The following is a 122,560-nucleotide window of genomic DNA, read 5'->3' as shown; positions in this document are numbered from 1 at the left end:
CCTTCCCCCAATTCCCCAGCGCTGTTCCCCTCCCTCAATTCCCCAATAAAAATCTTAAAAAAAAAAAAAAAAGTTGTGGGATTTGGGCCAGTTGAGTGGCTCAGTTAAGAGCATGAGCTCTGAGCAACAGGGTCTCTGGTTCGATTCCCACATAAGCCAGTGAGCTGTGTCCGAACTGAGCTGCCACTCCCTCCCCCGCAACTAAGATTGAATCTTGAGCTGAGTGGACGCGAGCTGCCGATGGGCAGCTGGATGGTGACTGGACTTGCAGCTGAGCTAGCTGCGCCCTTCACAACTAAGACTGAAGAAAAACAACTTGGCTGTTCCCCTTCTCCAATAAAATTTTTTTAAAAAATGTGGGATTAAATGATACTCAGTACTTAGAATGCTCAGGCTCAACAAATGTTAATTACCTTACTGCTTACATAATTCTCATCACTCTGTATTGTCTACAGAATCAAATTCCTAAGCAAAGTAACACAAGAGCTTTCAAAGACTCCAAATTAGTTACCTTAGCTCACACTATATACTCATTCTACTACCAGGCACTGTTCAGGAAACTTAAGCAGAGGTTAAGTAACTTAACCTAGACCACATAGCTACCTAGGCAGTTTGGCTGAGCTGGTACCTCTTAACCACAGCATTCTATGCTTACTCAAAACTTCCCATGCTGATGTGAAATCCTAGCACCCATCTGGGGATTCCTGAAGACCTGTCAAACATTTCTCCAATCCTGACTTGTCAGCTCTGGTCCTACTACTGCCTCACAGTACCTACTCATGTTTCACCGTACAAAATCAGTTAGCACCATTGTTACAAAATTCAGATCCACACATTTACTCATGAAACATTTAAGCCTACTAACATGCAGGAATTATACTAGGCACTGAGGTTACGATAGTAAACAAAACCGTTAGGGGCGACAATAACCCAAATTAAAAACCCTAGTTATTACTATTGGTCTAATAAGAGCTTGGCACAGGGTGTTACTTTGAGAGGTAATGTTTGTGCCAGAGCCAATGCTGAAGCGAAGGGAAAAATCTGCAAAGGCCTCATACAGCACTTAGTAAGGCCAGTAATGGGCCAAAGAGAAAGTTATAGAAAAACTGGCAATTAAGTGATGGACTAAATAAAGGTGATAAAGATTAATCATCTCAACTATTCACAACTCTTAAAAACCTTGAAGGAACTTCTTTTATTAGTGTGACCATCTACAGCAACTTGAATAATTCAATCCTGCAAATCCTTGTGTACAAACTGAAAAATAAAGAGTGCAGATATGTGCAAAATTTGTTCTGAAATTCTATGTCACACTGATTTCTGAAGACGCTGATGCAATAGTCAGACAAAACACAAGTTAAGAGACAGTATGTCATCCTACCTTTAAAAACATTAAAAAAATATTAACTGTGATTTAAAATCAAGTTTGCACAATTTCAACTAATGTAGCTCAAAGTTAAGTTGAACTGCCCCCCCCAAAACAAAACACTTATAAAAAAGCTAAGACACATACCTAACTTGTAAGGTTTATATTCTTATGTCATATATCACTTGGCTACTGAAAAATTAAAGGATTTTAATTTCCAAGTCTTTTCTGAGAAAGCAATATCAATGCAATGCAAGCCAGAACATCTAATTAATAAAATTAACAAACCAAAGTAATTTTGTTACATAAATTAAACCATTTATTATAGGCTACCAATGGTTCAATTGTGGTGCTTCTACTGGTCTTTCAATTCCTTCAGTCTTCTGATGGCAGACTTGACCGTGACAGCAGAAGTGGTGCTGGAAAAAAAAAAAAAAAATTGGTTCCAACATGTGAAATGGCTAATGAGTATACTGCCTCAGTTTTTACATTACAGTCTTAATGATGGCATCCTTTAAGAGTCATGTCTTCGGGCTCTTGCAGAATTAGGCAATCTCATGCATCTAATTTCTCAAACAGAGCATAAAAAAAATAATAGAGATATGGTTGCAAAGGGCTGACCTAAACTCATTAAAAGGGAATGAACAGAATGTCAGAAGAAACTAATAAATTATAAGATGGTACAATAAATAAGAGGTATCAAGAAAATGTCTAAGGCAGTAGAGGAGACTTAAGAACATTTTGTAAAGAGCTATTAAAATGACTACAAAAAGTTTTACAAGATTCAGGAACTGTACCTGAAAAACACATGACCATCCTGCCCCACATGGTGGGTATATAAATGCTAATTCATTTTACTGTCACAACCAAGAGCACCCTAGCCCCCATTTCCCCTTCTGCTCTCATCAAAACCCCACAAGGTGCTTATATAGTCATAATTCATTTCAACGTTTTCCAATATTTTACAGCACTTCAGTTTTAAATTTACACATTCTTCAGCCACACCAGCTGAGTCATCTTATACGAAGGTGGCTAATATATTAGACAGCACAAGTCGAGACGATGAACACCTCAGGCTTGAGGGTCAGCAATGAATTCCAAGATTAGAGGCTTTAACTTCCAGAAATGGACAACCTAAGAGGCCACTCAATCAATAACCAACATAGAGAGGTTGATCTCAGTAATTATCACCTGGACCTTGTCAGGATCACAAAGCAGAAGAGAGCCAACCAATACTGTCTAGAATGGCAAAGGTGTGGTGGTCCAGGTAACCTCAAGTTTCCTTAGACAGGAATAAGCCAACTGACCTCATAATTGTTATAAAAATTTGCAATGCAAGTCAAAGTTCCATACAGATTTCAGTCCCACTAACGGACCTGTACAATATCATGACAATGATGACCCTACCCTAATGGTTATAAAATTCTAAAGTAACGTCAATCAGCCTTTATTTCAGCAGTTTCCTTTCTATTCTTTGCCTAACTGAAAACAAAACCATAACTCTCGAGTCCTGAAAAAAACAAAAGCATCCCTACTTTCTTAGTCTTGTAAACTGTTGAAAATAGCCCAGACAGCGTGAAACCTGCTATATATGACGTGGTCTGCACACTTCCAAATACCACACAGAAATGGACTTACTTGTAGGTCCAGGCACCACCAGCTACTGTTTTCATGCAAGAACCACAGTGCCAGATCCCCACAGCTCGTCTCTTCATCTTGGTCTGTAAGAGACAGTAAAATTTCCTTTATGAACCAAATAAAAGGCTTTTATCTTACAAACACGCTGGAGTCTAAGGTTACACTAAAGTTGGCGGATTTAATGGGGTCATGCGTGTTTCTAACACTCCTGAAGTCGCCTTTGCGTTCGTCGTCGTGCCGGGAGGGGGTCGTTCACATCCCCGGCATATCACCGTGACGACGGCACATTTTGCATTCGAGAACTGCTGTAACACAGTCCTTTTGCACACAGTCAACATACAAATACTAAATGAAAATCTCTCGCAACACCACTAGACGACACAGACACAATTATTTTCCACAAAGCAGGTGTGGCTCAGGCTGGGACTCTTTTTGTCAAAGATTTTACCCTTTCGTTTCCAAGGGGCTTTTTAAAATGAAAAACGTTTTACAAAACCTAAAATTGGCAACCATCCTCTATCGCCTCTTAACGGATCCAAGAGCACGCGCCGTTCTAACTGCCCAACAACTCGGAACCAGCAGAGTTTATCAAGTCCCTTTAACACAGGCCTCACTGCGGACGGAAACCTTCGCTCCCCCCCCTCCCGACCTGAGAGATTCATCTTACTTTGCCACAGAAGGAGCAAGTGTACTTGGCGTGCTGGCTGATTTCAATTTTCTTCACCATTTTCCGGAGGGAGGCGCCATAACGGGTCCCGTATTTACCGACGATTCCGACTTTCTTCGTGCGTTTAGCCTATTTAAAGAGTTAAAAGAGACACCGGCGACTTTAGGACCCAGGTACGGAGACCCTGCTCCCAACTCCCGGCGCCTCCGCAACCTCTTCTCCACGCACCCAGCCCCGGCCTGTGCCTAGCTTCCCCTGGGCCCAGGGACAGTCCGGTTCCCCGAGGGCTCCCCGTTAACGCGGCCCGGATGGGCCAGGCCCCGCCAAGCCGCCCCGCCCCTCCGCCGGTCTGCGTCCGAGAGGAGTTTTGAGGGCACAGACGCCGAGGACACAGGACAGGGCAGGAGAGCAGAAGTGGGTTAGGGCGAAGACACCAAGAGCAGCACAGATGCAAGCGGATAAACCTCTAGGCCTCAACGGTAGCAACACGCACCATGTCGCCAAAAACCAAGCCGGAACCCAGAGAGGAAGTGGGGTAGTGCGCAGGCGCGTTTTAGACGGACGAGCGGAAGTGGCGAGGAGGAGGCCAAGCTAGGATCTGAGCTCTATGACCCGGAGGTTTCCTCAAACCCGCTGCTATCTGGGAAGTGTGGCAAGTCTCTTCGCCAGGTTTACCGTGCGATTCACAAATAGTAACAAGCTATAGTGGAAGCACCTTCACACATCCACATTATTTTACGCATATCTCACAAAATCTTGCAAGGCTGGTGCCATTTCCTCCGTATAATGGACAAGGAAAAATGCAAGTTTTAAGTGACTTGCTCGCTGGCTCTCTTGGCTTAGAGAAGTGCTTAAATCTTATGATCCCAATCGCATTGCTGTCTACATTATACCTTGTGAAATCAGCAGGCCCTGTGCAGGTGGCTGGCATAGTGTTAACTAAAAATCAAGGCTCCACTCCAATGTACTATACTAATGTAAGATGTTAACAACGGGAAATTGGGTGAGAGGGTATACAGGTACTGTCCTTACTATCCCCTCGATTTTTATATAAATCTAAAATTCTTCTAAAAAACAAAGTATTTTAAATAATAAGAACAACAGCCCAAGGTCACCACAAGCCACCTCCATGAGGGCAGGGCCTATGTGTCCACCTCTGCAACCCAGGACTGAGCACAGCCTGGCATGGCTGGCTGTCGCGTGGCTACTTGTTGAATGGAGAAATGGTACCTTGCATGGTATGATGGTGAGTTGGGTTTGAACAGGGTTTTACCTGTCTGGGCTTCTCTGCTTTACAAGGTCAACCCACTTGTGTCAGAACTGAAAAAGGCTTTAGAGATGATCCAGCCTATTCTGGAAACTGAGGCCAGGGAGGTCAAATGACTTGCCCAAGGTCAGACAGCCAATACATAACTTCCATACCAGTGCTCTAGTATATCACAAGATTCAGGCTGTTTCCTCAGCTTCAAAGTGGGTATACCATACACCTTATAAGATTCTTGGGAGGATGAAATAACATTTATGAAGTGCCTAGTGGACATTTCTAAGGGATGGTTATTATTGTTATTGAGATGATAATGGTAAGACCTGATTTCAATGTCTCTTGATGCCTTTTCAATCCTGTTTCCTCTTCTGCCATACTCAGGGGACTACAACAGATCCACTTTCTACTTTCCCTTAAAAATATGCCCATCTCTTTTCTCTGTCATTTCTTTACCTTGGACACAATGAGCCTGTTACAGTCATGGCTACCGCTACTTAAATTTCCCTGAGGGATGTCCCCACCACAGGCTTTATGTACCCTTTGCCTCTTTAGGGTGAAGACTAGCAAGGGATCCAGGGCGCAAGTCCCTCCTTCCCCAGTAGAGAAACACACTGCATTGGCGGGGAGGGGAGGTGATTTCTGGAAACCTCTCTGCCAAAACTATACCCTGCCTCCAGAAAATTATAAATTAAAACAAAAATGTATTCCCATTGGTGCAAACAAATGGGACTTGTGGAAGGAGGGTTGGGAAATAAGTACTCTAATGTTCCAGCCTGTGCTTCCAGGCCAAGCAGAGTGGAGGCTCACCTGCCCTGAGTGCGTAAGCACGGCCAGCCTCGCGCTGGGGCAGCCCAAGCTGAAGCAAGCTCTTCTGAGCTGGCTCTAGAGTCTAGTTCAGGTCATCATTTCGGGCGTCTTCCACATCCCCACCCTGGCCCCTGCATGCGTAGAATGCAACAGAGTGGCTGAAAATGAGACGCTCTGTAACAGGAGACAATTTTTCATGTTCAAAGCAATTTTATCTAAACTGAACAATTCTTTTTAAATAGCAAGCTTGAGGGTGTACAAATAGCACTCTCATGAAATCAGCTCTCAGTGGCTTCAGAGAATTGTGCCTCTCATAAAATCTCCATTTGTCTTATGTGTGGGCTAGTAAATCTCCATCCCCATTAGAGGACCATCAGGTATAGAGATTATTAACTGTAATGTGTACCCATAAAAGTCTCAGTGAAAATCTCTGTTGAGTCACTTCTACTCCTCAGAAGCACTCAGAATTCACTTTCACTGTTAGAAAAATAAATAAAAGTCAGCTGCAGAGAAGAGTTCTTTTAGCTGGTGAGTCAACCAGTTCTCTTGGGGCCATATGGAATATTATATTCTTGAGGGATATCTCAGGTGCAAGCATCATTGTGAATTCATGTCATGCTGGAGACAGAAAGGACTTATTCTGGTGACCCAGGGTCCACGTTGTTCCTTCACTTCCTGGCTGAAGGGCTCTTGCTTGCCCTTCATGGATGTGCCTGGTGGCCACAGAAGAGCGAAGCCTGCATAGAGCTGTTAAGAGCCTTTGGTCCGAGCTCCATAGGGTAGGGCTGATTCAGCAAGGGGGGGGGGGCAATGTTGGCCAAGGTCAAGACCTGGACACCTAGAAAGAGTCAGGTGTCTGAAATGAGCTCAGTACGAGGGTTCTTTCCTTTCTCCCTTCTGTCCACAGCTTTAATTTAAATGCATTCTATAATAGTTGTTTTTTAAATGGCGATTTCACAGATCATTGACACAGGTAATGCACCCGTGAGGAAGGGAGTTACTCTGCAACTCTTAAAAGAGATGAGATAGCTCAATATGAAACAATGGCCAAATATTTTATGTGAAATAAGCCATTTTCAGTATGAAGACTTTGATACAATTTTTATAAAAACAATTCTATGTAAAGTCCTCACTTAACATTGATAGTTGCGACTTTAAGTGAAAAGATGTATAAAGAAACCAATTTTACCGTAGGCTGTTATAAACAAGACTTAAGTTCTTATGGCATCTCATCAACATTATAATGAAGACGTTGAATGAACACGATGTTTATTCAAGGACCTGTTGTATGTTTCTATATAATTGTATGCATGGGGAATATATTACCAATGGCTTCGTCCCAAATTGTTTATATTAGTTATTACCTCAAGAGTAGGAGGGATGAGAATGTAAGACTTTCATTTTTTATTTATACATTTCTAGATTAATTTTTACATCAAATTTATAACAGTGAAAAAGGCACTGCGGAGAAGTATGTGAAGGGAAAGTCTTCAATAAGTGGTGCTGAGATAAATGCATATTCAAATGGAAAAAAAATTAACCTTGACCTTACCTCACCCCATGTACAAAAATGACCTCCAGGTGGACTGTAGATATAAACAAACATTAGAAGCAAAACAATAAAGCTTCTACTTTTTTTTTATGATTTTATTGGGGAATTGGGGGAGGGAACAGCATTGGGGAATCGGGAAAGGGGAACAGACAAGTTGCTGTCCTTTTGTTCTTCAGTCTAGTTGTGGAGGACGTCACTTCACTGGCCCATGTTGGTATTGTGATCATTGAGCTCTTCCTAGCTGAGGCAGATTGGTCACCGGCCATTGGACGGCTGCTCACGGAGGCTCACGGCCGCTCACACTGACTGCTGCCCACTCACAGTAGCTTATGGCAGCCCACTGCAGCCCACACTGTCACCGGCAACTCATGGCAGCCCAGCTCCAGGTCAAGCTGTTGTTCACCATCTTAGCTGTAGAGGGCACAGCGTCACCAGCCCATGTGGGATCCAAACCAGGGCCCTGCTGCTCAGAGCTTGTGCTCCCAAGCCAGCTCTTAACCAATGAGCCACTCAGCTGGCCCCACAATAAAGCTTCTTGAAGATATTATATTCATAACCTTGGGGTCATGATTACACAGGTGTTTATTTTGTAATATTTTGTAAAGCTGTAAATTTGTTTTATGAACTCTTTTTATGTTTTATATTTCATCCCCAAAAAGAGGGATTAAAAACAGAGGAAGAGTATCTGGTGCTCAATCAAATCTGTTTAATGGATTGGGGTGTGTGTTTGGCTGAGAGTCTTGCAAAATCAAGTAACTGTTGGCTGTCATAATACCTAAAAGACTGAATCTCAGGCCTCTCAATGATTTCCATTATGATCAGGCATCCATTTCCTTTGCTGAGACCCCACAGGAAAATGCAAAACCAAAAAAAACATAAGTATGCGAGACTACTCCCAACAAAACCCCTTTAAGCTTCCAAGCCATTTTTTACCTTATAATTTTGAGCTTGGTAAAAAGTGAAACTGCGGGGTAGAAAATAAGGTTAGACATCTTTTTACCCTCTTTTCAATTTAAATTTCACTTCAGTAGAGCTTCAGAAAGCATCAGAGAAGGCAAAACTCAGCCGGCAGTGAGGGGACAGCACCTCCGGCTGATTCTCAGCTTTCCCTCTGACCTAGAAAAAGGCCTGTGCGAAGCCAAGAAGACACAATTAATTCAAGCACACGTGGATCAAAACTAACAGGATCATCCTTATGCCCAGCCCTAGAGGCAGAAATTAACCAGGGTCACACAGGGAACAAGACTTCACTTAATGACACTGGTGGGGGGAAGCAGACAGTGTCAGTGGACCTAGGGGGACTTTTAGTAAAAAATTGTCCCCTTTAAGGGGACAATTGATGACAGGGACAGGAGTAGAATGAGATAGGCTCCAATTTTCTTCATTCCAATTGACCTTTCCAGAAAACATGGTGGCTGTTGGGGTGTATATGTCTGGACTGAGCTGCCAAGTACAGGAGGAGAAGGAGTTAGTGTGGAAATCCTTCCTTAAACCCAAAGGTATTTACTCTCTATATAAATAAATCCAAGTGTCTTTTACTGAATCACACAGAAATGGCTGGATGGCTCTCAATAAATTTCAGAGGTACATTTTGGATAGCATAGTTGAAAATATATAGGCTACATGGTATAAATAAAATTTGCTTTGGAGGACCTCAGGGACGAGAGAGAGAGAGAGAGAGACAGAGAGAGAGAGAGAGAGACAGAGAGAGAGAGAGAGAGAGAGAGACAGAGAGAGAGAGACAGAGAGAGAGAGAGAGAGAGAGAGAGAGAGAGAGAGAGAGAGAATGTTTTTTTCCAGAGCAACTAAAATTGAGGTTCAACTNGAGAGAGAGAGAGAGAGAGAGAGAGAGAGAGAATGTTTTTTTCCAGAGCAACTAAAATTGAGGTTCAACTAGAGGCCTCAGATGCAGGCTCAACAGGTCACATTTACTAAAACCACAGAAGAATAAATAGTGGTTTCCACAATGAGCACCAAATTGCAGGAACCAAGGGTAAACCCCCCAGTGACAGGCACTGATCTGACACCTTGCAGTATCACAGGGGCCACTCTGTCTGGCAGGCTCCGAGGTAAATACAGCCGGGATTTGTTCATTTAACAATGATCAGTGAGCCTCCTAAGCAACAATGGGTATGTGTGTTTCAAAATACCTACACATTTCATTTACCTTTGAAGCATACCCATTGATCTATGTATAGGTCATAGGTCTCCTAGCCACATTCCTGGAGTAAGGGGCGCTATTAATAGAAGGAAGGAAGGAGATCCTATGATCTCATTCTCTAAGACATTTAAAGAACCTGACCAAGCTCCGGTGGAAAAGCTGCACCCAAACGGCTCTGGACACCCTGATGGGGGTTGAGTGAGCAGCAGGCGAGTGTCTACTAGTGTCACATACACACTGGATTTTGAAGTATGAAAAAAAAACGTGTAAAGTTTCTCAATAACTTTTTAGTAGCGATTATTTGAAATGACAATATTTTGGATATATTGGGTTAAATATTACTAATTTGATCCCTCTTTAGTTTTAAAAATACTTCATTAGAAAATTAAAATCACATATGTGGCTTATGTTACTGGACAGTGCTGCTGTAAACCAGGGGTTAGCCAACTGTGGTCTGCTGGCCAAACCCTGCCCACTGCCTGTTCTTGCATGGTCTGTGAGTTAAATATGGTTTTTACATTTTAAATGACTGAAAGTACATCAAAAGAATAATAATTTGTGACACATGAAAATTACACAAAATTCAAATTTCAGTGTCCATAACAGAGTGCTACTGGAAAAGAGCTCTAATCCTTTGTTTCCGGATTATTTATGGTTGTTCTGGAAAAACAGCAGCAGAGTTGAGTAGTTCCAACAGAGCTGTTTTGGCCCGTAAAGCCAACATTTTTTACTACCTGGCTATGTACAGAAAGAACAACCCCTGCTCTAAACCCCTTACTTTTTAATTTTTCCTCATAGGATGTATAACTAACTACTGCCTCTCCCATGATGATAATCTCTGCAAAAGTGCATACTTTTTCTTTTGTGTTTGGTGAATTACTGCCAGCACCTAGAACAGTGCCTGGCACATATTAGGTGCTCTATAAATACTTGCTGAATCAATATATTTTAAAAGTCCATATTTTGGGGGTTGTGTATGAAGCACCTCATTATTTAAAGAATGTGAATTACCATTACTACCACCCACTGTCTATTTCTCAGCCAGGAAAGCTAAGCTTAATGAAGACCCAAGCAAACCCACACATAATGAGGCTGGAAAGGAAACACTGACCCTTGGCCTGGTGACTTGCTATGCGTGGAGACAGAGACCAGATAAATGACAAGAAGAACATAGGCTTTATAAACAAAATGTCTTACTTTATTTTAATGAATTCCGTGATTTTCAAATGCTTTTTTTGCCCCTCTTACAGGGGTGAGGTAAAGCTGTCCCAGTTATCAAAAAATTCAAATCTCCTTTTCCTCAGCGGACTGTCCGTCAGTGTGCTTTCGTCCAGCGAGTCTCCTGTGTCCTGGGAGCCACTTCCTGATGTTCCTGAAGCACTTCCTGGGTCAAAGGACTCCGCTGCCTCCAGGAACTCCTTGTCGCTTCCAAATTCCTCAAAGGACTTCTGGAATAGGTCATAGATCTTCTGCTGCTTTGGGTCCTTCATCAGAGAAAGAAAAGGAAAGATAAAACAATCCAGGCTCCAACACTGACTCCCTGCCACTGTGGCTGTTGAGAGAACACACAGGCAAGGGACCCACACTTGTTATGTCATCAGCTGCTGCGTGGTGGCGTGAGCAAGCCAGCTCAGTAAACTGTTTATCACCAAAGCAGCCTTACTGCCTTAGCGTCTGACCTCTTCTCTCCTGCCCATCGGGTAAAGGATAAAAAACAAGAGAGGAAGTGGTTGTCCTTTCAGGTGGGACGTGATAGTCAAGACCATTAAGGTCAGCCCCACGCTGTCCACGTGTCCTCCTCCAGGATCTTCTCATCACCTTCTGAACAACTGCAAGGTCAAGGAAATGCCACCATGCAAAGCAGCCTATTCCAAGTAGAAATAACTGTTAACGTGCATTTGATGATGATGATGGTAGCGCGATGTGCTAATTCAGAGCAGGCATAATTAATAGAAGCGAGTTGAAAAATCAGATTACTATTTCGCTTCCCCTCTCAGAAGGCAGGATATCTTAGGGAGACATAACCTCTTTTGCTTTTGTCTCCTATATAGGAGGCAACATTTCCTTTTTCTTGTAGATAAAAATTTCAGCCCTATTCTAATAAAAAAAAATTAATCGACATAATTATTAGTCAAAATAAATACTAATCAACTCCATTTATATTATCTTGTACCTGTACTTCAGGCAGAAATTCAGAGTAACTGAGGGTAAGGCCAGTATGAATGAGTGAATTTCTATTTGTAACTAAATAAATAAACTCATAAACTCATTATCAGCGATTGAGAATCCTTTAAAAATAAGGCTCTTTCTTTTCACAGGTCATATAATAACCAAGGGTCTGTGAAATATTTACCATTCAACTGAATTCAATTCTCCATTTAAACAGATGATCTCCAAGTCTTAGAGTCTTAGTCATCCCAATAATTACATTTGGAAAAGAGGATTTAGCTGCTAAGTAAATGTAAATGAAAGATCAATCCTCAGACTCCTAAATCTTAGTGTCACTGACAAGATTTTGTTGACTGAATTCAGCTTCTGATACTTGGCAATCCCACGGGAAAGACACGGCACCCTGGTTTCCTAATGAGCACTCCTAGGGCTGCCTTTCCGCATCAGGCTCAGACCTCTGTCCAAGCTCTCATTAGAAACAACTCCCCCTCAGGAGTTGCTCTCCAGCAGGCAGTACCCCCAGAGTCCTCACCTTCCACGTCAACCACAAAGCCTCTGGAAGTCTTGGTGCCTCCTGCTCCACTCCAGCGAGTTTCACTGGAATGGAGCAGGAAGAGGCCGTGGCAGCAACTGGGCTGGTGCGCTAGGCCAGGGCAGGCTTGCTGGGCCCGGGCTGTCCTCTCGAGGCCAACAAGCTTCCTCTCAGCACCTCTGACAAGGCCCACCTGGCCGTGGAAAAATGTTCAGCGGCCTCTTACCCTCCTTGATAATAAGAGGGGCTGTCACAGAAGGAAGGCTGGGCCAAGTTGGGAAGTTGACTACCTCGGGCTGGCTTCACAAGGCCCGTAACTGGGGGCAAGATGCACTGTTCTGCATGTCTCAGTTCACCCTTCTACAAAAATGGGAGACACTGAGAATAAAATGCACCGACAGAGGGGAAAATGTTATAAACAAGCAATACCCAATTTTGAACATTCCTCATTCTGTGCTGGGAACATGTCCCCAGGGCCGCCCTGCTGTGTGGTGTTGCAATGTCCTTTCTGCAACAATTCAACAGTTGTCATGGGGAGTGTTTCCTGTCAGCTCCTAATGGCCTCACGGAAGACGCAGCATTTGGAAGCCCTGGTTTTATGAGAATCTCCGAGGGAAGGTCAGAAGTAGTTGTTGTCAGTGCCATCGCTCCTCCATTAGGACGCACACATGGACTGAACTGAGAATGACTGCAGGCCATCACTTTCAGCTCCTGGGCGGGGTGACGTCCCCAGGAGTGATTCATACCTTCCCACTCAAGACCCACGGGCTGGGTGTGGGCAGTTTCCTGCCTCCCTCTGCCCCAGTAGCAAAGAGCCATGTGCTGCTGTTACCTTGTAGATGTAATCAGTGGTTTCTGTCATTTCTGAAAAACTGGCCTCGGAAACCCCGGCTTCACCCAGAATTTTAATCTTCTCTTGAATCAAGGGCCTGGTGGAGAGAAATGAGCTACAGTGAATCCGACCTGCACAGAACCAGCAGACTGATCAAAACGAGACCACCCTCCCTGTTCTTGGGGGGCTGTGACATGCTGTTTCATGTCTTTGTATCTCTCAAGACACAATGCCCATCCTGAAATATCGGCCTCCTCTCGATGGTAAGCCAACCCATTCAAGGCTCAGGGCATCAGGTTCAGAATTCCTTCTGAGGAGGGCCGGCCGAGTGGCTCAGTTGGTTAAGAGCTCACTCAAGAGTTTGAGCTCTGAGCAACAGCGGTTCGAGTCCAGCCCGAGCTGAGCAGCCGCTGAGCTGCCAACAGGTAGCAGGATGGCTCAGCTAAAAAAAAAAAAAAAAGCTACTTACAGAATTCTTTCTGAGGGAAAATGTGTAGGAAATAAATGTTGCCTCATTACAACTAAACCTGGTGTCATGAGATGCCCAATGATCAAGTCCACTAAACCAAGACCAGGAAGTAGGGACGACCTGTGCACCCTGCAGAGGTAAGACCCCCCAGTCACGAGGCTGGAAACAGATGAGAAGTGGAAACTGAGACAATCAAGAAACTTAATATCAGGAAGGGGGAAATGGGGTTGGGAAGGAGCATTGTGGGATTTTTTTGCTGTTAACGAAGCAAGACATGGCCCAGGGTGAGCCACTTTCTCCTGATGGCTTGGCAGCTCTAAGATGGCCTTATCATGCCAACACACAACAGAAAGGGGCAAAGGGGCTGCCACCTGTCTCAACAAGTGCCTTCACGGCTGGGAACAGTGTTTCACAAATGCCATCTACATTTCACCAGTTCTCCCCGCTTGTCTCAGGACAGTGGAAAGGAGCCACAGCCCATATTCCTACAAGGTTTCCTCGTGCACCCACCCTGCAGGTCAGCAGTGAACGCTCTGAAGGAGCCAAGCGCAGTCATGATGAAAGAGGGAGGCATTCCTAACGGGTGTTCTCTGGGGATCCCTGAAGCCCACAGCAAATAGCAGAAGCAGTTAGGGAGCAAAGGAAATACATCATCCATGTGAAGCCTCGCTCAACCCCAGCTGCAGGGCCACCGGCCAGCCATACCAAAGGTAGTCGTCGGCCGTGCCTCTCGCCACGAGGTAGTGGATGCCCACGGAGCTCAACTGTCCAATGCGATGCACCCGGTCCTCAGCCTGCATCAGCACCTGCGAGGCGGGGGGATCAAGGTGTATGTAGGTCAAGGCCTGAAGCAGCTCAGCCCCCTACAGCAGGCAGCCCCTTGCCCCCAAGCCCCACCATAGTCCTTTTTCCTCAGAGGACTTCACTACCGTGTCATGTGGCAGAGGACCCATGAGTCTCTACCTACAAATGACCTGTCATCTGATAAAAGACAGAGCCAAACAAAACACTGGCCGGGGAATTAAATCTGCAGCTGGATAGCTGTGGCTGACCTTTCTGTGTCCGGCACGGTACTAGGTGCTGCGAAGGCGAAGCGGGCTTTGCTTCTGCCATCAGGCTGGGAAGAAGGGCAAACCAAGGAAACATGGCTCACTTCCATTCTCCCTCTCCATGAAATAAAATCAGTTATCTTCCAGCTACACAAACACATTACACCCCTGGGAGAGGCCATGTGTGATTAGGGGGTAGGGTGGTCTTTTTATATGGTGGTACGCGCTACAAGGAATAATGAAAACCAAGGCCATTGTTTCCATTATAAAATTTCCTCCACCTGGAAGTCCACCCATCATTAAAGCAGTCACCTATGCGTGGCCAGTGACAGCCACACTATGTGAGAACGTGTGAGGGGAAATAAATTCTTTCTGGAGCTCAAGAGAAAATTTAATGAGTCCAAACAAACATCTTCTACCTGCTGTCACAGCCCTCAGCTGATCAGATAAGGCCAGTGGGCACAATGATCATGTCAGGGAACACCCACAGCGGCTGCCCTGTTGCGGCCCCACTGGCTAAAGCAGCTCACAGGGATGGTTAATAAAAGGGGCACGTGGTGGGAAGCCAGGGGGCTGGGCTGTGGCCTAGGGCTGCCATGGGCCCTTCGGTGACATATATGCACCTGAGCTGTCTGTGCCCCAGCTGTCTCAGAGATGACTTGTAAGATTCCTCCTGAGACTTCACTTTTCCCATTGATAAGATGGAGTTGATAATCCTTCTACTCAGGGGTGTCGTGAAGATCTAACAGCTAGCCAAGAGATGTGCGCGTCTTCACTTAAACGAGGTTTGTGGCAAGAACAAACGTGTTTATGAGGGCTACCGGAAACAGGCAGCAGTAGATGACACTGGCCTTAGGGACCGCTCACAGGACCTTGTCTTCCCCACTGACACTAGTGCCATCCTCCCCACAGCCACGTGCGTGCCCAGGGACCGAAGGTCTTCTGCGTGCAGTACCCCTGGGTTCCAGAACAGCTCGGCGAACACCACCAGGTCGGCCGAGGAGAAGGTGAGGCCCATGTTGGCAGCGGTGATGGACAGCACAGCCACGGCGTGCCTCTCGGACAGCTGGAACCGCTGGCACAGGCTCTCTCGGTCTGCCGAGGAGGTGGAGCCATCGATGCGGATGCACTGCACCTTCTGCGGGAACACGGGAGGGAAGCGGGGTGGGCAGCGGGGTGGGCCGCCACGTTGCCCAGGGGCTGAGCTGCGGCTCCAAGGATGGGACCCCGCTGCTGCTCGGCCGCAAATCCGGCCGGAGCATCCGGCTGGTCACCTGGTCCTGTCTTGTCTTTCCTTTTCTTTCAAATTGAAAGTTGTGTTGATAATTGTAGATTCCCAAGTAGGTTAGGCAATAACACAGAGTGATTCCTTGTACATTTTCCCAGTTTCCCCCAATGGTAATATTCTGTAAAACTATAGTATAGTATCACGACCAGGATACTGACTTTGACACAAGCCACTAATCTAACTCAGATTTCCCGTTACTTAAACTCGTGTGTGTGTATTCTATACAGTTTTATCACCCGTGTGGGTTTTCATGTGGGTTTTCACAGGCAAGATACTGGCCAGTTCTAACACCACAAGGATCCTTCTGTAGTCCTTGTAACCAGGCCCACCTTCCTCCCGCTACCCCCAGGCGCTACTAATCCATCCTACATTTAGAAAATGTTTCATTTCAAAAATGTTATATAAACGGAGTCATACAGTGTATACATTTGGAGGGGACACATAGGTGTTTGTTGTTTTTTTTCTCTGTACTGTTCTGTATTTTTGATATATTATATAAATATAAAAGATGAAGGAAGACAAAAGGTAACTTATGGTCCTAAATATAATTAAAAAATGAAAAAGGGGGTAAAAATATGTGTTTAGTTTTAATGAACATCCCAGGAAATCCCTCTAGATATTCTTCACTCAATTTAATGAGGATCATAAAACTCTGTATTGAAGTTGGCGCATGGCCACGTACAATGAATAAAACCACCTTGGTGGTAATAACGAAGAACAAAGGGAAAAAGAGAAGGGTTATACAAATACTTGTCTCCACACAGGAGAACAATTTCTGCTACCTCCTCTCTTGTCAATTTTCTAATTATTTACACAGAATGATGGGAGATGTTCCCAAAGCAGGATTCCTGGGATATCCATACAAAGCATGGGGGAAGTCAAATGCTGGAAAGATATTTTGGCCACACTGTAGTTCCACAAACAAGAATTCTTCAGGAAGTCTAGCAATGTTTCTGGAAACCACCATCTCTCTTCTTTGGTGATCTGACCTCACTCAGACGGCTCAGAACAACTTAGCAGCTGACACACAGACAACAAAAGCATCCTGGGAGCTTACCTTTCTCTCAAGCTCTTTGGTAATCGCATCCAGAACCACCTTGTGGTGGGCAAACACTAGAAACTTCTCTTTTCCACTTTCCAGCAGGTCCAGGATATATTCACTGCATTTGACAATGAGAGCACAGTAAATTGAACACATGCTCATCCAGTTGAGGTTAATTACTGAAAAGTGACTATCTGTAGCAGACACCTTCTGGGTACCTGTCCTCCCCAGCCCGTTCGCTCCCTTCTCTGAGAGCTGACCTCTTCTCCTTTCCCTCCTGCCAGGTCGCTTGAATAAAAGAAGCAAAATTATGAGCTGTGGGGCAGCAAGCCATCTTTTGCCAGGTGCAGGAGGCGTACTTCCATACTTTTTAGTCATCTCCCATACACAAACAAATGGACGTATCTGTACGTTTTATGTGTCTCTGATATGTTACTGAAACATTCTTATTACCTGGGATCACAGAAGGTAATTAACAGTTAACACTTTGGCTGCCACTATCTTTATAATGAGTTTTCAACACAAATTGAAATGTCTATAGATCTGAAAATGCCTAGGCGGGGGATTAAGGGATTCTTGACAGTAACTGAATTTCTGGAAGTGTAATATTTAGACCTGAGTAACAATACACGGTCAGAGAAAGCTCTCCAGCTCCTGCCCACATCTGGGCCAGCAGTTAAGTCGGTGCTAAGTGAATTCTTTCCCGAGGCAAAGGAATATGGGGCGAAGCACCTTGTTTGCTTGCTCTTCATTCTCCCTTTAATTCACTTCTCTCTAATACCTACTGGTTTTTGTTTTTGTTTTTTTTTTGTTTTTTACTTCCTGCCCCTTACCTGTAGCAGTGGTCTTAAAGGAAGGCAGCTACCCCTGGGGACTGCAGGGGGAGAGTTACCCAGTCAGCATACCCTGGAGGCTCCGGGGTGCCCTGCAGAGGGGTCCCAGTCCCAGTGCAGGTCACGGCTCCTGCAGGGTGGCGGGAGGGTGAGCTTCCTCGGACACAACAGGCATTTGCTCCGCCTGAGGCCATCCCCACATAGTGTGTCTGGGCAGAGAACAGACACTGCCCTCCTCAGAGACGGACACGTGGCAAAGGTTTCCAGTTACAGCAGGCGGTGGAAAGATAAGTGGACTGTCCTCTAAACATCTAAGAATTATTTTCAACAATACTATGGCCAACCAGGGTAAGGATTTAAGTTCAATTTAAGAACGAAATAGAATCTATTTTAATTAGTTTGAGACATAAAATTTGCCGTGATATAAGTAAAAATGTTTATTGCTACAGCACTAAAAAGTCACAAGACCATGAAATCCACATGGCCAACTCACAGTTGCCAGAGGCCCCCATTTTGCTAATGCCTCTTTCTGCTCTACGACTCAGACTTGGTTTGACTGCTCCGCCCTTCCCCGCGTCCCTAGGCTGCCAGGCTAAAAGTATTTGCCTACTACAATAACCCTGGCTTTCATGTTGAAAAATGCCCCTTAAAAAATAAAAACAAACAACAGCAAAAAAGGGAAGAAAAACAACTAGCAGAGGAAATTGCGGTTTTAAGATTTATAATCTAATTTCCGCCTACTAGCTGTGGGACTCTGAGGTCCAGAGATTTTCATGAGATTTACTCAGTTTCTGCATTTAAAAAATTGCACCTATATGACTCAATATACTGATTTCACAAAGAGGCTGTAAACGTGAAATGGGTTAACAAATGTCAAAATTGTTGGAATGACAAAGCACTATATAATTTATAACAGAATTTTGAAAAAGTATGTGTGAGGTGTGTTACGGACTGAATGCTTGTGTCAAAACATTCATAAATGGGACGGTATAGGAAGGCGAAGCCTATAGGAGGTGATGGAGTTAGGGGTCTTCTTATAAAAGAGACCGAGAGTGCACCCTTGCCCCGTCCACCATGTGAGGATGCGGTGAGAAGAAGGCTGTCTGCAAGCCAGGAAGAGAGCTCTCCCCAGACTCTGAATCTGCTGGCACCTTGAACTTGGACTTCCTAGCTGCTAGAGCTGTGAGAAGTAAATGTTTGTTGTTTAAGCCACCCATTCTATCAGTCTGATATTTTTGTTATGGCAGCCTGAACGGACTAAGACAAGGTATTACCAAGTTCATTTATGAGGTGGCAAAATGATTAGATTTATAATTTCATACGGAAATGGTTGGTTCTGGGCCCAGCCCTCAATAAACCCTGAGTTTTGCAGGTCACATGCTGAGAGTGCGAGGGAAAGGGCTGACACCCTTGCCGTCTGTTACTTGGCAGCGTTTGAAAAACGGGTTAGCGGGGACAATTCAGATTCTTTTCTGAGAGATAAGTTTCCAGGCCATAAAAACCACATCTGGAGTTCATTAGTCTCAAAACGGTACCATAAATGAAAAGGGCAGTTCCCAAAGGGTGAAGGGGGGCTGGCCAACATTCAGCAGTCTTTGTGCAGAATCTGAGATTTGAATACTGCAGCGAACTCACTCTCTTACCATATTTAGGGGTGCGGAGGGTGAGGCTGGGAGATCTGGAGGCAGAGTGAGAGGGTGAGGTAGGCTGTGTCTCCACTTACCCACAGATCTCAGTCCCCACAGCCAATCTGGCACCGCTCAGCCCACACCAATCCATTTTCAGTGTAATTTAATCACTTGGGCCATTATCCTGTCAGAGTCTCCCATGAATGTTAAACAATAAAAAAGTCAGGCCAACTGCACGTCATCGGAATTGCCTCAAGTTTCTACCACAGTGATACTTGAACATGAATGGGTTTTTCTTTCTTTAAGAAAGGCAGGCAATTGAGATTTTTTTTCAAGTCAGTGAATAATTCTAAGAATAGAAATTACCTCAGCTTTAGTTTATAAGGCAGAAGGAGAACTAGGTGTGACAATGACCCCTTGCTCATATCTTTTGAACAAACTGAAATTTTCCTTTCTCTGTAGATAAATAATGGCTGAAACTTCATGTCTTTCGAGAAGACCAAAGAATCACCTAAGGCAGCTTCTCCGTCTTTTATGAAAGACCTTTTTTCCTACAGGCAAGTGAATACAGTTCCCCCATAAAAGGAAAACTCCCCCTTAGTGTCACCCCACCCTCCTCACATGTGACAGCAGCTCCAGCTCATCTGAGCTCAGACAGGATCTCACAGGGACCCCAAGCACATCCTGGCAGCATTCCAGTGACAAGCCTACTCATGCCTTGTGGGTGATGAGGCTGTGATGCCCTAAACCTTATATATTTAAGGCAGCTGTAATTGGAATCTGATAATTTCTTATAGAGCAGTAACACCATTCTGGCAAACTAAGATATAGGTGTTTCTTTTAAAGATGAGAGAGAGAGAGAGAGAGAGAGAGAGAGAGAGAGAGAGAGAGAGAGAGAGAGAAAGAGAGAGAAGTCGACACTTCGTGACTACTTACATGACACATGGGATTTTAGCTTCGGCTGTTTTGTTGAAGAACACAAGAAGGGCTTCTCTCTGCTGTCCTTTCTGTGGAGAGAAGTCGCGGATTTAAAGTTTCCTACTCAGAGAACTCTAAGATGACATAATTATCACCACTATGAGCTTTACAAATCCTAACACCAATCATCAGAGCCAGGGGACCCTGACTTATCCACTCACTTTAGCCAAGCCACAGGGACTGCTTGAACTCTGGATTTGTCATCAGATGCATGGCATAATAGTTCCTCTGTCACCCACTGAGAACTGTTGTGAGAATACAATGAGGCAAGGAACGTGCAAGTTCTTTGGAAAGGCATTTCAGGTAGGGCTTCAGCATACACGCCTAGCTCACGTGATCAGCTGAAATGCAGCCTTGCTAAGCACACCTATTATATTTACGACAGCCTGGGGACAACTTACACATGACATTGGCCCAACGTGTTTGTGCCTCCCCCTTTTCTTCTGCCAATTTGTGTCCACCCGACTGACCAAGCTTACCTCCATCCAAACTTACTAAATCAATTCCTACTGACCCCAACTAGTTTATTCTAACCTCATCTCAAAACCACTGCTCAAGGGTTTCTGGCCTGTGTCCCACATAAGGTGAATGACTTCTCAGGAGAAGACACCATGTTTTCTCTATCGTTTGCATCTAAATAAATCCTAATAAAGCATGCTAACAATAGTTTCATAATAACATGAGCTAACATTTACTATCACTCTGGGCTCCCAGAGATGAAAGATACTCTTGTTCCCATTGGTAGGGCACTGTCTCCTTCCACTAGCAAGCATGGGTTTACACCTTCTCGCGCAGGGCCTGTGAGGCCAGTGAGTGACAGGACAGCCTCCTCATGGAACAAAGAAGTAAGCCAACAGGAATAACATCTATGGTCCAGAACTCCTTATCCTGGGTCCTTACTAACTCAGGAAGGCAGCCACAGCCAGACGGTACCTTAAATTATTGATACCACAGATGGTGGAAAATGCTGCCTAGTCAAAAGAGCTTCTTGGCTTTAAACAGTATCTTTCCTCTAGGGCTTGAGATGAGAAGGAAAAAAAATACCCAGGAATGCCTGGGGGCACTTACAGGGTTGTGGACCCTTTTCACGTCTACATGGATCGTGGCACAGAGGCCACTGTCCCTCTTGTTTGGTGGCAGCAGTCCAACTTAATAATTTAATAACTTAAACTTCCTGGGACCTCATGTTAAAGATGCAACTCCATGGAAGTGTATGTGAACTTCTCAGCTACAGGCCCAGTTTAGACTCTGCTGAGGCTCTGGACACACACGCAACCTGAGCACACAAACCTCATGAATTCCATCCATGTACCCTCACAGGGTCCCTCGCAGCAGGTCAGGCCCTATAACCTAATGCAGTCCCTAGTAGGATATGCTAAAGGGACAAGTCAGGGTCCTTGTGACGACCTCACCTGCAGTGTGTCTGCCTCAAGCAGACTGCACCCCAAGCATCCTCAGTCTACGATTTTCCTCCTGTGTCCTTCAGACTGTCGTTATTCTTGTCAGGTCCATCCCTCCCATCCACCTACACTCCCCACTTGCTAATAAGAAAGGGAGAGGGCAAAACAAACAGGAGACATGATGGAAGGCACTTTCGGAAACCCTGCCCCAAGATTTACCACACAGAGCTGAGGCAAGTACAAGGAAACAAACACCTTTACTGCACATGGTTGGTGGGACGGCCCCCTAGGCTGACCTTTTTGGGAATCATTTGTCAATGTGTGCTAAAGCCTTCAAAATATGCCCAACCCTATGATCCAGCAACTTACTCCCTAAAATTTATCCTCATGGTACCATCGGGTGCACACAAGTTCACATGTAAGTCACTTTTCCAGTGTAGTGTGACTTAGAATAGTGCACAACTGAATTAAATGCCCAAGTGAAAATGGCTGACAAAATTATAATATAGTCACGTGAGAAAACACTATACAGTGTTTTTTTTTAAAATTTTATTGAGGAACAGTGCATTCTTCCAGGACCCGTCAGCTCCAAGTCAAGTAGCTGTCCTCAATCTAGTTGTGGAGGGCATATCTCAGTGGCCCATGCGGAAATTGAACCGGCAACCCTAGTATCATGAGCCTTCACTCTAACCACCTGAGTCAACCAGCCACCCCTACGCTATGCAGTGTTTAAATGTTATGTCTTAAAAGAACATTTAACAACATGGAAACGTGTTCATGATATAGCTTTGTAACCTGTTTTCTTCCTCGCTTGGTATATGTTTATATGATCCCAATTTTACTTTCAAAACATATATGCTATTTATTACATACATGTTATATATATGTATACACACATATATGGGTATATATAGATATATATACATGTTTATATATAAACTATATTTTAAAGCAAAAAATATATACATACATTTTATAGCAAAAATATGCTGATGATATATGCAAATGATGTGCTGAAATTATGTGATATAAAAGATGGGTGAATCTTTTTTACAGTGTAGTAATAAAAGTACTTACCTATTGTAAGTACTTTCTTTTATTTTTCAGACTTTATACAACAGACATGTTGAATTTTTAATGTGAGAGAAATCAAGTTTTATCTTAAAAAAAAAAACAAAACTCCCTAAACTGGGTAGACAGAATACTTGTCCATTAATGATCTCACATCTTTTGCCAGCCACGGACAAGGAAATTTTAAATAACCTGCATTTTTTTGTTCCTGCCTCCTAGACTTTTATCAAATTAGACCCACTGGGGTTTTGAATTTATTTTTCTATGTTGGAAATTTGAATGGCCTGTCAAATGGCAGAAGTGTGAACTGATATTGTCACCAGGAAGCCTGCATGGCCTCATTCCATTTTTCTGCTTGTAGTCTTGCTGATCAAAAAAAGGCTTTAGACAAAAGATGATTATAGCCAGCTTTTCTTAGCCTGTGAAGAGATATCTATTATTTCAGCTGAAAATGAGAAAAAGTTTTCATTGTACATTATATTTTATAAATTGGCTGCTTCACCTTGGCTTCTGTGATTTAAAGCTTTTTTTTAAATAGTCTTCCTCCAGATGGGAAGATGCGAGGGAACAAAGAAAAAAAATCAGTTTTTGACAGGTCAGCACTGCTTTGCTGGAGCCACCATAATGTGCAAAATTGCTGGGAAACTGGGCCTAAAAAGTAACTAGAAAAACGGAGGGTGGGTGAGTGACTTCCTGTAGATTCAGAGGCCTCCTTATTTGACTAAAACCATAAAACTATGATTCCCCCACAGCTGGTCAAGGTGAAGAAGCAGTGTCGACGGCCACCGAGTCCAATGGCCACCCCAGCCGACACTGGCTCCCCTTCCTGAGCTCAGTCAGGTGCTGCTCCTGATCCAACCCCCAGTTTACAGATGCACCAAACTGGTGGCTTTAAGAGTAAGAAAGGTTCTGATGGTCCAAACTGCAAAGCTCATAAATTTGTTTTCTCCTTGGATTTTCCATTACAAAAATGAATTTAAAGAACACAAAGGAGGGCCGGCCTAGTGGCTCAGTTGGTTAAGAGTTGGCTTGGGAGTACGAGCTCTGAGCAGCAGGGCCATTGGTTCGGTTCCCACATGGGCCAGTGACGCTGTGCCCTCTACAGCTAAGATGGTGAACAACAGCTCGACCTGGAGCTGGGCTGCCGTGAGTCGCCGGCGACAGCATAAGCTGCAGTGGGGTTGCAGTGGGCTGCTGTGAGCTACCATGAATGGCCAGTAGCCAGTGTGAGTGGCCAGCAGCCGGTGAGAGCTGCCATGAGCCGCAGTGAGCGGCCGTCCAATGGCCAGCGACCGACTGCCTCACCCGGGAAGAGCGCAATGATAATACCAACATGGGCCAGTGAAGCGACGTCCTCCACAACTAGACTGAAGAACAAAAGGACAGCAACTTGTCTGTTCCCCTCCCCCAACTCCCCAATAAAATCTTTAAAAAAAAAAAACACAAAGGAGAACCACATTTTCAAGGATTTATCTTGCTATCAGAAAGAATTCAATGTCTGGCTTCAGCATGGTGCTGAAGGTAATCTATACCAACTCAATTTCTCTCTTTCAGGGACAAACTCTTAATTTTCCTAAGACTCCATGGAAGGAGACAGCAACTCACAAGCATGGGACTGAGAAGAGCTCTAGGCTCTTTCTCTGCTGAATTCTTGAAGAATTACAATGCAATTTAGGCTTCATTTTCATAATCTGGAAAATAGCATTAGACTCTGGGATGCTGAAGAAGTACAGGCGATAGTCACCCTATAGGTGGGGTTCTTTTCCGAACAGTTGGTACTCTCCTTATGTACTTTTCCAGCACCAAGTCCAGGAGGCACGTCATGGCTTCCTTTTTTAGGTAAGAAAGAATCAAAATATCCCAAATAATTTAAGGGATTTGCATACTACCAGAAGTTATAAAACACCAAACATTCCTGATTTCCATGGCTCAGACTAGTCAATTTCACATCATTGACTATAAACTCAGAAACACAGCCTTCTGGGAGATTATAAATGCTACCTCTGATATCATCTTTGAAAAGAGCCACTCCCTAACTTGAAGAACTATGAAAGTTGGCAGGAAGTTTAACAAATGCTTTCAAACCTTGCTGCACTAAGTACAAAATCCCCATACTTCTATTTCTTTTTCTTTTTGGCCACATTGCACAGTTTACGGTTGCATCTTGGCTGGTTAATAGGATTTTTGTCCTCAATTCAAATGCCCACTGATTGCTTTTTCAGTTGTCTACACTGGCTGTTCTCAACCTGATTCAGGAGGTAGACCAGGAACAGGCGAGGGTGTTCTTCTCTGGGAAGTTCCATGAAATACTGCCAGACTTGCTTCCATCACACACACGGGGGACTACAACATAGCATTTGATAAATATTCAGATCTTTGCAGCTAAAAATATCACGTCTGAATTTTTTCCATTAATATTATATTTGCTATACTTATTCACTGGCTTGCTTATCTAGTGGGCAAAAGTTAGTAGGCATTAAAGGTTTAAGAAACTTATAAGAAAAAACTTAACACTAAGAAGAAATTTTCCATTCATTTAATTTTTATCTTTAGAAATCAGAAAAGGCCTCCAAGAAGGATTTAGCAACAAAACGCTCTGGTTCCATTGAAATATAATTTCAGGACTGCTGGTCTGTACGTCCACATCAGCATCAAGGATCTTTGTTTGAAAACTCCACAGCAAAAACATTATGCCTGCTCATTTCCTCCAGACCATCCAGATGGTTATATGTAATAGATATAAATTAAATACAGCCTGACAATTGACCCGTGCATCCTCTACCCTACCCTCTGTTTCTTAAAAGTTACCAGTTAGTTTGGCTCATCATACGGTAAAATAACGTTTTTTAAAAATCACGCATTCTGTCTCTGGGCATTTTATTTATTTTGTAATTTCCCAGAAGGCTGATATCTCATCTAGGTCTAAGTTTTTTTTACACAGGGTAACACCAAGCCTAGATAATGCTTTATGATAATGCTAAAAAATGTCCATGATTGTTATTTTTTTGACAATGAAAATTGCAAGGTTTGTCCCAAGAGGACAGAAAGAGAGTTGATGTGGATTACTTTATGGTACTTAGCATAGTAAGATACTAATGACAGATATCAAATCAAAATGTTTTGAAAGAAATAAAACCAGCATAGTGGAAAGAACCTTAAAATATAGGGGTAACAGGCTTGCATACAGCCTCAGTTCTGCCACAGAGAAGCCACAGGACCTTGGGTGAATCGCGGTTTCTAGGAGCCTCAGTTTCCCTGTATTAAAATGGGGACCCTACAAACTTCCTGCCGACCACATATGGCCGTAATAAGGAAGCCAAGGGTTAAGAGGGGTTGAAAACTTGACTTCATTAAATATCTGTCCATTTGTTATTTTGACTAAAGCAAATGACATGAGATGGTTAAAGGGTTAACATATTTATCAAATAAACATAGAACTAATTTCTAACAACTGTTCCTATACTGAGGCATTGTCAAAATACACTAAGCATAAATTCCAAGTTTCTTTGAGGGATTCAGAATATATATCACCATCCTGCAATTGCCCTGGGGCTTACTTTTATGTCCATCCATCAGCAGTGATCTACACAAAGCTGCAAATTAATAAGAGATTCTGCAGTAGACTAGGTAGGCTGAGAAATGAAATGGGCTCACCATCCTTGCCCAGGGAGGTGGGAAGAGGTTACGGAAAGACAAGTTCAGAGGACTCTGGGTCATCTCCGTAGAGGCCCTCCCGGGAAGAAACGCCTGTGAACACAAATTCCAAATCCCTATCTCCAGCCCCAGACTCACAGAGTGGTTCTTGGTGGTCATTTCCTTGGCTGCGGCATCCAGGGACACTTTGACCTTGGCATTGATCTGACCTGGGACGATCAACACCATCTTGCGCTGTTTGGCTGGGAGCTGGGACAGGACATCAGATTTGAGGCGTCGCAGCATGACGGCTTCCTCCAGCAGCAGCTTCAGCTCTCCCAGGTTGGAGGAGCCTGAATAATCCCATCCCCAGGCATGCTGCGGAGGAAGGACAGAGATGCAGCCCGTTACGCTTTCCAGGGCCACGTTGACAGGGCTGTCGCCTTCAGGTAGGTTTCTCTACGCACCCCCTTCTCTTCCCCTGGCTTTGTTCAGAGAACGCCAAGGGGCTTAAAAGGATGACTAAAACCCCATATGCCAAACAGGAAGGAAAAGGGAAAAAGAAGTCAGGGATGAGGCGAACACACAACATGTATCATGGCGCTCTATAATTTCGCACTAAGCTTTCTAGCAGCGAATGCAAGATGTCAGCAGTCTGGTGTCCGTGACATTAAAAATAAACAAGACACCAGCTTGTCAGACTATTTCTGCACACTAAATACATAAATGATCTTCCCTAGGGCTTAATTAAAGAGTCCATCGCGCAATGGAATAACGAATGTTGTCAGTAATACCTTTATCGGATTAGATTTCCAGGGATTTAAAAAGCTGTTGGTCCTCGGTACGGGTCACACCAACACGACCAAGAGCAACATGGTAAACACAGTCGCAGGGTTGGTGGTGGCATTGAAGGGAGGAGCCCAGAACACAGGTTTTTGCCAGTCTGGCTGAAACCAGAGGTGGGGTTCAGGGTGCCCAGGCAGTCCTTCATGAACCTGGCTCCCTCATTTAGTAGCTCATGGGGGGCAGTGAGCCAGAATGTCTACTCCCTGGCAGAGCTAGAGAAGGTGCTGTCAAAGCAAGTAAAAACCCTATCTTTCAGACTGATTTCTACAGTCTTATAAAAACAAACAGGGAGGCAGGGTGTCTACTTCCTTCTAGTTTTAATATAGTTTAAAGTCACTCATCTCCCCTCCTGCCTCACCCTCCCCTGGACTGTGAACGAGGGATGGGTGAGCCTTGCTCATTTCCGAGGGCCAGCGGACCCGGTGTAATTGTGGAGACATGGCAGGTGTCCCATAAACCTTCGTAAAATTGAGACTACGAAGAGACAGTCAAAGGTGGAGAAATAAAATGATCAAAAAGTGCTTCTTTTAAAAAACTACTCTGAGATCAACTGGAAGTTCTCAGCAAATGCCTTCATGGTATGTGGTCGAAAATGAGCTCAGCACGGGGCACTCTCTTCAGTGGCTTCTACGAATCCAAGAAGCCGGCCCTGGCCTACCAGCCAGGCACAAGTGGCTATCATAATTATTTTGGGTATCATACTCCTAAGTTCTAATATTATCCACTCGTAATCTTGCAGGTTAAAACCCAATAATACCAAAAATTTTAAATTGGACTTTGCAAAGCACTTCAATTTACACTGTAAGTGTTTTGTTTGAATTTAAGTAGACATTTTTAAAGTACTTGAAAAGTTTCATTTTCTTTTAAAAATTATTTAAAAATAAAGTGGAGCATCTTACTTATACATGAACTTAGCAAAGCCCCTGATCGGATGGCATAGGCAATGGGTAAGTGAGCTGCGGTCACTTCTCCAAAGTGTCAGGGTCTTCGATATAAATAGCAACTCAGTGTGTTTGTGATTTGATCACAAAGCAGGAATCCTTAAGGTCTGAATTAATGAGGTTTTAGAGTCCAGCCAGTCCTCTGCAGCAGAGGCACTGTTCACAAGAACAAAGCCAGAGGAACTCAGGATGTGGCTTTATTAAGGTTTACAAAGTTACAGCAGGACAACCAGGAAAAAGGGGACTCAACCTGCACTTGGGAAGGAGACCAAGTTTGGCGTATGAGTTCAGGGCCACGTAAAGCTTCATGGGAAGAGAGTTTAGGCGTGGGGAGAAGTCTGACCTTGCTGTACTAGTGAAGGATGAATTCACTGCCTTGGCCTTGGTTTTGAAAGTAGACATTAGAAGAGAAATTAATGGAACTTCCCTTCTGGCTTTCAGATCATGGATGTCTGGAGCCTGGATTAGAGTTACTGGGGGCTCAGCGAGAAGATGGGGGGCAGCCACCCGCACACCCCCAGCTATGAGACCGACTGGGACTTCTGCTTCTATCCATCACAGCAAACCAAGACCCCAGCACACCAGCCATCAGCTGAGCTGTGTCCCACTGCGGGGAGAGAGTGAGGGAGGCACCAAGCTGAGGAGGAGGAGAGGGCCCTGGACTGTGTCTCTTCCCAAAGGGAAAGCAGCCTAATCCCAGAAGAAAGCAATGCAGCTGACCAAGGAAAAATGAACACCCACACAAACAAGGAGCCGATTCGCTGGGTCATCCTTTCTCAGGTTCTTTTTGGGGAAGAACACTGGAAATGTGCACAGGCTTTTGCCAACCCGGCTATGGCTGCCTGACACTGAGAGGCCCCCAGCTCTGGCCTAGAAACATGCTGGGTCCACCAAGGACACACTGCTGACCTGGAAGGGAGACAGACAAGGACAGAGAGGACATCCTAGGGCTCTGGTCATCTGGGGGTGGCCTGGCTCCTGGAGAAACATGGCAGCCAGGCCTAGTTCAACCTGCAGAAGGCAGAGGGAAGCACGAAGGGTCTGAAAAAATTATGTAAGAGAGGCATTTGTGGATGACAAGTCTCAGAGAAAGACCTCCCAATTACTTGGGGCAGAGGCTCTTTGGCCATCCACAGTTTGAACCTACACTTTGAAAAGGCAATCGGCAACATCAGTCCTGCCAGGGCTGACAGGATGTCAGATCTGATCAGTCCATATGAGGAAACTGAAGCCGCAGGAGGAACCACGGGCAGGTTCCCCGGCAGCTGCAGCAGCCCGTTCTATCTGTGTTCCTTCGTTCACTGAAGTCAGCTCCCAAACTGCAGAGACGAGGGTCTCACCAGCCAAGGCTTATGCCACGTCTGGAGCGGCCCAGTGCAAGGACTCTGCAAAATTCAACTGTACAAAGTGTGGGGATCACACACACGACGTATGTGACGTGTGATCTGTTGGTTGATGAGGAGATCCAGTGATAAAAGAGAAAAACATGGGGTCCTCCTCTTCTACTCCTCTCAACCTTCCTGACGCCTTTCCTTCTGGCTTACGAGAGAGAATATTTGTAGCAGCTACAATTATTATGACCTATATTCAAAGGTGAGGTACTGCGGGATCTGGAGGAAAGCCAAGCAATGAATTTATCCTTCAACAGCCGTCTTTTGTCTGGCAAGGTCATCCTTTTGAAGTGGGTGGCTTTGGAAGAGACACAAAAGATCCTGAGAGGAGAACAGTGTCCCACGCTCAAAAGGCTCGATCAGGTTAATGAACATTAATGAACTCAATGGCCCAACAGGGGGAATTTGAAATTTGTGAATAATGTAATTTAAATGTTTAAAACACGTTTATTTTCTCCACGTATAAAAGTAATCCATTTTGGTGTAATTACCGTCCAGTCATATATGAGAGAGGAAGAGAGAGGAGAGAGAGAGAGAGAGAGGAAGGAAGGAAGGTTGGAAGGAATGGAGGGAGAAAAAGTTTTGCATCCTACTTTTTGCACTTTTGTATTGCCCCATGTCATTAAATAAACATTTTTTTTTTCAGTTTTAAAAAAAAGAGGTTTCAGAAATCGAGATTTTGGTTGCAATGGCACTTGTGTCTTCTGCTGCCATTTTTAGAGAACAGAAAGCACACAGATTGTAGCTCCTGAGACGCCTGCCCTGCTGGCACCGTATTCATAGAAATAACTGTAGGTCAGGGGGCTTCCGGCTTGCCGACCAAGCACACCTCACTACAGTAAGTCCACATTTACCAGCCAAGGCTCACTGATGGGAGCCCCCCCAGACCCCCTGAGATCATGCTCCCCTCTCCACCTATTCAAACGCTTCCTTTGCCTTTTTTGAGTGGAGTCTTTTCTTCACTTTTTCAGAGGATGTTGTCATACTTCTCCCAAGCCAAGTGACCTTCGCCTGCCTCATCTACTTTCCTCCCTCTGCCTAAGGCCTCAGCCTCACCTCCAGCTCACCTCAGCACCCTACATACCTACATACACATCCGCCACTGCTCCCTCTATTCGAAAACACTAACCTGGAATCACCATGAGGGTTAAAACCAGGAGGAACTGTTCTCACCTGACCCTGAGGGCATCCCCGGGTCAAAGCAGAGCTAAAATCTTGGTCTAGCTCCCTGGCCGGTGCTCTTCTGACCATACCACGGCCAAAGAGAAGGGACAGAAAGGTGAGTGTCAAAATCAGGGTGAGGGAGGGTGAGCTGGCGAGGGGTGAGAGAATCGATACCCGCTTGGCGTCACAGTAGCGAAGTCCAAAGGTGTGGAACTGAGGGAAGAAAGTTGGCTTGACTGCAATGATCTGCGTGTAGAGCTCTGCAGGCCGCGACAGGGCTGGTGTGCCTGACAGTAAGATCACCCGCTTGGCAACCTGGAAAACAAACAGCCAGAGGTGCTGAGAACACACAGGGCAATACCTGTGGAATATCCCAAACGCCCAATGACACAGGAGCCCCAGGGACCGCACAACGCCCTGAAACTAGCACGAAAACCTTTCGCTTCCTGGGCACTCTGGTTGCTGGCAGTTTGCAAGTTTAATCGTCTCAGAACCAAGGCAGATCTAGTTTCCGGAGACACTAAAGACTGGACTCACTTCAGAGCTTTGTGTGGTCCATGACCTGGGATCTCGAAGCGAAGGTGCCATGACCAGAGAAAGAGAGCAAATGTGTCCCGAAACCTCACTGTGTGACCCCCTGGGAGAAGTTGGATGTCAGCCCCTGCGTAACCTTTGTAGCATGCTCTGCCCATGTCTATGTTGGCACTTAGCACATGACACTGAATTGTCTTTTCTGTCTTCCTCACTAGGCTGCAAGCTTCTTTACATTAAGGACTAGGCCGTGTTCATGTTCATTTTCTCTAGCGCCGTCCCTGGTACAAAATAAGTAATAAAAAAATGTTCATTGCATGCTGACAAATAGGATGAAGGAGGCTAACTAGTGTCCTGGAACCATGGAGTCAACTTAAAGAATCCAGCATTGGACGAGGAAGTGGAAGTAGGGGAGGTGGCAACAGCTCTGAACCTGCAGCATGGATTTCTGACGTTCAAGTTGAACTTATGAGCAGATGATGACATCTAGGACGAGCCCTATCTCACTCCCAGGAGGAAGTGTCAGGCATTGCCTGTACCTAAACCACAATTTGATTTTCTTTAGAAGAAAAAAAGAGGCCATCACTAATTCAGCTGCCCAATGTTTTGAGCCTAGAGATTCCTGACTCAAATTCATTTTGTAGTTAATAGGGACTTTCAAAGTGGGACTTGGATCCATTTACACAAAACTCAACCTGGGTCAGCGGTCTGTTCGGCGGTGGAAATAAATAGTTGCTCAGTTCCAATGATGAAGTTCAGGTTGCTCAGGACCCTGACACTAACCTGACCACAGAGGGTCAGACCCAAATATCCCACCTCTTATTAAGATGGGAAAGAGGGTGAGAACAAAAAAGGAGACACTTCCTACTGTTTAGAACATGTAATCGCCAAAGATTACTGGAGGTAAAATTCATTTCAGCCCTGGGAAGGGAGCCTACTGCAGAGCGCAGTCATCTACAAACAGCTTGTTAACCACCGTAACCTTGACTTAACAACAGTGGAATAAGGCCGTCACATGCAGTAAATCGCCTAGGGGAGGAAATTAGGTTTTCAAATGGATACACTTGCCTCATAACAATAAATAAATAAAGGTGCAACAGGGGGAAGAAAACGATTCTTTATAAATATACAGTATATACAATTCTCGAGATGCACTCTTGCCCTCTCAGCAGCCGCCAGTACCAAATTCCATTATGACAGGAGAGCTATGAATTTCTCCAGCTATAATTTTCCACAGTTCAATTACCCAGGCCTTCTAATTTCCTGCCCGGTTTAATGCAGACTCATTAAAATAACAATGAGCTAGGGCCGGCCGAGTGGCTCAGTTGGTTAAGAGCTGGCTCAAGAGTTTGAGCTCTGAGCAACAGCGGTTCGAGTCCAGCCCGAGCTGAGCAGCCGCTGAGCTGCCAACAGGTAGCAGGATGGCTCAGCTAAAAAAATTAAAATAAATAAAATAAATAACAATGAGCTTCTTGAATGACGTCTGTAGCATCGCTTGCCTTGGCTCAAGACCATTTCAATGAAATACAGAAAATGAGAAGTCTTGTCAATAAGGGAAAACCAGCTCATCATCCCAAACCTATTCCCTAGGTCATGGCGATTGTCATCTGCGGCTGGGGCCTGGGCAGCAGCTCAGATCAGGTGACGGAAATTCACTCCAGGGTCCTCTGTCAGGTATTTAAAGGGTTAACACTGAATCAGCTCTCCCATATGCAGCCCAGACTAGGGGGAGATGAAACCGTTGGAAATGGACATTTGTGGGTGTTGAAAAGCAGAGGCAGCATTATGGAAACAAAAAAAGGCCAGCTTTAAAAAGAAAGCAGAAAGATGTCTCATCTAGTGGGTTGTCGGAAAAGTCATGATGTATTTTTTCTGTTTTTCGTTGCAAAAATGCGTCATGACTTTTCCGACAACCCAATATTATGGGCTGACTTAGCCTGCTCCGTGCTCAGCCCTAATATGTTTATATTGTCATCACTGTCACCCATAATACCTTTCGTCATGCCCAGCTACACATGATTTATGTCACCCTCTGCCTCTGAGAACTTCCACTGTAGGAAAATATAACTGCATAAAATACATAAATGAACACTTTACAGTTAACTCCTCTAAGGAGAGAAAGCAGCACCCAAGAAACCTACAATGGAACAATGTAAAAAATAATTTCTGTTTGGTCTGACAGAAATTATGTGACTGACATGAGCAGACACTGTGATTCACAGGGGCAGACGACCTTCAAGGCCATGTTTAGTTGCCTCATGGGTCACAGGTGGAAGAGCCCTGTAGGTTAATAGCACGACAAGGTGGTATATGTAATTTGCCAAGGAGAATCCAATGGAGTAATTCAAAGTAGATAACCTACACAGAGATTTTAAAATACGAGCCAAGAGAATGTTCTAGTGTAGAGAAAACAGTGCAAGTTGCTTTAAGTTCAGACAAGAAATGGTATGGGAATTCTTCATCACTTTCTGTTGTTGCCTCTTTCTTTTTCCCAACTGAGCTAATAACTTGCTTTACTGAATTATTCTGATTGGCTAGAACATATTTCACCAGGACCCCAGAATAAGAAAAAGGTCACACTCCTCAAAAAGCTCAGTCCCATTCTTACACCCAGTATTATTCCTAACGGCATTCTCAATAAAGATGATGCTACAAGCAAAGTCCCCTGTGATTGAGAAATAGGACACGAGAAGGCAGGTGACAGGCACCAATGAGAAGGTCAAGCCTATACCACCCAAGAGTCCCGTTACTCGTCAGCACTGATGTGGCAGAGACATTGGAGCCATGTTTTAACCAGTTCAGAAGTCATTACAGAGTCTTCAAAAATAAGGATAGTGGCAAGCACAGCTTGGGGACAACTGGCCAAAAGTACACAGATCAAGAATAAATGCAGGATCAGGGCCACACCCCAAGAATCAACAAAGGAGTCAATACCTGAGAACTAAGTTAAATCTAAGGCTTGAGAACAAGAGGGAAAACTCAGTACTCAGGAGAAATCCAGGGCCTGGAGTCTGGGGAGAAGGTCGAGGTTCTGTTCTTCACTCTGCTCCTGAGAGACCCTGCTCCCATGACAAACAATCCACACCAAGACAAACGGCATAATTATGACCACCGTTGAGCAGAGGCGCCCCCAGGATCAACAGACGGCCGCTGCCAGTAAACAGCCTTTCTGAGCCTCCAATTAGGTCAGTAGATTTCACATAAAAATGGTTCCTTCTAGGTTCTAGCCTTTTCCCCAACAGACACAAAGTTCCAGTCACAAGTCTGGATGGCGCTGCTTTTACTAAACTGATCTGCATGATAACCATAGTGCTTTCAAGCTAAGCGAGTATCGCTGCTTTCATATTAATGGAATTCTGATGCCACGTATAAGGTAACTGGTTCTTGGGTAAAAACAACAGAATGAAGGCTGTGACTACAGGTGTACTGGTTCAAAAATACCAAAATGTTATGAGACTACATCAAATGGTGTAATTATAGCTGATTACAGTTATGCCATTTTTGACCTTCAAGGCACGCAAAACACATGTGTATAGGTTTTACCAATATAGCACACGTGTTAAAATTAATACTAAAGTGGGTTTTTTTCCCTCTGGAAAAAAACAGTCTATTTTAACTTAAATATTAGATTCCAGTAATTTCATTTTAAGACTGATTCTGTGATGAAATTGAGAAAATTTACTAGAATAGCCGGACCACACGGACTCCTCCTGTAACCTGGTCATACTGGGGAGAGAGCAGACCGTCCAGCTGAGACCTCTCTCCTCTGGACTGAGAGGGGCAGAGTCAGCTCTTCTAGACCCGGAGGAACTGGGATTTCTACTCCCTGCTTGTACAGCATATGAAAAGATGGTCACTGCACTGCTGTACATAACAGCCAGAGCCTGGGTACAAATCCATCAAAAGGGAACAGATAATACATATTATGATAGACTTATATACAACAGAGTTCTATTTGTAAGACTGAGGGCAAGTCATCAGGAATGAGGTGGAATGATTCCCAAGATACACCATTAAGAGAAAAAAGGCAGGTGCAAAACTGTGGTTGTAGCACACTCTAAGAAGAGAGAGAGGAAACATACATGCATGTTCTTAGGTGGGCACAGGCTAATTTTCGGAGGAAAATCGGAAAATCTGGTAACTACGGCTGCCTTTGGGGGGAGAGATCAACGGACTTGGATCAGAGGTGGAGAAAGTTATTTTTCACTGTGTACCCTTTAGTAGTGTTTGATATAGCATCTATTTAAATTATTTTAAAGAAAAAGGAAAAAGAAAAAGCTCATACGTTTTAGACCATATTCTCATCTCATCTAGCCAATCAATAGAGATGTAATATAAAGAGGATTCTGCTCACACAAGAGAAATCATTATTAGGAAAGGATTGTGGGATTCTGAAGTTTTTTTCCCCTCTAAATAAATAATCAGATACTGTTAATAATGTTGTAATTCTGGTTTAACAGTAAAGAGCACTGTACCTAAAACACAGCTAAAGAAAACCCAAACATACATCTCTGCTCAAAACGGAAGATCACTGATGACCTTCGGTGCTGGAGTCGTGTAGAGAGAAAGACCCTGTGGTTCGGGCTGGGGGGGCATGAAGAGGTTATGCCTCGCCAGGCTGGAGCTCAGAGGCATCTATCAAAAGGCTAAGTTACGACACAGCAGTTCTGAGTGCAGAAATTTGTCTTATAAGGACAAAGTATGAAAGTTACAAATATATGGATGATGTTCACTTGCAGAATTATTTGTAACAGCAAAACAATGTCTAACACTAAAGGTTAAATTATGAAATGTGTCCATGCAATGGAACACTCCAAAGCCATTAACAATTATGATCTTGCCCTATACTGACATGTTAGAAAAATAACCCAACTGTTAACAGTGGTTTTCACTGTTGGAGGGGTTAAAGACAATTATAAAAATGTTCTTTATAGCTTTCTGTCTTGCCTACCACATTTGCATATAAAAATAGAACCTTGCTTAGTAGCCCAGGCAAATGCTGCTCTGGGGAAAGAGAGGTGTCACACTTCCCAGGGGACAATGACATTTTCTTACAACCTAAGCAACGTGTTCTCTGCATGGGGCTGCTGTCACCATTTACGAAACCCACATTTTCTGGACATGACTTGGCCTGAGTATCTCACAGGCTGTGTGACATAATCTGACTACTTCATCATGCACATTTGCTGAAAAATCTTAAAATATTAACGAACAGAAAATAATTCTAGGACATGCACAAGTTAGAGGGACAATTAAGTGGTATTAAATTAGGTCCTCATACAGCTTTATTATGTAATATTTACGTGTACTTTATAATTCAACAGCTGTATACACTACAAAGTTATCAACCCCAAAAGTCTAGTTACTATATGTCACAACACAATCGATTCCCTTCACCCCTTTATATATGGCTTTTCAAGGTATATTTACTTCTTCCCAACTCTCTTATTCCAAACTATTTAGATTCATTTCCTTAGAGTATCTAGGTCAGTGGTTCTCCACAGAGATGGGGAAGAGAGATGTAACACCCAGGTGACACCTGGTAATATCTGGAGACAATTTTGGTTGTTACGGCTGGGGGGTACTACTAGCATTTAGTGGGCAGATGTCAGGATGCTGCTAAACATCCTACAATGCCCAGGATAGCTCCCCACAAAGAAGAATTATCCAGCCCAAAGTGTCAATAGTGCCGAGGTTGAGAAACTCCAACCCAGATGAAAATACAACAGAGATGAAAGCATTGGTTAACAGCATAACACAGAATGCCTCAACGCCACCTCCACTCAATCCTGCTAACAGTCCAGTATTGTGTGAAGTCACCATTATAGAAGAGAGTGGCTTCAAGACACCCTCATAAACAGCAGGCTATAGTCACAGCTCCTATTTTAACGTTAATTCACCCCAGTTCTACAGCAAATGCAGAGTAATATGTACTAGTTAACAGTTAAAAAAGAGTTCTTTTAAATATGTCACTTTGACATATGCCCAAGATATTAAAGGTGCAAACGCTGCTTTTAAAAGGTCTGGCTCAGAAGCATGTATTTCAGAAACCAGCACGTGGTCCAGCGTGCTGACCAGGCAATGCCTGCGTTAACAGGTTCATGGCCAAGAAGCTTCCCTATTATACCTCGAATGATATAATCGACCCATTCTGCAGTTTCTTTTGTCTAAACAATCAGGGGAACAGATTTAACGTTAGTTATGGCTGTAATACTGGAACCACAGTACCAAGATGTATTAACTTTTTTCAAAAGAAAATGTATTAAAGCCTCCCCAGAGAAGGGTCACCACTCTGGGAAACACATTTAAGTGTGTCCATAAACGGTTCCCGACTCATAAATATATATGGATAAAATGAGCAGAGAATCGAGGTCTTTAAGTAAAGGACTTATATTTTTAAGTTTGGAGCATATGACATAATCCTGCTTTGGAAGATGTATCATATTACTTGTTATTATTATATTACTTGTTATTCCTAAAACAAAACAAATATGAAGTGAACAGACACTTGTGTGTGTGCTGCAGGAAGGTGGGAAAAATCAAGTTAATTTGCAAATGCTAATAAGCTTCACCGACATTTAGCATATTTGTTTTCCCTAGTTTATGTACAACTTAAAGCTTCTATTTTAAACAATAAAATAAAAGCTACAGTTTTAAAATGCTGGTGCAACACAAAAGCAGCTTTAAAAAGATAAACACACACTTTTGTTTGCTCAGTCTACACCAGGGGTCAGCAAACTGCGGCTAGCGAGCCACATGCGGCTCTTTGGGTACGTACATGTGGCCCTGAAGTAAAACTGAAAATGAAAATAAAACTATCATAGTTTCATTTATATATATATATATATATATATATATATATATATATATATATATTTTTTTTTTTTTTTAAGATTTTTATTGGGGAATTGGGAGAGGGGAACAGACAAGTTGCTGCCCTTTTGTTCTTCAGTCTAGTTGTGGAGGACATTGCTTCACTGGCCCAAGTTGGCACCATCATTGAGCTCTTCCCGGGCGAGGCACATCAGTTGCCGGCTTCGGGACAGCCGCTCACACTGGCTGCCGGCCACACATGGTAGCTTATGGCAGCCCACTGCAGCCAATGCCGTCACCGGCTACTCATGGTAGCCCAGCTCCAGGTTGAGCTGTTGTTCAGCATCTTAGCTGTAGAGGGCAGTGTCACTGGCCCTCATATGTGGGATCCGAACCGGGGCCCTCTGGTGTCCCAAGCCAGCTCTTAACCAGTGTGCCACGCGGCCGGCCCTCATTTATAAAAATTTTAAAGGATATTATTCACATAATGGTGATTTCATTTGTTTTGTGGCTCTTGAATAATTTTTAAATTGTTGTAAGGGACAGGATTGGCTCTTCTGTCTCAAAAGTTTGCCGACCCCTGGTCTACACAAACCAAAGTCAATCCCCCCAACAGGTCATCTCTGAGATTTCTTCTACCTTGTTATGAGAGATAAAGCTACTTTTCTAATTGTACAATTTTTTCCCAATACTTAGAAAAAGCTCACTACAAAAAGATGGAAGAAAATCTAGAGGCCTTCCCTCTGTGGGACCACAAGACACAGACCCAGAAGTGCATGCAGATGAAACACGGAGCTTACACCTCACGCATGTCAGAACAGAACACTTTTACATAAAAGTGTGAAGCTACCCTGTTTACATACCCCGCCTGCTCTGAGGCCAGGACTCAACCAGCCAAAGTGCTCAGGCACAAGTTTAGGCCACCCCAGAAAAGGCAGCCCAAGAAAAGGGCATCGGCTTATAAGACACGTCTCAGCTTTGCTGACGCTTCCTGCTGGTACCTACCGGCCTGGTTCTAAGTCTGTATAACTCATCTCCCTCAGCACCGTGAGAGTTTTGCCCCAGAAGCGACTGAGAAGACAGGCAGTTTCTCCTGAGCGGTTTAGGACATGCTGCTGGAGGGCCTCCCTCTGTCTTGTCTTGGAGGAGCCCAGGACAATGTGGAGTACAGTCCAGACCTGGCCTGTGACTTTCAACAGGTCTTCACCTTTGAGAGAGACAGACGACTGCACCGACCACGAGTTCCTCAGCCAGATGTTAGGAAGAAAAATGAATCCAGCACCCCAGCCCTAAGTCGATGCTACGTCACGCCCACAGCCCACAGCCCTGGACTTGCCGCGCCTGTGCGCCTTGACCTCTTGCCAGCCTGAGCAAACTACACAGGATCTCAGAGCCGAGTGGGCTCGGGCTTCCAGGCTGTTCTCAGCAGGACGTACCTTGAGGAGAGGCATAGCTGCGCGACAGCGGGCAGTCTTAATGTTTTTGAGGAAGTGGGATTCATCCTGAAAGAAACAGTCACATAGGTGAACAAGGTCAAATGCTGAGTGGACAGAGACAGAGCCCACGTTAAGCGTGATCCTGGCATGGCACTGAGTTGAGGATGCCTCCCTCAGCTTTCTCATTCCAGGAGACAGTGGTGGGCCTGGGTACAGACCCGGGTTCTGGGTCACCTTCTCCCACTCCATTCTGGGCAAGCCACTTCACCTCTCTGGGCCAGTTTTCCACCTATAAAATGGGGTTAGCGACTCCCCTGCCCTACTCACCTCACAGGCTACACGGAACAAACTGCTGAAAGGTGGCTTCTGCTCTGTAAGACACACCTGACCGCACGGCACTGAAGCAGAGTGTGCTGAAGACCCACTGTGTGTCCTGCACTGGGGCCCAGCCCTCACCCCCAGGGGCTCGCTGTGCAACCACACTGACGACTGATCAGAAGATGCTGTAAGTGCTGTCACTGAGGCAGGTGTGACAAGTACTGTGGGAACTTGGAGAAGGGAAGACATGGCTCCCGTCCTTAAGAGACTGACTGCCATGTCTAGAACATGAAGTTTGGTGATTTATGGCTCTGCATTCTGTGCCTAAGCAAACTAGACTATGTCATCTTTTCCAAAGCTAAATGAGCAACGAATACATTCTTAGTGTTTAGGGAGAAAATTTCTATTTTGGAACACACTGAAATTACTTGCTATGTGACTCTGAGCAACTACCTGACCTCTCTACAGTGCCAGTTTCTCCATCTGTAAAATGGGTATAATACCAGTACCTCATATCCTGGGTTGTCCTAGGTCTTATGCAAACTAACACACATAAAGCCCTCAGAACCCTGGGTTCCATTTCGGCTACAATGAACCAAAAAAAAAAAAAAAAAACGATCTCCAAAACACAACATAGGGGAGTGTGAGATGCATCCTCAAATGTCACTATTTCTACTCCCAGAAACCTGGAGTGTAACATTCATACTCCTGTCTGATGATGAACCTGTATGACAGCCAAGAAAATGGGGCTTATAGAGAAAAATAGCACAAAGTCCAGAGGATATGGACGGGAACAGACCCTTTGAACCAACGGGTAAAAATGTACCATGATTATAACTAACCACAAGGAATGGCCTGTATCTTCATTACAAAAGTGTGACATCTCAGAACCATCACTTCATTCCTTCCTACAACACTTCTCTGAAGTCAGAAGAGGACAGAGATCTTAATTAACTGAAGAACAAGCCGTCAGTGGTGGTAGGCAGCTTGCCAAAATTCATATGGCAGATTATGTATTGAGTTGGACACAGACAGGCATGAATTCTAAAGCCAGATGCAATCGGCTTTAATCAATGGCTCTCTATCTTGCTGGCTTCCAGCCTATGGGCAAATTATGTCACCTCTCACGTTGTCAGTCTCATCAGCTCTGAAATGGGAATAATATCTGCCTTAAGGACCATCGGGAAGATCAGTGATTATATGTGAAGTACCTGATACAGGCAAATAAGAAATGAAGGCATCATCTCTCCTACAAGTTGTAAAAACCATCATCATCATCCTGGGGTACTTCTTTCAATGTTTTCATTTCACATGCATACTAATATTTTTTCAAAACCACACCTGAGTTTGTGTGAAACCAGAAATGACTCCTCCAAGCTCATGACCCTTCTAGCTTTGAAAAAAATTAACATTTAAGTTTGCTTATGCTACAAATACAGTATGATCCTCATGTCCAAATCATAATCAGAGATCCCCGTGATCAGGAACTGTGACTTCTCCTTCCCTTCTCTGAGCTCCCATGATACTTGGTCCACATGTCTATGAAAGCACTGAATCATAGTCTGATGATCTGTGCACGTCTGTCCTACTAGACTGTGGTTCCCTGGAGGACGGGGGCTGATTGTCTTTTTTCCACACCCTAATTCGTAGCACTGTGTGGGGCACGAAGCTGGTACTCCCCCGCCCCCAACCGTCAGCCCCGTGCTGGGAAACCCAGAGCACGGAGTCTCTACTGCAATCTTGTTGACATATGCGACTCAGAGGCTCTACTTTTTGGGGGCCTCCTAAAAACTCTTTCCTTTCTCTCCTTGTAGAGAAGATATGCACTCTGATTTTGAGCATCAAGAATTCTCCATGGCCAGTAGAGAACTCTATTTTTAAGAGAAGGAAAATACCACTGGCTCTTAAAATTCGCACATTTGAATAAAGAAGAACCTTTCACATTGTCTGGAGGCATCAGGTTTCAATGTTTTTCCAAAGAGAAAAATGAAGGTAAGCTTTCATTGGAAAGCATCCACCGCACACTTCTTGGCCTCTGAATGTTTGTTAGCGGTTCCCTGGCCTGGGGTGGGAGAAACTGCATACCTTTCACAGTTTTTACTTGTCAGCCATGCCACACACTGAGTATCGGCACCAAGTCTCTCGAGAGACTAAGAGGAGGCAGGCAAGTTACTGGAAGATGAGCTGTCATATACGGGAGCAGGACTCGAGTGAACCCATCTTTAAAAACACAACTAGAGTAAAAAGTGCTTTCTTCGGGGGCAGGGAGAAGGAGTGCCTGCATATTGGCTGAAGGAAAACTTATTAACTGTTTGCACTGCGTGTCTGAGACATTCTGACACGAGGGCCCCGATGACAGCACACGGCCTTGTTGTCCAGGTTGCAGTGACTGGAGTGAGGGGGCATCTAGAATCCACAGGCTGGCCTCCTCCACGAACTCACGTCGGGGAGAGATGGGCTAGCAACCCCCACAGCAGACATTTTTCAAAAAGCTCCCCAAGAGATTCTAATATGCAGCCAGGGCTGAGACACGCTAATTGAGAGAGATGAAATGTCAGCTCCCCACGAAACAAAGACAATGTTTTCTGTTCCCCTAGAGGCCGAGCGGGGCTCTATGAGAGTACAGACATGAAAGTTCTTGGGGTTTTTAAGAAGAAAGTTTCCACAGAGATAATGTCCTTAAAGACTCTGCCAAGTCACTTACAATGATGACAACTTTAAAAGGGGTTTTCAGCTGTTTTTCCAACTTGCTCAGAAGGTCAAAACTGACAACGTTGACCAAGCCAGCTGTCAGGCGGTTCTTGCCGGTCACCACGACATTGATGTCGTCTGGGCTGAGAGATGGCAGCCACTTAAGGAAGGCCTGGGGGTAACAGGAGAGAACAAAACCAACATGATGATCAGGCCCAGCAGCTGCCAGCCATGACCCCAGCCAGCCCATCAATTGCACTCTCTCGTTGTGGACCAATGTTAATGCTCCCTGAAAAACAAACTTGGTCTCTGTCCCTCCTGTGTTTGCTATAACCCTTGTCCCATGAACGCTTCTGTCTTCCTCTCATCCATCTGCTCCCCTTCACTTTCCACTAACAGGACACTTCCTTCCTTCACGAGCAAGTGGCAGTCACTTTGTGGTGTGTGTGGATATCCTTTCTGTAATCTCTAACTAGACAGCAAGTTTCTACAGGGAAAGAATGTGACTGTTTTAAGACAAATTTTACAAAGGAATTTTTAGCAGAGCTTGGTACACTGAAGGCACCGATGACGATAAAAACATTTACATCCATATTTTCTATAAAGCCACCTGCTCCCTCCAGAAATCTTGCCATCCTTAGCCAAAGCCAACACCTAGAGCCAACAGAAAGCCACCAGGTGCCTCCATGTCAGCATTTGGGTGCTCTCCTGGCGTGCCTGGGCCGACACTATTCTGATACCAGGAGTGCTGGTTCTTTCTCCCATCTCATCTGATCATCTGATTCTTCCCCAGAATTTTTGAGGGTGCTGTGGGAATCTAACACACACAAAATAAACTAGTTTCTAGAGGTACTGGCAGAATTCAGATCACAAGCACAGGATAAGAATGCAGCATTATGTCAACACACATTTTTAAAGTTTTGTTTTCTCTTCACTTGGAAGGGCATGCCCAGGCACATGGCTGATGGGCTGACGGGCTGACAGGCTGCAGACAGAGCTGCCTCTGCTCCACGAGTGGCTCCTGGGGGCTCAGGACGAGGCCAAGGTCTGAAAAAGCCAACAGCCACCATGAGTAGCATAAAGCTGGGAAAAGCTGCAGACGATGAACTGGGGCTTCCTTCTTCTTCAAGGATTTGTATTCCTTTCACAGAAGCACTCTGGTCCCTGGATTTAGGGTAGACAAAGCTCAAGGCTGATGATAAGAAATCTGAGTGCATGTCGGATTCTTCAGCCATAGAAGTACCCACATACAATGAACGCCCGTCCACACCACCCTCCACAGGGTGCAAAAACTCCGAGCCAGGAAGTCGTGAGATGTGACTTCCCGTGCTCTGCACAGCTCCTCATCAGCAGTAAGTGAGGAGCTTAACCTCTTTGCGTTCTGTTTTCTCACCTGTAAAGGGGGTTAGTATCTAGCGTGTCAACTGCACATGACTATTATGGGATTACAGAAAATGAAGGAGGTAACAATAGTTTGAAAATTCAGTGTGGCCCAGATGAAAGGCATTGTTAGCAGGGGTGTAAGAGGGACCTGGGGAATGTCTGCTGATAGACAGGTAAGCCTGAGCTCGGAAACCCCTTGGTTTTCCTCCCTAAAGGAAAAGCCTGATTCTAAGTCGGAAAGCCATGTGCCTAGCCTCGGGGGGCTCCCTCACCTCCCTTCCTGTCTTCAGCTGAAATAGGATCTTGACAGATCCCAGGCCCTATCCCCAAGCTGTTACTTGATTCCTCTTACCCTGAGGAAAACTTTCTTTGTTAAAATCGCAACATGAAGAGAACTGACCTGCTCCCAGGTGAAGCGCACAGACGACGGCGCCACCACCAGCAGCGGCCACTCCTTCCGGTAGAACGCCGCGATGCAGATGGCCTGGATGGTCTTCCCCAGGCCCATGTCGTCAGCGAGCAGCAGGCGGCCTCCTTTCGCGATGGCAAAGCTGAAAGCAGACAAGGTCAGGGCAGCGACACAACACACGTCCCAGGGACATGAGTTACCTGCCACCATGCCACCACGTACCAAGCGGCACGCATGGCCCGGTGTGGGCTACCGCGCCAGCCAACACAGGCCCTGCTCACAAGAAGAGACCTGCTCCCCACAGAGGGAAGAGCAACAGCCAATCAGGGGCAGGATAATAATAATCTTAAGAAGAGTCAAAATAGGGAAAGTATGAAATGGTGGCCAAAAGGCAGGGAGAAGCTATAAGATAATCAGGTCATGGAAGCCAAGGGAGGAAGTTTGTAATAAAAGGAGACACCTTCAGCCCAGTGCAGGTGAGGCCCAGGGCACAGGACAGGTAGATAGTGGGAACAGTCTCGAACGAGGGGAATGGACGGGAGCAACTGTTCAAGTGAGAGACCTGCCGAGAAGGGGAGGAAAGAAAGAAGAGATGGTGGGGTCAAAATACGGCTTTCTGAAGCTCAGAGAGGACATTGTATACTAAGCGCAAAGGGAAGGAACCAGCAAGGACAGAGTTCTGGAGAGGAGGAGGAGGGTGGGGCAGGCGTTTGTCTGAGAGGGAGAGAAAGCTCAGCCCGGTTCTCACTAGCAGGCAGCCTCCAGGGTCCCGCGGCCTCCAGCGCAACAACTCGTGCTAACAACTGGAGCGTAAGGCACAGCCCACCGTTCCGGAGCCCGACTGGCCTGAGTGAGAAGCCCTGCTCCACTGCTTAGAAGCCGTACACTTTTATGCAAGTCATCTAACCTTGTACCTCGGCTGTAGGTGGAAATAAGAGGCTCTACCCCGGAGGTTGTTGCAAGGATGAGTCAAGTTAATATGGAAAGCACTTAAAACAGTGCTTGATGCCATCATGTAAGTGCCAGGGGGATGTTCCTCTTGTAGCCATTACTCCACAAAAAGGAGAAAAATAATCGAGACGCAAACAGTAAAAATGCCTTGCTCAAGTCACCTGGTGACTCAATGAAAAGCTAAAAGGATCCTGAGTGCCAGATGTCTGGTCTCCTGTTCCAAACACCAGTCCTTGCTCATCTGAATTCCTGAAAACCCGACCATTTGCTCAGACACTGGAGAAACCAGGCAACTGGCTCTTTTTGGTTCTTTCTCACACAGTAAAGACAGAGAATGTAACCTCTTCTAATAAGCAGCTGACAATGGATTGTCAGATGGAATGGCTGACAAGGATTCTAGGCTGCACGTGACCTTTCTGAATTGTCTGGAAATAGTGTTTCTATCCTTAAAAGGCCAGTGTTTGGCAAAGGTGGGAGACGGAGCAGCAGATCTGTGGGTGGCACTTGGCCGGCATGCCAGGCTCAGAGCGCATGGAGATGACAGGTGTGTCAGGGCACACACCTGTCCTCCCAGCAGCCACGACAGCCCACCCAGGGAGAGGGCGCATCCCTCCCAGCATCCCTCGGGCCGTGGCCACCATCTTCCTTCCGTGGAAAGGCAGGGGGCCCAGCAGTGTGCCGCCTCACCTCTCTGAACAGGCTCCGCCTCCTCTAGGCACACCAGCCTTGGGTAAATCTTTTGGACCATTCCCAGTGTCAGCCCATGACACTGGCAGACGCAGGGCGGGCAAGTGTGAAAACTTATGTTTTTACCTCCCTTTCTGATTTACAAAACTGGTGACCAGGGCAGACAGAAAGCACCCAAGCCACAAACCCAGACGGCCTTCTGTTTCGGGCTCCTCAGCACAACCATTTATAATACTGTTTAGTCCATTTGGTCACTCTCAAAGCAGAGCTGACCCTTGAATTTCATGGTCTTTCCTTTCCCTGCCCTGAGGTAGGCAGCCCAGCTAAGGAACAAAATGGTCAAAAGTGATGGGCCAGCTGAGTGGCTCAGTTGGTTAAGAGTGCGAGCTCTGAGCAACAGGGTTGCTGGTTCGATTCCCACATGGGCCAGTGAGCTGCGCCTGAGCTGAGCTGCCAACGGGCAGCCGGATGGCTCAGCTGGTGAGAGCGCGTGCTCCTAACAACAAGGTTGCCGGTTCGACTTCTGCATGGGATGGTGGGCTGCGACCCCAGCAACTAAGTTGAAAGCGGCGACTGGACTTGGAACTGAGCTTGCGCCCTCCGCAACTAAGAATGAAGGACAACTTGACTTGGAGTTGATGGGTCCTAGAAAAATACAATGTTCCCCTTCCTCAACTCCCCAATAAAATCTTAAAAAAAAAAAGGCCAAAAGTGAGAACAAAGTAAAGAAAACACCTGGATGATAGAGAAACAATCACACAGCTGAATGCCACCCTCTACAGGGTAGCTTGGCACAACAGAAGAAACACCGCACTCATCACCTTTAAAAAACACGGATGTAAGCCCCAGCTCCACTTTTGCGAGCTGAGTGACTTTAGGCAGACAGCTGCCTTTCTAAGCCTCGACTCACTCGTCTCTCTCTCGAGACCATTTATTTAGTCATTAGAGGAAGGTGATATAGTATATCTAAAAGATTTTGCTCCATAAATTTAAGGGAGTTTTTTTATTGTAGTTCTTACATATGAAAACAAACGAAAAAACATGGACTTGATAGCCCTCTTCAGAGAATGAAAGGTAAAATCTAGATTTAATTAGAAAGTGTTGAAGAAAGGCACCAGTAAGCACCAGTAGCACTTTCAGAGTCATGGAGGAAAAGATGGAAACTGCTGGCCATGCTCTGGTCTGATGCACACGGGCCCTGGGGAGCCTTACACACAAAGCTGCTCCGTGGAGGCAGGTTAGCTGGCAAGGTCAGCATGCACCACACCGACCCCAGGATCTCTGCCAGAGCCAGGAAGAACTTGACACTCAAGGCAGGGTGGACAAGCTCTCTCAGCATTAATGAAGGGGCCAGATGGAGAAAGAGCAAAGGAGAAAACCGCCCTGAGCCCGAGTGAAAGGGGACCCAAAGGACATCACAACAGACGAAGGACTGAAATGGCAAAGAGTGTTACTGAGAGAGAGGGAAGCTGGAAGGAGAGGAGGAAAAGGGTGCGAGCAGGGCTGGGGCCGTGGGACTGCAGTGAGGTGTGACCGTGCCCAAGCCACACACCCACCAAAACCCTGTGTGAGACAGTAGCCGCACTTCAACCGCACACCACAGCGGGCTGCATGCAGGCAGGCTGTCTCCAGTCCTCAGTACCACTGACAATTTAGTTCCCTCTCTTGCTCAGGCCTCTTCTCCAGCCACACCACCTAGTCACAGGTCCAGCTTTTATTATTTCTGGATGGACTAGCAAGACCCCTCTTTCCTCTCCTCGATCTCCCACATTTCACTAGAAAGCAAGTTCAAACTGTGATGTTGCTTCTCCCAATAAACCGGAAAAAATGACAGGTCAGCACATGGGTTTATCTTTCTTCTTTCTATAACAAGAGCACCCTGACTTTCTTTTGGAAAACCACCACCTCCCATGTCAGTCCAAGTAATAAGTGTGGGGCAGGCCCTCCCCTCTGCTCAGGGGCAGCCTATCACCTGGCCTCACCAACAAGACTCCAGGGCCCCCTGGCGCAGTGACTGGCTGGTCCAGTGTCAGCACCAGGATTCACACATTTCAGTGACAGACCCATAGGACAGAGGTGCTTCCGCTGGGCTGCCGAGCTGATGGGCGAGAGCGACAAGCCCCTGGCAGCCACAGCTGCCACGCTTGAGGAGCGTCTGGCTGAGAATAAAGCAAACCAAGAAGAAAGCAGAGCTGAGAAAGGGGCAGAAGTCCTGATGAGAGCCCTACAGACTCTGGGTTTTCTACCGCACGTCCTGAGAAATCTCTTTCCTTAAGCTAGTTTGAGTCGGGTTTCTGCACATCTGCAATAGAGTCCTGATTAATGCATGGAATTTGAAATCAATGGTTACCACCTGTCTCTGGTAACTGCACGGCTGGTTGTTTAACACCTAGATGCCTTTAGATGCCCGTGAAAGATGAGCATTCATAACAGAAGGGGCATCTGAACCCACCTGGTGGGGAGAGATGAACTCTGAGCAATTAGAAGATCAAGAACTGGGGCCGGCCGAGCGGCGCACTGGTGAAGAGCTGATTTGGGACGCCAGCTCTGAGTAGCAGGGCCCCGGTTCAGATCCCACATGAGGGTCAGTGACGCTGCGCCCTCTACAGCTAAGATGGTGAACAACAGCTCCACCTGGAGCTGGGATGCTGTGAGTCGCCAGCGACGGCGTAGGCTACAGCCCCTGCTGCAGTGGGCTGCCATAAGCTACAGTGTGTGGCCAGCAGCCAGCATGAGCAGCCGGCAGCCAGTATGAGCTGCCAAGAGCCGCTGTGAGCGGCCGTCCAGAAGCCAGCGACTGATCTGCCCGGGAAGAGCGCAATGATAATACCAACATGGGCCAGTGAAGCGACGTCCTCCACGACTAGACTGAAGAAGGAAACAACAGCAACTTGTCTGTTCCCCTTCCCCCAATTCCCCAGCGCTGTTCACCTCCCCCAATTCCCCAATTAAAAAAAAAAAGAACTTACTTGACTCCAGCTCTCTGAAAGGGCAGCAGACTAGACACGAGCTTGGGGTCCACTCTAGAGAGGTCTGCTTCAGGGATGTCTGCCGTGGGACAGAGAGACGTCTTCTCCATCTGAGACGCGAAGGCTAGGGTGAGTGTCTTCGGCAGAGGACTCAGCTGAACTTGTGCAAGGCAGCGCACCCTTTCAACTAGGAAGAAGAAGTGACTTGGAGTGTTATGTCCAAGAGGTCTCATGAAAAGAGAAGGGGCTTCAAACTACGAAGTTCAATGGCCGAAATTCTGCTTCTTCTCAAAAAAGAAATGGGAGAGAAAATCAGGGGCCGACAGGTGCATCCCGGAGAACTATTCCTTAATTTCTATTCCTTAATTCCTCTCTATTCCTTAATTTCTGCAAATAAAAGGGCAATCAGTAATGCCAAATTGATTTTCTACACTATACAAACACTGGAAAGAACTATAAAGTGTTTTTGTCACCCATCTTTTTTTAACCTAATTTTAAAAATCATCCTAGTATGCCCATTCCAATAAATAAAGACCCATGTTCTTATAAAAAAAAAAAATCAGCCCAGAAAAAGCAAGACTTACAATGAATAAATCTTGTTTCCATTGTCTTTATGTTTTATCTTGGTTTTGATGTTTGAGGACTCAGAGAACACTAAGTCACCTGCTGTCTGTCACAGGTAAGGAAGCGCTGTGCCTGTGCAGAGAAGCTGTTAGGTGTTTCTGAGAAAGATGAGGACAGATGGCAGTGCTATCTATAAACAAAGGGCAGAGTCCATGCGAAGGCCAAGTGTAACAGTGCCTGTGGTCCTGCACTTTTGACCATTTCCATAAGAGAATAATGAAATCCCCTTGAGAGAGGTGAGATTTACAGTACTGATCTCAGCGGGGAAGCAGCTAGAAAACCATTAGTCTGGAGGTGGCCTGCTAGCTCCCTACCTAGCCTCTAAAACAGGTGTTGGCAAGTGAAGGCCTGTGGGGCAAATGGGCGTATTGCCTGTTTTTGTAAATAGTTTTACTGGAACACAGCTGTGCCTATTTGTCTGCGGCTGCTTTCACGCTATAACGGTGAAGTCGTGTAGTTGGGACAAAGACTGCATGGCCCACAAAACCTAAAATGTTTACTATCTGGCCCTCTACAAAAATGTTTACCACCCTCTGCTAAGCTCAAAGTCTAAACTATTGCTAACTGTGACCATGACTCGGACTCTTTCCATTAAAATTTATATTTGGGGGTTTTTACTTTCCTCCCAAGTGTGCTGGTCCCAGACCTCTATCTAATGGATGGAGAAATCTCATCTTCTACTCAGAGGCCATTAACCCAAGTGGGAAAAAGAAATCACTTGATATCTACATGGCAATGAGAGCAAATTAATTTCCTTGATTTTGCTCTTTCAAAGAATTTAGCCTTAGCTGATTTTAAAATTAAAGAGGGGGGAAAACTTATTCCATCGAGAAACAGAAAAAGAATAAACCAGAGATACAAATAAACATACACTTGGAGGGTGGCAGGGGAAGACAAGTTAAAAAATGACAACGTTAGAGAAAAGACGCAAGTCCTAGAGATGGCTGATGGTAGAATTATCATTAAACTACTAATTACAGTCTGCTGCCCTATGGGTTGTAGCGTTCTACGTGTTCTTCCATTTTAGTACTGTCTTTTGAAAAACCTAATTAGAAGAGTGACCATTGTTTACAGGTCCACAAGTGCTCTTTATCCTTTACATTTTCAGGAGCACCCTGGGAGAGTCATGGTAACTCACTGAGGGGATAATTATCCTCGGTAAAGAGAAACTGGGTATGTTTCATTTCTACCCAATATTATTTGAAATTCTAAGGTTGTTAGTTCTCTATTCCATATGATCATGTTTTTTTCTGCCTATCTTCACAAGGTATTACAAAAGCCTTTTGCCACACCATCAACTGGCTGCCACTGCAAACACTGATGTGAAAAAAATGGAGGGCTGAGGCATCTATTGGTCCCTTAAATTGCTTTGTATTTTCAATACATTTAAATCCATTTCCATCCTTCACTAAATATATGTACCAGTTATTTCTGGAAATAGTCTGCATGAACAGCTTCACCAGGATAAGGAATTAGGTAAGGCTGACAGCTTCAATATAAAAGAAGACTGTCCATATTGATGCAGAAACACATTTTATGCCTGCAAATTAAATGTGAGCATGCTGATTTCTGCACACTTCAGGAGGCTGCACCCTCTAAGTGCTTTCAGAAACCATTTTCGTTTTAATCCTAGTGATCTTCAGAACTCACCTGATGAAAACTAAGAAATGGCTGATAATCCAGCTGGTGTGAAATGTGGTGCTTTGTAAGCATTATGCTCTTTCAGCCGCTCAAGAGGGAAAAAAAACAGCCTCCACTCTGTTTCCTACCAACTGTCTCCAAAATCCTATGCTGCTAGGTCAGCCACCTGGGTGTGTTTCTGAGCAAGCCCCCAGTCGCCCGTCAGTGACTATGGCTATTGTCCTTTTCACCAGCCAGGAGGTGACAGGAATGTGCTGTCTGGCTCATGAGTCATCTAGAAGTCGTTTCTGTAAAACGGCTCCTAGGCAGATCACCACTGAGCCACGCAGCAGAGATGTGAATGTTTTCAAATAGCAGCTGACAAGACAAGATCACTGAGGGGGCCGCAGAACCCTTCTGGGCTGTGACAGTCAGGGGAAAACAGAAGGCCTTATGCCAGTTTCACTGTGGGGAAAGGCCTCACAGTCACTTAGAAAAGACAGAGGGGGAAAGCTCTTAGGTCCCCCTAACCTGGAGAAAACAACTGTCACATGTCATCAGTGAGCATTCATATACTCAGGTCTTACTGTCGCTTTTAATTATCTTTACAGGCACATGTTCACTAGCCCAGGGTCAATGATCTAGCTTCACACACGAGGAACCCTAGGGATTCCTCAGCCCTAGGAATGAGGAGGGGCGCAGATCCCCCAGTTTAAAGGCCACGAATGGCGGAATTGGAGCTAAGCCGGAACTGCGGTATTCCGCAATGCCTTGGCCACTTAGCTTGTGCATCTGGCTTCTGAATTTCCAAATGGGTCACGTTACAAACTTGAGATCGCAATTTCAGCCTGATTTTTGTCACTGACTTTATCACAACCCTGTGATGCTCCCAATAAGGAAAAACACGGTCTCCTTTCTCTGGGTCCAAGCTTTTCCCACTCTATGAGGGGGGGAAAATCAGTCTTATCTTCCACAAGACATTGTAGTGACAAGATAGCGTGTAAAAAAGCAAACTGAACCCTAAAATTCTAGAATTCTTAACTCCAGATCCATGATGTAATTAATACCAAATGCAACATTTTAAGAGTGGCCATTATGTGCATTTTTTTGGATAAAGAATCCATCATTTTCAGCAGATATTTCAAAGAGCCTATGGCCCACAAAAGATCTGGAATCATAGAATGCTATGTGAGTCACGAGTCACGGTTTTTCAATATTATTATACATTCATCTGCTAATGCTGTAAGTATCCTGCTTTTTGTCTTTCTATGAAAGTCAAGCCTTTATAACTAACATATTTATATGTCTTTCTGTGGTTGAAAGACAAAGGGGCAAGAGAGAAAAACTCATCAGAAAACTTCAGCTTTGGCTAAATGGTTCGCTCTGAATCACAAGTTCCAAATAGCAGCAGCCATGGAGTCTCAGATCAATGTTAGCCATCCTTTGTGCTTCAGCTAGTGTTTCCTGATACTAGGTCCCCTATCATAGCCAACCTTAACCTTGAGTTTGCAACAAGTCTTTCCTCAAGGAATCAAAAGCTCTTCCCTTATGTTGAACTTAATTTCTGGTAGTAGGGCAGATACGGATTAAACACCCCTTTTTTTACGAAAGGGACAAATGGAACCAGAATGTTGAATTATCTACCTGATGTCGCATAGTAAGTCACATAAGGAGACAGGGAAGAAACCCAGCTTTTCCCTCCTCCTTAAAGCCTGAGCCTGGTGGGCAAGACGGCCAATGATTTCGAGCTCCCGGGCCGGATCACATCTCCCCTGGCCTGGCTGGTCCCACCACTGCCTGGGAGGCCTGACAAGGCTTCAGGGGGGTCAAGCGACAGGAACATGAGTTGTGCCAGCTGCGTAGCCACAGCAGAACCATGATAGCTTGGAAGACAGGTGACAGGCTGGCATTCTAGGACAGGCTGAGCTACGACCATGTCCCCCTTTCTCAGGCACATTGGAATTCACTGCCCTACCCAAGCAGGGCACAGAGGAAGAAACTGGCTTCTCCTTGTAGTTTTGTCTGCACACACATCACTTCCCTTGGTTGGTCTCCAAAGTGCTCATTAAAGGCTTTCGCCTCTGGCTGATCGTCTGGTTCTAATAGAAGTAAACAGAGGGGCTCTTCGTAGAGCGAGTCTAAAGTAGATTCGTGGCTGAGCAATCCTAGCTCACCTCTGGTCCCCAAAGTCCACGTACCCTCACTTCTAATCCTTCTGTGATGGGGGGGAGGTTTCGCGACCTCAGGAATCTGACTGGTGCCACCTCTCCCTGATGGGGGGAGAGGCCCTGTGTCCACTGGGGCTGTTGTAAAGCCCCCATCTCAGCAGACGGGATGCAGCTGCCTGAGAACAGCTCTGCCTTTACTTGTCCTGCACACAGCATGTGACGTTACCGCAACAGAGGGAGGAGGAGGCTCTTTTAAAATACGTTAAATTTAAGGCAAATAATTAAAGCTTAACAATAGCATGCTATCAAACAAGCAAGGTGGGCATCTCACCTAGTTCATTGTGCTCTTCCAAGAGAAAGTTCCACTTCCTGGTCTTGACGTCTGCAATGAGAAGAAACAAACAAGCAGATATTACACTCTGCCCTTTGGCTGCAGCACCACACTGAGTCCTTCCCCGGCTGCACAAACCCCCAGTGAGCTCGGGTGACGTGGCTGGTCCTGTGCCTTGCACTGGGGGTACCTGCCCTCGATGTTTTCAGAGACTTCAGGAGGAAACACAAACAGACACGGCGACAATACTGGGTTGTAAGGATGGTGACAAACTGTGCTCCAGGGATGTGCCTGGGGATGGGCCAGCAGGTCAGAAATGCCGAGTTTCTAAGACCGGGGATGACGACAGTTTATCCTTACTCAGTGCTTCCTAAAGCCAGGCACGGTGCCGAGAGACTCACACGCACCATCTCCTCACTGTGCTCTAAGCGGGGCACTAGCTTCACTCCATTTTATACATGGGACCAAGCAGCAGTGGTTGGAATGGTCACACAGCCTGCCTTAAAAGCCCAGTTCTGGGGCCGGCCGAGTGGCGCGATGGTTAAGAACTGGCTTGGGACGCCAGAGGGCCCCGGTTCGGATCCCACATATGAGGGCCAGTGACACTGCCCTCTACAGCTAAGATGCTGAACAACAGCTCAACCTGGAGCTGGGCTGTCGTGAGTCGCCGGCAACAGCGTAGGCTGCAGCCCCTGCTGCAGTGGGTTGCCATGCCATGGGCTCTGCTAAGGACAAAATATAAACAGGTAGGTTTAAATGGCTGAAGCAGGAACTTAGCTACTTTGACCAAGAAGACACTGACCAGCTGCCTGGGGAAAACTGTGGGGTCTTCTTTTCGGGAGACCTTTAAGGACAAGGCAGGCCCCACTCTATGTCCACTACCTGGGACCATTTAGGCATCACCGTTCTACACTAAGAGGAGCAGATCCCAAAGGTTCTACCAAGAGAGTCATTTTTGAAATATTCAAACAGAGAGAAAAACACCCTGCTCTGCGATCACAGACCACTATGCATCCTGGGAATCAGGCAGAGAGGCCAATTACTTGCCGTAATATCTGGAATTCATCTGTTTAAACAGTGCAACCAGCTCTTCTGAAAAGGGGATGTCTGCTTCGAAGCGGGCCCGGGAGATCAGCACGCACTGCCCTTTCACGAAGGCGAGGGAGGACGCTGACGGCAGGCTGGTCTGGGCTACACCGCCAGCCACCTCCAAAGGCTTCAGGGTGACCGTGGAGAGGCGCTGGGCTGCTCTCACTGCCGAAGAAGAGAAGGACAGACGTGACGAGGTGGACGACTTTCACATGCCCTGGGAAGCTCAGGCAGGCCAAGGAGAAGGCAGGGACAGGGTCAAGAGGAATTCTGTCCGGCAGGTGGGCGAGAAAAGGCACAGTTGGATGGGCAAGGTTTACAAGTGCGCTTTAGCTGGGACTTTGGGAATTTCAGTATTTGTGAAACATAACTCTTCTGCTTCTTAAGTTGTTAAATTAAAACACTCAGAAGTCAGAAATTAACAGAAGGAAGAGGGGTCTCACCAGAATGAGTAAATGTATTAGATAATTTCTGTTGCTGTGTCAGAGAAGCCACTAAAGTCAACACACCAGAAATTACCCATTTAATCCTATTTCCAGGCCACTTCTCTGCTTGGAAAACGGAAACAGACAAAGGACTGTCAGGCCACAGAAGCACAGTTTTGTATCCTATTTTATCTATTCCTGATGTATTTTATAGGCTAATAGATTTGACTACATAAAACTACACTGTCAAAAAACACAAAATAATTGAAAGGCAAATTGAATAAGGATAATTCCAAGAAAAATAAACAGAGCTCAAACTTAAAAAAAATACCAAGACCACAAAAGATAAGAAGATAGAGATGTCTTTGTCAAAGGAGGGGGGAAAATGACTACTAAACATTTGAAGAAATGTTCAACTCTAAATAATCAGAGAAATAAAAAACAATTTTTTTACTTATCGAACTTAAAAGATGAAAAAAATAGGTATCTGTATTGCTAGCTGGGAACAAAACCTTTTGGAAAACAAGGTGGTAATATATAGAAAGAGCCGCAAAAAGTGATTGGAATGGCTCAACTTCTAGGAATCTCTCCCAACTAACAATTAAAAATACAAAATTTATGGACAACGGTGTTTCTTACAGCTTTAATTCGGAAAAAAAACTGGGAGCAAATTAAGACAGACAAAATCAACCTGAAACTAATATAAGATAATGTCAACTGTAATTGAAAAATAAAAAAAGCTACAATAAAATAGAAGAAAATGATTTAAGCAATTTATGACACACTCATACAATGGAATGTCATATAGCCATTAACTGTTTTTAGGAAGAAATTTTGGAAAAGACAAAAAAAGTGTTAAGTTCAACAATATGAAATCATTTTTTTGCAGGTCAAAGTGGTCCAATAGTGGACCCCCACATTTTTATCACTCAGAATTAACTGTTAACATTCACCATTAAAATAAAAACGCAATGCTGAAATACTAAATGAAAAAAGGTAAGATAAAAATTACATTATGTATATAAAATTTTGTATATTTTAATACATAGATAAAAGGCTGGAAGAAGCAAAGCCGAAGTGTTAGTAGTGGTTAACTGAGTGGGGAGATTATGGGGGATAATTTCTTTTCTTTGCACATTGATATACTTTCCATATTTTCTACCATGAGTGTGTGGTGGGGTTAAAAAAGCAGAATCCAGACGTACACCCAAAATGACAGAACGACTGACAAAGACTGTCTTTATATATTATATTGATAAAAAGTATAATCTACTAAGAAGACAACAATCACGAATCTATCTGAAAATTTAAAAAGAAAGATAAATACACAAATCCATAATCATTAAGACCATTTAAGGTATATCTCGATGGACAGCAGATCAAGTGTACAAAACACTGGTAAGGAGCTAAACAATTCATAATCAGTAAAATTCATTTAAAAGCTATATAGACTTTTGTGCCCATTAAATGGGTTCTTAAAAAATATGTGGAGCATTACCAAAAGCAACTACACCACACAAAAAGCCTAAATGAACCTGCAAACGCAGAAGTCACACGGTCATCATGCATTGAGGCCAGAGAACAGGAGTAAAAAGATGATAAAACAGACAAAATCTTGACAGTGGAATTCACTGGTTTATCTGCACAACCATGAGAACACCAGCTTTCAAGTCCTGTAATTCTAACCCAGAGGACTGGCTCTACCCCTCCCAACACCTAACAAATGGATTAAAATAATAGCAAAAGTGAGCCTCCCAAAAAGGTGACCAGCAGATACCAAAGAAAAGGAAACCCCCTAATACCATACGTTTTAAGAGATGAAGGCCAAGGAGAGAAACAGGCACTTCTGCAGGGAGCTGTCCCATCACCCCCCAGAAACTGAACTGGTGCTCCAGAGAATTCTACTTTATGTCCCAAATCTGTGGAAGAGTGACCTCACCATGCATCATCTTTTTCCTTTTTGAACTGGGGGAAGCGAGGGAAGAAAGGACATTGAAATGGCTACTGAGAGAGATGAGAACATGCGGGGAAGAGACACAGGCTTCAGGCACCAGGAGGTAACAAACTCTGGAGTAGGACAGTCAACAAAATCTCAGAAGACAGAGGGGCCCCTATGCCATCCTGACCTGGCCTCCCCAGATCTGGCCTTGGCTGAAGCCTGCCCGGGCAACGCCCTCTCCCTGCACTCTCGAGTTAACTAGCCTCATAGAGAGCTATGAGCATTTGGGTTGTCTGCTGAACTGTAAGCCATCCTGGGGGCAGGGGCTGGCATGGCTGCCTGTGATGGCTGGAACCAGCGGGCCAGTGGGAACATGCACTCCAAAGTCAGGCTGTCTGGGTTCAAATCCCAGTGGCACAACTTATTGGCTGTGTGACCCTATGTTAGTTACAAAGCCTCTCCAGTCCTCAGTTTTCCCATCTGTAAAATGGTTGTTATAAGGAATAAGAGACTTAGCCTATGTAAGGGGCTTAAAACAGCCCGGAATGTAGCAGGCTCCACTAAGTGGCAACTTTTGTTAATATTACCAGTGACTTTCACCCAACGAGCTGACTCACTAGGCTGGCCACAGTGAGAAGGGAGAAGAGCACTGGGATGGAGCGCACAAGCTAGACCACGTCTGCTGCTCCCGAGAACCTTTTCAATTCCAGTATTTCCTGCATGAGGGGTGGCGACACACCTACTTACTCAGGGCACTGTAGTCACTCATGCTGAAATTCCACATCTTGGTGGCAGGATCTGAAATGAAACAAAAGTACTCGGTCTGTCCAGTGAGGTTGACAACTATTGTTATAATTTGTACTTAGACACTCAATAAAAGTTTAACAAACGAATGAATGCATGAATGAATGAATGCTAAGTTCAAAACAGGTGACTGACAAGCCCCCAGATTTACAAAATCCTTGTGGAGGACAAATAGCAAATATAAATAAGGATAATGCTTTTTATGTTGTGAAATTCAAGTCAGGCCCTGGGATGCTATGGGCCTCACCTACGAGGGCTGAAGACAGAGGTGGGACGAGAATCCAAGTTCTCTGAGACCCAGTGTGGTCCGGCAAAGCTCAGGTATGAGAAGGAGTGTGCACTGAGGCATGGCAGCTAGCTGGCCACATGCTGGCTCTGCCCTTCAGACAGACCAACCTGAGCATGTTACTTCACCTTGCTGAGTCAGTTCCATGCCTTTAAAATGAGAACATCTACTTTTATCAAAAAATTGTTGTTAGGCTTAAGTGCTGCAATGCATATATAGCACCTGGCAGCAGAGCTGGCCTTTCATTAAACATGCATCCATTCTCCATATGGCCATTCGGCAGCCCCCAATTTTGGCAGCTGTTTGAAGGGATGTCTATGACAAAAGGAAACACAGGCTAAAATAGAAACATGTTAACAACTGGATGGACAGAATGTGCCAATGCACCCTCTTCATATGAATGAGGAACCTGCTGTATTAAAAGAGGCTCTTGACATAGAAAACAAAACATCTAAAGAACTAGACTGAGCACTCATACCGAAATTTCTGCTGGGCAGACTCTTAAACACGGCAATAAGCTCTGCGTTGTACCCAATCTTCACCTGGAAACGGTCTCCATTCCTTACACATATTCCCTCCTGGGAGCTTACTGCTTTGGGGAGTGAGGCCCCCAATTTCTGTCGGATTCTTCCCTCTGTCCTGGGCGTCCCTTGCGCTGTACTATGAAAGAAGTCAGAAATTTTCTGCCTGGAGGTAGAGGGTCTCGCTGCCTTGGCCTCTAATTCAGGATCCCTGGGAGGTTGTCCAGAGGAAGAAGCTGGTGTATCCTGGGAACTCTTTGCTTTGGCCAAAGGCTCATGAGTTGTGTCAGCAAAAGGTGTCGATTTGGTCCCTTGTGAAGCCTGAGGATGACTTTGACCTGATTCATAACCCACGAGCTGCTGGATGGAGGCCCCTGGAGGGCTTTGTGCCAAGGGAGGGGAGAGCCCAGTGAGAGTCACTTGACTGGGTGGGCTGTGACGTGGGCAGGCCGTGGACATCTCATTTTGCCTCTTCCATGTCTCCTTTGCCTGCTCTGAGGTGCTGAGATGAAAACTGTGGGGATTATGAGGTCTTTGGTCACCATGAGATGAACTACTGGGATTCTGCTGCTTGAAAAGTTCACCATGGCTCACTGGCTTAGAAGGATCCCTAGGGAGATTTTGGACAGGGCCTTGCTTGGACGGGGAAGGGGGGGCAGCAATGGAGGGGCCTGAGCCGGCGCTCTGATGCTGCTCTGCTAATAATTTCTCGGCTCTACGGGCCAGAGCCTTTTGTCGATTCTCTTCAATCTTTTTTCTCTGCTCCTCTGTAAGAGGCAAGGACATTTTAACAGGAAAATGCTTATGCAGGAACGTCAATCTTTAACCAGAAATGTGGCAAAAGCTGAGGAAGGGAAAAAAAAAAAAAGATTGAAATAAACATGAAATGTATTTATTTGTCCTGTTCCAACCTTTATCTTAAAAGCTTTTGTCCCAGGAAATGCACAAGGAGCACAACAAAAGGATATACTAAAGTTTCTTTTATAATCTCACACACACACACACACACACACACACACACACACACGGATACTAGGTCATATATGCTGAAACAATGACCCTGACAAAGAGCAAAAAGCAAGGCCAAATCCAAAGCTGAAGTAGTATTTCAGCTGCAATATTTTTCTCCCTCTCATCCCCTAGACAACGTGAGTTATCAGATCCCAAGGAAATTACGCAGTGGAACCTAATTCCATCAGATGATGAGAAAAACAACATTTTAAACTAGAAAGAATCATGGATTAGACTGACGCAGATCAAAACAATCACATACCATGGTATGACACTTGCTAACATAGACTCTTTCCAACCTGGAAGAAGGAAAAAAGCATTAGCCTCGCAGACTGCACACCAAATTCACCCCTTGAATTCAATCCTCTTCTCATTGCTGGCAAATCAATCTGCAGGTGGCCAGATGCAAGCTGTAGAGCTGTTGGCCTTACTGCCTATCTTCCAAAATGCACCACCACCGAGTCATCCAGTGACTCTTTTGGAAAAATGAGAAAAAAAAAAGTAATATGTGCTCATCGTTACAAATTCAGATGCTACATAACGATGTAACGAAAAGAATAAAATTAATTTGTAATCTCACCACCCATCAATAACTACTGTTCATAGTTGACAGTATAGTTCTGATTTTTTTTTCAATCCATATCCATAGATACATCCCACATAGTTGGGAGATATATGTATTTGTTACAAAATAGGATCATTCTACACATTGTTTTGTATCCCGATTATTTACTCAAGTCATTTTTCTAAGAGCTGAGCCACTTTTGCAGTATTCTAGAACCAGAAAGCTAGACACCAATTTCTCTGACTGACTTGATTTAGATTAAATAGCCCCATCCATGTAATGGCATGTAATGCTTATAATGGGGACACAGGGGGCACTCCAAACACTACTTAGGCCTCTGAGAGGAGCAGGAGTGTTCAAAGGTTTCCTTCCTGCTGGGATTCCCTTTGGCCAGAAGCCCAAACAGTATCTGGAGACCTTCCATCTGCTCCAACCACCAGCAGTTAGGACAGGGTTGGGAAAGGGTTTGTCCCCGAGGCACAGATCAAGCCCGGAGGCTCCTTGGGTAACACATCCCTGCCTAACTTTCCCACCAGGGCTCTCCTGCACCAGCGAACTCTCCAGATCTAAGGCCTGAGGCGCCATCTGCCTCCATTAGCCATGGTGGTAAGACCACGGGATGAAGTCCCACTAATCAGCCCCAAACCATAAAACCATTGCACCATATGGACGCCCCTCTTCCTTTAGTTGCCGGGACTTCTGTTTCTACCCCATTTGGGGGGCGCGCCTCACTCCCGCCCCGCAGTAAGGGAGCCACGCTCCATCTCCACCCCGATTATCTCCACTTGGACTCATCCTTCCCTTTGGCTCACTCCCTGCTCCAGGATGGCAGTTGGTCTCGTCCGCTTTCCTCCCAGTCTACCTTCTCACCGGTAAGGCCTAGAACGGGAGCCACATTCACAACCGGCCCCGAGCCCAGGCGCGTCTCCAGAGGTCTTCCCAGCCCGATTACTCTTCCGGGTGGACCGTTAGAAGCCGGCATTCGAGAGCGACCAGTCCGCCAGCCTTATTGCAGCGCTTGGGCCTGAAAAGGGGAAGAGTGCTTGGTCACCGAGGAACTACACTTCCCAGCGGGCAACGTGACCACAGTTATGCCTCAAAAAGTGGGAGCGATGAGCCGGGAGACTGGAGCGGTGTTGCAATGTCTTCTGGGATTTGTAGTTTGGGCTAGGAGCCTGGCGAGCATTAGGAAAGGCGCATAGTCGTGGGCGGGGCGAGGCTGGAGGGACGCACCCTGGGAATTGTAGTCCTCGGTTCCCCCAAAGGAACCAAAGGGTCACGAAAGCCTGGGACGTTGAGGTTTCCTAAACGAGTCTCGCTGTCAGGGCGCTCTCCAGAGGGCATTGCAGACGGCCAGACTGATTTGGTAGCTCTTAATAAAAAGGATTCCCTGGGGCATCCATTCCTGGTTCTGATAACCTTGAAATTTAAGGCCCATCCCAGGACCAAGCATTAGCATCGTTGTCATCATCATCGTCATCATCGTCATCATCAGGCATTGCTCTGAGCATTTAATGTGAGCATTTAAATCCTTATAGAACACACATTTTACAGATTGGAAAACTGAGGGCTATTTTATAACTTTTCCAAGGCCTTGTTAGGTGATTTGTGATTCTGAATCTGAAAGCNCACCCCGAACCCCCGCCCCCGAGAAAATTCGTAAGCTGCCGCTATGGGAGTCAGGTTACCCCATTTCTGAGCACCAGCATCCTTTTCTTTCCGCGGTCAACTCCACTTGACACATTGGCGGTAAATATAATATCCTCCTATAGTGAGTCTACACATGAACGTTGCTATTCTGTTTTCATACATAGCTTATTTAAAAACAAAGAGGTAGAGCTCTACTTAAGGATTTTGGAAAATGGCCAAGACATTTTATTAAGAAAAAAACAAAGCACAGCAATGTATACAGTTTGATGCATTAGAAAATTTCTTACCTATAAGTGTATGTAAACTCATAGAAAAAGGTCTTCTACTTTTTAATCTATATTTTTCTGAATTCTTTGAATTTTCTTATAATCATCATGTACAATAGAACTTGTGTAACTTTTGAAACAATAAATCACTTTTGTTTTGTTTTTAATGACAAAGACATGGGCCTGCCTTACCGGACTTGGCTGACATTTCGTATTAAAAAGCGTTCAAGTCTCAGCTCTACCACTTTTATTGGCCACATAAACACAGTGACTGTGCCTCCATTTTCTCATCAGTAAAGATGGAAAACAGTACCATCTTGCTAAATCTTCTTCTTGTGGTGAGGATCCAAGCAAGATGATAGGGGGAAAAAAGAAAGATGATATGGGAAAAGTGCTTAGTGAACTATGAAATCTCAGAACAGATGGGAGAGGGATGTTGCTATAATTTGAGGTAAACCTTCTTAGGCCTTTCATTTCTTTACACCAGGCACCCACTTCCTACCATGTAATATGAACAGAAGTGGATGAACAATTTTCCCTGCCCTGCTTGTCTCCCATAGAATCAGTTAATTTGCTGAGAAAGCTGGGTGCTGTGCATTTCACCACGCCTGCCACCAAGTCATATGACAATCACTTCACTTGGTTGTGCTCAGTTGTCGCACCTGTAAAATGATACATTGCCCTTTGATATATGCCAAGGGATGGAATGTGGATGGAATGAATGGACCTTGGATCCTAGAATTCCTATAGATTCATGAATCTTACCCCCCAAATCCTAATTTGGTAGGTCTGAATTGGACTAAAAGATGTGATTACCTTTCTAGATGTAAATTTCTAAGAACGAGAAATAAATAAGAATTCAATAAACAAACAAACAAAAACAACAAAAAAAACCTTCAGAAAGTAAACTAATTAGATACCACTCAATATTCATCTCTGGTTTGCCAACAGCATCATTTATTGAGGTCTTATTATATGCAAGACTTTGAAAAATAATTTCTATGCTTCTGAAGTACTTGAGACAACTTACAGTGAAAATTCACTCATTGAAAGGTTTAAGGGCCTGGAAGAAAGCACAGGGGCCAAGGAATCAAGGGAGAGAAGAGAATAGTTGCAGCAGTTGAGCTCCAGTTTAGCACGGAGCTTTCTGGCAGCTAAAGCAAAAAAGTCAAAAAGCCTTTCAAGGCCTTCAAATAAACCCAGTGGGTCAGCGGGGCAGTCCCAAACTGGTTGGAGGCATCACCTGGTTGCCTCAGAAACAGATAAACAAAAGGACAATGTGATGAATATTTTGTATAGTTAAAATTTTTAAGTGATTTATAAATTATATAAATTATCATTATATAGTCACATACAATTACATAAAATGAGAATTCATCTCATAGTTTTTAATGTTTAACTGGCTTTTCTTTAGTAAAGTGATGGTGGTTATAAATGCCTTTATTTACCAAAATAAAAAGTTGTGTTCCCCTCCAAAAGAATCTAATAATGTCTAGTCTGTGAGATCCAAAAACCTGACAGACACAATTGTAAGGCATTCCAGGGATGCCTAAGACCCAGTTCCCATCCCTCCAAAAGGTTCCAGTATTTGGAGGATAGAAGACAAGCAGCTAAAATGATCACATTTGGCTAACGTCCCAAATATCTATCCCAAATATTGCATGGCACATGCCTATACTAAAAAAGTGTTTGTTGTTGCTCTGAAATTCCAAGCTAACCAGGTGTTCTATATTTTATCTGAGAACCATAAAAACAGTCAACTTCTGTTATCAGTGGCTCAGGAGTTAGTTGAGCAGCAAACAAATGTACATTGATAGATAGATGATTCACAGATATATTAATAACATCAAATTTTACAGCTAGAAGAGACTTCAGAGACTATCTGGTTTTACAGGTGAGACAATAGCAGCCAGATCGCAGCTTGTCTAGAGAGCACTGTTGTGTGTTATAAAAACACACCCAGAGATGTCAGCTGTGCCCGATGTCACACATCAGGCAGAGGCCAGGCCGGAGCGGGGAACCTCAGTCCCAGTGGAGGCTCTTTCTGGACACTAATTAAACATACAAATAATTGTTGCACGCGTGCCCTTGCCTGATCGTGTCTGGACACCTACACCAGATTTAAGTTCCTCTACCTGGAGCTTATGTACTAGCAATGTAGGTGCGGGGCTTCCCTTTCCATTTCTGATCCCCAAGACAGGGCTCGGAGGTTTGACAGTTACCTCAAGGGCCTGCCATCACTCAGGTTGATTACATGTACCTAGAGCACTCTGATAAGATTCCGGAGCCCATGCCAGACTTTGGATGGATTAGGAGGCTGTTCCCTCCTCCATGCTATCAGTCGGCAAGGGTATTTGCATATCCAAAGCACAGAGGAGCAATGAGAAAGTTTATAAGCCAAGAAATTCACCTTCCTGAGCGGTTGTTCCGTTCTGATGGGCTTAATAGCTTTGAGTCTGACACTTCGGTTTTTCTGCCTCCTCTAGTCTCCCTCCCCTAGGCCTCCTCCCCCGCCCCCAAACTCTAAATATGTTATAACGACAGAAACTCCAGTATTATTTCTACATGGTGCATTCCATTGTCTGGTGTGAGGGTTCTCCAAGCGTCTGCATTTCTCTGTTTGGTCTTGGTGACTGTGATTACTTCACAAGCCTCTCTCTCAAATCTGGCACATTTTCTATTGAGACAGCTTGTACATCCTTTGTGCCAAAAGCATCCCCCTTGACACCCTGCTCCAGTTTTCTTAAACCTGTAAAATTTTCACTTTTTTCTGTTCCTCCAATATGTCAAGTTCCACTTTATTCATCCATTCATTCATATATTTATGCAACAACAATTCAAGGATCTACTATGGGCCACATACTGTTGCAAGAGTGAATAAGAATGCAAAGATTTCACCTTTTCTTCATAAAGCTTACAGTCTAGCTGGGGAGGTAGACCAAGAAAAAAAAAAAAAAAGGAAACAAACTAAATGATAAGTGCTTGGAGGACCTAAACAGAGGGCCCAAATAGAGGCTAAAGGAAGAAGGATTTCACAGTAGTCGCAAATGTTCCCAAAAGGAAACATTGAAGCTGAGATCTGATGAGACAGAGGAGGCAGTCATGCAAATGTCAGAGGGCGGACATGTTCTGAACCAGAGGCAAAGACAGCACACTGCACTCAGGCAAGAAGGAGCTGGGTGTGTCTGAGGAACTGAAAGAAGGCGAGTGTGGCTGCAGGGTGGTGTGAGAGGAGAGGGGTTCAAGGTGAGGCAAGTAGGACAGATAATTTCAGAGTCCTGCAGGCCATGAAAAGAAGGTTGGATTTTGTTCTGAGAGCAGTGGGAAGCCTCTGAATGGATGCATGCTGCAATGGTGTGATCTGATGTGTGTCCTAAGAAGGTTGCTCTTGCTGCTGAGTGGAGCATGCCCTAGAGGGAGGCAAGTGGGCCAACAGGAAGGCCTTTTAGAAGCCATGGCAGGAGTCTGAAGCAGAGATAGATGATGGTGGCCTGCCTGGCTGGATGGTCACTTTGGAAAGATGCTTGGAGAGAGACTTCAGAATCATGTCTCCTTCTCGGGGAGCCTGAATGTGTGAGTCCAGCACACATACACACTCAGAGCCCCATGGCTCACCTCCTACTGGTGGCAATGGACATGAAGGTGGCTTAGAAAGTTGGGAGAGTAAACTGAACTTTCTTATGAACTGCTAATGTTTTATATACACTAGGCAGCTTCTTTACAGAAGTATGAATCAGAACAATTATGGTCTTTCATGATTGTTAAGGAAAACAGGGGCAAGGAAGAACTCAGTGGCTTGTTCAAGGATGTAGATAATACTGGATCCCAAACTCCATCTCAGATGTCCTATTTCCTACTCCTCATCCAGGAATTCCTATAGCAAGAGTAGAGCCACCAGACTTGGCCCGGTATTCTACTCTTGATATAGTTTTATCCATCCCACGAGAAATTGCCCCAGTGGTGACACCGACGTGAACATTTAACGTAGGATTGTCGTTGGCTTCGTGCAATATCCCTGAAGGCCACCAGGGGGCAAGTAACAGTCCCTGGAAGCGAGTCAGTGTCACGGTTATCTGTCCTTCTGCCTGGCCCCCTTACCTCTAGGTTCTCTCTGTTTTGTCTCTTTTTTATGCCTTTCTTTTTAATTTTATGTTACACTTATTACTTGTTTAATTCTTTCTTTTCCTCTTTGCTCCTCTAACCCCATATCCAGCCTGCCCACGTCTCGGAACTAAAGCAATTGTTAGCAGTTTGTTTTGTATATTGAATTTGCTCCTGGTTTTTAGTTCTCAAAGAGTACAAGTAAAACACTTCATATTTCCCTTCCCTAGCCTTTCCCCACTCTTATTTGATTTTTACTTCTGTGGCCATCAATTGCCTTCCCTGCTTCAATAGAAAAAGAAAGGGGTTTACTCCTGACCCAAATAAAACTGTCACACAAATAAAAGGTCATTCAATTGTTAAGGAATTTCTGGGGGTGGAAGGTCGGGGTGGGGGAGGAGGGGTGGAATTTAAGAGGCCTTGAGGGCTGCATCCTGTCTCCACTGTAACTAAGACAGCATCTGACTAATCAGCCAAAGCTTGGGGTTCCTTCCCTGACCCCAGCATTTCACATTTCTTCCTGTCTGAAGATTCTCCTTAGGGTCCACTTCAAATTCTTTCCAAGGTCAGATTTGTTCTGTCCACAGGAGAAAGATACCTGGTGGAAGCTGCTAGCTACTTTATGTTCCTGTTGACTTGAGGGGCTTGCGAACAATTCCTTCCGTGGAGGCACGCTGCAAGCTGCAGGTTCAGGCGTCAGGGTGGTGAGGACACGAGGTTGACCGCCTGCTACAAACAGAGCTATTTATTGTACATCTGCATTAGACAGAGGTGCACTCAGACTAAACCAGGCAGAGGGAACCGTCTCATTCATCACGAGGATAAATTACCCTAATTGAGCGGTTAAGAGAACGAATGCTTTCTAGGTAGTTTACAGGAAGGGACCTCCTACTCCTGGATGCAATAACAGAAAACCACGGGCTATCAGATCCATTTGGGAAAGAGCATTAGCATTCAGTCCACTCACCTCTTTGGTCCTCCAGCACTTGTTTCCAGGAAATCAGCTCCCTCTTAGCAACCAATTCAATATTCTTTCAGTTTTTATTTTCTTTTTCTCTTGTAAACTTCTGAAAGAGCAGGGACTCTCTTCTTAACCCTCCTGGTACAGCAAGAGATGTGCAGTCCGGTAAGTTTTACATACTCAAGCCGTTTAGACTTCCGGCATGAGTCTCTTCTTCTGAGGGTGAGTAAATCCCCACCTTCCGCTGCTCAGCTTCCCTTAAACAAGACAACTCCAGAATTCCTTCTCAGCGTCCCCTCCAGCTTGCTACAGGCACATTCTTCTCTGCTGTACACAAATCAAAAGTTAGGTGCTTTTTGAAAAATGTAAAATTTCTGTTTCATGCTGTCAGTTGGAGACATGGCATTTAAAAAATATATATTCGTTGAATAGGCAATGCATTCACATGATTCAAACTCCACACACATGCAAAAGCACAACAGTGAGCTGTTTACTTCCCTCCGGAGGCAGATTGAACGTGAGGCTATAGAAGCTTCACCTTCAGGAGTCTTCATTTGTATAGGGCCCTTCAAGGTCCTGTACCTGATTCTGTATTCATCGCTTTACATTATTTTTTTCTTTACAAGCTCCCCCATCCCCCAATTGTATGAGCGTCAGTGCCCCCAGGGCCTGACTCTGCCCCTACCCCATCCCCGGCTCTTTGCCTCCTCGTGTCTTCCCACCAGGCACCCATACTATCGCTTTCTTGTACATTTTTCTAGATACATTTTGTGCACATCTAAGTAAAAACACTTTTGTCCTTCCATCCTTTTCATGTGTGCTAACATGCCAGATGCATTGTTCTGCCCTTTGCATTTGTCTTGAAATAAGTAAATTTCTTCATATTTTGGTTTCCTCATGTATAAAATGGAAATAGTTGTACCCATCCCAGAGACTTCCTCTTAGGATTAAATGAGATCATGGAAAGCACTTTCCTCATTGCCTGGAACATAGTAAGTGACCAATAGATGTAAGTTATTATTCTGTTGTTAATATTAAGAATATGCTACAAAACTACAATAATGAACACGGTGTGGTTCTGATAAGTAAGAGCAGATGGAGGAAACCAAATAAGGAGCCCCTGCAACTCAGTCTTTATTATTTGTGTGCAAGATGCTGTTGTCCAGGGGAGGACTACGAACACTAGAAAGAAAACGTTTGTCTCAAGGAACTTCAAGTCTAGGGGAAGAGAGAGGATGTGTGTCAAAACGTAGTACAAAAAGGAAAAATTGCTGTGGGGATTGGCGAGCTCCTTGCTCCTGGAGTGATGGGGTGAGGGTGGGGGGTATACAAGGAGCACAGAACCAGGAAGGCTAAGCAGATGAAGTGGGATCTGAACTGGCCTTGGAAGAATTAGTAGGAATTTGACATCCAGAAGGTGGTGATTACAAGGGTGATCCAATTGGACAGAATCACAAACTTTGAGAAAAATTTGGTTAAATAAATGAAATAATGTTCAAGGGAGAAACTTATAGATTGACAGGATGTTTTCCTGAATCTGGGGTCTGTCTGTTCAATAAGTCTGAATAAATAAGGGAGGGCCAGGAATCCCTAGGTGGGGGGTGTTATGCGTGCTTTGATGGAATTTGGCATCTCTATCTAACTCAACTGCAATTAAAGTTGGAGGAATGGGGGGGGTGGGAGGAGGAGGGAGAGTGCATATCAATATTAACAAAACCAATCCCTCATGTACAAACTCAAAGTCTAAACTTTAGCTAACACTTCATCAATAACACATTCTAATTACATCAGAGGCTTTGAAAATATGCCTCTGTATGATAATTGCTGTAAAACAGATTTTACAGTCACAGGGACTATATTGTACAGAAGACATAGAGAGCTTATTAAAGAGTATCATTTGATTACAACTGCATATCTCAACAATGCTGGGAAACAATGGACACCCCCCCCCCACCAAGGCCCCTATATACAAGTGTATAAGTAACATTACATATGTAAAATGGCCCATAGGCCATCTAACCACTTCCAAGGCCAGATGGGGCTTTGGGGAAACTGAGTGCCAAGCCATGTGTCAGATAAAATGGAGCTTATATCTTGATCCCTGAAATTCAAAAGCCTTCTGGTTAAGTCAGCTTCCAGAAAAACACAGGGTCCAGAAAAGAGCCAGTTCCCCAAGGCTCTGTCATGGGAAGTAAACACGGTTCAGACCCTGAAGCTGGCCCACCCGGCGTCTGCAGGGTGGGCCGCGTCTGCCCATCTGGGACCCCTTTATCCAACTCTTCCTCTCAGTCTAGATTTCCCTCGGCGCACCCAATCCTTGCCCAACCAGTGTGTGCTGCTTGTGTGATCAGCAAGTCATTTAGGGAAAAGCCTTTTAATTAAGAGGAGAGCAACACATTATTAAATCAGATTCATTTATTACCCTGCCATCTGGCCAGAACTCTTCCCAATCTCCCTCTCCTCTGAGCCTGCACAGGGTGTAAAAAGAGACAAAGAGAATGGACAGAAGGGAAACCTGTCTCTGCCTGAACTTGGAAAGGATGCTCAGCTCTTCCAAGAAGCAGAGTGAGGCTTCCAGGGAGATTTCTTGGGGTCTTTTCCATACTAGAAACGGAGTCTCAGTTTCCTGGCCTATAAAAAGGGGACAGTATTGCTTAATTCAATGCTTGCAGGATGCCTGGCACAGTGGCTGGTATAGTGAAGGTGCTGGGGATATGTAGTTTGAATCTGAAGCCTGTTAATTAGGAGCTTTGTGATGAAGGCGGGTGGTGATGATGGTGGCAATCATGGTGGCCGTGGTGGCAGGAGTGAGGCAACAAACTGTCCTCCCGGTAAACTCCAGCTGGCTCTCTTTCTGTTGTGACCCACGGGGGCATTTACTCATCCTCTCTCCCCGAATATCAGGGTTGCTAAGGAAGTCCAGGTCCGATTCTTGACCCTGCCCCCTCCAAATCTGGATGCCAGGCGTTATCCTAAGGGAAATGCAGCTGGAGGCTTCGATGTCTGCTTTGGGCATGATAAGAAGAGGGGCTGAGAGAGGCTTCGAGTTGGAAGAGGCTACGAAATGGAACTGAGGGGTGTATTTCAAAAGGCAACAGCTCAAGGAGGACTACACTGGAAGACATAATGAAATTGATGCTCGTTCCTAAAAGTGCAATTACCACAAATGTGACAGCGATGAATGAAGACTAGTACAGGGTTATGGGAGACTCAGTTACCACAAGCATCATTGCTGTAAGTGATGTGCTCTCACAATAGTGAACAACTCCTGGTAAAGTGTTGAGCAAAATAAAGTATACTCTTCCTGTAATTTACACAGTAGTTCCATTCTCAGTGTATACTTAGTATATATTAAAAGTCTTTAAAAAGTCCTTTTGTTTACATATAAAACAAAGTTATATTCTAAAGCTCAGATGATTACAAATAAGTTGCCAGCCCTATAAATATCTAGTGGGACATTTGAAAGTTGTGCGGAGCACAGGGGGAAGGCGTCTGCAGAGTTATCCCACAGATTGCAAAGGATCGAGCTGCCCAGGTCCCAGCCTCCACTTGTCAGGAATGGGGCCTCTATCCATCATTGGAGCAACACCAAACACTCCACTCTTTTTAAAAATGTCCCCTAAGGGGGGTGACCCTGAGCTACTAAAAATTAAAATGTGAATCAACTTAAACTAAATGTAATAAAATTAAATGACAACCAAGAAATTTTAAATGTAAAAAAAGAAAAGAAAAAAAAAAACGCCCTGAGATGATTAAGCACTTTTGGACTGCATATTAGATGATATGAAAGAATTTCTGTTCATTTTGCTTGGTATGGTAATGAAGCAATTTTATGTAAAAATACAGACAAAAGGGCATACAATAATGCAAAAAAGTAAATCTCAACAGTGACCATCTGAATACAATACATCCACGGTTGTTATAGAAAGTATTTCCTAGGGTGGCCTCTCTGCCTACAGAGACTCACTCTTCTCCGGGAACTTCCTCCATACAAGACTCAAAGTGAGCCCGCAGTTGTGCAATTTGTATCACATACCACCCCCAACCCCCACGATTGGGGGGTTAGTCTAGGTGGGGTGGGGCACACATGTCCCTCTCCCCGGCCCACAATGGGGGAGTGGTCCAGGTGGGGCAGGGGGCACCCCTGACCCAATCCGAGCCTTTCAGATGCTTCTTCAGAAGGACTTGGCATTTTGAACTGAGATAAGAGCCTGGGGTGTGAGAGCTGAGTCACATTCACAGCAACCCCAACAGAAGAGCCCTGAATTGCAGGTACAGAGGTCTCCAGAACCACCCTGTTTCCTACCCTTCTTGGGGTTCGGCAATTCAGTCCTTCTGTGGTTTCTATGAGACACCACAGAACCTGTCTTCACATTTCCATCTCTTTGTGCTCACGCCAGCTAAAGCTGAGGGCTATTATTTACAACGAAAGAATCTCAGTAAGATGTTTTCATTCTGGAGACAAAAAACATGTCAGGATTTACAGATTAAAGACTGACTACCAGAGATCAGCTCCCTTGGAAGCCAGAATTGCGGAATTATTTGGTTCCTCAGTGTGGTTATATTTAGAGAAAGTCTTCAAAGGGGGATGCGGTTGAATTTGGCAAATTGTCTGTCTTTGCACATGTTGGAAATGATCATTGAAATAGAATAACTGTGGTGGCCAGTTTCCAAAAGGGCCCTCAATGATGCTTGCTGCTTGATAGTCACATTCTTGTTTAGTTTTCTCCAGTATTAAACAGGGCTGACTTGTATAACAATAAAACATTGCAAAATATTGTATGTGGAATATGACTTCTAAGGCCAGGTCATAAAAGATATTAAAGTTTTCACCTTGCTGTATCTTGGGTCACAAAGGGGAGCTAGTCCTAGCAAAGGGGGGCTAGTCCCTATGTGATGAGGATGCTCAAACAGCCCTATGGAGAGGCCCATATGGTGAGCAGCTGAGGCCTCCTGCCTCCAGCCAGCCCCAACTTGCCTGCTGTGTGAGTAGGCCACCTTGGACATTAATCCTCCAGCTCTGCTCAAGCCCTCAGATGAATAGAGCCCTGGCTGATATCTTGATTGCAATCTCAAGCCGAACCACTGAAACTGTGAGGTAATAATGTTTGCTGTTGTTTTAAGCCACTATGTCTTGAGATAACTTGCAACACTCCAGTTGATAAATACTCCAAAAAAGCAAACTCGTCACAATGACCTACAAGACCCTAGATGGTCTGCCTTCCTCTCCCCAGTTCCATCTTTGACCTCATCCCCTAGCCTTTGCCCTCTCTTTCATTCTGTCATGGGTACACTGGCCACTCTGATTTTCCTGGAACCTTCCAGGCATACTCCTGCCTCAGGTACTTCGCATTTGCTGCCTGAATCACTCTTTTCCCAGACCTTCAAATCTCTCGCTCCCTCAAGTCTTGGTTCATACTTACTTTTTCAATGAAATCTTCCCTGATCACTGTATTTAAAATTAAAACTCTTCACCTCACTTGACTATTTCATCTCCTTCTTCCACTTTATTTTCTCCATAACCCTTATCACTATTTATCATACTATATATTTTATTTATCCATCTTTTTTATCTTTAGTTCCACGGGGGCAAGGATTTTTGTGGATTTGTTCATTGCATCCCTAGGGTCTAAACAGTTCTTAGTACACAGGACACTCTCAATAACTGTTTGTTATATGAATGAATGAATGAATGAATCTAGTTATCTTTAAAAAATGAAACATATCATATGGGTTTCTTGTAGAAAAATTGGGAACTATGGTAAGCCTTAGGAATGAAATAAGAACCTCCATCTGGAAATAGCCAGTATTTGCTGTGTGTCCTTCTTGACTGCTCTCATCAATGCCTTTTGAGTTGTAATGAATGGAAATCTACTCTGGCTGATCCAATCACAGGGATATTATCAAAGGCTGCAGTGAGCTCCAGGAAAACCTGCAGGGCACAGAGTATCTCTGAGCCTCAAGGGAACTAAACTCTAATGGACAACAAGACGGCTCTTTCTGGCTCTGTGGGGCCTTGGGCCTCCCTCCATGGCATCTCTGCTTTGTCTCTTTACCTGCTCCAATCTTCTCTCTCTGAAGACCACTTTTTTTTGCTCCTTCATTAGCTCACAGGTGGTCCTCTTGTTTGCTCTGGAGTTTCCATGATTTTTCAGTCTTAGTGGCTCAGGACTTCACTGTCCCAGTTCCGAGTTCCAAGGAGACTGACCATGCCAACGGGGGCCAGGCAGCCTCCCCTGGTAGATAGGGTCAAAACTCTGTTAGTTTGCTAGGGCTGTCATAACAAAGCACCATAAACCGGATGGCTTAAACAACAGAAATTCATTGACTCACAGTTCTGGAGGCCAGAACTCCAACATCAAGGTGTCAGTAGGGTTCTTGGTTCCTTCTGAGGGTGGTGCCTCTTTCTTAGCTTCTGGTGGTTTGCTGGAATCTTTGGTTTCCTTCGACTTCTGTTGCATCACTGCAATCTCTGCCTTCATTTTCACATGGTATTGTCTCTGTGTGCGTGTGTTGGTGTCCAAATTTCCTCTTTTTATTGGATTAGGGCCCACCTTAATGACCTCGACTTGATCATCTGCAAAGATTCTGTTTCTAGATAAGGTCACATTCACAGGTCTGGGGGTTAGAACTTCAACCTCTTTTGGGGTGACAATTTAACCTATGACAGTCACATTGAAATAGTCAGTAGATTTGCACCTTTAAGTGGCTGTGAGTACTGGAAGCGATGATATTTGTCTGGTACCAGTATTGTTTTCTATGTAAACAAATATATTGTTTTCATGCAAAAATGGAATCATACTGCATATTTTCCCCTTACCAATACATTGTGAAAATAGTCTCATGTCAATGGCATATTTTACCTTGTTTTAATGGCTGTGTAGTATTACACTGTGCAAATAAAATCATAACTTATTTAAGCAATCCTTATTGTTAGATTTCTTTCAATTTTCTGTTATTTTGTACAATACTGCAATGAATATCTTTGTATCTAAATCTGTGTGCACTCTAATAATTCTTTCTTTCTTTCTTATTTTAAACTTTATTGGGGAACAGCCATGATCATTGGTTACACGTTACTTTCATGCTACAATGGCATAGTTGACTCTTTTAAGGATGGCACAGCTCACAGTGGCCCATGCAGGGATGGAAACAGCAACGTTGGTGTTATCTGCATAATGCTATAACCAAATGAGCTAACTGGTCATTATTTCTTTATATTTCTAAATAACATGATAATTATTTCTTTAGGATAAATTCCTAGAGGCAGAATTAGTGGTTCAAAGAATATGACATTTTAAAAGCTCTTGATATATATTATCAAGCTGATTTCCAGGAAGTTTGTTGAGAATACCTGCCTGTCTCCCAATATCTTTGCAGTATCCAGTAAAGTATTTTTGGTCAGCCCAAGTCAAAGAGGTTACAAAATATTTTATAGTGGTTTTAATTTCCATTTTTGGACTGAGATTGAATTTTTACCATATATTTATTAGCAATATATATTTCAAGTTTGGGGGAAATTGCCCATTCACCTACTTTGCCTAGTTTTCTATTGGACTTAACTTTTTCTTATTGATTTGTATCAATTTTCTACCTTAGAGATATTAACCTATTATATGTTGTAGCTATTTTGTATGGCTTCAGTTTTATTTTTTTATTTTGTTTACAATGCTTTTGAAATACAGAAGTTAGAATTCTAGCAAAATTTTCCTTGGTGGTTTCTTTCAATCCTTTTATGCTTAGAGAGTTTCTCCATTCATAGAGGGGATAAACCATCATATATATCTATATCTATCTATCTATCTATCTATCTATTCCCCCAATGATTTGTATTTTTCCATTAAAAATGTTACTTTGTATGCTCTCATTACCTCTGGTAGACTAAATATGGCTGCAAATTCTTTGCTTCTCTTACCTTTTTTTTTTTTTTTTTTTTTAAAGATTTTTATTGGGGAATTGGGGGGATGGGAACAGTGCTGGGGAATTGGGGAAAGGGGAACAGACAAGTTGCTGTTGTTTTGTTCTTCAATCTAGTTGTGGAGGATGTTGCTTCACTGGCCCAAGTTGGCACCATCATTGCGCTCTTCTCTGGCGAGGCAGATCAGTCGCCGGCTTCTGGACGGCCGCTCACTGCGGCTGCTGGCCGCTCACGCTGGCTGCTGGCCACACACGGTAGCCCATGGCAATCCACTGCCACAGGGACTGCAGCCCACGCCGTCACCGGCGACTCAGGCAGCCCAGCTCCAGGTTGAGCTGTTGTTCAGCATCTTAGCTGTAGAGGGCAGTGTTACTGGCCCTCATATGTGGGATCCGAACCGGGGCCCTCTGGCATCCCAAGCGAGTTCTTAACCATCGCGCCACTCGGCCGGCCCTGCTTCTCTTACCTTTGAGAGGTGGAGTCTAATTTTTCTCATCTTGAATCTGGCTTGAATGGCTTGCTTGACCAGTAGAATGTGAAAGAACTGATATCCTGGGAATTCTGAAGCTAGGTTGTACTCTTTTTGCATAGGCTAATGGAGTCCTGAGTCTCCATGTAAGAAGCCTGACTACCTTAAGCCACCATGCTGAAGGGAGAGGTTATGCATTAGCATTTGATCATCCCTTTTGAGCCCAGAATTCTAGCTGTTTGCACCCATGCAAACCGAGAATCACCGAGTAACCTCTGTCAACACTAAATGGAGCAGAAGATGAATGGAGCCCTGCCCAAGTTCTTGACCCATAAACTCATTATGTGTAACATATACAGTTGTTGTTTTAAGCCACTAAATTCTCGGGTAGTTTGTTACGAAACAATAGATAACTGGAACATTACTTCCAGCCGAGAGTATTATAACAGAGAAGCTGTGAGATTCAGGAACAAGCACTGGAATTGCAGGCAAATGGAAGCATCAAGAGCTTCGACAAGAATATTCTCATCAATTGATAATAACTGATATTAAAAATAGCAAGGTTTACGGCTGACGTGTACTTTGAAGCAGAAAAAAAGGCAAATCAATCCCAACTCCAGCAGATTTTGAGAAAAAGCTTTTTTTTGAATAACTGAAATCCAGGGAGCCTTTTTAACATACCCCACAGACAGCACTAAGCCCGTGACACAGGTTTACCTCATGTAATTCTCAACAGATTCTCTGGGAATAACTGCCATTATTGTCCCCATTTATAGACGAGAAAATGGAGGCTTTGAGAGATTCAGTAACAGGAGCAGGGTCGCAGAGCCAGAACTAGGATTTGAATCCTTGTGTCTGAGCCTGCACGCTTGGCCACAGGACTCACCTCCTTTTCAGGGTGATGCTCTGATATTACGTGTAGAAAGTGCCCTTTTGCCAAGGGACAAGTCTGTTTGTTTGTTGTTGTTTTTTGTAGAGGGCAGTGTCACCAGCCCTCATATGTGGGATCCGAACCAGGGCCCTCTGGCATCCCAAACCAGCTCTTAACCATCGCACCACTCGGCCGGCCCCGCCAAGGGACAAGTCTGGATGCCCTCCTCCCCCCAGGTCTTGCCATTTAGATGCCTCTAAGTCTATAATATCAGAAAGTTGAGCCAAACACTCTCTAACCTCTCTTCCAGATCTCATAAGCCTGTGGTTCCTAAAATCGAGCCATGGGCCCAGCAACATGGACAATGGAAAAGAAAACAAGTGGTTCCCCTTGAGCCCAGGATTCAGATGTTTTTCCTACCCAACATCCTCTGGTCCAGACACTGGGAGGGCTGGGGTCAAGTCACTCAGGCAGGAAGGTCCTGAGGCGGGGGAGGACCTTATAAAAGAAAGCATCTCAAATCAGAGTGGCCTGGGCTGAGACCTCGGCCCTTTGACACCCTCAAACCATTTCAGAGAGCTTCCCAGAGTCTTACCCATGTCCAGTAACAAGTCCATGAGGTTATTCCACTGTCTTCTCCCGAGCTACTGCCCCAGCCATCCACCCTCATGCTGTTCCCACTGGGTACAGCTGCTCTGGGACAGCCACTCATTCTACTTCTCTGGCTTCAAGGAGGGGACGCTCACTGCTTTGCTGCTGGGTCTCAAGCAAATCTCAGCCTCTTCCCTCAGGCAACACAGCATCCCTGAGACAAGCCTGTAAATCTTAAGGAGACTTTTCTCAAAGTCTGGGATTAACGGAAGAACTTATGAAAACAGAATTATCAAAAACTCTTCCTTTGTATCAGGCTCATCCTTTGGCTCTGTTTCCTTGCTTGGCTCCTGGCTTGCTTCCATTGACAAAGGGTAGCTCCCCTGCCTCAGCAGGCATTCGCACCAGAAATACAAGGACTGTTCTTGGCTTTGAGGTGCCAACAGAAGATATATTCTGCTCCCCAGGAGAACAAATTCTTTTTCCTTCCCAATATAAGCCCCTCCTCCTTATATCCTTATGGCTAGCATCCAATTAAATTCGTGCCAGGATGACTGACAATGGGACTATCCACTTGCTTCAAGGATAAGCCCTTCCCCCCACCCCTCCACCAGGTGTGTGTCTGGCCCAGATAAGACCATCACAGAATAGTTGGACATTAATCTGTTCCTTCAATCCAGGTCTCCAGTCCTATCCACGTGTGCTTTGTTAAGAAATGAATAAATGACCTGACCCAATTGAGGTACTCACCCTGATTCCAACCAATGAGGCCTACACCAAACTTCTTAAGTATTCAGTGTGCTTCCCCTTCACGCCAGAGCCTATAAATTCTTAGCTCAACTCCCTCCCCTCTTTTGACTGTTTTGTGTTCCCTGAGCCCAAGATCATTAATCACTCTGCTGCCTGCTAGCCTCTTCCTGTCAGCAACTGTTCCCTCTGACCCTCCCTGTGGTCTCTCTTCCTCACCCCAGCTCCTGACAGAGCAGGATAAACGCTCACACCTGTCGGAATGGGCTGGACAGAATCAATCAACAAGGTCACCAATCTCTGCCCCTGCCCCTCCCTGCACCCCACCATTTCCTTCCTCTGCTTCTCAAGTGCAGGCTAGGGTTTTTAATTTCCTTCTGGGATTGGCCAAGGGGAAGTGGTGGCAAGAAGAAATGAGAAAGAATTTGGGGCACAGCAACAATAATTGGAGAGCCCTGCAGGGCTCGGAAGCCCTCTGATGTCTGGCTGCAGCAAGCACAAGGAAAAAAATTCTCCAATTGGGACCCAGATTCCTACAGGGAAAAAAACCTAAAAAGGGGTGCAAAGGAGGCAGAATATGATGCTTTGCGTGTAGGCCTCTTTGCCTTATTTTTATTAAAGCCTGCTGCCTAATTTCGTTAAGGCCCTGGCCATATGGGCATGAATGAATGGAGTGACTGGTGTCTCAGCAGGGGGCATAGTTGTAAAGTAGGGCAGTCTTGCCTCCTCTGAGCACCTGGCAGTATTAGCTGTTTGTGCTAAAAGAAGCAGACACAAGGGCCTCCCTTTTACTCCCAGGAAACCTGCTTTAACAGTGACCTGCTGGCAAACTGACTCCATCCTTTGTCATCTAAAGCCTTCATGACTCTAATGGTGAGAATTGCAGGCCTGATAAGAAGGGAGGGTGTCCTAGGCAGGTGGGTCGAGGAGATATTTTTAGGCAACCAGAACCTTAGAGAACCCATCAAATCACAGAGGCCCGCCCACTCCACCTGTGTGTCAGCTTTAAATTTGGATTCGATTTTTGGTGGCACAAAAGATTCTGTGCCTCCTGCCACTGGGAGGGCCCATTCTCCCACATTGCTGTCTCCAGTTATTCTGCCCTCAGCATCCAGCTGGCTCCCACTCAGCCTGAAGGAGAGCAGGCGACCCGACCAGCCTCGCCAGACTGGCCATCTGTCCCTGCCGAGGGTGAGGGTCCTGCCTGTCCCAGTGCTTTCCAGAGCCGCTGACACAGCTGCTCTAGGAAGAAGATTTTAAAGTGTGTGTTCTGATGGGCGCCACGAATACGATTCAGGTGCTGGGAGAGTGGCTTCCAGCACCTCACGAAAGCCAGGCCAGTGCCCAATCTCTGCTGTTTCAGAAAATGGGACCCAGTGTCAGGTAGGTGAGGTGAGGGAGAAGGAACAGCGGTAGAAGAGTGAAGGCACTTGGCTCCTGGTCCTGGTTCTGCCACTTTCTAACTGTGTGACCTCGGTGGTCATCTCCCTCTCTGGCCACCGGTTTCCTTCTCTGTCAATGAGAAAGTGGGATAGGATGTATCTACGTTTCCTTTTATAGATCCAATATCTTCCAATGTGATCAAATCTATGTATGGCGCATATAGGCAAAAATCTACCATGAATCAGTGGAATTTGAAATTATGACAACTGTTTATATTTGATTTCCTTAATTTCATTAATATTTTAGGCTAACGTATTTTGTTATATTTGGGAAAAGTGGGCTGGGGGAAATTGGGTGTTGTCTCATTCTACTTTATTTGCTGGTATAGACACAGCCGGAGGGCTCAGGTTAAATTGGATAGACGGTCACCCAAAGCACTTAAATCTTTTGTCTGCTCTGAGGTGACCTTCTTCCGCTGGAGGCTCGATTCCTAGTCCACCTGTATCAGTTAGGTCACTGTTTGTTGCAAGGGACAGAAACCTAACTGTAATGGATAAAAGCCAAGCAAAGAAAACGTGTTGTCTCACATGTCTGAACCATTGTCACTAAAACACATCTCTTCTCTGCTCAGCTCTTCATTCTCTGTATTTACTCAAGCGTTAGGTAGGATTTCCCTTTGTGATCATGAGAACGTCCAGAAACTCCCAGGGTTACCTACATTCATTTTGAAGTCTATGTCAGTTGAGATAATTCGAGCTGCAATCAACAGAAAATCTGACATAAGTTGGCTTAAACAATAAGGACATCTTTCACCTCACAGAAGAAGAAATCCAAAGGCATAGTGAGATCCAGATTGGTTAATTAAGTGTCTCAACAATGTCATCAAGAAGCCAAGTTTTTCTACTTCTTTGTTTTCAGTATCAGTTTTTTCAGAATGGCTTCCCTCATGGTGAAATAATGGCTGTTGAAATTCAAAGCATCATATCTACACAGTGCAGGAAATAGCTAAAACTACCTATTCCTCCAGCTCTTTCTTCAGAAAAAGGACAAGTTCCCCAGAATCTCCTCGAAGACTTCTAATGTCTTACGGAACAGAATTACCCTACCTGCCCATTCCTCAACCGACCACTGACAAGTGGAATCAAATTACCATGATTAGTTAGACTGGTGGTTTTCAACCAGGGAAGATGTTGTCCCACAGGAGCCATTTGACAATATCTAAAGACATTTTTGGTTGTCACAAATATAGTAGATGCTACTGGCATCTAGTGGGGAGAGGATAGCTAAACATCGTAGAATGCATAGGACACCCCGTGACAATAAACAACTGGTCCAAAATGTCAGTAGTGCTGAGGTTGAGAACCTCTTGCTTAGACAATCAACTAGGGTGGAATGGATAGTTAAGAATCAGCCATAACGTCTTCTACGATTTTCTATCTGGAAAATAAAAACCATCTCTGTCCCAGTATTTCTAGCAAAATCTCGCTATATTTTATTAGTCTGACTGCATCACATGTCCATCCCTGAACCAATTACTGCATACAGGAGAATGAGATGCAATGATTGGTTTAAGCCTAGGTCACCTGTTGCACCTCTGAGCCAGGGATGAGTCAACTCCACCTGCAGACATGAGCTGAGAGTGGGGGAGGAGAGGGTGATATCCCAGAGAGAACTGGGAACAGGTATTGAAGATGAGGTGAATAGATGCTGGGCAGCAAAAACAGCAGATGCCCACCACTCCATAGCTCTCACCAAGAGGATACAGAGGCAAAAACTGTGTTTGTACTTGGACTCAAAATAGCAGCAGCAGCGGTAGGTGGTCAATGGGACTGTCTAGGAATACTCTGGACTGGCGCCTGTGCATTGCTCATTCCACATGGCCGGTAGAAGTCCTGTGGCTTTAATTACCTCTATCCACGCAGCACTTTTCACCTAAGAAGATGCTCAGCCAACCTGGCAAAGTGAAATCAGGAGGAACAGAGGAGGGAGAGGGAGAGGAGGAGGTGACAGCTAAAAAGGGGGATTGGGGGAGGAGAGAGAGAGAGAGAGAGAGAGAGAGAGAGAGAGAGAGAGAGAGAGAGAGAGAGAGAGAGACCTGGAGTAAAGGTGTGTTGTGTGTCCCCAACCCCACATGACTTCTGTGCCCTGGAGCTGAGCTCTTGAGACTGCATCTCCCAGGTCCCCTCGTCCTCTGGCTTCTGGTTGGCTTTGATTAATGGTTGGCATCATCAGGAGAAAAAAAGGGAGAGAGGGGAAAGATTCAGATATTTATTCTTCCTGATTCTTCCCTGATTCGTCATGGTTCTGACACTGTCTATATCCCATTATGACTAGCACTTCCGTTGGATGGTTCCCCTTCCATAATGCTTCTTTCATTTAAGCTTCATATCACCACCTCCTCTCTTTGCTTCTTCAGGCCTAAAGGTGGCATTAACTCCATGATGTTACCTTCTTGGGTGACTCAACACTTCCCATAGTTCCCTCACTCTTACCTACACATTTGTATATAGTACCTTCATTAGAAAATCTCTGAGTATGTTGTCCTGTCCCCACAAGGATCCTAGCTGATACAACAGGCAGGTGACAGGTACAAGATCCATTTATGCCAGATTGTCATACCAGGGAATCACAAGTCTTGATCACACCCAATGTTCCATGAGTCTAAAGAATAGCCACTCACACTTGTTCCTTAGAACCTTGCCTTCCTGGGAAGCCTAAAAGTTAAAATGATGGATTCAATGGTTATTCTCCCCTTTGCCTTCCCATTCCTGCCAACCTTCTCTCTATTGTCTAAGCAAGTAGAAAGTGTGCCTACCAGGCTATATTTGATAATGGTGACTACCATTTCTTGAACACTTGTAAAATGCGTACACTGTGCCACTAACTTTATATGCACTATCTCATTTAATGTGCATAAGAAACTTATGAGTTAGATGCTACTGCTTTCCCCATCTTCTTGAAGGGTAACTTGCCCAACATCAAACAGCTGGTATGTGGCTATGGTGATTAATACCACTGGTCACCAATATTTCTCTTTTTCTTCCTGGGTACATGGAAAACTATATTCCCTGTCTCTCTTTGTAATTGGAGAGGGTCTGTGACTAGGGTTGCCAATGGGTTGTGATTTCAAATGACAAGGTACTCCTGGGCTGACACATTTCAGAGCTGGCGTGTGATCGTCATTGTTTGATTCCTTTGCCCCTGCAGTCACATGAGCATGCATTGAGATGGGAAGTGGTGCCATGACATTCACACAGCTTGGACTGCTGAGCCCCTGCACGAAGGCAGCTGTCTTGCAGAAGTCACTCAGACCTGCACCGACGTGGTGGAAAGGCAAAATAAACTGGTATTTTGTCAAGAAATGGAAATTGTGGTACTGTTTGTTACTGTCGCATAACCTAACCTATCCTGACTGAAATAATGGAGGAGCTGGGATCAAAAACAAATATATATATATAATTTTTAAAAATTTTATTCATGGTCATTGGTTACACATTGCTTTCATGCTACAATGGCATAGTTGACTTTTTTAAGGAGGGCCCAGCTCACAGTGGCCCATGCAGGGATCGAACTGGCAACCTTGGTGTTATCAGCACCACACTCTAACCAACTGAGCTAACTGGTCACCACCCCTCCCCCCAAAAAAAAACTCCAAATATTTTTGAATGAAAGAGTGTCCTTAAGCAATGAACAATACTGCTTCTCCCGGGCTCATTAGCAAGAAGACTTCTTAGGTAAAGCTGCGGTCTTGAAAAGACCTAAGGCCTTGAAAGAGGACCTAAGACAGAATAGTGATATGCATGAGGACTCTTATTAGAGAAATAAAAGAGCTAGGAAAGAAACTGGTAGAAAATCATACCTATTTTTCCTTTGCTCACCATATCAATAAGAAAGAAAAAAAAGGGGGCCGGCCGAATGGCTCAGTTGGTTAAGAGCTCGCTCAAGAGTTTGAGCTCTGAGCAACAGCGGTTCGAGGCCAGCCCGAGCTGAGCAGCCACTAAGCTGCCAATAGGTAGCAGGATGGCTCAGCTAAAAAAAACAAACAAACAAAAAAAAAAAAAGAAAGAAAATGAAAAAGAGGATTCTTTAGAAAACTTTATAGTTAGGGTCTCCAGGATTGTTGCTCATGGCCAGGGAATTAACTGTGGCTGCACTTCATGGAAAATAATTTTGCAGCCCATCTCTAGGGAAGCAGAAATGAGAATGCTGTCTGCTTTGGAAGAGAAGCTCCAAGCTACGGTCCTTCTGCCTGGAAGCAGGACCAAATCTTCATTTGAGTCACTGCTTCCTGTGTGGCTTCTCTTCTATGGTTCAATAAAAATAATTTGTTGGTTTAAGATGGTTTATTCATCTTAACCACCTTCTCCTTTCAGCCTTCTGTTACCTATCACTCCCAAATCCCAAGGACCGACAGGCCACGTCTTTGTATCTAAGCTTGGAAAGAACCCAGGTAATGAGGCCAGTGTCCCCATATCTACAGGCACTTTGTGTAATAAATCACAGTCCCCCAAGGTTAGTAGGAAACTTGAGTTTAAAGGGATTGCATGGGAAACCAAGGTGCTAAAATGACCTCATTTTCTTTACTGAAGAAAATTATACTTTCTTTAAAAAAAAAAATTGACTAAGACGGTGGCACCTACTGCCCACGTATTCATACCTATGGATGAGAGCACAGTGCTTGGTCTTACCGATATTCCCAAGCATCTGTACATGGGTTCCCAAACTAGGAACAGCTACGAGATTTGCTAATTAGCATTATGTTTACACATTTATTGTCAACTATAATTACTTGTTTATTAGAACAGAGGCTTCCCTGTTTATTACAGTCATTATGGTCTGTCAGTAAGAGATAATGTTCTGGAATTTCACGAGTCTGTGCGAATTGCACAAATATTGCCAGCCCTAGCTAGAACTAACTCTCAATGAAATTGTTCAGAGAAGATAATTTCCAAGAAGTCATAAGGTCTTATTTCAGTTAATAAGGAGTTATCCTGCCCAACAAAACTGCAAACATTCTCCCAAGCAAGGAATTTGCAGCAAACTCCTTACTTACCACTAGTCCATGTTTCTCTTCAGTAGAGTTAATGCCTGGCTCCGTACTGGGCACTTCCTTGGTATGTGTGTTCTCATTGCATTTCACCACAGCCCTCTAAGGGTGCCATTTTCTAGATAAGGAAACTAAGGCTCAGAGAGATCAAGTCATTTGCACTAAGGAACACGCCTAGGATCCATATCCTGGCCTTTCTTACTAGAAACCCCCTGCTTTGTTCATTCCACGGATACACACTTAACACAGCCCACTCACACATACATTCCCCACATCAGTGAATTGGAAAGGAATGCTGGGTGGGCTAGTTTTCCTGGGGTGCCTACCTGCAGGGGTGTATGCAAAGGGGAAGTGCTGGGATTCAGGACCAGGACTGGGAGGTGGAGTCTCAAGATGAGGAGAGGAGAGCAGAGATGTGACCGCATGTTAGGTGGGGGCTCTGGCCGTGGAAAGAGGTTGTGTTGTTTGCTGAGGCAGAAAGCAGGGTGCCTAGCTGGGGATTTGAACACCAAAGTTTGTTTGGCTGTTGTGGATGGGGTTGGACAAGCAGGACATTAAAAATCATTAGTTGGGTCTCTGATTATATTTAATTTCTTTTTGCTTTTGCAGATGATTTGGGGGCAGAGTTTGTGGCACATAAATTATTCTGTGGCACATAAGTGACCCCCAGAGGAGTTGAGATCACCACCATCATCATGGGAATAGCCCTCTGTTACTGAGGGTTAACTGTGTGCCAGCCACCATGTGAAGGGCTTTACATAAATTTTCTCATTTAATCTTTATGTCACCCTACAAGGCTGGTTCTCATTTGTTTGCAGATGAGGAAATGGTCACAGAGAGTTTAAAGAAAGTAGCTAAGGTCACCTAACTGTGAACTGTCAGAATCAGGACTCAGTGCCCCACCCTATTTGCCCTAAAAAAATCCTGAGACACACCCACATACTAACTATCCTCCCGCTTTTTTTTTTTTCCAAATCTGGGCTCTGGTTTATGGGACTGTATATTGGGTTTCAAGGGATAACTTTGTGTTTTCCTGTGTTTTTATGTTGAGGTATTTACTTACACCCAGTAAAGTGCACAGATCTTAAGTGGATAGCTTAATGGATTTTCACGCAATTATATACTCATGTACCAGCTCTCTATGTCCATCACTATATGAATCTAAAAAGGTAGAAATGATAAACATTGCAGGAAGTGTAGGTACAATTAAAAAGAATTATTTATAATATAGTGATACAGCATGCATGGATGGTATTACAGACATCTTGTTATAATTCATAGAACCCAAGTCTCCCCTGATTTGGAAGGTGTGTGAATTCAGATGCTCAGAGTGTATGAGGTACAAGGTAGCATAAAACCAAGATGCTATGCATCTTTCTTTGTATTTATACTAATTCCACGTTACATGGCATACACAGATAAACTTCTGTGCTTTCCACATAGGGGAGACTTGACGTAACCTGTGAATTTCCCAGAAGAACGAGGGTATGCAAATTCAAGGTTTTGTTATTGCTAGGTATGTATCTAAAAATCAATATTTCTATCTGTCTGGCTATTGATCTACACGTGCACATTGGGTAGCCATTTAACACAGGCTCTTTTTAAAGCCATGTTGCATTAAGTAGGCTCTCTGTGAAAATGGGTTACGTGCGCATGGCTGAAGTTTGTAGGGCGTGGGTATCAATATACACACATGAACTGAGGGAGTTTGTGGTATAAATACAGATTACATTTCTATTTAGGACTACATATGTATGTGTATGTGTACGTGTACGTATGCATCATAGACACTTATACTTCTATGATTAGTCACATGTCCCTGGATCGAGATGATATGTTAGCAAAGAGGGTTGGTCAGCAGAGAGCTGTGTCCCCATGAAAAACAAAAGGCCTCATGTTCTGGGACCAGATGTGGGCTGGGCATTTCAGAGGCACATTCAGAAGAGCCTGGAGAGTCTTCAGCTGAGACCATCTCCCTGTTTGTCCCAGACCAACTCTGAGGAGGCAATTGCCCTCTCAGCACAACCGAGAAGCCAATTCCGTCTTTCACGTCCACTGCCTCATTGCAGGCTTTTTAAATATTTAATAATACCATTTGCCTTCCCAGAAAAAAGAGCTCAGAGAAGCCTGCACAGTTATGGGTACAGGAGGTGGGCAGCAGGGCTGTGGCTGACGCAGGGCAGGTTGGCCCGTCATTCCCCTCCAGGGGCATCCCCAAACTGAAAACCCCGACAGATGCCTCTGGGCTGAGGACGAGGCAGAGCGAGGAGACCGTGCAGGCGGTTTCAGGCACCAGTCAGGAGCCTCAGGGGGGAAGAGGAAGTACTGAGTGGGTATCCAGTGACCAGGGCTCACAGTGCGAAGGAAGCCAGGGGCTTATTTTCCACTCACATATAAGAGCTTGGCTCGAATTCAGGCAACCGGAGTGTATTTCATGGAATGGTGACGCTAGCATGAACCACGTTGCTCTTCTAATCCCAAAACAAACATTTCACTGTCCGGGAAATCGAGTCCCAAGTTGTAACCAATCCCTGAAGTCATACAACTGATTATTGGCCAAGCTGTTTATATAACCCAAGACTCTGTTTCCATTCTTGGAACGGTTAACGTATGCTGCAGTAATAGCTAGTACCACATTTCCCATTTCTTAACACACTAAAAAGTTTATTTTGCCTTCCCTCACCACCAGTTCCCTCCAGTCAGCACATGTGCTAAGTGGGTCATTCCCTGTCACGGTACCCTGTTCTGTTTCTTTACAGCACTTACCACCATATGAAATTAACTTCCTTATTTTACTATTATTATTATTTTTTAATTTTATTTTTTAGCTGAGCCATCTTGCCACCTATTGGCAGCTCAGCTCAGGCCACAAATCGAATCGGTGACCCTGTTGCTCAGAGCTTGCACTTGAGCAAGCTCTTAACTAACTGAGCCACTCAGTTGGCCCCAAATTAACTTACTTATTTGCCCACTTATCTGTTTTCCACACTAGGATCTGAACTTTGTGGGAGCGATGCCTTTATCTGTCTTGTTCCCTACTGAATCCGTATCACCAGGAACGGTCCAGACTCCAGTGGTGAATACACAAATCTCTTCTCTGCATCTTTTCCATGTCACTATGTTGCCTCTTTTTGATATTGATTTGGAACTTGCTCTTTACTCACTTGTGTCTGGAGAAGAATATCAGTTCGTAGCAGGGGAATGGCCAGCCCTGCTCCTATAGTGGCCGATAACTAGAGGGTGGGGTCCTGGCTTTGAACTTTATCTTCTAAGCCAGTGTTCTCCAGTGTGGAGTTCAAGTGTCACCTGTTACAGAATCACCCAAGGAACTAGACAAAAACATATATCCCAAATCCCGTGATACATAAATAAGTCAGACTTTCTGGAGGTAAGAATCTATCCAGAAATCTGTACTTTTGACAAGCACCCAAGGTGATCTTTAAGGCACACAGACTTGAAAGGAGCGCTCTTACATCTGAAGTTCAGCCTCACCCATTAAGCATACCAAAACACTTTTTTCCCCTGGCGAGCACTCACATTTACACTTGCGTTGTCTTGTGAACAATCAAACTCTGTCTGAGGTCAGAGTACAGTACCTTGGGGCACAGAAAACATGGGCATAATGGCTGATGTTCTTAGCGCCCTAGTGAATGAACCACCAAGTGCTGTGCGACAAATTGCCCCGAAATATAGTGTACTTCTCACATTTGGGGACACTGCTTTGCTCACTAGAAACTGTTTGAGAAGGATGGGTAGAGCAACATGAGTCAGGAGCAGAAACAGGAGAGAAAATTAAAATCCATTTCGAATTACCCCTTATTAGTGACTCAGTGAAAGGCTTGGATAAGGAGGAGGCTGGGATACTGGTTAAGATGGGGCTGTCACATTGCTCTAGATTCTTATGGCCCATAATTGAAAGAGGTCAATGGCTTGGAGGAATGATAACTGTGGTGATGGTGGTGATGGTCATAATCCATTTAACAAATATGTATTGAGTACCTACGTTCATGCTGTTACTGACTTAGGCACTTGGGGTCAAAATGGGCCCCCAAAATTAAAAAAAAATCCCTGCCCCATGGAACTTAAATTCTAGAAGAGGTAATGGAAGGAAATAATGCTAGCATCTCTCTGTTTGTTTGAAGCATTTTCTTCTCATGAGTTCTTAGTCATGAGGGACTGAGACTTTACCGCGTCCCCAGGTTCAATGAATAATTCCCAAAACTTTACCTCTACCAAGTCTTGCAGATGAATATCTACTCAAACTGCTTATATGCTGGGAAATGGACTTTTTGGTTGAGTGTATCTATATTCATAGGTATCATACCTATATTCATAGGTATCTCTGAATGTGTGTTGGGGCTGGGGGCTGTGAGCGTGTGCAGAGGCCTTAAAATAACTACATTTATCTCATAGTTTCTGTAGGTCAGAAAGGCAGGCACAATTTAGGTGGGTCCTCTGGCTCAGGTTCTGTCATGAGGCTGTAAGCAAGATGTCAGCCAGGGCCGCAGTCACCTCAAGGGTCAACTGGGGAAGGATTTGTTTCCAAGTTCACGCATGTGGTGACTGGCAAGATTTAGTTCCTCACGGGCTATTGGACTATGGACTTTGGTTCCTCGCTGACTGTTGGCTGGAGATGGTCCTCAGTTCCTTGCCACCTGGGCTCCATTGTGCAGCTCACAACATGGCGTCTGATTTTCTTCAGTGTGAGTAAGCGAGCGGAGTCAGAGAGGGAGTGAGAACAAGAGGGAAGTCATAGTCTTTTGTGACCTGACCTGTGAAGGGACATCCCATTAATTTTGCTGTATTCTATTTATTAGAAACAAATCACTCGGTCCAGCCCACACTCAAAAGGAGAGGATAACACAAGAGCATGAATGCCAGGAGGTAGGGATCAGTGGGAGCCCTTTTAGAAGTCGCCACCACACTTTACCCTGGATTTTGAACTATCTTCTGACGTAGCACACAGTATGGCAAACATAATTGTGTGGGGATTCTATGCAATACCTGGAAATCTAACTTCAAAGGCCATGTTGCATTGTAAGAACAGCATAGACTTTAGTTTGAGAGAGGCTTCAATTAGAATCTCAACTTTGGTGTTCACCTACTATATAACCTTGGTTTCTCTGAGCCTCAGTTTTTGTTTTTAATCCAAAAAAATGTGGAAAATACCTACTAACTAAGGAGTTTCAAGGGTCAAAACAAAATCACTTGGACAAGGCACATGTTAAAATGCAGATTTCCAGGTTGCTCCTCAAGAAATTATTATGTGTTAAACTTGGGGTGCCACCTTAGTATTTCTATTTTTAGTAAGTGCCCAGTTGTTTCTAAGTACATATGAAAAAGATGTGTGACTTAGTACATGGTAGCTATTAATAACTTGAAGGAGAACAGTAATTCTGCAATTATTATTGAGGAACTATATATTTGAAGAGAGTAAGCTGTAAGAGAATGGAAAGCAAACTGTATTGAGGATTAGAAGATGTATAAGTTCTAGCCCTTGTCTGACACTTACTTTTCCAGAGGATCTTAGGCACAGTGCCACCTAATCTTTTTGGACTTCTTTTTTTTTTAGCCTTTGTAAAATGCCTTCTAGCTTGATTACTCTCTGTCTAGGTAAAGAAGAAACAATAGGTAATAGCTGCTAGCATGGGATCTTTCTAGGGCTCCCCTGCTTAGAAAAACAAGTGCAATGGTCTCCATAATAAGTCTTTTCTGAAACTCTCCATTCCTAATATTTCTTCCTGAGAACTATTCCTTGTGGTCTCTCATTCCTCTACTATTCTAATTTACATGACCCCGGCATTTCTGTATGTAATGAAATATATCTGAAAACAACCTTATTTAAAAGAATAAATCTATTAAGGAGCTGAGAACTTTCTGGCGTGAAATGAAAAATATTGATTGCTTCTCACCTGTTAGCAGTGAAATCCCATACAGTTAATTAACCTGCTCAGAGATAAAGTTTATTTCTGCCCTTCACCTTCAGCTTCAAATCTTTAAAACCATTAACACAAGTACCTGGTCAATGAACAAATCTTCTCCCAGAGTGGTGGTCAGGGCCTTCTACGATCTGGCTCCAGCTTACCTTTCTGACTTTACTTCCAGTTACTTACCTTCAAGTACCCTCCAATTCAATCGAATGGAAGCACTAAAGTATTCAGCATGCTCACTGCCAGAAATATGCTTCCTTCATCTGACCTCTACATGTTTTAACTCAGTTCAAATGTCACTTCTTGAAAAAGGCTTTCCTGGAGTTTTGGCATCTTTCCCTTCCCCCACCTCTCCTAATTGCTGCCAAGCTGTAAGTATTAATTACCACCTTATTCTAAAAACTCCCCAAACTTTGTATAGCTTTGCAGCATTTATTATTTTATACCTTCTATTATGATTATGTGTATATTTATAGTACTAGACCCTTGAAGATGTAATTGCAACCAATTCATGTTTTGTGTTCCCCACATCTTTCAACACAATGCCTTGCCTATGATTAGTGTTCAGTAAATATTTTTAGAATGCTTAAATGGGGACCCATTGATTTAACATTTTCTCTATTATGGCATTTACTCCTGGGGCTCACAACTGCTGTTTTATCATCAGCATAAGGAGAATCTAACTGAGTGAGGTGCTTTTCAGGGTTTATATTATATTCAAAACAGAACTCTCAAACCTTTCAGTCTTTCTGAAGACAGTCCTGCTGTTGCTTTAGCAGCTTTCTGTTTCTAGAAATGTGTTTGCTTTCAATGGAAGGGTTGGGAAAGACAGTCCTCTTATGGATATCGCCCTTTTCTGTGACTCTGAATATAGGCTTTATATGGTTTTTCTATCCCCCATCCCCATTTACTTGCATGATGCACTTGGAACTAGAGTTTTATGAGCACAAAACCCTGATACTCAATTTTAGGTAAAGCGGATGTTGGGTCATGCATGAGAGCACTCACATGTATGCGTGTAGCTTGAAGGGAAGAAATACAGTAGCTTTATTGAAACAAAAAGGCCACTCACTCATCCACTCATTCATTCAGTGTTCATTTTCTTGATCACTCATTAGATGATACAAATATAAATACTGGTCCCCACTTTCAAGGAGCTCTGAGTCTTGTAAAGGAGGATGAATATACAATGAGACCATTATCACAGAGTGTGATTTGCACAATGTCAGAGGCAGGTCCAGGATGATGTGGAGAACAGAAAATTTTCTTTGAGAGTTAATGGATTTTTTGTTTAAAACAAAGAAATTCCCTTTTGTAGCACAGTGGTCATGCTGATACCAGTAATGTACATATTATTTTGTTGTTATTAACAGCATCAGTGTCATCTTCAAATTACTCATTTGGGCCAGGTCTCAGCAGTCTTGTTGGGTGCTGAGGCATGATTCAAACAATCAGTCACACTGGGTTAACCAAGACCTTGACTTAGGTCCTTGCTCCTTAGAGCTTTTAGGAATGAATCATTCAAGGAGATGGCAGCAAAGGGGTAGTTTTCTTATGATTCACGGTGCTGAAGTTAATGCCAGTGATATTTTGGTGAGGTATTTTGCATGCTATTTTGTCTATGGGCCCACCATTTCTAAAGACATTACCATGGCTGGTGGATGACTCAATGGGATAGCTTGTCCAAGTCTATGACCCTGGAGGTGAGTGTGTGTGTGTGTGTGTGTGTGTGTGTGTGTGTGNGTGTGTGTGTGTGTGTGTGTGTGTGTGTGTGAGAGAGAGAGAGAGAGAGAGAGAGAGAGAGAGAGAGAGAGAGAGAGAGAGAGAGGTGCTTATGAGGAAAGGCTAGAAAGTAGTGCTACAAACACTGAGTACATGTACAGGCCACTTTAATTTAAGCTTTCTTCTTTTTCTTGTTCTTCACATTTGGGGACTAATTTTCCATTAATTTCCTACTTTTCTGCTCACTCAAATCTCCTTGAGAAGAATGGGGTAGGTTGGCATGAGTCAGAAGCAGAAACGGGAGAGGAAATTAAAATCCATTTCCAATTATCTCTTGCCAGTGGCTCAGTGAAAGACTGGAGATATTGGTTAAGATGAGGCTGTAATATTGCTCTAGATACTTATGGTCCACAATTGAAAGAGGTCTATGACTTTGAGGCATGATAACTGTGGTGATGGTCACAACCCATTCAACAAATACATATTGAGCGCCTACTTCATGCCATTATTGATCTAGGCACATGGCGCCAAAATGGACCAAAAATAAAACATCTCTGCTCCATGGAACTTAAAGTTTAGAAGAAATTGGCAAAAATTGTCCTTGTTTGAAACATGTCTTTCTCAGGAGTTCCTAGTCATGAAAGACTTAGTTCCCATCAAGCCCCAGCATCAGTGTGAGAATCACAGAACTTCATCTCTTCTAAAGCTTGCCGATGAATAGCTGCTTAAAATGTTTCTATGGGCAGGGAAATGGACTCTGGTTCAGATGTGGAAGTCTGTGTATGTGCCTTGAAGGGGGTGGTGATAGTGTACACCGGGAAGAAATTCTACAACCGCACTATCCATTGATACTTTTCAGCTGGGGGGAAATGCACGCGTCACTACCTGAATCGCTCCCATCTACCCCACTTGCCTTCCTCCTCCCTTCCTTCCTAAATCCCTCCCTTCCCTTTCCCCCGGTCCCTCCCCAACCCTTACCCTCGCCCAGTTCTTCTTTTCCTCTCATACCCTTTCCCTCCTCCATCCCTCCGCGGCGTCTGCGTCAGGCCCCCACTTGCGTGACGCGTGGGGTCTGGGTGGGAGCTGTCCACGAGCCCGGGGTGCTGAACGCAGCGGCGGCGGCGGCGCGCGGCGGCGGAGACAGATGAGAGCTTTCGCCGCTCCAGGCACCTTGTTTCCAGTCCTCGGACGGTCAACTCACAGCCCACGCCACCTCCCTTCCAGCGCCACCCCTTTGGGAACTGAGCCAGAGGGGCAGCAGTCGCGCGGCGGGTGCTGAGCAACGGCGGAAGACCAGACAACACCTGGCAGAAGCCTAGGATCGGATTTGCTCCCTTTCGCCTTGTATAAGAGAATATTTATATACGGTTTTGGGAAGTCGCGAGGACCGAGCCGGAACCAAGTGCTGGTTGCATCCCACCTCGGCCACACTGTTTCGTTTCCTCCTCCCCACCTTCAACTGGCACCGCAAACAAGTCTTACCTCGTTGAATCTGCGAGGAGAGGTAGCAACAGCGAGCCCAGCCAGCCAGAGGCGGCGGAGAGGAGGGAGTGGCGGGGCGGGGGCGCCGAGAGCCCTCCGAGGCCGCCCTTGGTGGGGATAGCGGGGGCAGAGCTGCCGTGACGACCCGGCAGCCGCCCTGTTCCGCCCCCACCCACCCAGAAGCACCCTTTCCTGATTGAGAACCGAATTTTTATTCTTCCACTAGTATCGTTTCTTTTTTTATTACCCCCCCCCATTCTCACTCCCCAGCAGCCCCCACCCCCACGCCTGCCTCGCCTCTGGTTGCATGGCAGCGGTGCCCCGGCGCGGGGGCTCAGGGCCAGCCCCCCGGGAAGGAGAAGGAGGAGGGGGAGGATCATGAAGCCTGGAGTCACGGCCGCGCTGGACGGCGAGCAGCAGCCAGAGGACGAGCCGGAGCAGCCCCCGCCCCGGAGACACCCGGACGCAGACCAGCAGTCGCCACCGTCCCCGCAGCAGTCCCGGCGGCCGCGGGAAGCCCCAGAGCCTGACCAGGAGGGCGACAACAGCCCAGCGGTGCAAGAGGAGGAGAACACGAGGTCACTCGCCCGCCCGGACCTGCCCTTCTCCCGAAGAGACCTTTGATGGAGCCAAGGGGAGGGGGCCGCGGATATACTGACTGCCGCAGGGTTGGGCTGGGGGCTGATGCCATGTAACTTCTTCCTCCGTCCCTTCCTACACTCCTCTCTCCTCTACTCCTTTTCTCTGCACAACTGCGTTCTCCTACCACCCACCCCCATCCATACACACCCTTCCTCTAGCCAGGATCTTAAAGCTCAGGAAGGAGGCGGCCCTGCAAGGGTTAAAATACCTTCTTTATTCCCCTTTCTTTCCTCTTCCCCAGTCCCTTATTTCCCCACCTTATTCTCCCAATTGGCTTTCCCCTCTTCTGTGTAGCCCTTTGGCTGCAGAGGCAAAGCACAAGCCCCTTGTCCAATTTCACCTGCAATCTCTTCCGCCCATCCTACTGCTCTTAAAAGCAACTCTGGTGCTTCTGGGGGTTCATTGTCCCAGTTTTCTGCCCAGGAGAATTAAATCTTCTCACAACCTCTTCTACCCACCACCTTACCTGCCCCCTTCCCAACCAATCTCTTTGCTACTTGAGGAAAATAATCTTTTCTCTTTTGAACATGCAGTCCTCAATTCTTCACTGAGCTAGTTTGCCCTAAGCCCAGCTCAGTCCACTCCAAATTTGATTTATAATCTTCCCCACCCATTCATAGAAAAGAAAAAGAGATTTCCCACTGCCTAGTAATTTGAGAGCAACCCAATAATCCTCTCCAGGGGAACTTTCTAACAATTTAGACCTTCTCATCTCAAGGCCTGAACAGCCCATCCTCCTGCCCCTACTGGTGCCCCCAGGTCAAAGGCAGAAAGGAGGCACCCTGAGCACTGCCTGAGGTTGGAGAAGGAGTGGGGGTGGAGGACAAGAAAACCTTCTCTTTTATTGCGCTTTCCAGGTGAAGTTCAGAATCTGTGACTTGCAGTCCTCAGTCCTGGGGCAGTTTATTTGCTACTTGGAGGGAGTATAAGAGGCTCCAGTGAGAAGGCAGACTCCCCCCATCACACAGATACGCTCTGGAACCCCCCAAAACCATCCTCTCTCCTGCAAAGACTCCAGCTGTCTCTCCTGGGCTCTCTGCTTCCACTGGGCACATGCTGATGCCCCTGAGCTGGCTGTTCTGGTGGTGCTGCTGCTGCTACTGCTGTGCCTGGTACCGCTGTGGACTGTGCACCCCGGCTCCCCAGATGTTGCGCCACCAGGGTCTCCTCAAGTGCCGCTGCCGCATGCTCTTCAATGACCTGAAGGTTTTCCTACTACGGCGCCCCCCTCCAGCGCCCCTGCCCATGCACGGTGACCCTCAGCCCCTTGGTTTGACAGCCAACAACAACACCCTTCCGGCTCTGGGTGCCGGGGGGTGGGCAGGCTGGAGGGGCCCTGGAGAAGGGGTGGGCAGGGAGACTCCTCCTCTGCCACCTCCACCACCTTTGCCGCCTTCTTCTGTGGACGATGACTGGGGTGGCCCAGCCACAGAGCCACCTGCCTCGCTGCTCAGCAGTGCCTCCTCAGATGACTTCTGTAAGGGGAAGGCTGAGGATCGCTACTCGCTGGGCAGCAGCCTGGACAGTGGCATGAGGACCCCGCTCTGCCGCATTTGCTTCCAGGGGCCAGAACAGGTGAGACCCTTTTCCCCTTTTCCCCTTTTCCTGCTTCCTTGCGGTATCTTCAGGTCTTACAGATCGCTTCTTGCCTACCTGTCCCTGGGAGCCGTTATGTTGTCTCTAATGTGAGGACTCTAAGTTTTAAGGGCTCCACGATGATGTTTCTTGTGCTTAAGTCAAGAGGTGTCTGGTTTCTGGTGGGGTGGCTCAGTTGTATCCCAGTGCTCGCACTTTCCTTCCAATGCTAGTGTCTTGGAATTCCGTGAGTGTCCTCACACTAGAGGATCCAGAGCTCAGAAGTAATGAAACGAAGAAACTTAGTGGTGTATTCATACTTGTTGCCGAGATATACTTTTATCTGATTTGCTGTTAGTGACGTTTTCCCCAGCCCATCTTTAGTCCCAGGTTCAGACTTCTTCACTCTCTGAAAGTGTGCAGAGTGTGTCCTCTTTCCCTGTTCTCACAGACTGAAACCCAACGTGCCTGTGCCTGGTCTTTCACTTTGAGGCTACCCCCTCCCTCAGTATATTGCATCCTCACAGTGCGTTTTAGTCACTGCAGGGGAAATGGAAAGAGATTCTAGGTCCAAGAAGACTACACCGTTGGCTAACACATTTCGTGGAAGACTCAAGTTTTTCTTAGGTTGAAAGCAGGTAGGTAAGTGGGATGAGAGTGAGTTTGAGGGATACAAAGAAGCTAGTAGGGAATCTCGTGATATCTATTCCCCTTCTCAGGCCAGCAGCATGCCAACTTAGAATGTCTCTTTAAGTGTCCCTATCCAGGATAGGGGATGGCAAGTACCTCATGGACCACAGCCTTCCCAAGTCTGAGGGTTCTCCCTACCCCGTTCATTCAGACTTTCACAGACATACTCACCCAACCCCTTCCAGCTCCCCTTCCAATCTAGTGTCTGCAATGATGGATAGCATGTGCACATTCCTCTAGAGTCATAAATTGTGGCAGCACTTTCCACAGAATTCCAGTGAGGAAAGGTTCACCTGAAAATCTGATCTAGTTAGTGATGCTGGAGAAAGAACATTCAATCACACCCCAGGCACGGTCACATCAGCCACTTCTTTCCTGGCTTCCCAGAAGAGGAGGGAGGGCTTCTGGGTGCTCCTTTAACACGTGGCAGTGCAGCAGGATGCCATGCTGGTGTTCTTGGGTGGCCCTGCTTCTTGTGGAGGGCTTGCTCTGTGAGAGGCAGGCTTAGCTGACATTTCCATTCATTGTACCTCTGCTCTGAATGGGGAAAGCACTTCAGGGGCAGAGGATGACTGGGGGCACAGCTTGGGCATTACGAGGGGGAGAAGATGTAGATCTCAGTGTGGATAAATGTCTCAGAGAGGCTGAGGGCTGGATTCCTCCTTCCTGTGATGAGGATTGCCTGACGTCCCAGATGAAGTACTGTCCTGTTAGGTGAGAAGGTGCAGGTTCCCTGCTCAGTGCTTTTTTCAGCCCCTCTCTTCACTTCCGGTGCTGGGCCTCCTACAGAGAGCAAGTGGCTTGGCTGAGAGCAAGAGTGAGGTGTGCCTGGTCAGCATCTTGCCCCAATCAGGAGCCTCATCTCTTCCAAAAGGAGGAATTCTTTAGTTTCTGAACTCCTGAAGCTATTTCTTCCTTCTCCCATGTGGGCTGGCTCAGGTCTGCGTGCCACAGGGCCTGCTGGGAGTGTGGCTTCTGGCAAGAGCACCCTTGTCTGTAGAGAACAGGAGCCTGTTCGTTCCAGATGGTATTTCACCTGCTGTGTGAACTTCAAATCGCTTTATGGCTCTGGGCCCCTTTTCCAACTTTTGTGCATTTGAGCCATGTTTTCTGTCCCCTGTCCTTTCCCTTATATGTGTTGGGAGAATCCAGGAGATAATGAACATGAAAATGCCTTGAAAGGGGTTTATATATAATGGTATGTATTTAGATTATGGAAAAGCAATATTTCGTTGACAAAAAAAAAAAGAACGAGATCATTAAGAATATTGTGAAACACCCTCCTGTGATACCGGGTTTGGTCGGAGGTTGGAAGCTTTCCTTTCTTTTTCCTTATTTTTGTGATGTGTCATAATAAAGCACTGAATAAAAAAGCTAACACCAGTAAAGAAATTGGCTCTATGTGGGAGAAATAGGATATCTTGTCGGCAGTAGGACTGGACCAAATCAAGTACTTCCTGCATATGATTATTATATTTGGGGGTTTGCTTTATCTGTGCAGGAGCCAGGAGATTAAGATGAGACTGGGTTATAGAAGCAATAAGAGTAATGTGGGTTAGATGCGGGGAACACATTTTCCCATTTTTGCTCATTTTTCTCCACAGCATTTCAATGAGGAAGGGAGACAAAGGGGGAGGAGATAGGGAAAACTTTCTAGAGAGGGAGAGAGGGGTAGAGGTGTCCGGGAGCGTATCTAAGGTTTCAATATCTTAGTTTCTGTTCAGGGAGAGAGCTGTCCAGCAGTTGTCCACACGTGGCCCTGACAGGAGCGTAGACAGTCTGTAATCTCAGGGGCTGAGTATCTTGGTTTTTTCCCTGCCCAAACAAAGGAACCGAACAGCTCCCCAGTCATTTGCCACTGCTCCAGGGGCTAAAAGACTGCCAACAGCGAAGGTGTGGTCTCTTCCTGCCAGAGGCTTATAATGCGTGTGCTGAAGGGAAACTGAAGCATCCAGCTAGTTCCGCATGCCTATAAAAGCCTTTGCATCCATTCATTCATGCATGCATTTAGCAAACATGTATCGGGCATCTCCAGTGTGCCAGAAATCTGTTCCAGGCACTGAGTATCCAGGAGTGAACAAAGCAGATGAGCTCTCTGCTCTCCCGAATCTGACAGTCTGGAGGAGATGCAAAAATAGACAAATTAGCTACTAGATAAAGAAAGTGATACCAGTGGTGTTGAGGGAAAGAGGACAGCTGCTCCTGGTCACTGTGTCGAAGGTAGCGGCCTCTTTCCCAAGACCTCCCTCTCAGTCTTGTCTAATTCATGAGCTTAAGAATGTGCCGTCTGAGCCGACACCTAAATGATGAGAAGGACCCAGCGATGCACAGGTCTGGGGAAACAGCATTCCGGGTGGAGGAAAGAGCCGGTTCCACGGCCTAGTGTGGACGAGCTTAGCACGTTGGAGAAAGGGAAGAAAGGACAGGAAGAGAGAGAGGGATGGGATGTGAACAAATGCTTGGAGAGCCAACCTGGCTCTGTGCTGGAAAGCCGACTGAGCACACACTCGCCTCCGCTCAGCCATTCATTCAGGTTGGACGGGGGGGTCAAGGATCCATGAGGCTGTGGGTCGAGCCCAGTCAGCCACACTCCGCCCTCCATTTCCAGCTGCACTAGCTCACTCTGAGGGGCAGTGGACCATGGTGGGTAAGCTGAGGCCTCTGAGGCCAGATGGCCCGAGTTTGAGGCCTAAACAAGTTGCACTGCCTCTCTGTGCCGCCGGTTTCTCCTTTGTAAAACTGGGATATTAATGATGGTCCCCAATTCATAAGGTCATTCTGAGCATCAAAGCAGTCAACACGGTGAAAGCAGCACTGTCACCGTGTGGTGTTATAGCAGTAGTTGTTGTTGTCGCCTCGGAAGCAAGAGAATGTCCCCCCTGCCTCATTTAGAAGGAAAAATGTACCGGGTTCCCAGGCTGGCAGGAGGACAGCTGTGGCTGTGGTCTGACGGCGGTGGGAGATTGTTTCTTGTGCTCTCACGATGCTCTAAGTGCAGAGTGCTGTGCCTCTGTCTCCATCATCAAAAGTCTTCATTAAGTGTCTACCTGTGCCTGCTGCTCTGCTGAGCAGGGTCTGGACACACAGGGCCGATTTGGCCCTGCCCCCTGGGAGTTTCACAATCTAACCCAGACATCACAGAGGCTGATAGAGATCAAGAATACACAGACAGGGAGTCGCAGGTGAATTGCAGTAATATCGGGTACAAGAAAGGGACGCATGTTTAACAGTGTCTGGCGACTCAGCTATGTGGGGTGCCTATTCAGAAAGACAAGTGGGAGAATTTGCTACCTTTTCTCCAATTAGTCAGAGAAGGCTTCTCTCTTGCTGCTGAGGGCCAAGTGAGGCAAAATAGACTTAGGCTGAGTTTAGACAGCTGGAAGCAGAAGAGATGTGAGACACAGGGATACCTTGACAAAGAGGTGAAACCGCCTCCTAGGTTGGGTCAGCTGTGGAGCACCTGGAGGTAGGTACAAAGGTGAAATCCACCATGGCAGTGGTGGTGGTGGGGCACCTGTTCTGGACCTAATGAAAAGCAGGAATGAGTCTGGAAGAGATGAACAGCCTTGGTCTATCTCTCTTATTCTTCCTGGGGTTCATTTCCCTGGAGCTCTGTGTTCAGAAGGGGCAAGAATAGTGTGGAATGTTTTCGTCAGTGTTTTGGATTCTTGGAGAGTCAGAGAAGGTCTTTGCAGGGCTCAAGAGAACCTGGAGACCCCAATATGCAGTGAGAACCCTGGGAATGGAGATCAAGTAGAGTATTTTAGAAGAGACCCAAATGGTGTATTATTTTTCTTAGCACTATGGTTCAGTTTTACACTTCTTTGTATGATCATTTAATTAATGTCTGTCTCCACAAAGAATAGACCCCATCCCTAACATTCATGGACCCTAGCGCAAGATTATAGATGGAAGCTCAAATACCATAGGGCAAGATATGTAAACATAATAAATCCAGCTAAAAAACTATTAAATAAAACACATTTTATCCTCCTATCCTGACAAATATCCCTTCAAAACATCTTGGAAGACAGGTTAGAATATAGAACTGTTAGAGTCCTCTGACTTCTGGGCCAGCCCAGTGAGGACAGCTGGCCTTAGTCTACAGGCCACTCTGATTTTTTTTTCCACTGCTGGCCCCATCCTGCACCATGAAAAGCCTTGGACACATATGTGAGACTCCAGCTGGTTTGCCCAAGTTCTGTTCATACCACCCCCCCCAAAAAAAGCTGTCTCTTGCGCTTCTCCCTTTGAACCCGAAGAAAAGAACCTTGAAGGTTCTGGGAGCAGGCTCATGGCCGAATAGGCAGGAATTCCAGGGTTTTAGGTCATTGGAGCATGTTCTAGAGCAAGGGAGTGAGTGACCCCTTGACTCTGCAGGCTTCTCACCCTATGGGAAGGGTGCAGCTGAAGAAGGGCCAGGGTGGGACCCTCTGCAGCAGCGGTTCTCAACCTGTAGGTTGCCACCCCTTTGGGGGTCAAACGACCCTTTCACAGGGTCGCCTAAGACCATCGGAAAACAAAAAGATATTTACATTACGATTCATAACAGTAGCAAAATTACAGTTATAGAGTAGCAATGAAAATAATTTTATGGTTGGGGGTCACCACAACATGAGGAACTGTATTAAGGGGTCACGACATTAGGAAGGTTGAGAACTGCTGCTCTACAGTATGGGACCCTCTTGTCTGGGTCTAAGGGAAGCCCCGTGAAAGGACTGTAAGATCCCTGGAAGCAGCAACGTGTGTATTTGCTTATCATTGGGTCACCAGGTCCCAATCCAGTGCCTGGCACCTGCTTTACACTCTACAAGTATTTGTTGAATGAATGAGCCTTTAGAGTTCATCTAGTGCGCAGTTCCACAGGTAGGGGAGCTGGGGAGAGGACACTACAGGGGAGAAAAATACTTGCTGGTATCAAATGCTGAAAGTGTGCAGTGCAGCAGTAGGTGCCCATCTGCTCTGTGGGGTCACAAAGGGCAGTGCCTTGGCCAGTGATCCACTCTCCAGAGAATCCAACTTGGGTTTTGATACTAGAAAGCACTTTCTATCAAACCCATCCCAAGATAGTACCATCTGCTTTAGAAGGGGGTTCAAATGGCTGACTGGGACTAGTGACACTCAAGATTCCTCCTGAGCTTGAGAGTTGGGGTTTTTTACAATGAGATTGCTTGGGGGTTGGGCCAGAGAGAGTTTAATATAATCAGAAAGAGAATGAGCCTGCACCCCTTTCTAATTCAAAGGGTCATCTCATCCCAGGATCTAGTCTCAATGTACAGAGCACATGACACGTGCAAATTGTCTTCACCAAAAGCCACAAAGAAACGTCTCCGTCCTGTGTTCATAGAAAACTCAAGTTGTTGGCAATCACATGATTGTGCAATAATAAATTTACACTATGCACATACCACAGTAGGAGAGCAAGCACTTCGTGAACGATAGGCAACAGATACCATCATGGATCTAAGGATGCTGAACTATGTCAGAAGAAGGAAAGTCCAGTTACCCCACCCTCAGAGTCACGAGTGGGCTATTTTTATGTTCCCATCCCGGTTTTTTCACTGTAGTTTTTCAGTTCCTATTTCAGCCAGTCCTGGTCCTATTTAACCTAGAAATTCCAAGGACCCTTTTCTCACTCAGAGTTCTCACCAGTGCTCTAATTCTTCTTTGGGAGATGACGTAAGGATGTTCAGACCCCAACATCGGGTCCCTGGCTGTTTCCCAGATTTAGCGATTGTCTACATGCACACACATGCACATGCAAACACACAAATAAAACCCTGAATGCATCTATCTCACTTCCACAGGCAGATTAGGGGGTGGAGGAGGGGAGACACAGCTGGTGTCTGGGCTGTTGTGGAGTGATTCTCACCTCAGTGGTCTGTACACCTCCTACCCAGGGTGCACTTTGGAGCAGTGAGCAGGGCTTCTTCACTTGCCAGTCTGAATCTGCCCGTGGTGGGCTGGCTAATTGATTTGGTGTGGCTTCCAGCTGAGTACCCCATACAGAGAGGTACTCAATAAAGGTGGTAGGGCAGGAGTGAAATATGCATTTCTAAAGGGTCTGGGAGAAGAAAGGAGAGATATTGGAACTCTCTCAACCTCAATATCTACCTCTCTCTCGTCTTGCTCTCCCTCTCACTCTCCCTCCCCCTCTGCTCTCTCTCTCTTTTCCAGCTGGTTGTTGGAGAAGCCCAGCTGTGGCCTGTGAGTTGGGGGAGGGAGAGTAGTTTCCAGGGGGAGGGCACACTCGAAGGAGTGTGGGAATGAGTGAGCTGCTTCTTGTTTGTTGGGAAGGAAGCCAAGTTGGAATTGAGCCCGGATGTAAGGGAGCTGGCCAGTGAACGCTGTGTGGCCTGAGCTGCTCACCACCCCCCTCCGAGATGTAGCATATGTAAGTTAGAGTCTACCTGTGCATTTTATGTTTAGTACACCTGTGATACCTCCTCCTGCATATGTTAAAAGTAAAAAATGGCATGCACATGGGACTGAAGGCCTCATAACAAAACAGGCAAAATTGAGCAAGTTACAATTTGAGTTCCAGGTGGACGCAAACTGAAAAAAGGATCTGCAAATATGGACTCCGTCCAAGCCCACCCCGGCCCCAGGCTTGCACCCAGCTCATTGCTGTCATGAGGATGTCACCAGGGCCCATGCTCAGAAGTGTTGAGGAGGACTGGTCACATTAGCTTCCTTCTTTTTTTTTTTTTTTTAGCTGAGCCATCCTGCCACCTGTTGGTAGCTCAGCGGCTGCTCAGCTCGGGCTGACTCGAACCGCTGTTGCTCAGAGCTCAAACTCTTGAGCGAGCTCTTAACCAACTGAGCCACTCAGCCGGCCCAGCTTCCTTCTTTAAGCTTACTCTGGATGTGGTTGAAGAGAACCAATGTGCTTCTCCAAAAGAAGCTTCTCGAAGCCCCCTACTGGCCAGCATAGGGCTCTGGGTATGGTAAGGGCTGTGTTTTTAATCTTCTCTCCCCCTCCTGGCGCGTTTTCATTCCAGACTAAGATCACTGTATTTGGTCCCTGGTGTACAAATGGCGGAAGGTATATTTGTGTGTATGTGTGTACATGTGCACGCATGTGTATGTGCGTGTATAAAGTAAAATGCCAAGCAAAAGGATTATGGAGGGTCCCTTGAGACCCCTTCCACCCCGTCCAGCCTCATTTTCTGATTCCGTAATGATGAATAATGATGGTTCTTGTCCTAGTAGTCACAGTGATCATTATTCTGGCTGGAGACCACTGGGCCAGGAGCGGAACTTTTCTCATTCTGTTGCAGACTAATGGGAAGAACAGAGGCTTTGAAGTCAGAAAGACAAGGATTTAAACCCAAGTTCAGACCCTTCCCAGCTGGGGTGATGTTGGGCAACTTATTTAACCAGGCCGGACCTAAAGTTCATTGTTTATAAAACCGGAATAACATTCCGAGCTTGAATACTTGTTGTAACGGTGTGGGCATGCTTTATTAAAGTTCAAGGCACACAGCAGCTGTTCATGCAGTGGGAGTGATAGTTACCCCATTCTGTCAGTGTGGCTCAGAGACCCGGTGTGGGACCCCTAGGTAACACGGCTGCCTTTCCTACTACCCTCTCGTACTAGAGCCTTGAAAGGTCAGATGCTCTCACTCAGGCTGTGCTTTGGCCACAGACTTTTATGAAACGGCATTCTCTTCTTGGCAAAAGCTATGCATAAAGGCACTTCCCTGAGCTCTGGGTCCCCAGAGGGCAAGGGCAGACCATGCACCCTGAGGAACATGCAGAGAAAGTGGCAGAAGACACTGTGTGCTCAACATGTGACGACAGTAAGGTGTCTGCATGCAGGGCAGTCCCTAGACAAGTGTTTCTGAAAGCCTGGCATGGGATAAACACCCCAGATAGACACGATATTAAAGAACGTCGATCCACAGATGAGAACATTGTTCTCTTTCCAGTTTACTCTCATGCTTTATGATTAGGTCCAAGATAAAAAATAAAAATCACTGGAGTGATAACCTGTCTTTAACACCCTTCTAACGCTTGTCAATCTCCCTTGTAAACAAAGAGAGAAGGCCTCAGGCTCAGAGCCTGTGGATACACAGAAACATCTAGCTCGAATTTGTTAATCTTGTTTTGCTTGTATTTCTGTGTGCCTAGTCTTTGCTTTTAATTAATAGACTTTATTTTTTAAAGCCGTTTTAAGTTTGAAGCAAAACTGCGGGGGAAGTACAGAGTTCCCATATACTCCTCCCGTCTCCCCCATCGCCACCCTCCCCCTCCCTAAATATCCACACCCTGCTGCAGAGTGGTGTGTTTGTTACAACAGATGAACCTACATCGACACGTTATCATCCAAAGCCCATAGTTTCCATGGGGGTTCGCTCTTGGTGTTGTATAGTCTAAGGGTTTTGACACAGTCTAATGGCTTGGATCTACCATTATAGTGTCATACAGAGGAGTTTCACTGCCTTAAAATACACCCATTCATCCTTCTGTTCCCACCTGGAACTCCTGGCCTTTTCCAGACTGTCATATAGTTGTAATCATACAGTACGTCACCTTTTCAGATTGGCTTTTCACTTAGTAATATGCATTTACACTTCCTCCATGTCTTTCCATGGCTTGATAGAACATTTCTTTTTCGCACTGAATAATATTATGTGGTATGGATGTATCACAGTGTGTCTATTTTTTCTTTGGTAAATGATAGCAATTTTTTATTTATGGTAGTGACCACAAATAAAAAAAAATTTACTTTATAAATAAATCTATTGAAGTAAAACTGTGAGACGTTTAGAGAAAAATATTAAGTATAATAAAGAAAATCATAGTATAGATGGTACATGAATATGTTGAAAAGTGTAAGTGGCTGAAGTTTGGGTAACACTGAGCTAGGGGAACACACTAGGATAGCTCTGAAACATTTGTGGGCACCAAGAAGTGCCCAGGAAGAGGGAAAATGCAGAGTTGCAGGCCATGGTCCCAGGGTAGTGCCCCGGAGTCCGCATTTCCAGTTCAATGTGACAATTCCAAGGTAGGTGATCACTTCCAGAATACTGTGTGTGGGACAGCAGTGTGAGGAGGCAGCTAAGTGAGGAGAATGCCTCCATGGGACCTTCCCAGACCTACAAGGAACAGGGTGCGGGTACCAGAGGAGGTGGGGAGATTTAGTTGGGAGGGCATAGGACCATGTGACGTGGAAGTGACATATGTCCCTCAGGGCAGGGGCAGGAAGGGATGCCTGTTTCATCTCTCCGACCCTGCCTCAGTGATCTGAGGGCTGTAAGTTTCAGATGGGACAGCCATGAGATGGAAACGTCTAACCCACACGGGACCATAACATGAGGGAGATGCACACTTTACTTGTGTTAGGACACTGAGATTTGGGGGTTTCTCTGTTGCCATGCGCATGTTAATTTCCCTGGCTAATGTAACCATTAGTAGTTCCCACTCCTGAATTATGTTTAGAGGGTATTTTTGAGCAAAGTCAAATCAGGGTGCTCCCTGGGGAAGCCCCTGAGTTCCAGAGCAGGACAACAGATGGTGCACAGCTCACTCCTCACAGCTCACTGAATACAAACAATGAAGTGCTGCTTCAGCTCAGGAATGACACCTCTTCTGCCTACACCTCACTAGCTGGAGCTAGAAAAATGGCTCTGCCTAATAGCAATGGGCGTGGGGGGCGTCATCCTCCTGGGCGCCAGGAAAGAGAAAATCCAGGTATGGGTGAGCTCTACAAGTGTCTCCCTCAACAGTATCAGTACCTCCCTCTTAGGCTTGTTTTGAGGGTTAAATGAGATTACACACATCAAGCATTTAGAACACGGTCTGACCCACAGGAAGCACTCAATAAATAGTAGTTTTGTTACTGTTTCCTCATTCATAAAAGGAGGGGTTGAACTCAGGAATATCTAAGTCCCTTGTTGTTCTGTTGTCCTCTTTTATGCCATATCAGGGAGCATTATTTGGGGCTGATATAGATCCCACCCCTCTGTCTGTTGACAGAATACGTTTCCTTAGAAGAAGGGACTTAGAACTGGCCTTAAAAATGGAAATCAGGGAAAGAATTTGGAAAATAGGAAATGAAGACTGTTCTAGTCATAGGAACAATGGAAGCAGAGAATCAGAGATGTTTTTGGAGAAAATTAGCAAAGCAAATAAGAATATGGGGACTTCATAGCCAAATGGAACTGCTTTCAAATCCCAGGGTTGCTGTGCATTAGATGTGTGATATTGGGCACATCACAGACTCAGGCTTCTCGTCTTGCGCACTGGAGAATGGGAATGATAGTAAGAGTATCTGTCTCAGACACTGTTGTGAGGCTCAAATGATGTAATACATGCAAAGCTCTTGGCATAGTGTGGAATGCAAGCATACAATAAATTCTCAAACATGCAAGAAACATTAGCTCTTGATGTTGTTATCTGACCTCACCAGCTGTCTATTGTCTTCAAGCTTTCTTTGAGAATTTCTGCCTTGATATGTGTAGAACCATGGGCTGCTGACCTCGGGAGGGGCTGCCAAGATGTCACAGGTGTAGATGAAACTCAATACAAATTATCTCACAGATCTACCTGCTATTTTTCAAATATATATGGAAGCCATTGTGATGAACAAAATCAGAAGCATCTTTCACATTAGCGTAGCATCTTATCAGTAAGTACGGTATTCTCTTCAAGAGATATTTAAAGTACAACTATAATCACTTAAGGGTTTGTGAAACTTTAAACGTTAAAAGGCATCCAAATTGAGGGACATTCTACAAAACAACTGCCCAGGACTTCCCCAAAATGTCAGTGTCATGAAAGATGAAGAACAGTGGGAGAAATGTCCCAGATTGGGAGAGTCTAAAGAGATATAACAGCTAAATACAATGTGTGATCTGGGTTGGATTCTGGACCAGATAAAGGACATCAGTGGGACAGTTGGGGACCTTTGAATAAGGTGTGAAAGTTAGTTACTAGTATCGTATCAATGCCAAGTTCCTGGTTTTGGTCATTGTACAATACTATATAGTTCTATAAGATGTTAAGCTTTGGGGAAGTTAAGCGAAGGGTTTATGGGAACTCTTTGTGCTATTTCTAAAAGTTTTTTTAATGAATCTGAAATTATTACAAAATGAAAAGTTAAAAATAGAAATCATTTAAATCAGAGGGGTGTTCACATACTTGGAAAAATTGGGAGTTACTAGTATAAGCAAAAGAGCATGTGGTCTGGGGGTTAGAAAAATTTGGGCTAAAATCCAGGCTCTGGCACTTTCTAGTTGTGTGGCTTTGGACAAATCAATTAAATCCTCTGAACTTCAGTGTCCTCTATTTGTAACATGGAGTGAATAAAAAGCAATACTTCCTAGAACTGCTGTGCGAATTTAAGTAAACAGCACCTACTCTGGAGAATGAAGGGGGATCCTAATAAACATTAGCTCTCTTTCTGGCCTCTCCTTCCCCATCTATTCAAGGAGGATGATAAACACTCCTTTCCCTAGGTCTAAGTGCTGTGTGCTAAGTGCTCTGGGAGTGACACCTGAGCAGTGTCGAGTGGGCAGGAAAGTTTCCCCAACATGGGATCTAAAGCATATAAACAGAGCTAACCAGTAGCAGCATAAACAGTGTTGGCCATTGCCCTGGGTTCTTTAACACGTTTTACCCTCACACCCCAAAAGCAGCCCTTTGGCACACTGAATGTGGGATGTATATTTTGATTCATCCCATGGTGATCCCACCAGGACCCACAGATTTTAGCCTCTGTGGAGTAACACTCTGCTTTAGAAAGAAAAGCTTTCCAGTGTTGAGGTTCTGAGTTCTCCAATGTGTTTAAAAAACAGCTGTCCCATCCAGGCAGCTGAGGTGAATGACAGCAGGTGTGCGTGGGAGGGCAGAGGCATCTACTCCTGCTGTGTGTGCATTGGTGGCTGGGAGCGAGCAGGAAGCCTGCGGGGCAGGGAGCGGCATGTGTCTGCACAAGGAATACAACTATTTAATACAGAAGCAAAGGCACTCGAGGGCGTTGGTCCATTTGGCTGACCCTGCCTTTTGCACATCTTTGTTCCAGAGAGAGCCCAGAGGGTGTAATCTTTGCAAAGTCAGTGCTGACATTTGTGCAATATTTGCTGCCTTGTTTCTTGTCTCTGACATCCATTTAGTGTTTGCCAGCAAAACCCCAAAAAACTCCATAAACCAAAACCCAAAACCAAATAAACAAAAAACAGTTTGGGCTCTGGAGGAATATGTGATATGATTTCAAAGTCTCTTCTCCTCCCCACCAAAACACACATAGAAGTTCCTCATGATTTAAATTAATTTTCATCCTTCTTGTGAATGCGATTCAAGTAAACGAGTGTTTGTTTATTTGACATAACAGCTGGAATTTTCTTCCAAATAATCCAGTTACTATAGATGACACAGGACCGGTCATGTGTTTAAAAATGCTGAAATTGGCTGATAGGTACATGGTTTATTCTACCATTTTCTCTACTTTTGTATGTGTTTGAAATTTCCCATAACACAAAGGTATGGCATATTGTTCAGTTAATAAAAATGTTCCCAAAGGACAGTTATTAAACAGGTTTTTAACAGTTATTAAATGGGGAGGGGGAGCTAGCTGAGAGTAGACAAGACAGCTTTGGGCAGAGTGATGCCCAGTCACAGACAGACAGGACCCAAGCGTGTCCCAGCGGGTACTTCATCAGTCTTGCTCAATGAGTAAAATTAATTCAATGACCTCTTAAGGGACCTTCCATCTCCAAAGGTCATGATTTAAAGATGACAATATCCTGTTGTCCACTTCTTTCCTAGCCCACCTGGTCTGGTGGCAGCAAAAGGACCAGTGGAACCATTCACTCAGCAGACACTGAGTGAACACACCTGGGTGCCAGACCCTGGGAACGTGGGGACAGGATGGGGATTTCAGAGCCTAGTGCGGGAGATGGGTGTGTTGAGAAGCAACCACCAGACATCACTATGAGTTCCTCCGACTGGGGTTGCTGTACCATCGTACCAAAGGACCACATAGAAGGGGTGACTAGTTACATCTGGGAAAGCTGGAGAAACATCCCCAGAGAAGCTCATGTTTGAGTGGCCTAGTAGGGATGAGCAGGAGGAATTCTCCGGGTGGAAGTGTGTGCCAAAATACTGCAATCTGAGATCTACCCTCACTCTCACCATCAGAAACATAGTCCCTTCTGCTCGGCCTAATCCTCTCTCCTTCTCATAGCTTTTCAGATTGCCCTGCCATACTTTAAGACCTAGTACAGCTTTCTTCACACACCTGAGTGGGTTCAAGTGTGGGCCTGCTGTGGAGAGGGGAGCGTGGCATTCACCCCTCTCCACCCATTACTCTTCTCAAGGCCAGCCCCTCCGGGCTTGTTCCTAACGGCCTTTCTGTAATAGGAACCTCGTGGTCTGGCTGTGCACGGAGCCACCTGCCTGAGAATAGTAACCTCAAAAACTCTATAGGTTGATTGAACTGAGTTTTTATCTGGAAGCCTCAGGAGAGTCTGGAGGGACCCTTGTGGGTCCAGGAGTTTCCTTATCCTCCAACACATGCAGGGGTGCTAGCTCACATTTTTCTGGTAGGGAGAGATGAGCAGACATTGTTTTCCTAACTTTCCAAAGTGAAAAACTAGGATCCAGAGAGGTGAGGTGATATGCTCAGGGTGGGAGGCACATGGCTAGCTGTAGTCTCCTAGTCTCAGACTGGGAAATCCCAGTGAATCGCTTACAGGAGGAGGACAATGGTCCTTCCTCCACATCTTTTCCAGCCACAGAAATATTCATTATTCACTCCCTAACACATTCATATATTGTTAATCTACCAGAATTTAGGGGGAATGGAAGAGATTAGGGAGGGAGAACGGGCAGGAATGGGGTAAGCTTATAGTTAATTTAACTTTCTAGCGACTTTCGTGATAACCTAATAGTTTATATGTCAACTTTTATTGTTGAAAATCTTTATAAAACGTAAGTCCACTTTGCAGTGCATTTGGACATTACCCCCAATTTCTTTTATGTTGAAGGATTGTTGTTTAAAACTAGGCTCTGTGGTTACAGAAGGCACAGGGAATGAATTTCTAGCTCCACAGGCCACAGGATACCTTGTAGAAGTGGTAGGTGGATTTCATTTAAACAGTAGTGGAGTAAAATTTTTAGTTCATTCGTTCAGCAGATATTTATTGAGCGGCTGCTTTGTGCCAGAACAGCGAAGATTCTAGAGAGATTAGTGAGCTAGAGCACCACTCCTGCGCTCTAGGAGCTTTGCAGTCTTGTAGCTCCAGGTGGGGCAATATCAACACAGGATGGGAAAGGCTAAGAGTTGTGCAAAGTGCAGTGGAGTCCAGGCTTGAGGATCAGGGAGGGCTTTTCACAAGAAGAGAGATCTATGGTGAACCTGAAGTTGGCCAAGATAAGAGAGTGGAAGGGTATTTTAAGCAGAAGGAGATTTCCCAAAAGCATGGAGGAAAGAAAGGAGTGTCATTCCCAAGAGGCATGGAAAAGCCCAGTTTGATTTACTCCCCAAGCATTCGCTCATCCTCCTTTCTCTGCAAACCCTGAGTAATGGAGTTGTGTCTGCCTCTCCAGGGCCTCAGCTGCAGCACCTGTGCGTCTCACTCAACTTGGGTTTCATCTCTGTAGCCCCCCTGCCCAGCGCAGAGTGGCTTCTACCAGGAGCTGCCTTACTTAGCCCAAGAGAGGAGTGGGGACACAGGAGTCCCTCCATTGTGCGTGATCACCATGATAACAACAACTTCAGGTGCCTGGAGAGGACAACAGGTTGAAAAGGGAGAGTGCAGAGGCGAAGAGCTCAAAGCAGGCTGAGGTTCATTTGGAGCTGGGAGAATGGGTGAGAGTGCACCAGAGATCCTTGGGGGAAGGGGTGCCCTGCACTTGCAAAGATGTGGTGTGTGGCATATTGTGGCAGTGTGACATGTGAAAGGAGCACATGCGAGGAGTGTCAGGAGACAGGCGGGCAAGGACCAGAGGGCTCTGAGCATGTCCAGTTTGTAATGTCCCCTACAGTGACCCCTTTCAGTAAAGAGGCCAGCCCCTGACTCCACATAACGAGCTCTGAGCAGTTCACTCTTCTGCTGCTTATTGTCAGGGAAGAAAGTTAAATGCCTTCCGTATGGTATGGTGACAATCAAGGACTGCTGGGATTTGGGCCTAACCTCTCTGTCCAGGCTCCAGCCGCATCACCCCTACTCCTCCTCAGATGCGCCATCCAATCCCCACTACTTGCCATTCCCCAAATACACCCTGTGACTCTCTGCATTTTGATTTCCAGTCAAAGACTTTCTTCCGCCTGGGACATACTTTCCCTCTTCTTTTACCAGCCCAAACCCTAACCTCCTCTAAGCCCTACCTCACTTGTCACCTCCTGTACCCTATACTTCATCTCATCCTAGCTGGGCTTCCATAGCACTTACCCACCAGGGGCTGCCTGCCCTGCTATGGGCATTTACCACGATTCCCTTCTCTCCAGAAGAGCTCACAGGAGCTTGTTCCATGTGTCCCGTTCACCTTTGTATTACCCGACATGCCAGGCAGTTGTAGGGCCTCAAAAAGGTAATGTAATTAATGAAATCCAAATCTATTAGGTATTTGAATACTTTCACAGATCCATTCAAGAAATGAATTTTTTCCCCCCTAACCAACATCTTCTCCTTTCTACTAAGGTGGGTGCTATGAACTGAATTGTTTCTCCCCCAAATTCATGTGTTAAAGTCCTAACCCTTAATGGTATTTGGAGATGGGGCTTTGGGGAGCCAATTAGGTTTCAATGAGGTCACAAGAGTAGGGCCCTCCTAATGGGATTGCTTTTCATATAAGAAGAGGCACCAGAGAGCTTGCTGGCTCACTCTCTGTCTCTCACAGCAAGAGGGTGGCCACCTGCCAGCCAGGAAGAAAGCCCTCACTAGAACCCAACCACGCTGCCACCCTGGTCTGGGACTTCTAGCTTCCAGAACTATGAGGAATAAATTTCTGTTGTTTAAGCCACCCAGTCCGTGGTATTTAGTTATGGCTGCCAAGGAGACTAAGACAGTGGGGAGGGCAGATCTATGAAACTCAATGTTTTTAACCATCGCAGTGGCCGGCACATCACCTCCCGAGTCATTCCTTCAACACATTGAGCATCTAAGTAAGTGTGCCATGGTTCCAGCATAGAGAATCTGTCAGTGAGCAATCAGACAAGATCTCTGCCCGCAAGGAGCTTGCCTTCTCCATGTCAGGAGACAGAAACTTGAAGATGCCAAACAGGCCAAGATTGAGGGATGTTCAGCAAACAACTGATCAACAGTCTTTGGAAATGTCAAGATCTTGAAAAGCAAGAGAGACTAAAGGATGTTGCAGATTGCAGGAGACCAGGGTTAAGTAACAATTAAGTAAATGCAATATGGGATCCCAGAACAACAACAACAACAATGAAAGGATGTTAGTGGGGAAACTGGTGAAGGTTGAATGGGGTCTTTTGTTTGGTTACGGACGGAGCTGTACCATAATTTCCTGGTTCTGATAGTTGCATGGTGACTAGGTATTAACATTAGGATAGACTTGGTGAGGGATATATGAAAATGACCGTTTTTGTACAACGGATTGCAACTTTTCTGTAAGTCTAGAGGAAGCTGAAAATAAAAAGTTAAAAAGAAGAAACCTGGGCATAATCCTCAATTCCTCTTTTTCTCTCCCTTTACCCTTTCTCCATCATGGGCATTTTTCAATCAACGTATTCTTCTATTGCTTGTACTTCCTACATCTCTCTCCAGTCCAGACATTTCTCTGGATCTAAACCGCCACCATCTCAGCTCCCCTCATTTTGCCCCTGGATTGCTAGCCCTCTATTTTGACTCCCTGCTTTTACTCTTATTTTCTCTATTCTGTTCTCTGCAGCATTGTAGAGTGATTCTTCACCCAAATCAAGTTTGAGAAATTGGCTTAGAAGTCTTCTGTGGATCCGTTTCTTGTAGGACCATGCCCAGCTCCTTAACTTGTTACAAGGCCATTCATGGGCCAGCCTCTGTTTACCTTTCCAGACTCAGCTACCTCCCCTCACCTCCTCCCTAAAGACACCCACCTTCTTTCAGGTTCAAATGAGCCATGTTCTCTTATCATAGCCTGTGGGCCCCCACTTCCTCTGCAAGGAAGCTCTCTGGCCCCCCACATATCCCCTTTGTGTCTCACCTAATTAACTTCTCTCATCCTTCAGAATTCCAGCCCCGTTTATAGGTTGGGCACTGCTCCTATAAGTTTCTGGGGATCCCAACACCCACCCCTGGTGATCACAGCATGATCCCACTGCACTGTCATCACTCCCAGGCTCCTGTTTAGATGATAATCCCCCAGCGGGCAGGTGTCATGTCTACACTGGTGCTGTTGGTTCCCAGCCCCTTGCACAGAGGCCAACACACTGAGGACACTCAATGGATTTTTGTTGAATGAAGGAAGCAACATTTCTAAGCACTAACTATTATATATGCACAAAAACACTGTAGTTCCCAGCTACATGAGTTTATCGCGGGTGTTGGGTACTAAAGGGGCAGAAGACCTTATCTTTGATGGTGTGTGTGTGTGTGTGTGTGTGTGTGTGTGTGTGTGTGTGTGTAAGGGTTGTGGGTGGGTAAAATTAGTTCTAAATGTTACTTCACATAGGGTGGCCAACCATTCCAGTTTTACCAGGGGTTGACAAATTTTCCAAGATGTGGGACTTCCAGTGCTAAAATTGGGATAATTCCAGACAAACCTGGACAGTTGGTCACCCTACAAGAATGTTCCAACTAGATAGACTGTCAGCTGCTAAACACAGGACAACACCCCCATACTCAGTGTCAGCTTGCTGTAAGTTGGGAAGCGCTTGTTGATTGATTGGCTCACAGGTGCCTGTTTTCACACTCGAGGAGAAAGCAGCCATCAGCTGTTTGTCTGGCTGCTTAGACTCAAGGAGGTGAGAGGGCTTAAGGAGGTAGATCTCTAGCATGGACCTTTTCAGACTTCAACGTGCATGCACACCACTTGGAGTCCTGTTGAACTGCAGCCTCTGGAATACAGCCTGAGGCTCTGCATTTCTGCAGGTACCCAGGTCAGTGCTGATGCTTCCGTCCCACAGACCACACTGAGTAGGAAGGGGCTTGGTGGTTCTTATTTTTTTTATTTTATTAGTTTTTTTAGCTGAGCCATCCTGCTACCTGTTGGCAGCTTAGCAGCAACTCAGCTCGGGCTGGACTCGAACCGCTGTTGCTCAGAGCTCAAACTCTTGAGCGAGCTCTTAACCAACTGAGCCACTCGGCTGGCCCGGTGGTTCTTATTCTTAACTGGCATATTAGAATTATCTGGGGGGCATTGTACAGATGGCTGGCCACAAAACCAGACCAATTAAGCGAGTCTCTAAGAGTGGGACCAGGCATCGGTATTTTTAACTCTCCCCAGGCAATTCCCATGTGCAGACAAAGTTGTGAATCCCAGGGAGGGGAAGGAAAGAAAAATACCGCTTGATGATAAGGGCTAATTGATTGGTCCAGATGGGCTAGGCTGTGCTGTCAAGAGATTTATTGGAAGTGGAATCAGAAGTCTAAAAGAAGGAGCTTATTTTGGAAAGCCTAGAGGCAAGATTCTTAAAAAAAAAAAATCAGGGCATAATGGTTTGTGTTCTATGGCCATTTGATGGGGAATAAACAACTTCCCTTCAGCCCCCATGGTGATGGAGCCCAGTGCACAACTGTGAGGAGAAAAGGAACCCACTGCTGTGGAAGTATCTGATAGGCGAGAGCAAGTGTCTTCTGATACCAGCAAATCACAGGTTTCACAGGCGGAACCATCTCGACTGGTCCTCAAACTACTCAGACTTTCTCCTATTTCCTTGCTTATTGATACTTCCTAGCAGCTGTTCAAAACATTTCCCCTTCTCACCAAGTGCCAACCTCAATCTCAGCAGACGACCTCACCTCCTACTTTGCTGAGAAAATCGGGGTCAGTCATTCGAATTCCATCACCTTCCCCCTTCCACCTGTCGTTACTCCCTCTTCACTTCTGCAAATGTCTGTCTTTACCTAGTGTCCACCCTTCCCTCCTATTTGCCTCCTTCCCAAAGTGACTACACCAGAGCTCTTTGTCCTGGCTCGCCCTAGCATCTCCTAGCTCCATGGGGACTTCACTTCCTCCATTGCCACCCCACCTGCACCCGCGTCCATCACTCTCGGACACTCTCCGTCATTTCCTCTGTACTGGCTCCCTCCCTTCTGCGTGGAGACATGTTCAGGTCTTCCAGACAACCTTGAAGGTGTGGTGCTCTGTCTTTCAACTCCCCGTGACCACTCCCGTTGTGCAGTCTGGTTTCACCTCCACCACTGACTGAAAATTTTCTTGGGGGGTCCCGGATGATCTAATTCTAAAAGTCAGTGGCCTTTTAGAAGCCCGCCCTCTTTGATTCCTTTGCATCTGAGACACTTGATTTTCCCTTGCTTGCTTATATGCTTTCCCCTCTTGGTTCCGTTTTTGTGAATGTGCATGTGCGGTGAACACAAGAACTAGCTGCTCACCATCCATTCCATCTGCTTCGGGTGAAGTCTTGTCCAAGCGTTGGGCCATTTCCCACTTGGGGGTCATGGAATCAATGGCACGGCTGGGTTGCAACTACCATTGTGTTTCTTCGCCCCCAGCCTCACCATGAAATACACTAGAATGGGATAGGGAAAAACTTGAGTACATTACATGTCAGAAGGGTAACTACTGTTAAGTGTATATTTTTGCTGTGGATTAGTGAAAGTTGAGAACCTTCGGTTCTAGTTTGCCTTTCTGTACTGCCAAGTTGGGAAGTAAAAACGACATTTCCCACATCACTGCAACAGTTCTGAAATCACAGTAAGGCTATCTTCTAAAAAGTGAACCCTCCTCCCAAACTCCTTACACTGATAATGATTTCTCCAGGGTTTCCCTCCTGCTCCTGGACCCCTGTGACATTTCGCTCTCATTCCACTCGTACCGAATTGGTCACTTGGTCCCACTCTGAGGATTCTAGCATTCATCTTCCCTCACATTTCCCCTTGCTTCATTTGCAGTGACAGACATTACTATTCATCCCCAAAATATTACAATAGCCTCCTAACTAAGCTATATGACCTCAGGAATGTTGTTTGACATTTCTGAGCTTCAATGTCATTACCTACAAGGCAGAAATAGTTAATACTTTTCTCACAGGGCTGTTTCCAAGATTAGCTGAAAGATATATAAAAATATATATAAAGCTGGATAAAGGATATATAAAGAGGCTGGCACAAGTTGGGAACTCAGATATTAACGTCTAGCCTCCTAATGCATCAGACACTCTGCTAGCAAACCTTCTATGGCTCCCTATTGCCTACTGAATAAAACACCTCAACTCTGGTTCTAGTGCCGTAAGAGTCCTTCAGCTCAGCCACAGCCTTTACTTTCCACTAGTCCCTGTCCTTCTGCACAGTGGGATAGCTTGCTATTTCTCCCCCAGATATGCATGTTCTTGTCTTGGTTCTTTTTGCGCAGGCAATTTCTTCTGCCTAGCTGGCCCTTTCCCTCCACTTCACCTCTCCCCTATCTTTGTCTTTGCAATACAGTCTTGCAAATGGGGAACACAAGCGCACAGCTACCAGCTGGTGGCTGGAATAAACTCTAGGATCTCTCTAGAACACCTACCCCATTTCCACTTCTACATATAGATTTATACCCTTTCCTCATGACTCCCATAGCCATCCTAGGCCAGTCACAGGAACCCCCAGCTCGTTTGCTGGTTCCTTTGCAGGTCTGTCCTTAGCCCCAGCCCATCCACCAACAGGACAGGTGCCAACTGGAGTACCAGAACATTTTTGCACACAAGGGGGTCCTTTCTTCTTTTGGAGACTGACAATTCTGCGTTCAGCCGGCCACCTTTTCTTGTATCAGACAGGTGCCCTTGTGGGCTCCTGCCACCCTATAAAAAACTCATCCTTGGTTTTTCTCCTCTGTCAACTGGAGGGAATAGTATGAACCTTATGGGTGGTTGTGAGGATTATTAACTGCAGTTTAACTTGTAATGTGCAGTGTGGTTCCTGGTATCCTAAGACCAGAGGGCTCAAAATGGGGGCTCTCAAGATGTGTGGGCGGGGATACATCTTCTATGACCTGGACTGAGTGTATAATTTATTTATTTTAAATCAAAAGTCTTCACACACACATAGCGCGCACGCGCGCACACACACACACACACACACACACACACAGAAACACTAGGACTGACTCTTGAAAAATTGGAAGATACAGACAGCATCCAAGATCACGGAGTAGATAAATGCTCTGTTTGCCTCCTTCCATGAACACATTAAAATTACAACTAAATTATAGAACAATCAACCTAGAGAACCACCAGAAGTCTGGCCAAACAGAAGTTTTATAACTAAGGTTATAAAGAAGAAGTCACATCGAGACTGATAGGAGGGGCAGAGAAGCAGAATGGGCTTGCCCCAAACCTCCACATGGTGGTTGAGAACTGGGATGGATATCTCAGCTACGGAGGTTCCCACCAGAGGAGCGAGGGATCCCAGCCCCACACCAGCCTCCCCACCCAGAGTACTGGTGCCAGGATGAGGAGCCCCCACATCTGGCTGTGAAAAACAGTGGGGATTCCAACCATCCGGGTGGGAGGGAAGTCTTTGGGAAACCCAGAGGTCCTCTTAAATGGCCTGCACACAGACTCTGTCACTCGCAGGCACTCACCTTGGGCTCCAGCGGAGGGACAGTGACTCCGGGGGCGTCGGAGACATGCGGGATGGGCAGACTGAGGTGTGTGGCTCTGGAGCTAAGTCTGAAGGACAGTCACCATTTTCCCTTTGTGGGTTCTCCTCTGCAGCTGGCAGGCAGGTGCCATCTTTTCTGTGTTGAGCCTGCCCCCACCACAGCCAAATCTGAATCTGATTGGCTCAGTGAGCTTCGCTGTTCCACCCTGCCGACTTCCTGAGACTCTGCCCCACTCAACTCACCCAACACCAGAGGCATTTTCTTTGTGAGCAGCCAGCCCCGACTGTATTGCACATTTTCTTGAAAAACTATTCGAGTCCATGGGCCCCAGGCATCAGCAACTGGCCTTGGTGTGCTCTGAGACTTTTGCTGAGTAGCTCCAGGCTCAGGACTGGCACCAAACCAGAGTCTACATTAACCTGTTGATCACAACTGTTCCCACTCTAGTGACTCCCTGAGATCTTGCCTCACCCAACTCGCATACTGCACAAGGCTTTATCGGTGGCGAACCTTGAGGAAGCTGACAGGTGGTAGCATTTTGTGGAGCTACACCAGGCCTGGTACTGGTTGCAGAAGTCCTTAGCACCCAGTGTGCCTTCTCCACCATGCCTTCAGGGTTAGCGCAGGCAGTGAACAACCAGGGATTGCTTTGTAGCTCCTACTAGGTAGTCCCTGGCTGTGAGTGGCTGGCAGCCAGCATGAGCAGCCAGCAGCAGGTGTGAGCTGCCATGAGCCACCGTGAGTGGCCGTCTAATGGCCGGTGACCACCTGCCTCAGCCGGGAAGAGCACAATGATCACAATACCAACATGGGCCAGTGAAGCAACGTCCTCCACAACTAGACTGAAGAACAAAAGGACAGCAACTTTTCTGTTCCCGCCCCCGATTCCCCAATAAAATCTTTAAAAAGAAAGAAAGAAAGAAAGAAAGAAAGAAAGAAAGAAAGAAAGAAAGAAAGAAAGAAAGACTAAAAGCTGTTTTAACCTGGCAAAGAAAATAGATATACAAGTCCAGAAAGCATAGACAGTCCCAAATAAGATGAACCCAAACAGGCCCACACCAAGACACTTTATAATTAAAATGGCAAATGTTAAAGACAAAGAATCCTAAAAGCAACAAGAGAAAGGCAACTTAGTGACTTATAAGGGAGCTCCCATATGATTGTCAGCTGATTTCTCAACAGAACCTTCACAGGCCAGAAGGGATTGGCACAAAATATTCAATGTGATGAAAAGTAAGGACCTACAACCAAGATTAATTACTCTGCCCAGCAAAGCTGTCATTTAGAATTGCTGGCCAGATAAGGAGCTTCCCAGACAGGAAAAAGCTGAAGGATTTCCTCACCATCAAACCAGTATTACAAGGAATGTTTGAGGGACTACTTTAGGATGGAAAAAAAGATAAAAATTATGAATAATAAAATAGCAATAGCTGTATCTATCAACAATTACTATCAATGTAAATGGATTAAATGCTCCACTCAAAAGACATAGGAGGGCCGAATGGATAAGAAAACAAGACCCTTAGACATGCTGCCTACAAGAGAGATTCACTTCAGATTGAAAGATGCACACAGACAGAAAGTAAAGGGATGGAAAAAATATTTCATGAAAATGGAAACAAACAAACAAACAAAAGCTGGAGTAGCAATACTTACACCAGTCAAAATAGACTTTAAAACAAAGGCTATAACAAGAGACAAAGAAGAACCCAGTAATCCCACTCAGGGTATTTATCTGAAGAAACCCAAATGCTACTTTGAGGGGATGTGTGCATCCATGTGTTCATTGCAGCATTGTTTACAATGGCTAAGATGTGGAGGCAGCCTGGGTGTCTGTTGACAGAAGAATGGATAAAGAGGATGTGGTACATATACACAATGGAATATTGCTCAGCCAGGGAAGGGGATGGGTTCTTGCCATCTGCGGCGGCCTGGATGGACCTGGAGTGCTGAGTGGAGTGTAAGACAGAGAAAGACAGATGCAATGTGATTTCACTTATATGTGGAATCTAAAGAACAAAATAAACAGACAAAACAGAAACAAACTCATAGATACAGAGAACATATTGTATTGATGGTTGCCAGATGGGATGGGGGTTGGGGGTGAGTGAAAAAGTGGAAGGGATTAAGAAGTAGAAATTGGTTGTTACACAGTAGTTATGGGGATGTAGGGTATAGCATAAGGGATCTAGTTAATAATACTGTAATAGCTGTATATGGTGTCATATTGGTACTAGATTTGTTGGGGTGATAGATGGGAGGGGGTTGGGGGTCAGGGTGAAAAAGATGACGGGATTAAGAAGTACAAACTGGTAGTTACAAAATAGTCATGGGGATGTAAAGTAAAGCACAGGGAATATAGTCAATAATATGGTAATAACTATGTATAGTGCTAGATGAGTATTAGACTAGTCAGGGGGATTGCTTCTTAAATTATACAAATGTCTAACCAGTATGCTGTACACCTGAAATTGATATAAAATAATAGTGAATGTCAACTGTAAATGAAAAATTAAAAAAGGGGGGAAGGTGAAGAGGAAAAAGAGGTTCAAATTTCCAGGTATAAAACAAATAAGTCATGGATGTAACATGCAGCATGGGGAATATGGTCATTAATATCGTGACAGCGTAGTGTGGTATCAGATGGTTGCTGGACTTATCATGGTGATCACTTCTTTAGGTATGTAAATGTTGAATAACTATGGCGTACACCTGAAACTAACATAATATTCTATGTTAGCTATATTTTTGATAAAAACCTTGAAAATGAAATAAAACTACTCCTATTTACACACCAAAGAAGAAAAAAGAAATTGGATGATCCAGAATCTTTGGGCCCTTTCCTCCCATGAAACAATTATGGGCCGTTGTAAGTAGTGGTCGCTCCTAACTGTGGGCTGTTTGCCACAGCCCCTCCCCAATACCCTAACCTGACCCTCTGTGTATATGGCGGATACTCACTATTGCTGTAATATTGCAGTTTTTCTGTGCCAGCTGGCGAGCAGCTGCTGTCTGGGGCTCTACCATCCTGACTGCCCCAGCTACTCCCTTGGGACTCACCGTCTCTGACCTCCCCAGGACCCAGCAACAGAGGGGCCTCTGGGATCCTTCTGAGGGCTACAGGGCAGCTGATTGGGTGGTGTGTGTGCAGGTCCAGTTGTCAAATGTTTTGAACAACATCATTGCCCAGTTGTACTGGAGTTTGTGCCCCTGTGTCCACCTCTGTGTCCCTAGCATTGGGAATAGGGCTTGGTGCATACTAGGTGTTTGTTGACTGACTGACTGACTGTGCCTTATGCTTTCAAAAATGTTAGTTTCCTCTCCTCTGTATTACCGCCCCCCCTCCCCCCTTTCTTTGAAGCTAACAGGAAGCTGGCCCCCCCTGGATCCTGCCCTTTTACTCAGTTCTCCCCCAACTCCTCAACCCACACCCCAGTCACTGGGGCCGAGTGGGGTCTGGTGGTGTCCCTGGGCCCAAGCCCCTCTGGAGAAAGAAGGCGTCTTCAGAAGCCAGCGGCAGAGGAATACAGATGGTGCCTTCTGCCTTGTGGGCCGCCAGAATGTCGTCCTGCTCGAGAGACTGTGGGTGTAATCAAAACCATTTTATTTCTCAGACAATAGAAACAAACAGAACAGCAATCTCCGTCAGGACATAGAAGGACCAGCAGGGAGCAAGGCAGATTGGAGAAGCTGCGAAATGGTATAAATGAATGAAAATGATTCTGCTGGCACCCCTCACTGCCTCCCTGCCTCCTTGGAAGGGTTTTAGCAACTGCTTTCCTGAGCCCTGGGCACCTGGGGGCCTGACACGGGGGAGGGCAAAAACGTGGGGATGCTAGCAGAAGGGAGCGTCATTCGTTCTTTGAGAAACTGAATGATTCAGAGGAGAATGAGGGGGAGGAAGAGGGAATTGACAACAGTGGAGTTGTCCACAGCCTGGAAAGAAATGCGCAGACGTCCAGTTTGAGAAACCAAGAGGCCTCAATGTGAGCCCTAGCCTGCTCCTGGCTGGGTGACCTTGGGCAAGTTGCCTTGCCTCTCTGGGCCTCACTTTTCATATTACTGGGTAGCCCAGGCCAGACCCGAGTTCCCACCAGTCCCAATATTTGGTGGCTTCACATACTCTTTCATGCACCCCCCCACCCCCCCATTTCCTCTGTGGAAATTATTTGAATTATATCTCTCTCCTCTACAGCGTGGAGTTCCTCCTTAAAGCCAAGGGTCATTTTCTTTCCCTTTTGGGCATGAGGTCCTGGGAGCATGGAAAGTGCTGAATCTGCGCCCCAATGGTGGAATGAGGGAGGGCCAGAGCGACTGCCTTGGGGAGGGCTAAGGCTGGTGCAGGCAGCAGCCGTATGGGCTCCTTACAAAGGAAGTGTGGGCGACATCAGTTGAAATCGCTGACTTTGACTGGATCCAAGTGGGGTTCATTATATTCCTGTGGAGACTCAGGCCAGGAAGGCCCCTCTGCCTCTTCCCCTCCCGCCCCCAGAGATACTAAGTCGATTGCCGCGG

At 45.3% G+C, this 122,560-nt stretch overlaps 3 protein-coding genes across 5 annotated transcripts in view; 1 reads left to right on the top strand and 2 right to left on the bottom strand.

Moving 5' to 3' along the window:
- Window positions 1–1,659: 1,659 nt before the first annotated feature.
- Window positions 1,660–4,244, bottom strand: RPL37A (ribosomal protein L37a). The gene is made up of 4 exons (XM_019638162.1): window positions 4,165–4,244; window positions 3,672–3,800; window positions 3,005–3,087; window positions 1,660–1,785 (listed from the first exon to the last, which is right to left on the bottom strand). The coding sequence occupies exons 1-4, from the start codon at window positions 4,165–4,167 to the stop codon at window positions 1,722–1,724; spliced, it is 279 nt and encodes a 92-aa protein (XP_019493707.1). The 5' UTR covers window positions 4,168–4,244; the 3' UTR covers window positions 1,660–1,721.
- A 6,387-nt stretch (window positions 4,245–10,631) lies between these two features.
- Window positions 10,632–61,359, bottom strand: SMARCAL1 (SNF2 related chromatin remodeling annealing helicase 1). 3 transcript variants are annotated; one of them, XM_019638331.1, is made up of 18 exons: window positions 61,163–61,359; window positions 59,990–60,202; window positions 58,674–59,560; window positions 57,853–57,903; window positions 54,700–54,906; window positions 53,653–53,703; window positions 48,910–49,096; window positions 44,294–44,444; window positions 42,524–42,682; window positions 39,502–39,567; window positions 30,896–31,036; window positions 26,539–26,757; window positions 20,234–20,304; window positions 16,852–16,954; window positions 15,462–15,644; window positions 14,163–14,263; window positions 12,989–13,085; window positions 10,632–10,939 (listed from the first exon to the last, which is right to left on the bottom strand). In XM_019638331.1, the coding sequence occupies exons 3-18, from the start codon at window positions 59,500–59,502 to the stop codon at window positions 10,700–10,702; spliced, it is 2,856 nt and encodes a 951-aa protein (XP_019493876.1). In that variant the 5' UTR covers window positions 59,503–59,560; window positions 59,990–60,202; window positions 61,163–61,359; the 3' UTR covers window positions 10,632–10,699. The 3 variants fall into 3 exon arrangements, with proteins under 3 accessions (XP_019493876.1, XP_019493875.1, XP_019493877.1); XM_019638330.1 differs by having other exon boundaries at window positions 59,990–60,026; XM_019638332.1 differs by lacking the exon at window positions 59,990–60,202.
- A 31,600-nt stretch (window positions 61,360–92,959) lies between these two features.
- MARCHF4 (membrane associated ring-CH-type finger 4) overlaps window positions 92,960–122,560 on the top strand; it is a 101,956-nt gene continuing 72,355 nt past the window's right edge. The window contains exon 1 of the mRNA XM_019638160.1: window positions 92,960–95,647. Within this exon, the coding sequence (XP_019493705.1) occupies window positions 95,126–95,647 (522 nt within the window). The 5' untranslated portion in view covers window positions 92,960–95,125. The remainder of the gene's footprint in view (window positions 95,648–122,560) is intronic.

The sequence above is a fragment of the Hipposideros armiger genome, unplaced genomic scaffold (assembly GCF_001890085.2).
Source record: "Hipposideros armiger isolate ML-2016 unplaced genomic scaffold, ASM189008v1 scaffold_38, whole genome shotgun sequence".
Lineage (NCBI taxonomy): Eukaryota > Metazoa > Chordata > Mammalia > Chiroptera > Hipposideridae > Hipposideros > Hipposideros armiger.
The sequence above is the reverse complement of the archived record's forward strand: the minus strand, read 5'-3'. Positions and strand labels throughout refer to the sequence as shown.

What these genes read in the sequence shown, in the direction of transcription:
- RPL37A (XM_019638162.1), bottom strand. An exon ending in CTTGCTCCTTCTGTGGCAAA is followed by an intron (nt 3,088 to 3,671) that starts GTAAGATGAATC and finishes TGTCTCTTACAG; the next exon opens with ACCAAGATGAAGAGACGAGC. An exon ending in GGTGGTGCCTGGACCTACAA is followed by an intron (nt 1,786 to 3,004) that starts GTAAGTCCATTT and finishes TTTTTTTTCCAG; the next exon opens with CACCACTTCTGCTGTCACGG.
- SMARCAL1 (XM_019638331.1), bottom strand. Translation starts at nt 59,502, where the DNA reads ATGTCCTTGCCTCTTACAGAGGAGCAGAGAAAAAAGATTGAAGAGAAT. An exon ending in GATGAATTCCAGATATTACG is followed by an intron (nt 53,704 to 54,699) that starts GCAAGTAATTGG and finishes TTCTCATTGCAG; the next exon opens with ACGTCAAGACCAGGAAGTGG. An exon ending in TGACCACCAAGAACCACTCT is followed by an intron (nt 20,305 to 26,538) that starts GTGAGTCTGGGG and finishes TTCTCTCCACAG; the next exon opens with AAAGGACAGCAGAGAGAAGC.